The sequence below is a fragment of the Micromys minutus genome, assembly GCF_963924665.1.
Source record: "Micromys minutus genome assembly, chromosome: 5".
NCBI lineage: Eukaryota > Metazoa > Chordata > Mammalia > Rodentia > Muridae > Micromys > Micromys minutus.
The window spans coordinates 51,707,279-51,839,550 of record NC_137974.1 but is presented as its reverse complement, the minus strand read 5'-3'; the positions used below and the strand labels follow the sequence as shown (position 1 = coordinate 51,839,550).

At 42.8% G+C, this 132,272-nt stretch overlaps 2 protein-coding genes and 1 pseudogene across 3 annotated transcripts; 1 reads left to right on the top strand and 2 right to left on the bottom strand.

The window, feature by feature from the left end:
• Positions 1-19,486: 19,486 nt before the first annotated feature.
• LOC308421133 (ribulose-phosphate 3-epimerase-like) lies at positions 19,487-21,745 on the bottom strand (annotated as a pseudogene). The gene is made up of 2 exons: positions 21,695-21,745; positions 19,487-20,126 (listed from the first exon to the last, which is right to left on the bottom strand). The product of its transcript is annotated as a ribulose-phosphate 3-epimerase-like (transcript).
• A 3,993-nt stretch (positions 21,746-25,738) lies between these two features.
• On the top strand, positions 25,739-115,590 carry KAT2B (lysine acetyltransferase 2B). Its single transcript, XM_080916963.1, has 18 exons — positions 25,739-26,325; positions 56,973-57,099; positions 71,763-71,908; positions 76,331-76,423; positions 78,101-78,282; positions 82,925-83,116; positions 88,376-88,482; positions 91,477-91,599; positions 94,800-94,936; positions 98,937-99,145; positions 100,544-100,670; positions 105,703-105,813; positions 106,326-106,469; positions 109,248-109,362; positions 111,072-111,108; positions 111,308-111,371; positions 111,470-111,554; positions 113,623-115,590. The coding sequence occupies exons 1-18, from the start codon at positions 26,077-26,079 to the stop codon at positions 113,814-113,816; spliced, it is 2,442 nt and encodes an 813-aa protein (XP_080773089.1). The 5' UTR covers positions 25,739-26,076; the 3' UTR covers positions 113,817-115,590.
• A 4,436-nt stretch (positions 115,591-120,026) lies between these two features.
• Positions 120,027-130,617, bottom strand: SGO1 (shugoshin 1; the record flags this gene model as incomplete). Its single annotated transcript, XM_080917435.1, has 7 exons — positions 120,027-120,135; positions 120,344-120,533; positions 122,446-123,249; positions 124,775-124,818; positions 126,558-126,634; positions 129,855-130,051; positions 130,476-130,617. The coding sequence occupies 7 exons, from the start codon at positions 130,615-130,617 to the stop codon at positions 120,027-120,029; spliced, it is 1,563 nt and encodes a 520-aa protein (XP_080773561.1).
• Positions 130,618-132,272: the final 1,655 nt, after the last annotated feature.

Here is a 132,272-nt window from a genome sequence, read left to right as displayed (position 1 = left end):
CATTCTACTGTTTTGCCTCCACTTGCCAGGATTGCAGGTTATAACACCATATCTTACTTTTTAAAATATATTACATATAAACGTAACAGGAACTTCTGTCTTTTGAAAACAACCCATTTTGGCTTGGTGATAAAAGGCCTGTAATCCTAGTACATGAGCTGTGGATGCAGGAGAACATCAAGTTCTAGGCCAGATTAGGCTACATGAAACCATGTTTCAAAAATAAGTGAGTGAGGACTAGAGAGATGGCTCAGTGGTTAAGAGCACTGACTGCTCTTCCAGAGGTCCTGAGTTCAATTTCCCTCCCCGCATTCACATGGTGGCTCACAATCATCTATAATGGGATCTGATGCTCTCTTCTGATGTGCTGAAGACAGCTTCAATGTAAATAAGTAAATCTTTACACAAAATATAAACAAAAATAAGTCAGCCAGGTAGTAGTGGCACCCACTTTAATCCCAGCACTTGCGTAGACAGATCTCTGTGAGTTCAAGGCCAGCCTGATCTACAGAGGAAGAACCTAAGACAGCCAGAACTACACACAGAGAAATGGTGTCTTAACAATCACCGAAAATTTAGAGCATTAGCCTTGGGTTTAATTATGTAATTCATATTGATATATCTTTTTATTAATTTTTATGATGCTTTGTGAATTTCGCATCATACACCCCAGTCCTACTCATCTCATCTTCTTACATCCACTGTTGACTCTTGAAAACTCCCCCAAAAAAACAAACAGAAAAAATATCTCTTCATAGAGGCTGTCACAGTATGTCCCATAGTATACCCCTCTGTTCTCACATCTTCACTTGCAAATGTTCATTAGAAGGAGTCATTAGTCTGGTTCAAGGTCTCTGTCTTCTGTGACACCATCAATAGTGGGTCTTCACCAGGACTCCTCCTGGTTAACCTGTTACCCTGTGTCATGCAGGTCCTGCAGCTTTGGATCAGCGGGGCTGGCCCTTGCACACATTCTAACCAATCGCAGCTGATATAAATGTTGGGGTGGGCCAACTCAGAGCCCTGGAATTGGGCACTGAGATGGTCACCGCTCAGGCTTTACCTTATCCACTCCACCAGGATGAGCTCTCCAGCTCTGCTCAGGCTAGGCCACCCAATGCCACCATCAGCAGGAGGCAGGTCAGTTCTCCTGTCCCCATGCCCTCTGCACCAGCTCCCTGTAAGCATTGGCCCTGTGGGTCTCCAGAGCCAGTCCACGGAGCTGCCCAGTCAGTGCACAGGTCTCACTCCCAGGTGCTCCAGCAGGTAAGGAGCTGGCTCACCGGTGCCTTTGCCATCAAGGCCAGCTCCGCTGTGTTGCCAGGAAGAGATACGGGGCCCACTCTCACGAATCCTGCAACCACTGAGGCAGCAGAGCCAGCTTTCCTGCTTTCATGTTCTGGACAGCTCTCCCAACTACCACAGAAGAGACACACAGATGCACTGGTAAATAATGGTATAAGAATTTAGCATGTTCTGGAGCTGTCTGGAAAGGTATTCATCAAACACACACACAAACACACACACTGCAAAAAACACTAACACATCAGTTTCTGCTTGACACCAACCCAACCCAGGGAGGCTGAGGTAACACAGTTACAGGAAGTGGGAGGCAGAGGTGGGAGTCCACCCCTGATGTTGACCAACAAAACAAGTGGCTTTTCAAGTGTGCCAGGAACAAAAGTCAAGTGAATTCATTTTGGATGAAGAGGTCAGTTCGTCATACAGTTTTGCTTAAAAGTCAGTTTCATGTTTTTTTTAAATTAATTTATTTAATGTTCACAAGCACACTGTCACTGTCTTCAGACACACCAGAAGATGGTATCAGATCCCATTACAGATGGTTTTGAGCCACCATGTGGTTGCTGGGAATTGAACTCAGAACCTCTGGAAGAGCAGTCAGTGCTCTTAACCACTGAGCCATCTCTCCAACCCAGTTTCATGTTTTTTTTAAACCTATGAACTTTAAATATGCTCTCTCTCTCTCTCTCTCTCTCTCTCTCTCTCTCTCTCTCTGTGTGTGTGTGTGTGTGTGTGTGTGTATGTGTGTGTGTGTGTGTGTGTGTATATATACATGTGACATCAAGGTTAGTATGTGGTCAAGATTGGTTGTGGACTTCTGGTCTTCCTACCTCCCAACTACTTAGATTACAGTGTGCACCATGTCCAGCTACACTTACCAATCTTAACGTTTTTATTACTTTTTACTGTTTTTTTTTTTTAGTTTCACATTTCCAAAATATGATCTTGATATATAGGTAAGTATTACCTTGAACTTTTGATCCTCCTTCCTCTACCTCCCAAGCCATGGGACAAGATAGTCCCACAGTACCCAGCCACATTCATCAACCTTAATCTCTCATTTTCTCTCTTCTCTTGTCTTTCTCCATGCCAAACAACTTATTCTGGTTTGTCACATATATATTGTTCAGTGGAAAAGCAAACTTTGGTCAGAAGGGAAGATATCAACTGCTAGGCCTAATAATCTCAGTTCAGTCAGTAGGTTGTGCACACACACACACAAACATACACACACACACACACACACACACACACACACACAAATAAAAATGTAAGAAAGGTGGTCAGACCAGAAACACATACACACAAATAAAAATGTAAGAAAGATGGTCAGACCAGAAAGACAGCCTCTTGAGAAGGCTGATGTAGTTTTATTTGCTAAAGCTGCCAGTCAGTGCTATAGACTTATAGCTGAAGGCTACAACCTTCAACCTTTGGTCTCAGATACCAGGCCCTACGCTCAATCCTCAGCATCACAGAAATCCATTAACTAGTTGACTCAATCCACTCTAAACCAAACCAGAAAGCACTTTGTGTTGTAAGGGAAAATGCTTAGATGGTGCACCCCTGTGGTACAAGCTGCGTGGCAGAGGCTATGCTTAGGATGCTCTTTTTCTGCGGCAGATATTCTGCCTGGAACTTTCCTGTCTGAGGGCTTTGGCGCGTGTGGCTGGGAACAGAGTGTGGGCAGCTTGCCAACAGTTCTTATAAACATCTGGGTATTTATTTAAGGGCAGAAACACAGAGCATTAGTACAAAGAGCCAGCTTAGCTTGCTCTGCCCATGGTCCCAGATCCAGCCTTCTAGTATATTTTGAGGAGTTAGTGCCAGTTGTCAGCCTGCTGAGGGTGGAGCAAGGGAACAGAGAACAATGGTGCCCTTGTACAGAGCCACATTTGTCTGCTTGTTTTCTTTCTCAGCTTATTTTCTAAGTATGTCATCTTGCTGAAAACTTTTCAGCAACTCTGCTTTGTGGGTAAAGGCCAGTGGTCTCACCGGGAGTCACAGACATTTATAGAATCTAGCAAATGTCTGACAGTCTCCTTTTCAGCGTTGCCTCTCCACTTTCCCTCTAAGAATCTTCAAACAGGCACACTGCACTCCTTAGACATGTGTTCCCTGAAACCTCGGCCTTGGCAGCCGTGCCAGAAAGAGGTCACACCAGTGTTATGGAATATAATGTAAGAAATAACGTGTCTGTGTGTGTGCGCATGCTCGTGACTGAGTGTATGTGAGATGGTATACCTAAGAAACCACCCCATGCAGCATACTGGATATAAAGAAAGTTTAATCAGGGGAAGAGAAGAGAGTGGGGGCCTGGAAAGAGGCAGAAAAGCATTTGCAGAACCATGAGGGCAGAGAACGGGGAAGATAGAGGACAGAAACTGGGGAGGGAGAGATCTTCGGGGAACATGGGGGAGGGGAGGGAGAAGGAGAGAGAGAGAGAGAGAGAGAGAGAGAGAGAGAGAGAGAGAGAGAGAGAGAGAGAGAAAGAGATCCTTTTATATGCCAGTACCTGGTGGCAGATAATGATATAAGCTGTTGCTAGGTCCCTGGGAGATGCCTAGCAGAGTTGCCTGTAAACCAACAAGAAGCTCATAACTCCAACATCCAAGGGACAGGCAGGAGCAGCCAAGTTCTCAGCAGATTTCTCCTTTCTGGATTCTGCTTGTGTGGCTCCCTTTAACCACACATTGAAGGGCAACCTGGGCTATATATGAGATTCTATGTAAGAAAAGTAACAAAAGAAATATTAAGAACAGCAAGAGGAGTTTAATGGAGCTCCCAAGTTCACAAAACCTTTGGTTTGCTTGAGATAAGACCCTGGCTGGCCTGCAGCTCAGAGATCTGCTTGCCTCTGCCTCCCAAGTGCTTGGATTGAAGGCACACAGTGCCACAACCAGCTGTTATAGTAGAGCACTATAGTTTCTCACCGGCTCCTGGTAATTTCTTACTGTGTTTAATCTATAAACCAACTTTTGCCAAAGGCATCATGTGTGTAACTCACAGAGAATATAGTTCATTTCATAAAGATCTCCTCTATTTATCTATCTGTCTGTCTGTCTGTCTGTCTGTCCATGCACCTATCTATCTACCTACCTATCTACCTTTCTATCCCTTCAGTTTTCCACAGACAGCCCTGAAACTCACCAAATAACTCAAGCTAACTCTGACCTATGTAGTGGTCCTCTTTTCCTCTGCCTCCTGGGTGCTGGCGTCACCCTGAGATACATCAGCTAGCTCTTTTCCTGATCTTATTTTGCTATTGCTTTGTTTCCTCATGAATTTCTTCAGGAATTCAGTTTCAGACTTGAAGATATTTCACGTGTGCATCTGAGGGTGTGTGGAGGGGGCCGACTGTGCACGCTTTCGGCACTTCCTTCATTTCTGCCATAGCCTGTCCAAGCAACATGAGATCACACTGTCAGAAAGGAGTTAACTCCTCCATTGCCACCCACATGCCTGAGAGCTGGAATGTCTCGTGAGCTTCCTGCTCTGTGTTGGACACCAAAGTTCTGTTAACAGCCTGCTTCTTTAGCCAGCTGTGTTGTCTTCTCTCAGATCTGTTTTGATAAAGAAAACTCTGTTTCAAACAGGGTATGTGTCTGTGTGGAGGAAAGAAGAATGGAAGCCATATTGTAGCTGATTTCAAATTAGAGGTCCCCCCAATATTTACCGAATAGGCACCATTTCCAAATAGGGTTCTGAGCCTTCTTTGGTGGCTTGTCTATTCACTTTAGAGACAATTTTTAGTAAATTTATTAAGATAGGGTTCATGTAGCACAGGCTGGCTCAAACTCACTAAATCCTGCTACCTCCACCTCTGCTTGCCGGGATCACTGATGTATGTAATCATGCCCAGTGCATGTATGTATGTATGCTGTAACGGACCATTGAACCCAGGGCTTCATGTGTGCTCTCCAACTCATTTACAAGGTCTGTTGGGATTCTGTAAACCCCACCTCTCAGTTACCTAGCAACAGCCAGGTATACCCCACCCCTCAATTACCCAGCAGTGGCCAGGTATGCTCCGCCCCAGTGACCTGACACTATAAAAGGAGCTGCTTGACCCCTCCTCTCTCTCTTGGCCTCTCCTGCCCTTGTGCTCTTGCAGCCTCCCTCTTCCCTTCCCTTCCTCCCTCTCTCCCACGTGCTCATGGCCGGCCTCTACTCCTCTACTTCTCTCTCTCTGCCTCTACCACCCTCTTAACTCTCCCATGACCTGAATAAACTCTATTCTGTACTATACTGTTGTGTGGCTGGTGCCTCAGGGAAGGGATTCCCAACATGGACCCCTCAGAGGCATCTCCCTTGCCCCCAGGCCTCGCCGCACCTCCATGGGCCATATGCCCCCCACTCTCTTCATCCTTCCCCTAACATTGGTGCCGTGACTCGGATCGTTATCCTTTCACAACATTGGTGCCCTGTGACTTTTCCTTTCATTGGTGCCCCGTCATCTTTTCCTTACAAGGTCAGCTCCTATTCATTGAACGTGTGTGTGTGTGTGTGTGTGTGTGTGTGTGTGTGTGTGTGTGTGTGTATGTGTGTTTTGTTGTCATTGTCATTGTCACTGAGATAGCTGGGTAATTCATGGACCTAAGAAATCATCCTCAGATGCCTGAGCCCACCCATGGTTAGCCTTTAAAACCAAAAGATTTTTTAATTGCTTTTTTAATTTTTAATTCAAATGTTCATGGTTAAAATGTTACTGTGGGTATATGGTTTAAAACTTAGTTGTAGGCCGGGTGAGGCTGAAAACACCTCTAGTGTCAGCATTTGGGAGCATGAGGCAGTAAGGGCCTGGGCTTTCACATCAGAGCTGAGACTGTAGCTCCTAGAATGAGCCCTTGCTTGGCGTGCACAGGCTTGATTTGCTCCCCAGCAGCACACGCGCAAGTAAAAATGAAACAGATTTGGTGGTGGTTTGAGTAAGAGTTTCTCCTGCTGCTCAGATATTTAACTGCTTAGTCAGCCTTTGAGGGTTAGAGGAAATGTGGCCTTGTTGGAGAAAGTGGCTCACTGTGGGGTGGACTTGGAGGTTTCAAAGACCCAAGCAGGTCTCAGTTGTTTTTAATCCTTGCTGCCTGCAGGTCAAGGTGAGAACTCTAAGGTCTCCTGTACCAGATCTGCCTGTGCACCCTCCATGGTCCCTGCTGGGATGACAATGGCCTCTGAAACTGTGTCAACCCCACCCAAATGCTTTCTCTATAAGAGCTGCCCTTGGCCATGGTGTCTCTTCACAGCAAAGTGACCAAGACAGAGTTCAAGGTCAGGTTGGACTACAAAATAAATGTAAAGCCTACACAGGCTTATGTGTGTGGGTCATAGTGTGACCTTGTCTCAAAAAAGCAACAACAACAACAAAAAAGGTGTTCTGAAGTATTCAAAAACAGGGCTGGGGAGTTAGTTCAACAGCAAAGCTCTGGGCCACCTTGGAATCTATTCCCAGAAAATGTGAGTAGGTATGGGCATCAAAACCACAGAAAGACCAAACAGGGTTATAAAGCACAAACCAGGCGAACTGAAATATTCAAAGCCCTCTATCAAGACTTTAAAAACAAGATGGCAAGATGAAGCTATAGTTAGTCACTATCAAAATTTTAGTTCAAGTAAAGCATAAAGAAAAACACTGAATAAAAACATACAAACATCTAAACTTTTGAGTCAAGCCAAACGATGTTTAAACACAGCTGAAACAGTATTTACTCCAGCAGCTCTACAAAGCCAGCTGAGCATCTCATTTGCCAGTGAGGGCTGTGACCAAGATCCCAGGTTTGGGTATCTCTGCACAGAAAGCTGAAGGCGAAAGGAATCCATCTCGACAAAAGTTCCCCAGCCACTCTGAATAATAGCCTTTACTGCTGGGAGAGGAGCTAATTCATGAAATTTGCAAAAGCAAGAATTGAGTACAAAGAAAAGAAAAAGGCTGCTTGGCATGCTGGGAACAATCCTTTGCTAGGCAAGAATCTTTCACATTCATGCTAGGAAGCAGGATTTGACAAGTTAATTAATTTGTCTTTTTCCTTACCTAAGTGGGTCTGCCACTCAAATCCTTTCCCAGCCAGGCTCTTGCCAGATAACTGAACACATCAATGCAGATGTCTTTTGTCTTGGGGACTTAGCACAAAAGAGATGTGAAGAGGGCCCTGCCTCCTAGGGTGGGGAGGGGATGGGGCTGAAAATGACACTTGGGCAAAAGAGTGAGCCTCTAGATTTATGAGGTTGCCCTGTCTGAAACTGAATACCAAGTGACATGCTGAGATTTTTTTTGTTCCTGCAGTGTGAGGCGCTCTGTACTATACATCCCAGAGGAGGGTACCATTGCCTGAGTTCCAGCTCTAAGACCCGGCGGTCTGGTCTAAGTGTTAATATTGCACCGAACCCGGAAGATACACTGTAAACTTTGGGAAGTGGAGGAGGGAAGACAGGAGGAATGTTGAGAGTTCCAGTATAAGCTTTGCTTACAGTGCGAGGTCAGGTCGACGGAAGCGGAAGGGAAACAACCACAACTCCCATCTGTGGAAAGGATGGCCAGGGTGATGATTTACTATTCTCAGTCTCTGAGTTCCACCCCAGCATGCTAAAAACAAAGTACAAGAATAGTCAAAGAACCCAAGGGTTCCTGCACTGAAGACAATGCCCTACCACTAACATCTACCTCAGGATTCCTCTCCCATTTTTCATTTTAAGACAGTGGCCTTGGATATACTCTGTAGCTTAAGAAATGCCTTGAGCTTAGAAGTATTATACTTTACCTGAGTGAATGACGGCTCAGAGACCCTAGATTAGGTGGACTAATTTACTTTGCCTTGGTTTGTTTTACTAACAGGGAGTGCAGCCACCCATGGTAAAACATGTCTTTAATCCCATCATTTAGTGGGAAGACCTAAGGGCCAGTCTGCTTACCTAAAAAAAGTCCTTTTATTTTCTTTTGGAGACTGTGTAGCCCTGGCTGTCTGGAGCTCACTTTGTAGACCAAGTTGGCCTTGAACTCAGAGATTTGCATGCCTCTATCTCCCGAGTTAAAGGCTTGTGTCGCACAACCAGGCAAGTTTCTTTCTCAAAAAAAAAAAAAAAAAAAAAAAAAAAGTAAAGAGCATGAGTTAGATAGCACAGTGGGTAAAGATATTTCTGCCAAAAAATATGACCAGAGTTTGAGGTGAGGGACCCACCTGGTGGAAGAAGAGACCAAGAGAATGAATGAATGAATGAATGAATTCATAAAATGAATAAATATAGAAATGTATCTAAGCAAAGAGCATGAACTTACCATGGGATAACCCCTGCCATTCCCAGTAACATCAGTTAATTAATTCAACATTATAGACACTATTATAAACAAACAAGAAGGCTGGGCAGTACACACCTTTAATTCCAGTACTTGGGAGGTAGTCATATCTCTGTGACTTCAAAGACAGACTGGTGGTCTACACAGTGAGTTCCAGGACAGCCAGAGTTATATAGTGTGAGACCCTATCTTTAAAAACCAAAACCAAAACCAAAACAAGAATATACAGGGGGGTGTTTGATAAAGAGTTTTGTTTGTTTTTTATTTGTGTGTTATTCTGCATGTGTACATGGACACTGTGATTACCGTGCAGTGTCTGAGGACGCTAAAGAGAGAGTATTGAACCCTCTAGCCCTGAAGTTGTGGACTGTTGTGAGTACCTTGTAGGTGCTGATAATTTAACCCAGGTCCTCTTCAAGAACAGCCAGTTGTTATGTAAGTCTCCTTCTGAGGTTGAAATATCTCACCTTGCAGCAAAGCTCCTTAGGCATGGTAAGCAACTCAAAATAAAGTCACTAATCCTCGAATCTGACCAGACTCACTAGGACCCTCCTTACTTGGCTGCAAAGAACGTCTGAGGTACCTGGGAAGGATACTCTCTAACCTACTGAGCTGCCATAGGGCTCCAGGTTCCCAACTTTGTGAGCTGTCACCCATGCTGGGGGTGGGCTTTGGTGACATGCCTATCTTTGAGTCATTTCTGCTTCCATAGTAGCCCCCCTACCTATAGTTCTGTAAATAACTCTAATAAAACTCACTAGTTCACTAAGTTGGACTTCAGTAATATCTATACCTTGGTCTGTTATAGGTTCCCTATTGCCCCAGAACAGCCTTGTCACACAACACCCATGCTCTTAAACACTAAGCTGTCCTCTAGCCCCTCTTTGTTTTTTTAGATGAAGTCTCACTATGTAACCCAAGGGCCTGGAACTTGCTATGTAAACATGCTGGCTTCTATTTCACAGAGATCTGTCTACCTCTGCCCTGAGTGCTAAAATTAAAGGTCTGATGAGAATCTTTTGTTTGTTTTGTTTGAGATCCAGCTTCTCAAAGCTCAAGCTGGCCTTAAATTTCTAATCTCCCTGCTTTTAACACCCCAATGCTGCATTACATGCAACTTTGGTGAGTGCTTCTGACGCACAAGGTTAAAAAGAACAGGGTGGCACATACACATAATCCTAATTTTTGAAATTAGATATGTTACATTTCCTATCCAAGAGCTCAGGATCTAGAAGGATCAGGAGTTCAGGGTCAGCCTGGGCTACATACTTGAGGTCCTGTTTCAAAGACGGGAAAAGGATGAGGGAGGAAAGATTAGATTTGTGTAGCTGAAATTTGTAATGCAGGATTATAATGACAGTTTTTCTGTTTCGGGAAGAGAATTTCAAGTTCAAGGCTAGCCTGCTCAACTTTGAACACTGTGTCTTAGGGTTTCCATTGTTGTAAAGAGACACCATGACCAAGGTAACTCTTATAAAGAAAATTTAATTGGGGCTGGCTTACAGTTTCATTATGGCAGGAAGCACTTAAATGTCGAGGCAAGCATGGTGCTGGAGGAGCTGAGATTTCCATGTCTTCATCCATAGGAAGCCAGGAGCAAGACTATTGTCTCTCAGGCAGCTAGGAGGAGGGTCTCAAAGCCCAACACCACAGTGACACACTTCCTCCAACAAGTCAACACCTACTCCAACAAGGCCACACCTCCTAATAGTGCCATTCCTTGGGCAAAGCATATACAAACCGCCACATGCTGTCTCGACTGACTGAAGTACAATGCTTGCCTACCATAAACCAGGACTGTAGTTGTTCTCAGACAGACCACAAGAGGGCATCAGATCTCATTACAGATGGTTGTGAGCCACCATGTGGTTGCTGGGAATGGAACTCAGGACCTCTGGAAGAGCTGTCAGTGCTCTTTAACGATTGAGCCATCTCTCCAGCCCAGAGCTGTACATTTTTTAATGAAATTTTTTTATATATGTATGTATAAACCTTTTCATATAGACAAGAATCAGAATCATTCTTAAGTTTATTTAAACAATTATCTGGCACTAACAATAATAACATCCATGATATTAAGATTGTTCCAGAAAATCTAGCTCATGCAAAGTTTGGTTTGTTGATGTTAATTTGTTTCTATAATTCTCAGGCTGCTTAAGAGATACTCAAATTTGGGTTTTCAAAAGCAGCAAGTCATTCAGCAAAACTCAGAAAGTATGTGCTTCATTTCTTCTACTTTCTCTCCAAATACATGGGTAAATGCACCCATGTGTTTGTATTATACATGGCAAGACCCTGTCTCAATATGTAGTTGGCCTAACTTACAGAACATCACAGATAAACACAGCCTACCTTAGGCATGCTTAGAAGAGTTCACACTAGTCAACCTGGTGGTGCAGGCCTGGAATTGCAGCTGCTTGGAAGGCTAAGGCATGAAGACTGCCAAATTTAGATCAGTCTGGATTAGAGAACAAATTCAAGGCCAACATGGGATAATTAGTGAGACTTGTGTCAAGATATAAAGCACATGGGCTGAGGCTACAAGCTGTTGCTGTGACTAACAAAGGGAGATCTCTAGGCTTAATCCCTGGTCCACTGTCCTTTTCCAACAACCCAAGAAAAATAAAACACTTACCTCTGTTTACCATGTCACAAAAAAAAAAAAAAAAAAAAGCCTGTTTTACATTAAATCAGTGAATAGCTTGTGTAGAGCTATTCAGTGAGATGGTTCAGTGGGAAGAGCCTTTGCTGACAGTGAACTTGAGTTTAACTTCCAGAACCATCACGGGGGAAGGAGAATTGACCCTGGCATGACTTTCACATGTACAAAGTGACTTTGGAAATCACACACACACACACACACACACACACACACACACTGAACAGTTCATGTAATTTATTCAAGCTCTTTGAAGATGAAAAGCAGATGGGTGTATGGTTACAGTTCCACACCGTAGCTATGATGGCCAAAGAAACTTAGGCTAGGAATCCATTTTGGTACTCACTAGCTGTTTTGTCTCTGACTCCAGTCCCTGGAAGATAAGCTCCCAGTAATCTTGTCTCAGTGACCTCATCCAAAAAATGTTCGGCTGTGACTATCTATCTACTTGTTATGATATGACTAATTTTTTGCCTTCTGTATCTTTATGTATGTAGGTACCCAAAGATTATTTTGAGTTGCCTTAACCACTTCACTTGGTAAAAACAAACCAGTTTTTGCTTGCTTGTGTACATATTGAAGGCCTTCCTATGGCTTTTGCTTCCAAAAAAAAAAACAAAAAACAAAAAAAACTCTCCTCCCTATCCCTCCCCCATGGCATGCATTGAGATTTGTCTTTAAGGATGGTATCCTGCCTGGAGCTAATCAATAAATCTTTTTTTTTTTTTTCAAAGATCTAGGCATCAGATCTCATTACAGATGGTTGTGAGCCACCATGTGGTTGCTGGGATTTGAACTCAGGACCTCTGGAAAAGCAATCAATGCTCCTAACCTGTGAACCATTCTCCAGCCCTCAATAAATCTTTTAATAATTGGATTGAGTCTAAGGTCTCTTCCTAGGTATCAGAAATCCCATAACACACACACACACACAAAAAGAGAAATCAGAAAGGCACCTTTTTTTCTTTTCAAAGATAAAATGAACCTCTGAGTTTGGACATTATAGGTATGCATCACCATGTGAGTCCTAAATGATTTCTTTCTTTCTCTCTCTCTCTTTCTGTTTCTTCTTCCTTTCTCTCTTTCTTCCTTCCTTTCTTCCTTTATGTAGCTCTGGCTATCCTGGAACTCACTATGTAGACCAGGATGGCCTTAGACTCACAAAGATATGCTTGTCTCTGCTTCCTGAGTGCTGGGATTAAATGTGTGCCACCATGCCCAGCAAATATGTTTTATATACCTAGTCTCTGTGATTTAAAAATATATAACTATTTTATTTATATACATGTATATTTTGCATACATGTGTATATATGTGCACTATATGTGGGTGCCAGAAACAGAACTCAAATCTTCTGTAAAATCAGCACATGCTCTTAACAATTGAGTCATATCTCTGATCCCATAATTAGTTTCTTTTACTCATTGCTCTCCTAGGAGTGGATACCATAGTTTTGTACACGATAGTTAAGAGCCACATCACCAATCGCCTCCCCATTTTTTCTTTTATGAGGCCATCTGTCATGCAGCCTAGCATGACTTTAAACTTGAGATCCTTCTGCCTCTACCTCCTAAGTGTCAGGATCACTAGGACACACCATTATCGTGTTTTATACATGATGAGATGGAACCCAGTGCCTCACCTCCTGTTGCTAGGCAAGCACTCTCCTGACTGAGCTACGTCTAACTCCCTGTCATTTGTCTTTTCAGGTAGATCTTACTCTAAAACCCTGCTGGATCTTGTTAAGTCCAAAGCAGTCCCCAAAATGGCAGTGCTGGTAACAACATCTTAAACCAAAGAACTCTGACTGTTAACCTTAAGGCTAAATTCCGTATTTCTACGTAATCTCCTAAATCCACTTCCTGTTTCTCAGAAATCTCCTTTAATTTGCCCTCCAAAGTCAACTATCTAGAACAAGGTCTAGATGGTTCTTGATTAATCCTAAAAGCCTCGATCAACTCAAAGAATCCTGCTGTCAAGGAAAACCTGCTTGCTTTCCTACCACTCTGCTTCCCTCCGTCACCCCCCCTCCCCTGAGATTGTCAGTGTGATTCTCCAATAAACCATTCTCCCAGTGCAGTGGTCTCGTTTGGCAGTTTCACTGTCCCTTTGCTTATAGCCCTGAACTTGCTATGTGGACCCTAGAAACAGAACTTACGGCAAATTTTCTGCTTCTGTCTCCAAAGTGCTAGGGTTACAGGTATGAGATGACAGGGACTGTCTGCACTGAATGGTTTGAGAAGGACAAGGAGAAGAGGGCTTCATGCCGTATAGTCTTGATGGAGAGCTGCAAGCAGGAATATGAAGATGTGTTTCATTTATTCCTCTAAAACTTGGTACCATGAAGCATAGATGTTGGTAGAACAAAGGGTTAAAGTAAAATATTGACTTTAAAAAAAAAAAAAAAAAAAAAAAAAAAAAAAACCCAAACTTGGTCCTTTTTTTCCTTTTGCAATTGTGGAATTTCTAACAGGGTGAAGGAGACATATTCTCCCTCAACTGTAGAAATGGGAGACAGCTCATTGTGGTACTTTCTGGAATTGCAAAACAAAAGAGGGAGGCGGAGGCCTCTACAAGGTGAGACCCACATGTGATACTTAGCAAGAACCGTATAAAACAGTAATTTTAGAACCAGTGAGATAGTTTATTGGGTGCTTGCTGCCAAGACTGAAGACACAAGTTAGGTCTCTAGGATCTTTAAAAATGAAGAAGACTAGACTAGAAATCAAACCTGTTATTAGCTGAACCGTTTTTAGTCATTAGACCAAAGAAACAAACAAAAGATAAGTTAAAGAAAGGGAGGAATATTCATGTTGTCAAATATGTACTGGGATGTGTCAGCAACTCATAATGGGTAGCTGCCAGTCTTTCTGGCAGGCATATTCAATCTCACCTGCACAGACTTTAGCCTATATAGACAAGCTGGCCAAGGCAGTCGGGATTTTGTCAGGTTTAGTAGGTCAGGGTTAAGGCAGGTTAGCCAGATCATTCCCAAAGCTGTTACCAACAGACTTGGTGTTAGCAGCAAACAAAGAATGAGATTGGTGGGCTAGAGAGACAGCTCAGCAGTTAAGAGCACTGACTGCTCTTCCAGAGGTCCTGAGTTCAAATCCCAGCAACCACCTGATGGCTCAACAATCATCTGTAATGGGATCTGATGCCGTCTTGTCTGTCTGAAGACAGTGACAGTGTACTCACATTTATAAAATAAATAAACCCTAAAAAGAAAAGAAAAACCATCTCATTAATTAAAAAAAAAAAAAGACATTGGTGTTGCATAAAGGAAAACACAAATAATTTAAAACTAATCCCACAGGGCTAGAGCGATGGCTTAGAGCATGGTCTGCTCTTCCAGAGGTCCTGAGTTTAATTCCCCACCGCCCCCCAACCATCTAATGGGATCTGATGCCCTCTTCTGGTGTGTTTGAAGAGAGCAACTGTGTACTCACATATATAAAATAAATACATCTTTAAAAAAAAAAAAAAGTAACTGAAAGGAAATATTTGTCTTCTTTTTGCAAGAAGTTTGGGCCACTACCCAAATGTGGCTAATAAGCACACAGACAGGAAATGAGCTTGGCTTGTGTTTAACACAGGTGATGACTTTTCCTCATTGCCTGGGGTCTGATTTCACATCCTTTCTCGATTAGCTAGTTTTAAAAGAATCCGCTCGACAGAAATGCAGGAAAACAGGAATCCAGCCCACAGTGGTGACCCAAACTTTTAATCCCAGCACTCAGGAGGCAGAGGCAGGTGGATCTACAGATTGAATTCAAGGACAGCCAGGGGAACACAGAGAAATATTGTCTCAAAAAAAAAAAAAAAAAAAAAAAGGCAAATGTTTCGAAAATTGAAACATTGTCTTTTATCTGGTATTCCCTGCAAATGCTCCATGCAAAAGAAGATGCCTTCAAAGCTTACCACTGCTTTTATGGAGAGGAACAGGCCTTCTGAGCTCTTTCAACCTTGAGGTTTCTTTGCCTTGTGCCCATCATGTGCTTGGCAGAGGCTTTGAAAGGTTGAACCTCCAGCCTAAGGCACTATGTCATATGGATGGGCTGAGCAGGAAAATGATGGAAAATGTTCAGTCAGTGTCAGGAGCCATTCCACATTTAGACAATGATGGTTTTCACAAAGTTAAATGAAGCTGGCAATTTCCTCCTCAGCATTTGGAGAAGCAGCCAGTCTTCCCAGGTAAGATGGGGGATAGGTCAGGAGGGATTAAGCTGGGTCTTCCCTCCATGTATTATTAAAGAACATTTCAAATACACAGGAGAACTGAAGTTATCATGACTCCATAACTACAGTGTCTTACCTGTTCTCCTGTTTCCTTTTCATATATCCAAAGGACATAGCTTTAAGACATTCCACATGAAGACCTTGTGTATGTAGAATATGTACAGCAAACACCCAGGCTCTAGCAGTCCTAGCAAGCTAATCTGAGACACACACGTTAATTGCAAAGATAAGGAATATTGAAAAGCAGGAAGGCTTTACTTTATTTTTGTTTGTTCCTGTTTTTTATTTGGTTTCAGGCTGGCCTCAAACTCTCCAAGTAGCAGAGGATGACCTTGAAGTTCCACTCCTCTAGCTTCTACCACCTTTGGTTCATGCACTGCTAAAGTTATAACACAGGGCTTTGTGCATGTGGGCAACTGCTCTACCAAACTAAATTACACCCAACCCTGGGAGATTAAAAGTTAAGACATTAACCACCTCCCTCCTTTACCCTTTTCCTTTCTCCCTCCATTCCTTCTGGTATGTCCTTATCATATGTACATGCAGGCTTTCCACCTCCTGTGTGTGGAGGTCAGCTGTCGCCTGTGTGACTCGACTCTGTTTTCACTAGGAAGGTTCATCAGGCTGGGTAATGGGTACCTTACTTGTTGAGCCATCTCATTGTTCCCCTGCGATATTTTTTTCAACACCTGAGAAAAAGAACAGATAAAAAGTCCAGTGACCCTTTCCCCTCCAAGTCTAGAATTCACGGCTGGAGAGATGGCTCAGTAGTTAAGAGCACCGAGTGCTCTTTCAGTGGTCCTAAGTTCAAATCCCAGCAACCACATGGTGGCTCACAACCATCTGTAATGAGATCTAAAGAGTTCTTCTGGTGTGTCTAAAGACAGCTACAGTGTACTAATATATAATAAATAGATAAATCTTTAAAAAAAGTCTAGAAATTGTGGTTCTGACCCCCTCCCAGCTTAGGCTATTCAGTGACCACCAAGTCTAGTAAGCAGTCTAGAAGGACTGGTTCGGCCCCTTCCTCCTAGGTCTGATTATTCAAGGTGGTCAGAAGCACCCATTGCTTGGAGGCAATGAGATTCTCAGAACTGACTTCTGCCTCAGGAAAAGACTTTGGCTTTATATGTAATTGCCCTCCTACAGGGTCAACCACTTATCTGGGTGCCTTCTTCTAAAGTGAAAGGTGGCACAAGATGAAGGTAGAAATCTTTCATCTTCCTTTGTGGCCCGAGTGACTAGCCAGTGCTTTGTAGCAAAGGCCCCTGCAAAACGTTTATTTCAACCACAGTCAGCCTGATTTCAACCCAAACATCATCACCTACAGTAATGTGTATACAACAATGCATGTATATATAATATAAATTATTATTTTATTTATAATAATTGCTACTGGAACCTGGAGTGATGGTTCGGTAGGAAAGAACATTTACTCCTCTTGCAGAGGACTTGATTCAGTTCCCACGATTCACATTATAGGTCACAACTGTCTACAACTCTAGTTTCAGGAAATCTGATGCATTCTTCTGACATCCTCGGGCACCATGCAGGCATGCATGTAGTGCACATATATACATGCAGGCAAAACACTCATAAAAGTAAATCTTTTAAAATTATTGTTTGATTTTGGTTTAATTTTATTACAACTTAACTTGTGTGTGTGTGTGTGTGTGTGTGTGTGTGTGTGTGTGATTGCCACAGCACACTAGTAGGTATCAGAGGATAACTTACAGGAGGTACTCCCTACTGAGTCATTTTTCCTGCACAAGTTTTTAAACATTTTATTTTATATGTAATTTTATGTATATGTGTTCCAGGAGAGGGCTGTCTGAGTTTCTATTGCTGTGATGAAATACCATGACCGCAGCAACTTGGGGAGGAAAGAGATATTTGACTTACACTTGCATATCATTGTTCAACATTGAAGGAATTCAAGATAGGAACTCAAACAGGGGAGGAACCTGGAGGCAGGGGTTGATGCAAAGGTCATGGAGTGGTACTGCTTACTGACATGCTTCTAATGGCCTGTTCAACCTGCACCCAGGACTACTAGCCCAGGAATGGTACAACCCACAATGGGTTACATCCTCCTCCATCACTAATTAAGAAAATGACTTATAGGTTTGTCTGATACTGGATCTCACATGAAGGCATTTTCTTAACTGGGGCTCCCTCCTCTCAAATGAAGTTAGCTTGTGTTAAAATAACAAACTATTCAGCACAATAGCATTTCACAGTATGTCTCTCCATCCTTTATTTCTTTTCTTTCTTTCTTTTTGTAAAGATATGTTTATTACGTATAAATACACCATAGCTGTCTTCAGACACACAAGAAGAGGGCATCAGATCTCATTACAGATGGTTGTGAGTCACCCTGTGGTTGCTGGGATCTGAACTCAGGACCTCTAGAAGAACAGTAAGTACTCTTAACTGAACCACTCCAGCCCCATTCTTTTTTTTATAGTTTTACTGTACATTTATTTTTAAAGAAAAAGATAACAAAAGTCAGAAAAATACAAGTTGTCCCAGCAAATAAATTCAAATCTTTGTCATGACTGAAAATATAACCCTTCTACATAGTTTTTTAAATTAAAGTTATTTCTATATGCCTTGTATTGTGTGATTTGATTATATATGCACAAAGCTTTCAAAAGCTAAAATAAAAACAAGTATTAATAAACTTTTATCTTACAGGGCAGGAAAAAGCCCAAGCAAGCTCTCTATTCCATTCCTATTTGTCAGTGTTCTCGTTTTATTACTGCTTATTTACGGATGATATTCAATCTGTATTCTATCATCTCTATAGCCATCCATCCATCTATCCATCCTCGGGGTCCGAACCTATACTTCCAGCGTATTCTTTCCTTACTCTGACTTTGCTAGAGGATACAGTTACACTGAAAATAAGATAAGTAAAAACTTTTCTTTTTTCTAATCCACCTCAGGAGCTCTATTCATAGTCAGAGCAGTAGTACACACCAGAAAACTGCTTTCTATGCACCAGGCTACTGTAGTTCTAAAAATTACAGGACAATTTAGCAGTTAATATGATTATACCAAAGTGCATAATAACTCACAAAGCAGACATGATGCATGCCATTCTGTGCTGAGCATCCTCTACAGTCTAGGTATAGGCCTTCCAAAGCCATGCTACGCTTTTAGTTCTCAAATGCACAATAGTTATGGTTCCATTCAACATATGAGTTTATAGTGAAAACAAGCTGGTGATTTTATTAAAGAGCTAGAATAGGTACTCTGTTTTATTGGTATTCAATTCAGTGGTGCTTCCAAGAGAAACTGTATAGTTCCTTTCTGCTCCCAGCTGGCACACAGTTCTACTTCATGCCCCTAAGAATGGTGGTTGAGTGAGAACCAAGGGCAGGAAGGAATTACAGAGTAGCCTGCTGTGACAAAGGAAATACCTTGGTACATCTGTGCTTGCATTTAGAAACCCTAGGCTTCATACATTATTTTTACATTAATAAACCAAGTGTAAGATAAAAAGTAAAAGTAATTCAAATGCCAGACCATGACATGCCACCCCACCAAAGCTTCTAATTTTAGTCTCTTTCCATTCATATTCTCAGGCATATAAACAAATCACAAATGACATGAAAGAAAATATGGATGGCATTTGCTTTGGGGATAAACCAGGGAATCAACAGAACATTCTTTGTAAAAATACAGAAAATGTTTCTCATAGTAGCTAATTTTCTCTTTAGGCATAAAGACACATTTCTATCTGTTATCTTAACAAGTCTATTCTCACTCTTCACAAAAATCACTCTCCTGTATAAACCTGAATATTTTTCATCATGCTAATTTCTAAATGGCATCTCTATAAAGGCAGTTATTTCCAACCTCTTGAGCATCCTGCACAATTGATTTTAATCATTGGAATGTAGCACCGCTTCGATTGCAATGTGATCGGTAGTCAATAGTCCTCTTTCCCAGCAAAAAAGGGTTCATGAGCAGAAACTGGGTTCCTTGTGGCTTCATTGATCAAGAGAGCGTTTCTGAGCCGCTTCTGAGCAAACATTTCTTAGTAAGTTGATAACAGCTCTGGGGTCATCACTCCTCATAATGGCACTGTCAGACACAATCATGTTCGCTCCTGCCTCTGCACACTTCTGAACAGTGTCAGGACCTACTCCACCATCGACCTCTGTATCCAAAGTTGGGCATTATATCTTCCATGAATTTCTGCCCTCCAAACCCAGGTTCTACAGTCATTACCAAGGCCATATATATTTGATTAGCCCATGGGGCCAAATATTCAACTGTAGTTCCTGGTTCGATGGCAAGGCCAACCTTCATCCCATTCTCCCGGATGTCTTTAATCAAAGCCCCTGGGTTCTCAGTTGCCTCAAGATGAAAGGTATATTGATTGGCACCTGCCACAGCCATTGGTTTTACCCACTGTTCTGGCCTAGACACCATCATGTGCATATCAAAGAAAGGGTCCTGGCCTAGCTGCTTTCGGAGGCTTTCAACCACAGGGTGACCAAACGTGATGTTGGGAACAAAATGCCCATCCATTACATCCAGGTGCAGGTAGTCGGCCCCCGGGTTGGCCAGGTCACTGTTGAGGATGGAAGGGCCAATCTTGCAGCCTGACGACGTGGTGCCGGTTCCCTAGAGTGAATGAGCTCACAAGAGCCCGGGCCAGCCAAGACTTCGTCCTGATTCCAGCCCCATTCTTTAGTAATGTTCCCTAAGGTTTGAGGTAGAGCGCAGTTGATATAAATGCCCCATTTAGAGCTGAGCACTCAACAGTCACTGTCAACACTTTGCCCAGTTCAGCCTCTGCCTTAGCTGCTGCCCGGTGTTAGAAGCTTCCTGGCTCAACTGCTGAGGGTATAAACATTTAGAATGCAAAGTTGACAGCATGTTAAATTACCAAAGAAATGCTGTGGATTAGCCAGGGCTCTCTTGAGTCACAGAATGTATGGAATGTCTTTTTATATTGAGGGAATTTATTATGATGACTTACAGTCTGTTGGGAGTCCAACTCCCCAACAATGGTCAGCTGTGAATTAGAAGCCTAAGAATCTAGTAGTCGCTCATTCCCACTCGGCTGGTTGTTTCAGCTCATCTTCTGTAGAAGTAGATTCCAACAGATGTGCTGGCAAGTAAGTGCAAGCAGTCAAAGAGGATGAATCCTCCTTCTTTCAATGTCCTCATTTGGTAACCACCAGAAGGTGTAGCCCAGATTAAAGGTGTGGACCATCATGCCTGGATCTGGGACTTGTTTTGTCCCAGACTGACCTTGAACTCAGAGATCTCCTTGCCTTAGTCTCCTTGGATTAAAGGAATGTACTATTTTGCCTGGGCCTACCCTTTTCATAGCCACTGTGTCTCAAGATCTCTAGGCCAAGATCCATGTCTTTCAGCCTCAAGATCTGGATCACAGGTGAGCTCTCCAATTCTGGATTGTAGTTCATTTCAGATATAGTCAAGTTGACAACCAGGAAGAGCCACTACACATTAGTAAGGTCTTGGGGCCTATAACCTACAAGCCCTGGGCTTTTGTTCAGGTTTATAGTACTAAACATGGATTTCCTCCTGTGGAGCTGGTTCAAACTGAAGGAGAAAGAGGTTGATAATGCCTATAACCTTTCTGCTACTCTTGCACCAATGGACACCAGGCAAGAAGGTATTTAGTGTTTAGGATTCATTCTGAGTATACCATCAATTTCTTTTCTCCCCCAGCAGGCTGTAAAGCATCTGTAACATACTATGAGAACTATTCAGCATGCAATAAATCTGTTTAGTTCTAGCTCAGTTTCTCTTTGTTCTGCAACCAGAGTATGTTGTATCCTCAGCAATAGGGTCTGTTGAGATAAAATTTGAAGTCTGGCTTGTCCTGAAATGCCCTATGATGATCAGGCTAGCCTAAGTGAGGAGATTTGCCTGCCTCTGCCTCCTAGTGCTGAGATTAAAGGTACATTCAACAAACACCCCCAGCTTCTGTATCTCACATGCGCTCCTTAACACTTTAGGCTTCCCCTCTGAAATGTTGGGTTTCCTTAACTCTTTCCCTAAAGTCTCTGTAGTGCAACCAATTTAACCTTATCCCCAACTAGCTTACAAATAAATGAGACTCAGACCATGGTTATTTTATTTGGCTTTGACAGTTACAAGGGGTTAGCCCCTAATCTGCTTTTCTAACTGCTGGCCTGGCAACCTTCATAGCAGTTTACCCCAGATGCTTGTTTCTTCTGGCCACGGGCTCCTTGCCCATTTTCCCTCATGGTGGCTTCCTCTGTCCTTCCTCCTCCTCCACCAGGTTCTCTTTCCCTTCCCCACCCCCAATCAGGTATCTAAACCTACCTACCTCTACTCCCTCCAGTAATTAGCTGTAGCCAGTTTTATTTAACCAATAGTTTTAAATCCAGAAACAAGATTTGCACAACAAAAGCTTGTAAGTGAAAGAATTTACTCATCGACCTTCCCTTAAGGTGTAGAATTTTGCATCACAATACATAGCAACGGAACAAACTTCAACAGTCTCTCTTCAAGTCTAGTGGTCCTTTGTCCACCTTCTGTCTGAACTATAACCAGCTTCCAAGGCATAGTCTTCTATTTTTCCTTTTGTATTCTCCAAGCAAGGACAGCAGGTCCCCTCCTACCATCAGGTTTGCAGTCATGTATCACCATGCTCAGAGAGGCTTCCTTCTTTTAAAAATGTATTTAGTGGGGCTGGAGAGATGGCTCAGTGGTTAAGAGCTGCTCACCCAAAGGACCTGGGTTCAATTCCCAGCACCCACATGACAGCTCACAGCTGTTTGTTATTCCAGTTCCAGGGGATCCTGGCACCCTCATATAGACATAAAAGCAGGTACAAGACCAACGTACATAAAATAAAAATAAATAATCTGAGAAATTAATAAATTTTATTTGGTTTTTAAACTGTGTTGTTATGTAGAACAAGCTGTCCTGGAATTCTCTGTACAATAGACTGGCCTCAAACTCAAACTTTTTAATTCTCAAGAAAGCTAATTGTTGTTATTGTTTTGAGATGAATTTTTTTGTAGTGTCGACTGGCCTGGAATGTATTATGTAGATTAGGCTAGTCTTGAACTCAAAGAAATACACCTCCCCATCTTTGCTTCCCCCCCTAAGCATGCACCACCACATCTGCCCCTCGATCTCATCACCCCTTTTTTTTGAGATAATATTTACTTCCAGTAGCACATACTTATCTCAAGTAAAATATTCCATCAGTGTAACGATGGGCAGACAGTGGAACCCAGTGCCCTATCATCCTTTGTTAATGTCATGATGTAAGAAACCTGATCAAAATAAAAGAAAAAAATCATCAAAGAGAAGAATTTGATCTGAAAACTTCAGTCACTTAGTCATGTTAGAAAGCTGAATAGGTATTAGCAGGCCAGTCTTCGAGGATAGACCTCCCCCTTCTTCACTATAAGCTTTGGACTCCATCTTCTTTTACATGGCAACACAACTTCAAATTTAATTAAGTACTTTAGAGATAAGGTCCCCTTATGTAGCCCTTGCTGGCTTCTTAATCATTAGGCACCCCAGACTGGCTTTAAACTTGCTACCATACATCTCAGCTTCAACATCTTTGGTTTAAAATTGTGAATCATTGCTCTGGGCTACCACAACCTTTTAGTAGAAAGGGAAGTATCACAATTGCCCCTCCTTAGAATTGAAAACACTGCAGGAAAGAGAGGAGGGCGGAAGTATCAGGCTTTGTTGAGGCCCATTTTGGAAAGAGCAGTTTCCTCTTCCTAAAGCATGACCATTTAAAGACAATTGTTTTAGGTTTATTGATGTCTTTGTGCATCCTTAGGTTTTGCCAGCATGTAAAGTATGAATGTGTACCACATACTTGCCCGGTACCTATGGAGGTCAGGAGTGACTCCCTTGGAACTAAATTTAAGAGGGCTGTGAATTGCCATGTGGGTAGTAGGAATTGAACCTGAGTTCTCTGCAAAAGCAACAAGTGTTCTGAACTGCTGCCCACCTCACCAGCACCTCACATGCTTATTTATATTTATTTTTTATTTTGAGACAGAATCTCACTGTGTAGCCCACCAGCTTCTGCCTCCTACGTGCTAGGATTACGCAAGCAATACCTTTATAGATTTTTCTTAGAGGATTACCTTTAATCTATTCTGTGACTCTTTTTTTTTTTTTTTTTTTTTTTTTTTTTTTTTTTTGAGAAAAAGATAAAGACTTGAAGAACTCAGATCTATCTCTGACTGGGTGGAGATAAAACATTTTAAACTGCCCAAAACAAAACATAAAGGTTGCAAAGACTAACTACTGTCCCCTCCCATCTGAGCCTGTTAAATCACCAGTGGGGGTGCATGCTTTTAATAATCCGGCTCTCAGAAGGCAGAGCCAGAGGCAGGCAGATTTATTTGAGTTTGCAGGTGGCCAGCCTGGTTTACAGAGTGAATTGTAGGACAGCCTGGGCTACACAGTGAAACCCTGTCTCAAAAGGCAACAAAATATCATCTGGCCAGGTGACCAGTTTTTAGGAAAAAAATTCAAGATCTTAAATGAGATGATGTTCTTACACTTACTCTACAGCCCCTTACAGTCTGCTGGCCTGCTGAACTTGCCAGCATTTCTGACCTCTTAACCAAAAGGTTTATCTTTGACTTTCCCACCAGTTCTGTCTTCCCTGGTTTTTGGCCAAAAGAATCCTGTCCCTTGCCCTCTGGGTATTCTCCACTGTTCTCTGAAGGATATATACACCCCAAGCCACCTTTCCCTACAGCTCCTTACACCCCACCCCCCTCCAGGTGCAGAACTTGCTTACTTTTCTCTCTTCCTTCTCTGTTTTCCTCTGGGCAGCTGCCAGGATTTACAGACAGCTCACTGTAATACAATGGGCTTCAAGATTCCCTTTAAAAAGTCTTAGATAAGTGACACCAAGAACATACAAGAGAACCTGGATTCCCAATAATGGTTTAAGGACATTATCGTTAAAACCTGAAGAATAACCAGAGCAACCACCGTAGAAAGGACAGTGATGTAAAACCGCTTTTTTTTTTTTTTTTTTTTTTTTTTGCTTGCTTGCTTGGTTGTTTATATACAAGGTACAAGGTCTTCCTGTGTATCCCTGGCTGAACTGGAACTCTTAACGTAGACCAGAATGCCTCTAACTCACAGAGCCTTGCCTGTCTCTGATTTTGCAATTCTGGGGTCAAAGGTGAGGACCACCACTCCTGATCGTATTATTTTATGAAAATTAATTCATTAATTTTTGAGGAAAGAGTCTCACTCTATTGAGCTTCCACACTGGGCTGAGGTCAAGCCTAGCTAGGTAGGGGTGTTGGTTAGATGCAGTCTAGGAAGCCTGCAATTTCACAGCAGTAGGCTTCACTCCTTTAAGAAACACCCCCCCCTCCATCCCCGCTTAGCATTGTTCTACTTTAAAAAGGACACAGAATCTGGGGGAAAAAAAGCCCGCAATTGTAAACAGGACTGGTAAAAGAGTATTTGCAAGGGAAAGCACTCACATATGGCTGGAGTTCAGAAGGAGCTACTAGGCTTGCGAGACAACCAATCACAAACTCATTACGACCGTTGTCCCACATTAGGACTATGCTTGCTCCGCAGAATTAGGGCAATTGCCAACCGTGCTGACAGGCACTGCAAGGCTTTTCAAGTCGCGTTAGGAAGGTTGGCCCATGGCGAACAACTAAAACAACCTCTTCCTGCTATCGGAGACAGGGACGATAGTTCTGCTTTTGAAGTTTAAGCCAAAATCCGTATCACTTTCCCGAATGCTGTCTTTCTGGTTAACTTGCACGCCGGGGTTTCGCCTTTGAAAATATAATAGCCAATAAACTAGCAGCAGGCTGTAGCCAACCTGGAGTGAACCCCGCAGGCAGAGTCATGTCAAACTTTTTCCACGGGTTTAGTTTTCATTTTGCCGACATGTAATGTTGTCTAATTAACAAGTATTATATATGTGTGAAAATACACACACACACACACACACACACACACACACACACACACACACACACACACACACCATTGAGTCTTCTCTCTTTGGTCATATTCGGTTCAAAAACTACCGGGGGAAGAATTAAAAAAAAAGTTTAACCCAAAGTCAAAAAGAAAAATAAAAGAACCCTCCACGCCACAATTTTGGTGAATTAGCAACAAAGAGGAGGGTTGGCCGCTGACGGGTACTTCTGGAAAACATTTTTTCCTCCTGCTCCCGCTAGGGTGGAGGAAGTTGGGTCTCGGCGCGGGAGGGTGTCAGGCCCAGGGACGCCAGCAGCGCAGGGCGGCAGGTGCCTGGGCTGCAGCGTCCCGGTCTCGCGGGTCGCGGGTCACCTACGTGCCCTGGCGCACCGGGCGGGCGGCTACGCTGGCAGCAGCATGCCGGGGGCCCAGGGGAACGGAGCGCGGCCAGGGCGCTCGGGCCCGCTAGCGTCCTAGCCGCCTGGGGAGGCGCGGGGGCCTGCGATCGCTGGCGGCCGAGCGCGGCGGGGGCGGGGAGGGCGCAGGGCGGCGGCCGGGGGGGAGGGTCTCGGCTCCGCCACCGGCGTCCGCGGGGACCCTGGCGGCTGCCGGTGACAGTCGGGGCGGCATGGCCGAGGCTGGCGGGGTCGGGCCCCCAGCACTACCGCCCGCACCCCCGCACGGTTCCCCCCGGACCCTGGCTACGGCCGCCGGGAGCTCTGCTTCCTGCGGGCCAGCGACCGCGGTGGCCGCGGCGGGCACGGCCGAGGGACCGGGAGGAGGCGGCTCGGCCCGGATCGCCGTGAAGAAGGCGCAGCTGCGCTCTGCTCCGCGGGCGAAGAAACTGGAGAAACTCGGCGTATACTCCGCCTGCAAGGTACCCGCTGGGATGAACACAATCGCGGGGTCACGGGCGGGCCCGGACCCCCTCCCCTCCCCCACCGCACTCCCAGCTTCCCGCCGGCACCGCGGAAGTGCTGCCTTCACTGCGCGCGCTCTGCCGCTGCGGCCACAGCGTCTTACTGGGGCAGGGGTAGGGGGTCATCTAGATCTGTCTGTGTCCCTCTTCTGGGAAGGATGAGTCTTGGCTTACGGGTGCTCGGGCTACACTGGTGCTTTTTCTGCTCTGTAGGAGCTCGCGGGAGCCCTTTTACAGGGAGCATATCTGTACTTGGTGTGGCGGATCAGTCGGGGCTGGGAAGCAGCTTTTTGGGGTTGGGGGCATCCTAGTGCGTCTCCCTGCGCTCGCTCTCCCCACTGAGCCCCGCTAGGAGGAGCTGGGCTGTGGAGTGAGCGCCCAGAAGTGTCCTGGAATCCTGGCGCTCTGCGGGAGCGAAGGGGCGGAGCGCAGGGTAGGAGGTGGGCACTGCCCCAAACCCGGGTCCTTTGGCGCCTGGTGGCCTCGGCCGTGAGGCGACAGCCCTGTCATTATTGTTATTACTTATTTAGCGAAAGCGCGATCTTGGCCGCTTAGGGTGTAAACAGGGTCTGGCAAGGTGACAGCCCAGGCGGCGAGCGCGTCTGCTCAGTTTGAGGACAGCTTTCTTGCCATTCTCCGTCCCTGAGGGCTTTAGGCACCCTGGGGCATCCAGCTGTAGAGCATGTGTAGGGGGGTCTGCTCCCCAGGCCTCAGTCGAGAGCGACTCAGAGCGGTAGACAGCGGCTTTGTTTTGACAGGGTGACAGCAGAAGTGGGGCGGGGACTTGGCCTTGTCAGCTCGGGTGGCCTGTGGTTGGGACGGGGAGAGGCGCACTCACACCTCCCTCCCGAGTTGCTTGCTGCTCCAGCCTGCTGTGAAAGGAGTCACATCCTCAGCGTGCACGTTCTCGTCCCCACTCCCGCGAGGACAGATAAACCTGGTGGATGACATCCCTCCCGGGGGATTTTGGTTGTAGTGTTTACTGGAGCTTCAAGGACCTTGGATGGTCTCAAGCGTGGCCTTGCTTGTGGCCAACTCCTGTTTATCCGTGCACTCGCCCTCTCTTTAGGTTGCGAACCCGCGGTGCCTTCCCGGGAGGGCACCAGGGCCGTACTTTATGCACACTGATATACTTGGGAATCGCTCTCGTGGAAATGCTGTCGCAAAAGTAGGAGGTCTGGGGTGGGGTCTAAAGATTTACATTTTCATTAAAGCCCCAGGAGATTCGAGTGGCAACTCGGAAGCAAGTATATTACTACTTTTGAATTCTTCAAAGGAGCTGGGAAATAATGTCACGGTGGCATAGCCCAAGTCTTGAAAAAAAAAAAGTATGTGTCTAAGAAATGGGAAAGGCAAGGGGTTCTACTCCAATAGCTACAGACTTCCTTAGTCCTGCCAGTCCATCTGTCCTACCATCTTTCTTAGACAGGACCTCTGGTGTAGCATGCAGGGAAGAGAGTGGCCGATGGAACCCAGAGCAAGTTCAAGGACTTAATAAATCAGCTTGGCTGTTGCAGCTGCTCTAGGCTCTTTCCGAAACTCGATCAGCTGTGTAGTCCTGCCTAGGTTTTCAGTATTAGCCTGAGTTCCCATCACCAGTACCCGCCCTTCATATTGCCTGCTGTCGTGTATCTGAAAACATTCCTGTGGTTGTACACATGCATTCCTTCAACTTCCCCCGGATCTTCTTTGAAGTCCCGGATGGCCTTGAACTCCTATCTGCCTAGGATTACAGCTCTTATGCTCCTCCCCTGGCCTATCCCAATACTTTGAATCATTCATTAGTGAAACTTCAAGGGTCTAACTTGAGTGTTTCTTGGTCATATTTTCTGACAAACTCATAGGAAAGAAAAACCTGTTATTCAGGCTCTTTCTTCCAGCTTTTGAGAAACTTTGAGAGTTTAGCGTGTGTGCTGTGTGTCTGCATGTGCTAGAGTGTCATTCAGAGTGTGTTCAACTCTTTCAAGAACCCCTGGAGCCGTCTCACCAGCCTGAAAGTGTGTGGATTTATTTGCTGATTTATTCAGCTAATGGTATGAGGAATTCTAATTGGGGTTATGCTTTAAGCGAGGTGCCAGGTTTATGGCACCAGGATCTGTCTTGTGGAGTCGTTGGAGTATGTGTGCAGAATCTAGGGTAAAGTGGACTCCAGCGAAGTCTTCTTGGGGTGTAGGGCTTGGAGTTTGAGAACTGCAGACCCAATAGGTGGAGGAAGTGTCCTCCTGATTTAGAACTTTTGGCCTGTTGGGGTTGGGTGGGGTAGGGCTTCTTGCTGTAAAGAGAAACTGAAAGCAGTTTTGAAAACTTGGAGCTGGGCCAATCAGAGCCCGGCCCTCCTTTGCTTGGGGCCTGCTGGATTGGGGGAGGGGTGAGTGTGGCCTAGTGGGTATTTGGGAATCCGGGACTCCAAACCTGGGAAGGATGTTATCTTAGATTTAAGACAAACAAACAAACGTTTATTTTATTAAGTGCACGTGTGTTCGAGTGCATACGAGTGTTCAGATTATTTTCTTTAAACTGGGCTGATTGTGTCTGATGAGGTTTCTCACATAATCTGTGGCTTTTTTTTTTTTAAACCCCCTCAACTTGTCTTTGTTACTTACATTGAGCAAGCCACAAAAGACAGATGACACTGACTCTTGGGCCAGTGGGAGATCAAGGAAGCCACAAAAAGTCAGGTCTGGGAAGTCTTAGTTTCCTGGGGTCCACTGAAAGAAAGCAGAGATCAGAGAAAGAGGGGAGAGTCTGTGTGTGACAAACTTGTCTTACAGAAGCCAGCCTGGAGTTCTCTGAACTGTGTGTGGTGAAGGCTGCATCAGAGCCACTTGGCTTGTGTAACATCACCAGAGTGATAAGCAAAGCTTAGTCCTGACCTTGGTGACTTCTGTCCTTTTGTGTCCTCTTTCCTGGGTCCACATTCTCTGTCTCCCCTGGCTGATGTCTCAAGGCTTCCTGGAGCAGTTCTCTTTCCACCTCAGGTCTTTGCACGTTTCCCCTGGGCTCTGAAAACTCTTTCTTCCCTCTTAATGAAAATTAATTCCCTATCCTGGGGAGGTCACTTATTACAAGGCTCTCAGAGTTCAGTGTTGCTCTCACATGCAAACACACACACCAGACCCTAAAAAAAAAAATCCAAATAAATGCAAATTTTAATTTCAGATGTCTTGTCTTTATTTCCCTACCCAGCATTTTCATTAGGAATTACCCAAATGCCTCCTTCCTGCAAATTTAACTGCTATCACAACAATCAAACTTGATTGTGTTAGAGAGTAACTACCACAACCATAAAAGAGTTTTATTCCCCCTTCTCCCCTCCCCTTTGCCTCTGAGAGGGTGCCTCTCCAAACTCCCCTGCCCTCCACATTCCTCTCTCCTGGTGCATTAAGTTTCTACAAGTTTAGGAGCCTCCTCTACTACATATGTGCCACGGATATTGTTTGGTTAGTGGCTCAGTCTCTGGGAGCTCCCAGGGGTCCAGGTTAGTTGGCACTGTTGTTCTTCCTATGGGGTTGCCATCCCTTCAGCTCCTTCAGTCCTTTCTCTACCTCTTCCACGGGGATCCCTGATCTTAGTCCAGTGTGTCTGCATCTGTCTCAGCCAGCTGCTGTCAGAGCCTCTCAGAGGACAGCCATGCTAGGCTCCTGTCATGCATGTCCTTTTGGGTTTGGGTTACCTCACTCAGAACGATATTTTCTAGTTCCACCTATTTGATGTCCTCGTTTTTTAGTAGCTGAGTAGTATTCTATTGTGTAAATGAACCACCTTTTCTATATCCGTTCTTCGTTCTTCGGTTGGGGGACATCTGGGTTGTTTACAGCTTCTGGCTATTACGAATAAAGCTGTCCCGACCATAGTAGAACATGTGTCATTGTCAGTACCACAATCTTAAGCCAAATTTAAAGCAAGCTTTAATTAAATACTGGCCAGGTCCGGACCCAGGTTTGCAGGAAAATGGTCACAAGTCATATTTTGCAGGGGTTTTAAAAAGCAAAACTCAGAATTCTCTGAATTTCCCATCAGATCCAATGGGGCAGACATGCAAGCATCCATCCTGACGTTTTATCTGTCTATATTACCTCCAGCTTCCCTCCAGTCAGGAGCAGACAAACATTGTCATCATGTGATCCAGTACAGCTGGTGCAGTTGGGTCAAACAAGCGAAGGGCAAATAGGAACCTATTCTTAATTGCAAACAGAACTCTTAACCTGCAAGGTGCATTTTTCCTGTTTTCGTCTCACATTCCCTCGGTGACTTATATCCAAAGTCAAATCCTCAACTCTGTGATGACCTGTTTATACTGGGATTTAATAGCCATCAGTATAATAGTATCCAGACAGGAATTAGTTAGGCATTTAGTTAAGGCATCAATGATACAAGAGCCAACAGTAATTAGCAGAAGCTGAAAGGCCAAAGACCTCCTGATGGCTGACAGCAGACTTACTGTCTTGGAGGCTGGGAATGGATGGGGTCCCAGTCAGTTACATCATTTCATCTCCCTTTTTCTGAAAAAAAATTTTTTTTGAGTACAGTCAGATAATCTCTAATTATCTTGAGTGGTTTACATAGAAATAAAAATTTTCTTTTACACTGGGCAGGTTGAGTGTCCTAACTTACTGTAGAACTGTTTCAGCTAATGAATCTATTTATTGATAGAATTGGGGTTATTTGTTTTTTAACAGATACCTTTCCTGGTATGCCAGAGTGTTTCCTTTTGATCTAATATTTCAGCCTGTAGGGGTGATAAGGGATGGAGTACTCTTTTGTGTACCTATTTCCTATTGAAACTAGAATGTCATTGTCTGGGCCTAGGAAGGCTGGAATGCTAGTCAAGGTCACAGGGAATTCAGGCAATGGGGCATTCATCAGAAGCATCTAGTTCGCTGACCCCTGAAGAGACAGGGATCAATCCCATCACCTGGACCCAATTCACATCAGCTTTCACGAGTAGTTTGTAGTTAGCAGCTGATTCCTGGATGGTGTTTGTCACAAACTGGAATCTGCTGGGACAGATAGAGACTGAGAACAGAAGCTGAAGTTAGAAACTGAGAAGAAAATCACATCTGGAACTTTCAGGCTCATAGACCTAGTCATTGGGGGAGGAGAAGGAGTCCCATGACCAGGAGAGAGATCCCACCGTCAGTAATAGGCAGGTGAGGAAACTTAGGCTATACTTATCTGGGCGTCCTTTTGACCTGTGGGAGGGGATCCAAGTTTTATGACTCCCTGAATCTTAGATGTTTTTGTTTTGTTTTAATTTACAAAGAGAGATAAGCATTTTGATATATTAATTAGCATTAATCTGTACTGAAATCCACACTGTAGAGAGTAGCTTTACCAGCTTATTAGAACTCTATTAATCAATGTCTTAGTACAATAGCATAGAAGGGGAAAGAAGTCTTAAATTTCTCCCATTTTTCATCTCTTAAATCACTTGCTTATGCCTTCACAACTTGCATTTATACACCTTCATTCATTTTTTAGACCCCCAGAATGTATTGAAGTTTTCAAATCCTCAGACCTTTGTATACCTTAGAATATTTTCTTAGACCCTCAGACTTGCATAGACTTTAAACCTTTTTCTTTCCATCTACTCATTTACCAGAGACAGGAGTAGTTATTACTGAGAACAGTTATTGCAAAGCAAGTTCTTTTAAATAAATGTACAGTAAAAAGTCACATCTAAGACCTGCTTTTCCTCTAATATGAAGCCTGTTAGCAAGGCAAACCTGTCTGCCTTTTCTTAGCAAGAGAACAAGCGAGCTCTGGAAAAAGCTATATTTTTATATAAGAAATGAACTAAGTAAGGTAGAACCTTCTTGGGTTCTTGGGTTGTCTGGTTACCTGCTGCTGTTAAATTGACAAATCTACAGCTGACCTAGCCATCAGTGCCACCAGAGATCTGAGAAGTACAAATTAGAGCTGGAAGTATAATCCAAATGGCCTATGTATCAATTAAGATGAAGAGATTTACCCATTACTTAGATATCCCAGGATCCTGTGGGCTCCCTGGCATGGTTGGGGACAGAGGTCCTAGCACACCATCAGTAATTGGCTGACAGGCCCAGGAGACTTGAGAGACTTTTCCTCAAGTCTGACCAAGTCTAGGCAAAGTGGGGCAATCACCTCGCCATTGTCCTGGCCGTTCACATTTTAGGCGAGGTCCCAGTGGCTGTCTCGGGCATTTGGGACAGTCTTGCTCAGTGGTTAGCATTACCACAATCCACGGGAGTGGTTGTTGCTGTGCTTCCTCATCTTTGGAGACCTTGCCATCACTCTATGAGCCGAGATCTCTCCCACAGTAAGCTTTTTCCATTAAATATTTTAAATGTCATACGCAGCAGATCTCTGACAAATTTGAGGACTATTATCTATCTGGGCTAAACCAACTTGGCTTGTTTTTAGTTACTTGCTTTAGGCTTAACCTTGAAAACATAAGGTAGGCTAACTAAGGCTTATTCTTGTAATTAATTACATTGGCATTTAGCATGATTACAAGCATAGTTCTGAGCACATTAAAAAATTTGATTTTTTATGAGGTAGTTGACCGTTTACTTGTGTGTCTTAATCATCCTTCACAGTTTACAATAAGTTAGTAGCTTTCATAAGATTAGAATTTTATAGCTTTATCTCTGTTAAGTTTGAGCCTTAAAAGTGCAAATATTTTAAAAGCTGTTCCTTAAATATATCCAGTTTTTTTTAATTTAAAATTTCTGTAAAACTCTCCAAAATTTTCTGTTAAAAGAATTTAAAAATCCCTCAACTGTGTGCTCAAGCAATATAAAATAATAAAAGTACCTTTTTATTTCAAGAGAAAGGATATAGGCCATAATCATAATCTGCAAAAGAGAAATTCAATTCTAAATGTTTGGGATTCCTTTATAATCACTTGGGGCTTGGGTTACCTCTCTGTCTGAAAGCTCAGAAGCATGTCCAGCCTAGTTTCCAGATCCCAGCCAGCTCCATGCCTCCTTCATATCTCTAAACCAGTACTACCTGGGTGGCCCCCAGCACAAGGTGCATTCTTGCATATGAATGGAGGTGCAGATTTAATAGCTTATTAAACAAACATTGCTTTGAAATCCTTTCATAAGCCCTGTTCTCAGGACAGACATTATCATATAATACATCCTAATCCAAAATATCTTGGATACCGATTGTTGCCTCCTTGGTTGGGCCACGACACTTGGTCACCTTTAATCAAGATGTCAGTGAAGTCACATGACAATAGCTTTCTTCACTCCCAGCAAACATGCTATTTGGCTGCCTAAAGATAATGGCAAGCCATGTATTGCTTATTCCTAAAGGAATTATGCCAGATGGTTCCTTTAAGATTACATAGAGTTTTAACTCTCAACCCTGTGTTGAGTTTTAAATTAACTTATTTTTCATTCATCCATCCATCTATCTATCTATCCATCCATCCATCCATCATCCATCCATCATCTATCTATCTATCTATCTATCTATCTATCTATCTATCTATCTATCTATCTATCTATCTACCTTGGCTGTTCAGCTTTGCTTTCCTGTAACAGCATCAGGTGTCTTAACTTACAAAGGACATAGAGGAAACTTTTAACTGTTTGGGTCTAGACAGTGGAAAGCCATGACCCAACTCAAGAGCCAGCATTCCAATAAAGAAGAACAGCATAAAACAACTTTAATCTTATCCATACCATAAGATATCTGAATTCCTGGTAACCTGAATCCACTGACAAGAGAGCTCAGAGATAAATTCTGAGCCATAAGCGTAGTTATGGTAGTGGTGGTGGCTGGCAGCTGAGACAGTAAAAATATTCATTTCTGTCTCAGCTCCATGTTTGTAACAAAACCTACAGATCCACCAGAAAACACAGGCAAAACTTTTCAATAAGACAGATAAAACCTTCTAACAACAGACAGAGCTTTCCAGTTAACCAGGAGCAGGTAGGTGGATGGTTTTGCTATTTATTTGCCCTACATGGGAGGATATTGAGGTCCCAATTGAACAGAACCCTTCCATGTCTCAGATTGGGACCCCACAGAACAGAATTGACTGTGACTCCCCAGGAGGCCTCCATAGATGGCTAAGATCATTCTTAGAATAGCAGTTCATCCCCATGAACTGAAGGCAGCCTCAGAGCCTTGGAACATCTCAGGGCACATGCTTCCTGAAGTGGCCCTTTAGCCTCAGAGTTCCAAAGTGAAGGTCTGGCTTTAGAATTTGGGTGGATAAGAGGCTGGAGAGATGGCTCAGCGGTTAAGAGCACTGACTGCTCTTCCAGTAGGTCCTCAGTTCACTTCCCAGCAACCACCATGGTGGCTCACAACCATCTGTAATGGGATCTGATGCCCCTTTCTGGTGTGTCTGAAGACAGTCACAGTGTGCTCATTTATAATAAATAAGTCTTTAAAAAAATAATTTTTGTGGGTGGTATGAATCTCCATGGGAGCCTCTGGAAAGTGTTAATTCCACTGGTCTGGAATAAGACCATGACTGTACTCTTAAGCCAGATTTGAGGTAGCTTTAATGAAATACTGGCATGTGATGGACTCTGGCCACGTCCTTCCCTCAGTTCCCAGGAAAATTACCATGAGTCATGTTTTTTTTTTTTCTTCTTCTTCTTTTTTTGCAAGGGCTTAAAAAGGCAAACCCCACAATTCACATTTTACATCAGATCCAATCAGGGGAAGCATTCAACCTGACATATTTCCTACTTTCATACTTCTACATCCAATCAGGTGCAAGCAAACCTCCTGATGTACTTAGCATGTCCAGTGTAGATGGATCAAACACAGGATAAATAGGAACCAACTTTTACCTGCAAATAGAACTCTTATATCTTTTTTCTGTTTTTCTCACACTGTGATTTAATTATTCACTGTGATAGGGGCTCTCTCTCGCCCTGACTACCATGGAGCTCCATATGTAGGCCAGGTTGGCCTTAACTTCACAAAGATCCTCCCCTCTTTGCCTCCTGAGCACTGGGATTTAGGGTATGTACCACCGTGCCTGGCCTTATTTACTTATTTATTTTAATCCAGACTGATTAGGAGCTGAAGATCGCACAGTCTTATCTTGAGAAGTGCTGAAATTATAGGCCTACCTCACAGTATCATTTTCCACTGTGTTTAGAGTAGCCGGCTGGGTTCAGTGAGGAGGCGATTGAGTAACCAAATGCACCGGCGAGGAGCAGGTGAAGCAGATCACCCACTTCAGCCGCGGAGGGTGCTCAGCTTGCCTGCGTCTCAACAACTTTATGAAGGAGTCCCCTTTTTTTTTTAATTTTAATTTTTTATAGGGCATTTATGGGTACAGATGCTGATGAGATTTTGGTTTTTTATGCAATGAAAGAATGTTTGTGTGTATGTCTCTTTGTAATTAACAGCACCCTAGAGGTTAGACATAGGAAGAGTATCTTAAGTTTGAGGCCAGCCTGGTTTTCATAGTGATTTCAAGGCAAGCCTGAGCCACATGGGACCCTACATCAAGCAAACCAAACGCACAAGTTAGAGAAGAGAGCTCAAATGAACGCAGTGTGAATAGCTGAAGCTCTTTTAGTTAAACATAATATACCTACTTTAAGACAAAAGCCACCACTGTGTGTGTATGTGTGTGTGTGTGTGTGTGTGTGTGTGTGTGTGTGTGTGCATATACTCCTGTGGAGGACAGAAAACAACTTTGTGAAGATAGTCTTCTCCTACTTTTAGTTTTGCTTGGCAAACATTTTTACCTATTGGCCTTTTATTGACCCTTCTTCCAGGAGTGTGTCATTTACAAATGAGAGGAGATGTGGGAACTTGATTCTGAGGACCCACTAAAAAGTGGAAGAGGAGAACTAACTCCAGACGTCTTCCTCCATTATGCGAACACATGTCATGGTGGTGGTGGTTGGGGAAGATGGCTCAGTGGGTCCAAGCAACAAAAGATTTGAGTTTGGCTCACAGCATTCATACAGAGTGCCTCACAAGTGGCCAGTAACTCTAGCTTCACAAGATCTGATGCTGCACTCTTTTGGCCCCCACAGGCATCTGCACACACTCTCACACACGAGAACAAATTAAAAAGTAATTATAAAGTAGTACTAACTGTGGGACAGAAAGGGATGTGTCCTCATAGGAGGAAATGTGTCTTCCTGTGGCTGAGGCCGGTGAGTGGATCACACCTGAGCAAACCTTGTAGCTGCAGAGAGAGCAATGATGTCTGTGTGTGTATGTGTGTGTTGCTTGTGCACATGTATGCACCAGTGCCAGAGAAGAACATCCTGCGTCTATGTCTTTCATGATTTGCCTTACTTCCTTGAGACAGGGATTCTCACTGAATCTGGAGCTAACCTGTCAGCCGGTAAGCCTCCAGGAGCCTGTCTCTACCACCCACAGGCTTGCTTTCACTTAGGTACCTAGGATTTGAATATAGGTCTTCATACCCTGCAGGTATCTTACTGAGCTGTCTCCCAACCTTGCAGACATATTTTCAAACAGCTTTATTCCCTGTAACTCAAGCAGGTACAACAATGTGCACAGTGAGTCTGAGTCATTGCTGGTTTACAAACTGGAACCAGATTAAAAATATACTTTTGGTAATTTGTCAAATTGGCAACATTGTTACAATAAGCTACAAAACCGGGAAGGAAGTAGATAAAATACTGTTTAAAAGATTAGTCAGCTGGGTTTGGTGACCCTATGCCTCAGCTCTCTGCAGGAAGATAGTTTCAGGCAAGCTTCAGTTATATACTGAGTTTGAGGTTAGCCTGGGCTACTAGAAACCCTATCTCAAAAGCAAACACACTAATGGAAAACCAAGTCAAGACCTTTCTCCTCTTATATCCTGGCCTTGGCCCATGCCAGCCTCAAATGTCCTGTGATCCTTCAGCCTCTGCCTCCTGCCAAGCTTAGTTTAGAAGAGTTGTCTGCAGCTGTAAAGTGTATGACATCCGTTTTGAAGGTGGCAATACCTTCAAAAGGTTAGTATCAGAACCTGGCATGCAGACCTAGTGTTATTTGGCAGGTTCAGAACAAAAAGGTGGAAAGAAGAAAACTAATTTTGGGTTTCTCAGACATTTTCAAGCTTATAAAAACATCAGATTGTAATTTGTAGTGTTATGCTCCCGAGAAAGTTCATAGATTTACAGAGCAAAACAGAACAAGAACTTCTGTGGCCTATTTGGATTCAGAATAAATATATAGTTACAAACAATGATTTGTGCTGGTTAAGGTGGTTTTGCTGTTGTTATTGTTGTTTTGTTTTTGTCTGTTTTTTTCTGAGACAAGTGTAGCCCTGTGTAGCCATGGTTGGCCTGGAACTCACTGTGTAGACCAGGCTGGCCTACTCTTACAGAGCTCTGTCTGCCTCTGCTTCCCAAGTGCTGTGTCACCACTGCCTACAATTTTTGGTTTTGAGAGAGACATTCGGTAGCCCTGGCTGGCCTGTAGCTCATAGGGACTTACCTACTATCCTTTTCCAGGGGTGGGATTTCAGACACGCCATTTCCTTTTGGTTTCCTTTTGAGGTAGACTCTCGTGTAGTGGCTTCAGAGTTAGTAAGCAGTTGAAGATGGCTTTGAGTTCTTGACTTTCTTGAAGGTGCTTCAGAACTGTTTGGACCACCGCACCTGGTTTTAGATAGTGCTGGTGACTAAACCCAGAACTTCATGCATCCTATGTAAGGACTCCACCAACTGCAGTACAGCCACCCCACCCTGTGTCCCCCTGTTCTGTGACGTACCGTGTATGAGACAAACCAATAATTGGGAGGTCTTTCTTAAATGAAGGATCCCAGGGCTAACTGTAATTCTTATTTATTTATTCATCTATTCATCTTATTATTTATTTATTTATTCATCTCCCAAGGAGGAGGCAGCTTTTGTCTTGTTTTATATGCTTTGTTTGTAGTTTATCTTTGTTTTGAGACAGGCTCTCTTTCCACATGGCCCCATCTGTCCTAGAATTTACTATGTAGAGTGTGATGGCCTTGAACTCGCAGAAATCCTTCTGCCTCTGCATCTTTGGTGCTGGGATTAAAGATGTATACCAGCTCTGGGAAGTCTATGTTGACATGGAGTCTCTTTCCTGGGCATCAGTTTACCTCTTCTTAGAGACTCTTTTCAAGGTGAAGAGGGTCCCTGCTCCTCTAAAGGTTCTGGGGGAAGATTTCATCCTTCTAGGTACTCTGCTCTCACCTGACCTATCTGAAGAGGTGGCCACAGGCTTTTCCATGCTGTGGCTCCCACACAGTCTAGAAACAATCGGTATTCTTTATTATTGGGGTAGGGTGAACATACGTACAGTCCTGAGAGTGTTAAAGCTGATAGGAAGACACAACTGTTGGCAGAATGCCTCAGAGGCTGCCAAAACTTGTCAGGAGGGTAAGGAATTGAATGTTTAATTTGGAGGCCCCAGCGCCCTAAAGCTGTTTCTAGGACCACAGGGTATATACCGTGGTGTGTTTCAGCACAAACAAAACCCAATGCCCCTCCCCCTTTCGCTCATCTCATGTTGCCCAGTTTGGCCTAAAAATGTAGTTGAAAGTGATCTTGAACTACTCATCTCTCTTATTCTGCCTCCAGAGTGCTGGGATTGTAGGACTATTGAAAAGAGAAATGGGCCAGGCATGGTAGCGCACACCTTTAATCTCAGCATATAAGGGGCAGGGAGAGGGAGTTTTCTGTGAGATTAAGGCCAACCTGGTCCATAAAAAGAGTTCCAGCCCCATCAGAACTACATAGTGAGACACAGTCTCTAAGCAAGCAAACAAACAAACAAATAAAACTTTTAAAATTTATTATGCATACAATATTGTGTTCAAAGCCAGGTGGTGGTGGTGCATGCCTTTAGTCTCAGCACTCAGGAGGCAGAGGCAGGTGAATTTCTTGAGTTTGAGGCCAGCCTGGTTTAGAGAGTGAGTTCCAGGAATGCCAGTGCTACCTAGAGAAAAAAAGAAAAGAAGCAAGACAAAATAAACATAATATTACATTCGAATTATAGGCTAGTTGTTCAAAGATTCCTTTGTGTGTGTTGTGCTGTGACCGGAACCCAGGGCCTTGTTGACTGTAGGACAGCACTCTACTACTGATGTAGTACTCCCTCCCTGTTTAAAATGTTTCTCTTTGGAGGCTGGAGAGACAGCTCAGTGGTTAAAAGCACTGACTGCTCTCCCAGAGGTCCTGAGTTTAATTCCTAGCAACCACATGGTGGCTCACAACTATCTGTCATGGGATCCAATACCCTCTTCCAGTGTGTCTGAAGACAGTGACAGTGTACTCATATAAATACAATGATTATTTTTTTTCTCTTTTAGAGATCTATTTATTGTGTGCATGCCACAGGTATGTGATGCTCTTGGAGGCTGGAAGAGAGCATTGAACTTTGTGGAACTGGACTTACAGAAGGTTGTGATCTGCCTGACGTGGGTCCTAAGAACCAAGCTTCTCCATCAATCCCCTTAAACAACAGGAAGCACTCTTACCTGCTGAGATATTCCTACTTCCTTCTTTGCAAAAAGGCAGGACCTTACTGTGAAGTCCAAGTGTCCTCTTGCCTCTGATTATAGTCACACACTACTCTGAAGTCATAATATTGACATTGCTTCCGTCCTCAGAGAAAGCTGATCTTTCCACACTCTCAGCAGACACTGCTTTTTGCCACTCTGGTCATCCTAGTGACTCTATCACCATTTCCTGAGATTATCCTTGCTGTTTCTACATTCCCATAAAATAGAATCCTCCCAGGGCCAGGATGTACCTCAATTGTTGGATTGCTTGCCTATCATGTGCAGGAGGCTCCAGCACCTCTTGATCGTGTGGGCTTTTGCTCATATCTCTAGCACTCAGGAGGAGGAGAAAGCATCAGGAGTTCAAGGTCACTTCTCATTAGTTTAAGATGAGCCTAGGATGCATAAGATCCTGTCTCTCATAAGGATTCTTCACACATAAAGGAACCACTGATTTGAATACACTGTGCTTGTGAATGCAGCCGGTTTGTTGTGTGTAGCCGTGTTTTGTTTTTTAAGATTTGTTTTATTTCATGTGTGTGAGTTTGCTTAAATGTATGCGCATGAAGTGCGTGCAGCCTGAACAGGGGAGTCAGGTCCCCTGGAAGTGCAGTTTAGGGATTGTGAGACTCCATGTGGATGCTGGGAATCAAATCTGGGTCCTCTGCTCGAGCACTGAGCGTTCTGACTGCTGAACATGAGCAGCAATATTTATAACAGCAGTTATAAGTGCTTTGTTTCTCTCCTTGTTTGCTTTGAGATACAGTTTCTCTATGTTGCCCTGAAAGTTCTGGAACTTGCTATTAGTCCAACCTGGCCTCGAACCCATAGAGATACTTCTTTGTCTCCTGAGGGCTGGAGATTAAAGGGTTCGGATACCATCACCCAGCTATAGCAACACTTGCTTTTAAGTTAAGAAAACAAAGTTAAACGTGCTAGCCATTTTCAAAATGGGAGCCAATACATATTTAATTAATTTTCATTTAGTTGTTTGGTCTTTTGTGGTGTGATTTTTGTTATGAAGCCCAAAACTCACCTGGGATTCACAATCCTTTTGACTCAGCCAACAGGTGCTGGGATGACAGTTCTGAGTTACCCCTCACACTTTAGGCTCCCAGACTGGAGTTTAATTTGGGATTTGAAAGAGCAAATTTGACATTCAGATGTATTGAGAAGACCTTGTGAGGCAGGGATATGGGCGTGAATCCAACGTGCCTAACCACAACAGTGTGGGCAGAAAGGGAATGCTGGGAGACAGCCGATAGGCTGGTGTGTAAGAGGTGATGTCACAGTTGATGGAATGCCAGCTGTAGACTTCCTTGTCTGGTGCCATGGTTCCTTGTTCTTGGTGTGGGTCGTGGTGAGTTCTGAAATGGTAACTATCATGTGAAGTCCTGCTGCCCCCAGCCAGTTCTGGAAGATGACTGTGAAGTTGTTACCTATGGTCTTCCAGAGGCTGTGTAGAACTGGGGGTTTGGGAGGGTGGCAGCCAGAGACTCCAGCACAGAAAGCTAGGGGGTGCAAGAGCACCTCAGTGATGTTGACCTACTGGCTGCAGAATCTGGAAAGAGACCATTCATCTGTACATTCTCCTCAGCTGAGCCAAGCTCCTGGGTGCCAAGGTCTCCTCAGGAATGGCAGAGAAGTGAGATTACCTAACAGCTTCTCACAGCTTCCCATAACAAAAATTTAAGGTTGAGCTTCTTAAGTGGAGTCATGTGACTGTCCATCTTTTTGTAGCCAGCACTGTTCACCAAGAGTGACGGTCAGTTCTGGGCTGACTTACCGAGTGTACAGTTCTGGTTTTTACTGCTATTACTGGTATTCATTTAACTTTGTGGACCCCTTCCCCCCCCAAGATAGAGTCTAATTTAACTGGCTTGTACTTCTTTATTTACATATTGTTAATTGCATATTGAGGTCAGAGAAAAACCTGGAGCACCACTCTTCCTCTACCATGTGGGACCCATGAATCAAACTCAGGCCCATCAGCAGACACCTCTGTCCACTGAGCCGGACATGTGATCATGAATCCCCTATGCTTTGAGTTGTGTTCATCTTTTACATCAGTTTACCTTGGTTGCCTGTGTCTTTGCACACATAGAGGCACACTCACAGTCCCCCTCTTCTTTTTGTTTTCTGTCCTGGGAATGAATGGGGATGGGGTCTTGTGCATACTAGGCAAGCATTTTGCCACTGAGCTATACTTCAGTCCTTTACTGTGTTTATTTCTGTATCTTGTTGTCTTTTTTTTTTTTTTTAAAGAAGTCAGCAGTTTTTCCATGTCCCTCCTCCCTTCCTTTTCTCTCTCTGGCTTCCCCTCCCCCTCTTTCATTTTTTTGAAGGCAAGGTCACATGTGAATCCAGGGACAGTGTTGACTTTGAACTTCTGATCCTCCTGCCTCCACTGAGTTCTGGCATTGGAGACATAGACCATCATGTATAGTTTTATCATTTCTAAATCATGAATATATTGATTTTGGGAAAGAGTGAACCATACCCTTGGAATAGTCACCCAACCTCTGAAAGAGGCATAGAGTTATCCCTTTGGTTGCCTCAGTGCTGGGTCAGGGTCCTGAATCCCGTGCTGCCCATGAGTCCCAATCCCCTTAGTTATGTGCCTTTCTGCAGCCTCCTGGGACCCCTTCCTTCCTTGCTGTGCAGGAGATTCCCGGACTGTCAGCGACTGTTTTAGGATGGATGGTGGCTGCACTAATTTGCGTCTGTAACGAGCCGGTGTTGAAATGGGCTGGCCGGATGCCAAGGAAGCCAAGGTCAGCGTACTTTGAAATAACAAATGAGTCATGCAGCCCAGGACTGCAGGTCTCTGCAGGAATGGCTACCTGACTCTTGCACAGAAAGGTTCCCCAGCCCAGCACTGCTACATGTGTAAAAGGAGGTGAAAGCCACAGGAGCTTCTTGCTAGAGACACAATAATGGGGGAAGAGAAAACTTAAAGTGGGAAATCAAATTTAAAGTTACTTCAGAGAGACCCGTCTGGAGTTGTAGACGACAGTGCTTCGAACTGTCTGAAAGCAAGCAAAGAGAACGAGGAGACCCAAAAACCTCAGGGCGGTTAGACCGCAGACCCGGGTTCAAATCCTCATGTGGCACTTTCCACCTGTGCCCTCGGGAGGCTTCTCACCATCCCAGACTTGGGCGTCAAAGCTGTGCACTGTAGGTAGTGACAGCTTTTCCATTCAGTCGACACTGTTACTCAGGCATTGATGTAGGAACTGTGGGGGTGCGGTGACAGATGGGTCCGTATTCTTGTAGAGCTTGCTTTCTGGTAGCAGAAGCAGATGGTAAAAGAAAACAACAGAGCCGTGGTAAGAAGGAAAACAGAGAAGTTAATCATAGTGCCTGTGGATTCCCTTCCTGTTATACCCAGCAGGGATTGTGCAGAGAAACTCTTTGTTTTTTGTTCAGTGAGGAGAGGAGTGTGTATGCTGGGGTTTGAACCTTAGGGCCTTAAGCATTCTAAGCAAGCTCTAAGCCAAACCTGAGACAGGATGCTACTTGTGTAGCTCATACTTGAACTTGTGGCAATCCTCCTGCCTCAGCCTTGCAATTGCCTGAATTACAGGTGTGCCTCACCATGCCCAGGTGAGAATATTCTGAAGTCTTCTCTCCTGCTCCTTTCTTCCCAGCCCCAGCCCACCCCTAGAAGCTGCTTCCAAACAGACTGAGGTTTGTCCTTTGGGGGGGACCAGCCTCATTACTCTAGCTGCCCCGTTAAGAGGATAACAGGATAAGAATGGGGCCACAGAATGAATTTAAGGCGAGCCTGGGCACAATTGAGATCTGATTTCAAAGAAAGTAAACAGAGACCCGGAGATATAGTTTAAGAGGTGAAATGACCCTGGGTTCCATATTTAGTACGGCCACCATCACCAGAGAACGGTGATTATACAATACACTTTAACTTTAATTCTGCAATGTTTTTGAGATTCAAAGATGTGGCTGCATTCATCAATAGTCACTTTCTTTTTTGGGGGGAGGGGACAGGTTGAGACAGGGTCTCTTGTATAGCCAGGATGACCTTGAACTCCTGGCCCTGCTGCCTTCACCTGTTGATTGACGGGATGCATGTCATATGCCACCCCACCAATTTCTGTGTCCCTGCAGTTTAAGGAGATGCCCCAAGATACTTTCCTTTTTTAAAATATTATTTATTTAATGTATATGAGTACACTGTAGCTGTCTTCAGACGCCAGAAGAGGCCCTCAGATCTCATTATAGATGATTAGTGAGCTATAGTGTGGTTGCTGGGAATTGAACTCAGGACCTCTGGAAGAGCAGTCAGTGCACTTAACCACTGAGCCATCTCTCCAGACCTCACAAGATGCTTTCAAGTGTCAGAGCTGAGCCCCAGTGTTGGTTTTGGCCCTTTGCTCTTTGCCAGCTGTGTAAACTCAAGCCAGCCACACCCTCCTCTACCACTGAATTAATCACCTGTCTTCCTATGGGTGTTTTGGAAAATAAGATGATTTAGACTATAGTTGTCTTGAAACTAATTAAATGTTCTCCTTGGTGGTTAAGCACGATTTTAAAAAGCTATTTTATTTATATGGGTGTTTTGCTTACATGTATGTGTGCATCCTATTGATCATGGAGGGCACAAGAAGGTATCAGATCTCTTGGGAATGGAGTTATAGATGGTTGTGATTGCCCTGTGGGTGCTATGAATTGCACCTCTGTCCTCTGTAAGGACAAGTGCTCTGAACCTTTGCGCCATCTCTCCAGCCCCTAATAAGGATTTTTTTTAAATCCTCTTATTGTGCTGGGCATGGTAGCTCATACCTTTAATCTCCCAAATTGGAAGGCAGCAGACAATCTCTGTGAGTTCTAGGTCAGCCAGGGTTATATAGTGAGACCCTGTCTCAAAAGAAAAATCACTTTAATAGTGAACTCACAAAAACATCACACAGCTGGATCATGGTAGCTGTCAAGTCTCAACTCAGTGAATCTCAATGAACGTCTACATGGTTAGAAAGGCCATTCTGGAGGGTTTAGGTTTTCATTATCAATTATATGTTTATGGATTTTACCACAAGGGAAAAGAGTAAAAAGAAAAGAAGAGAGAGAGAGAGAGAGAGAGAGAGAGAGAGAGAGAGAGAGAGAGAGAGAGAGAGAGAGAGACCCCAACAGTCGAAATTAGAAAACCTTAGATTTCATGTCCCCTTCCACCACTCTTGTCCTCCCTGTCTGATAGTGGCTTTTATTAGTTTCTCTTCTTTCCTTAAAAAATTAGTTTGAGATTTTTGAATAGAGCAAGATTTTCATTTTTCCTTTTTATTAAAATGTTCCTTTTTTGTGTTTGTCAGAGGAAAGGGTTGAGGGTAGGGACGTGTGGGGAGAAGGGAGGAGAAGCATCCTTCCAGGCATGATGGCTGAAGGAGTCCTTGGCAGCAACACTGCAGACGGTATGTGGCTGAGACTCAGAGGTCGTGGGAGAGGCATTGAGTCGAAATGTCACTGAGCCTCAGGAGTTGGAAAAGGGCCACAGGATGCAGGGCTAGGGCAGCTGAAAAGGGGCTGTTGGTGCTGAAGACAAACTGCCATAGAGCTCTAGGCAGAAAGCCAGTTTAGGCTGTTGGGAATGTGGGCTGCAAGATCTGTTTCACAGGTTGGGCGGGTTATGTGGCTTTCATGAGAATGTCAGCTTCCAAGCAACCTCAGGGGGGACTTGAATCTGCTCATCCCATTGCCCTGGTGCCCAAACATCAGGTGGAGGAGGGAGTTAGTCCATCTGTTTATCGGTATAGACTCTGTCTAATATAGATTATGTACAGCGTATATGTAATACAGCCTAGATACACAGTGACTGGTAGTGATTGGATGCTAGCCAGCCAGGTGGGTGAGGTGTTCACAGCGTTGAAAACTCAGCCGGATGCTTCAACATCTTCACAGATAAAAACCAAGTATGTGTGTGAACAAAAAAAAATCCCATTGAAAACTGGCACATATGGAATTAGTCTCAATTCAGGACCTCAAGGCAGGGGGATTTATGGGTTATATAGTGAGTTCTAGGCCAGACTGGGAAACAGTGTGTGACCCTGTGTCAAATCACCCCTACCCCCCAAAAAGAATTCCCCTTGAGAGGTGGAGGTAGGAGAATCACAGGTTTGAGGATAGGTCTGGGCTACATAGAGACCCTGTGTATATGTGTGTGTATGGGGAACATTGTCTCTAATTCTGTCTCCAGCACACAAGCTGCAGCTACAAGAACACATGTCCATGATTCCGACGACCATGTCATATCCAGAGTATTTCACACCCTCATCTCCATCTTCCTACTCAATCATCCCACCAGATATCTTTTCCATATTGTTCTCTGAGCCTTTGAGGCAGTAAGGTAGATGTCTGATTTAGGACTGAACACCAAACACTTATATACCCAGACTACATTTCACCATTTATCAGATTCTGCATTAACTGTCATCTGCAGAAAGGAGTTTCTCTGACCCTGGCTGAGAACAGCACTCATCTGTATGTTCAAACACAATATTTAGGATGCGATTCGGCTTCATATCCACTTAAGGAAACATCAGTAACTTTGATCTCTCAATAACAGCTTTGCCACGTCAAGGAAGAGACTGGGTTTATAGCTCATACCTGTAATTCAGCAGTTGTGAGGCTAGGCCGAGAGGAGCAGCACACATGTGAAGCCAGCTTGGGCCACAGTGACACTGTGTCTCACTAGAAAAAGGAAAAAGAAAAAAAAAGTGGGAGAAGGAAGAGGAGGAGGAGATGGTTCTCTGGGCTTAACGATGTGGCTTACTGATCAAGCTTGAGGACTGGGTCTGGTACTCAGGTCAGAGAGAGTTGATGAATATGATCACAGTGTTCCATATATGGATGCAATTGTCCACAGATTTTTAAAAATGTAACTTGAACTTTTCATATGAGGGTCAGTGACACAGTGAAAGGGCTTAACTCGAAAACAGGACCTCAAAGTTGTCTGCCTACTTCCGCATGCCTTATTTTATCCTCCCCCTCCCTCCCCCAGCCCTTGGGCATCTTTTGTTGTTTCTGTTGCCCTTGTTGGCCCGAAATTTGCTAGGTAAACCAGGCTGGCTTTGAACTCACAGAGATCCTCCCATCTCTGCCTCTTGCATGATAGGAGTAAAACATGTGCCTGCAAGGTGGGCAACACACAAAATTAAAACAAACAAACAAACAAACAAAAAACAAAACAAAACAACAACAACAACAACAACAAAAACCCTTTCACATGGCAACAAAAAGAGAAGTGATTCTTGCTAAGAAATTGTGTTGGTGGTACTTGGGGTTAAACTCAAGATTCCATCTATGTTAGACAAGCTTTCTACCTCTGGGCCATAACCACAGTATAGAGATTTTTAAAAGAGTTTTAAAATATTTTTGTGTGTTTGAGTGTTTTGCCTTCATGAATATATGTGCACCGCATGCATACCTAATATCTTCGGAGGCCAGAGAGGACATCATCCTGAAGTTACAGATGGTTGTGAGAACCAACATGTGAGTACTCAGATCCAACTCTGGATCTGCTGGAAGATCAGCAAGTGCTTATCTGAACCAGAGAACTTTGAAAAATGTAGAATCTTAGCATTGGTGTGATAGCTTATTTCTGGAATTCCAGCACTTGGGAGGCTGAGACTTGAAGAGGAAAGGCTTTATTTAATCTTACAGTGTAATCCATCAACCAGGAAAGTCAGGGCAGGAACCCCGAGGCAAGAACTGATGTAGAGGTCATGGAAGAATGTTGCTTATTCACTTGCCGCCCATGGCTTTCTCAGTGTACCTTCTTATGTACCACAGGACCACCTGAGCAGGGTTGGCCCTACCCGAAGAGTTCTCCCCTTCAATCATTAACTAAGAAACTGCGCTACAAGCTTGCCTTCTGGCCAGTTTTATGCAGACATTTTTTTTTTTTTTTTTTTTTTTCCAATTGAGATTCTTCATCCTAGGTAACTGTAGCTGGCATCAAGTTGACAAAGAGACTAACCAGGACAAGGGCTGTGAGTTCTAATGTAGCCTGGACTACAGAATGATTCTCTCAGAAAGCCACCATAATGACCACTTTAAGGCTATAGTTTAGTAACATTAAGAAGCTTATATTGGGAGCTGGAGAGATGGCTCAGTAAGAGAACTGGCTGCTCTTATAGAGGACCTAAGTTCAGTTTCTACTCACAACTACTTGCTACTCCAGTTTGAAGGGATCCGATGTCTTTTTTAGGGTTCTGTGATACCTATGTGTCCATAGTACAATATACTTAGGCACACACATATACATAAAATAAATAGAAAAATAGATGAATAGATAGATAGATAGATAGATAGATAGATAGATAGATAGATAGATAGATAGGTAAAAAGAAATCTTCCAGAAACGTACACTGGGAAACCACCACTGTCATCCACCAAACAAAACTTAGCTTGCAAAACTTAGTGAGCATATTAAAGTCACACACACACACACATAAATATGTATTAATCATATTCATCCACTACTGCATTTTTATCTTTATAAACTTGGCTTTTCATAGAAGTGAAGTCATTCAGTGTTTGCCCCTTGTGACTGGCTTATTTTACTTAGCAGAATATCCTCAAGTTTCACATTGTAACAAAATCATGTTTTCTTTTCTTTTCCTGGTCAAATCACACAAGCATTCATGTACACACAAACATACACATGCACACATGCGTGGTCATACACATGCATAGGCACATAGGCACGCACACAAACATAGAAGCATATATATATATATATATTATATACATATATGTACATATATTTCAAATAAATGCATTTGCTTGCATACGTCAGGCTATATTTACCTATTCATTTATTGCTTCTGACTTTTGGCTCGTGGGCTAACTGAATAATGCAGCTAGAATGTGGGTGAACAAATATTTGCTTTGATTTCCTGTAATAGGTTTTTTGATTGCTGAGGCTTGAGCTGAAGGTCTGTGCATCTTGGCAAGGGCATTACTACTTCAATTTCTTAAAATATATGCTCATAAGTGGAATTATTGGATCATATGGCAATGCCTTCTTAATTCCTGAGGTCCTGTTCTACTGTTCTCCACCTCAACTGCTCATCAAGGTTTCTACCTCAAGTGTTTTTCTACATCACGTCCAGCCAGGCTCTTGTTTCTCCCTTTTAGCTTGCTAATGGGGTGAGGGGAACCTCAGTAGGGCTTGCATTTCCTAGTCATTCATGATTCTGAGGTTATTTTTTAAGATTTAAATTTTAATTTTATGTGTGTCTGTGTGAATATATGTGTTGGTCCTTAGAAAGGTCAGAAGAGAGCATCAGATCCTCTGGAGCTAGAGGTAGATGGTGAGTTGCCTTCTGTGAGATACTGAACCTAGGTCCTCTGCTTGAGCAGCAAGCATTCTTAACTGTTGAGCCATTTCTCCAGTCGGGAGAATCAACTTCCCTGAGGTGGTTAGCTTGCTTTCTCCTCCTCCTCCTCTTTTTCCTTCCTCCTCCTTCCTCCTCTTCTCCCTCCTCTTCTTTCTCCTCCTCCTCCTCTTCCCCCTCCTCCTCCTGCTCCTCTTTCAACTTTTTCAACTTATCTTCCTTCTCCTTCAACTTCTTCAAATTCTCCTTTTCTGCCAAATGGCCTCTCATGTTTTGCAACTACTCTGTCATTGAGGTGTATCTTCGACCCCTTCTCTTAATTTTTTTATAAAAAGTTTAAAAATTTTTTATATGTATGGGTGTTTGCTGGCATGTCTGTATACTATGTTAGTTCCGTGCCCGTGGAGTCCAGAAGAGGGTATTTCATTCCCATGAACGGAAGTTACGAACATTAATGAGCTTCCCTGTTGGCTGGGAATAGAACTTGGGTTATCTGAAAGAGCAGCCAGTGCTCTTAACTTGAAGTTGTCTCTCCAGTCTCTGACTTTTAGTTTTTCAGTGTTTGTTTATTTCCTCATTGTGTGTATGTGTGTAGGTGTGAGTGTACCACACTGTACTTATGGAGGTCTGAGGACAAGTTTGTGGAGTCAATTCTCTCCTTCTGTCATGGGGTTCCAGGGACCAATCTAAGCTCATCTTCATGGCCTGGTGCCAACTGCTTTCACACTCTGAGCCTCAGGCCACCTTAGGGGCCTCTTTTGACTTTTAAATAGTATACCTTTGTTAAATTACAGAGCTAGGACTTTGAAAATATAATTCCCATTCCTTACCCGCACTCCCTAGTCTCATGCTCAGGTACCTGCCAGGACAGGATCTGTGCTTCTGCATGGAAGAGCTCCCAGGCTCAGCTTGGTTCTAAGCAGTGTGATAGCTCATCCCTTCGTCGTACAAGGTGAGGGGAAGGTATAGATGCAGGTGTTTCCCCCAGCATGGGGGCATGGCGCAGAAATGCTATCAGCCACCATGGATCAATCTAGATTCACCATTTCCCACCACTGTTTTCTTATCCGTGCTCGAGCCTGAGGGCTAAGAAGTCGTTATTTATCAGTGTGCTCTTTCTGAGTTTTCTACCTACTTGAATTCGTCTAGTATTTTCAGCGTGACAGAATTCTGTTAGACAGTATGGCTGTCTTTCTTCTCTTTTCCTGTATGGCCTCCAAATACCACAAATGCTTACACGTTAACACTAAGCAAACTGCAATCCCCTGCTCCTCTTGTTTGTCATCTGGATGGGACCACATGTCTATCCAGCTCCGATCCTTAGAGGCTCTCCAGTGTCTTCTGTTCATGGTAAGAAAGCCACTGGATGTCCAGCAGCCTCCCATGCGGATAAAGCCGCTTTTTGTCTCAGGCTTCTGGAGAGCATTTTCTTCTTCCTTGGATATGTCTTGTCTGCATAGACTTGCTGTTGGGGAGATGACGTCACCTGGACAGCTGGCTTTTCCTTGGTGCCAAGGTTGCTGGCTGCTGTGGTAATTGGCTTGGCAGAGGGCTCCCTAAAAGGTTGTCCTCCAGCTGTTATTGAGTTAAGGCCGCCAGGCTAACCCTGCTAGGAGTTCTCTCTGACAGCAGCTGTCACGCCTAATTACCAAGAGCTATAGAAGAGGTGTTCCCACGGGGACTCCTTATCTCTGAGAGCACTGGCCAGGCTGTAACCTTTGGAAGAAGAGATGAAGGCCCAAGTGGAGGACTGGATAGCTGCAGATCAAAGCACAAGACAGAAATGTGTTCTTGGCAGCCAAGGACAATGGAACTCACTTCAATTTTTTATTTTTTTTACTCTTATTTCTGGTACTCGGGTTATAACTCAGGGCCTTGTACATTCTAGGCAAACACTATCACAGAGATACACCCCAGCTTCCACTGACTTTCTTAAAAGACTATCTCCCTTCTCTCAGGGTAGACAATTTGTCACACATTATCAGTACGGTACATGCTGGTTGGCATTTTTCTGGGCACACACAGGTGCCGGAAGTGCTCTTTATACCTGAAACTCCATCCGCTCACATACGCTCCATATCTTAAAAACCAACTAGAGGGAAACCACACGCATCATGGGGCATCCTTAACCACTGAGGACTACTGATGCTTTCTACCCTAAACTTCAGTGTCCACAGTGAAGATTTGGGTGGTTTCTCATTATCCTTCTCTGCAGTACTTCAAGTTATAATGTGAGCCATGTATGTATTTAATTAGTTTTGGAGCTCAGTGTGATCTAGAGCTCACTATGTAGTTTAGACTGGCCTCAAAGTCGTGCTGGTCCTCCTGCCTCAGATTCCTAAATTTTCACTGAGAGCGTAAGCATGAATGTAGGTAAACTGCCTTCGCCTACTGTCTTCTAGTGACCTCACATATTGCAGAGCTTTCTCACACGTGATTACAAAATTGCTTCCTTAAGATAACAGGTTCTGTGTTGGCTCTGGGAAGCTGAAGTAACGAGCAATGTTAGCAAGGTTGATTTCTTCTAAAGTCCCTCTCGCCTCTACTTCAAAAGCCTTTCGAAACCTCCCTTTCTAAGGGTCTTCTCTTCTTCTAAAGCCCTGTCCCCCCTAAAGACTCACTTTCTTCCATCTTTTCCTCCCCAGCTTTTCTTCCTTTTTCTTTCTTCTCTCAGAAGGTGACATCTCTTGGTAACCCTTGGTATACTTTTGTTTGGTTTACTACACCAATCTTTGCCTCTGTCTTCAGTTGCCTCTCTTCCCAGCTTGTGTCTTTGTGTCCAAATCTTTGAGCTCTAGAAGGCACTGTTCAATCCACAATATCACATTAAAAAATGAGTCTGGCACTCTAAAATTATCACAATATGTAGTCAGTATAGAATAGTTAAAAAATACATTATTTCTCTGTGTAATGTGAGAATGTGTATAAGGCACACTAGATGTGTATAGATGGCCTTTGAGAACCTCTCACTCCATCATGTGGATTTTACAGATTGTACTCAGGTTTCAGGCTTGATGGCAGACACCTTCACCAGTGCGCCATCTTGCTGGCACAATGACTTTTCTGGTGTGTTTTAGACAGTCTTGCTGTGTAGTCCAGACTGTGAACTCACAGTCATTCTTCCCAAGTCTCCTGAGTGCTGCCAGGATTATATGTATGAAGTATCACATTCAATTTAATAAGATTAAGGCATTAAATTATATTTGTTTTTCAATGAACATGTGTGTGTGTGTGCGCGTGAACATCTGTATGTGTACTACATCTCTGTGGAGTCTAGATATTAATCTGTTTGAGTTACTTCTACAGTGTGGCACTGGGGTTCAGGCTCAGGTCATAAGGCTTGGTGGCAAGCATTTTTAATGAGTGAGCCATCTTACTGGTCCTATATATTTTAATACTGTTTGTAGTAACATATCTCAACTTGGCTTGCCATTTTTACCTCCCTCTTTGTCTCCTTCCCTTCCCTTTCTTCCTCTCTCCTCTCTATTACGCTTGTTTGGTTTTGTACTTCTGGGAAATTAAATCCAGGATGCTACCTGGTGCTGTGATACCAACACGGAGCTATCACCCGTCTCCCTTTTTTTTTCTTGAGACACCTTTATGTAGTACCGGCTATCCTGAAACTTGCTATGTGCACAAGGCTGTCTTTGACCTCACAGAGACCCACCTGTTTCTGCCTCCATAGTTCTAGGGTTAAAGGTGACCACTACCATAGCCAGCCCTGTTTGTTTGCTTGTTTTCTTGAGATAGGGTCACAATATGGAGACATGTTGTCTGTGAACTTCTTATGCCTCTTTTCTCAAGGGCTCAGGTCATAGTTAAACACTACTATGCATGCTTTGGTCTTTCTTTTTTTTATTTTAGGGAATAAACTCAGGGCTGCACACTTGCAAACTATGACGGTATCACAGCCCCAGCTCTAGCAGGCTGTCACTTTACCGCCACCCCATCCCTGTGGTGGCTCTTACATTGTGCCTTGCACCATGGAATGCCATGGTGCCACAAAACCAATGGACTGTCATTGTTCCATTTCATGACTTTTACCTCTTGTCTTCTTTTGCTTTGGAGGTTTTCTGCTAATTTAAGAAAAAATTCATTCATTCCGAACAATGGAAACCAAAATTGACTTCGTAAAAACTACTGAGGTACTGAGATTAACCAGTTTTCCAAGGAAAGCCATATCGATTTAAATATGTGTGAGTATATGTGTATATATATGTATATATATGTATATACATACACACACACACACACACACACACATATATATACATACATACACACCCACATACACACATATTCCTACATCCTCTAGCTCTGTCTGCCTCCTGAAAAGCTGATGATTCAGGTACATGCAACCAAGTCCAACCAGGTCCTTCAGTTCCTTTTTTGTTGTCAAATAAATCTTGTGTGTGTCTGTGTGTATTCTGTGTATGTGCATGCGTTATGCACATTTATGCAGGAAAGCCAGAGGGCTCTATCATGTTTAGCCTTTATTTCCTTGAGACAGTGTGTTGATGACCCTGGAGTAGGCTAGTGACTCAAAAGATTCAGCTATCTTTTATTTCCTCTCTGCCACAACACTTGACTTTGACATGGTTGCTGGTAATTTGAACTCACGTCCCATGTTTGCACAACAGGGAGTCTTAGTTGCTAAATCATTCTCTAGTTCCTGGATCCTTGAATTCTATTTTTATGTGTGCACACACACACGTGTGTGTGTGTGTGTGTTTGAGACAATATCTCTCTGTGTAGCCCTGAAACTTGCTATGTAGACCAGGCTGGTTTTATAGTCAGAGGTCTACCCACCTCTCACCTTTCATTGCTGGGATTAAACAAAGACATATACCACCATGCCCAGCTTTGAATCATGCAATTAGATGCTTGACAGTGATACAGATTCTTGTCCCGAAGCTTCAGCAGAATGACAGCTGCTAGTAAAGGCTGGCTTTGTTCTCTTCCATTCAGAGTTTCTTTCCACCAGTTTGCTTTCTGTACTGAGAAGCCTTCCAAGGAAGAGGATCTAGGATGGCTGCTACTATCTCAGAAGCAAAATTAATGAGCTTGTAAAAAGTTAGGGGGTTGGGGACTCCACAGAGTGGGAAAGCACTGCCTAACATGGGCAAGATCTTGGGGTCACCCTCTACACTTGGAAGAATGTGAGTGAGTGAAACTTTTCAGTGATGTGATTCCTTAGAGTTCAGACTTCTCCTTCCTACTCATCTGAACTCTAACTCTGAAGTAAACCTTAGATCTAATGAGAAATGTTTTGACTTGAACAACTGCCATCTTTGTGATATCTGCAGGAGAATACCGAGAGCTCTACTTGTTTGTTTGTTTGTTTGTTTGTTTACTAATTTATAGTTTGGCTTTTCTCAAGACAAGTTTTTTCCATGTAGCCCTGCGTGTCGTGGAACTTGTTCTACAGACCAGGTTGTCATCCAACTCAGAGATCTGCCTCTTGAGTGTAGTGATTAGAAGATTAAAGGTGTGTGTCCCTTCACCCAGCTCCAGTGCTCCATTTTTAAGTTGAAACTCACGCTCTCTTTTTGAGCCTTTGTCTAAGCATTGGTGCTTCTTCCGTCTGTCAGAAGGTTTTAATTCTCTGCTGTATTAGTTAATGGGAGTTTGCTGTCTGTCACAGAATGCCTGGTTGATGCTGAACTGGAAACTTAAAGAAAAAGGAAATAAGATGATTCTTCATGGAAATTAGTAACAGAAAATGTATAGATGGGTTTCTTATAAGTCTCTGCGACTATTATCAAAGGAGAGGAACTGAGGATTCTGGGCTGGGTGAGCACAGCAGAAAGCAGGAGAGAGAGAAGGGAGGTTTTGGGGCACCTACCATTCGACGCCCTGGAGTTCCCTTTGAGAGGTGATTGATGGTAGCTAAGGTAGAGGCTGTAGTTGCTCATGTGGCCTCACATGGCTCCTTCCTTTCGCCACCTTCCCTTCTTCTGCTTTTCCACCTTCCTGACTGCACTCCAGGCTCACCAGCCGCCCTTCCTCTTTGCAGTCCTCACAGGGCACCTTCTCCTCTGCTTCAGTCACAGCGTATTTGTTTTGTTCTTCCCGTACCACACTGATGCTTCGAGATGTAATTTGCTCATTTTGTGTTGTCTGGCGGCTTGCTGCACCAGAAAAGGATCATGGTTTACTTTCACATGGAGCAAAAAATGCTGCCATTTTACTTCTCAGTCTCAGTTTTCCTTCCTCTTGGGATTGTGGCAACCATGATACCTGATTGAGTAGAAGCAAGAAGCTTTTTTTAGCCAACGAAAGAAGTATAAGATCAATTTGAGAGTTTCTCTCTCTGTTCTTATATAGACAGGGAGATAAAAGGGGATACAGGTTTATGAAGGGGAAAATAGTCACATGGTCTTCTAGAAATGGGTAGGAGTTTCTGGGGGAATTTAAACTCTGCCTCTAGCTGGGCAATGGTGGCACACACCTTTGGTCACAGAGACTGAGAGCCAGAGGCAGGTGAATCTCTGAATTAAGAGGCAAACTCAGTCTACAGAACAAACTTCAGGATGGTCAGGCCTTCACAGAAAAACCCTGTCTCAAAAAAACCAAAAGCAACCAAATCAACCAATCAACACCTAAGAAACAACAAAACTTCTTCTTCTTTTCTCTTTTTGGGGCCTTTCTAGTTGTTGTGTTACTACTGTCAACTGTCATAGTGCTAGGGCATGTCGATTTTCAGTAGTGTTATAATGGAGTTAGAGACTATCCTGTAGTCATCCCAGCAACCCTCTTAGATTCCATAGTTTTGACTTGTCCTAAAGAGGGGATCCTGACCTTTAGGTGTCCTGTCCTTAGAGACAAACAATAGAAAAGTGCAGCTGGGACTTGGGGGGGGGGGCAGGGTTCAAGGTTTGAGTGACTTTTCCTCGATCCCTCTCCACTTTATTATTTTAAAGAATTTGTGTGTGTGTGTGTGTGTATGTGTGTATGTGTGTGTACATGTGTACATATACAAGGGTAGGTGCTGGTGTATGTGTGTGTGTATGTGTGTGTGTGTATGTGTGTGTGTGTACATATATAAGGGTAGGTGCTGGGGTGTGTGTGTGTGTGTGTGTGTGTGTGTGTGTGTGTGTGTACATGTGTCCATATATAAGGGTAGGTCAGATGTCCTGGAGCTGTCCATCTTATTTTTGGAGATAGTCTTTCCCTGCAGCCAGATCCCACTGTTTTAGACGACATATTCAGAGCGCCAGTAACTGATGCTGTGGCACAAACAGGGCTTTCCAAAGGTACCAGGGATCCTTCACTTAAAGACACTACTTGAAGGCCTCTGCGTCACACACAGTATGGGAAGCCTCGTAGAGTAAATGATGTGTCCTTCATGTTTGGTCTTCATTTTGTAGCTGTGGTCACTGTGCAGAGGCCAAGTAATTCAGCTTTGTGGTGTGAGTCTTCAGGGAAACTTGAGATTTATATCAAGTATTGTAAACTCTTTCTTGTTCTGTTAATGTTTGGAGGTGTTGCTTGTTTTATGAAGCCAATGTGGACTGTCTTTGATCTTACTACTCCCTGAACAATCCCCTGGGGAATGCAATAGCAAAATATCTGAGCTGTATGTACAACCAGCAAAAGCAAATCTGAACCCCTCTCAAACCCTTCCTTTGAGCCCCCCACCGTTTTGTTACTGTTACATATATAGAAAATTACTTAGCACATGTGTGAATCCCTGTCAGATAACTAGTGTGCATTGGTCTCTTGTAAAACTGTCCATGGGTGCCTGTCACAACAGTTGTTTCTCTTTTTATTCCCATTTCTAGGCAGAGGAGTCCTGTAAATGTAATGGCTGGAAGAACCCCAACCCCTCTCCTACTCCACCAAGAGGAGACCTCCAGCAGATAATTGTCAGTTTGACAGAATCCTGTCGAAGCTGTAGCCATGCTCTTGGTAAGTCCCCACATCAGCTGGTAGCCATTCCACAGTGGCCTGACAGTCACACTGCTGAACTCTGGGAAAACCAAATTTGCCACTTCATTGAAAAGGTCCAGAGTCTGCTGGGAAGTGCTTCGTAACTGAGATGACCCCATCTGTTTCCATTGCCTTCTCCTTTGTCTTTTCACCATGGTATCAGAGCTGGCCAGAGAAGGATAAAATTGAAAATAGGCATGCTAGTTCTGCTGTGTAAGAGGGACAGGCCTGAGTGACAGGCCTGATCTGTCCTGGTGGAGGGGGCGCCGTATGGTGCAAGGTTTGAAACCTTAACTAAGTAGATAGTTATGTGTAATAATAATTACAATGACAGTAATTATTAATGAATTTTAATGAATTAACAGAGACTGTTTCTCTGTGTAGCACTGGCTGTCCTGGAACCCCATCTGTAGACCAGACTGGACTCAAACTCATGAGATCTGCCTGTGTCTGCTTCCCAAGTGTTGGGAGTAAAGGCATGTGCTCCCATGCCTGGCAATGTGTTTGTGCAGAAACTTGTGAGAGACCGTAGAGGCTATTAGACTGGAGGAGCTACAGATGGTCATTAGCTTCCATGTGGGTGCTGGGAACTGAACCCAGGTCTTCTGCAAGAGTCAGTGTTCTTAACTGGCTGAACCTCATTCCAATTCCCCTAATACTACTTTTAGGAAACATTTCTTCCACTTCTTTTTGGTACTGAGGATAAAATCCATGGCTTTTCATATACGAAGCACGTGCTTTGACACTGAACCATGACATAAACCCTAGATGATTTATCTCCGTTTTTACACACACACACACACACACACACACACACACACACGGCCCCCTTGTGTCTCAGGTTTCAATGTATAGATAGCCTGGTCTCAACCTCATAATGTACCTTTCTTCCTAAGTGCTAGGATCACAGTTATGTGCAAACTGTCTCAGATCAAGTTCAGCAGGGAACTGGTTGTTCTTAGAATTAGCATTTCAGTTGGAAAGGCCTCTCTTTTTATGCTTTTCTGCCCATATCAAATAAGTCTGGTTTACTGTCCAGTATGGCAAGGACCTGTCTGCGTAAAATGGGATCACCAAGTCCTCTCTTACCCCTACCCATGACCTGTAAAAGAGTGGCATTTTGGCATCGTCCTTCTCTGAGTTTGTTGCTGGTTCAAATGATGTAGCTCCACCTCTGAGGCCAGTCCCCTGTTAAGCTGAGTCAGATGTCTTATTTGCTTTTCTGTAGAGGGTGTTTCAGTACATTTATTGTACTGTATTGCATTTAATGCAAGTATTAGCATTTTACTGCTTGCAAGGCAAAGGTGTGTCTTCCCGGAAGCGGCTGCACTGGAGCATTCTCCATCAGGAAATAGAACCGAAATCTCTCAGAAAAAAGCAAAACACTGATAAGTGCTTCCTTGTGCTGACTGAGCTGGTGTCAAAAAATCACCCAAGCTGTGATCAAAAGACAAATGCTTTCAGTACAAAAACATTTGTTTGAGGCCAATGTCTGTGGTGGTTTTAAGCAACGCAAAGCAAAGATTCCAAAGGTTCCAGAGATGTCTTAGCTTATAATATGCCAATATTATAGCCCATCTGTGAGTTAATAGACTGGGTGCCATCACATGGGAAATATGATGCAGTTAACGGTGGAGTTCAAGATTGGGCTGAGTTGTGCCCATATTGATAGGGAAATCCTATTATCCCCAATCAATTGCCATTAAAAACCAAAGATCTTGCTTCTTATTGAGCTGGTAATTGTCTATTCTGTGCACATGAGCACACATGTTGCCCAGAAATGGTGCAAGTGACAAAAGCCTGCTGACTGGGCCTCTTTTCCTGTCTCTGAACGTGTGTTGGCAGCAGCACCTTTATTTTCTAACATACCGTGAAGAATGGAAAAATAAGTATGCAGTTACTTTAGTTTTTGGTTCTCAGTGCTAGCAATGTAGCTGAGGACATTGTATCAATTAGGTAAGTGCTATACTACTGAGTTACAGTCCAGCAGGGTATATACGCATGTGTGTGCACGTACATGTATGTCTGTGTGTGTCTATATAGACAGCTTCATGTTCTTTATACTTGAAAATTCACACCTGGAATTAACTTGTTCATAAATTAAGATTACCCTGAGATTAAGTTAAAAGAATTTTATACTCATTTAAGTATATTTTATTTACTCTCTGACAATTCAAAACATACTCAATCTCAGCTCTTCCTCTGATTTCTCCCAACTCCCCAGATGCATGTCCTACTTCCATGTCCTCTCCTGTTCCCTGTAACCTACTGAGTTCAATTAGTGCTCTCTGTTGGAATGTTGACAAGTTGCCCTTCCCAAAGGTTGGGACAGCTGTTCAATATTCAGTGCACCATGGCTTGCTTTCCTGGAGACATGCCCATTTGATTAGGCTAGAAAACTGAACACTATAAAGCAGTGGGTTCTCAACCTTCCTAAAACTGCAACACTTTAATACAGTCCGCGGAGATATAGACCCCTGTGAAAAACTCGTTTGATGCCAAAGGGTCATGGCCCACAGATTGAGAACCACCTCTGTAAAAGACAACCTACACTTTTTTGATTTATTTCTTTTTGTCAGAGAAAGGAGACCTCAGAGGCCAGAGACATGATTCTCCTGCCTCAATTTTCTGAATTGTCTTCGAACTGGGAATACACCATCACTCCTTTCATCACTTTCTCTTCTTTCTTTCTTTCTTTCTTTTTTTTTTTTTTTTTTAGTTTTTTTTTTTTCTCTTACAACTTTATTTTTAAAAAAGGGGATACATATACAGATTTTTAAAGGCATTTTGGCATAACATTATATGAAAATATTTTTGTCAGTACTTAATTCTTCTAGAGGTTTGATAGCATGCATTGAAATCCCACTAGTTACCATAAGCATAAAGTACATGTAGGACAGAACGTAACATGGAAACAGTGAGTTAGTTTTCATTTCTTAGCATAATGATCTTTGAATACCAAAAATTGCCACAAGGCTATATTCTTAGCTCTTGGATTATTAGTGATTTAAGGTCCAGATGTACCACACTCTGAGAGGGTGCTATACATTTATCTTTTTTCCTAAGAAGGACTGAGGGTTTCACTTTTTGGTCTTTATTTTTCTTGAGCTTATTATGGCCTGTGAGTTGTTTCTGGGGTGTTCAGAGCTTTCTGGAGCTAGTATCCAATTATCAGTGACTGCATATTATGTCTGTTCTTTTGTGAATGGGTTACCTCACTCAGGATGATATTCTCTAGATAAATATATTTTCTTAGGAATTTCATAAAGTCATTGTTTCTAATAGCTGAATAGTAATCTATTGTGTAAATGTACCACAATTTTTGTATCCATTCATCTACTGAAGGACATCTGGGTTCTTTCCAGCTTCTGGCTATTATAAATAGGGCTGCTATGAACATTGTGGTGCATGTGTCCTTATTGTATGTTGGAGCATCTCTGGGGTAAATGCCCAGAAGTGGAATAACTGGGTCTTCAGGTATGACTATGTCCAATTTTCTAAGGAACCGCCAGACTGATTTTCAGAGTGGTTGTACCAGTTTACAACCCCACCAACAGTGGAGGAGTGTTCCTCCTTCTCAGCATCCTTGCCAGTATCTGCTGTCATTTGAGTTTTTGATCTTAGCCATTCTGACTGGTGTGAGGTGGAATCTCAGGGTTGTTTTGATTTGCATTTACCAGATGACTAGGGATGTTGAGTACTTCCTTAGATGCTTCTTAGCCATTAGATATTCCTCAAATGAGAATTTTTAGCTCTGTATCCCATTCTTTAATAGGATTGTTTGATTCTCTGGCATGTAACTTTTTGAATTCTTTGTATACATTGGATATTAGACCTCTATCAAATGTGGGGTTGGTAAAGATTTTTTTCTCATCACTTTCTTAAGTGGAATGGTCTATATGTTTTCAAGAATTTGTGGGAATCTTGCTAGACCACTAGTTTACTCATTTGTCAGGGTCCTAGAAAGCCATTTTGTGAGATTACACCATTTTTCTTCTCCTGCTTAAAAAAATAGAATCATATATACTTGCTGATACACATCAACTTGCTTAACAAACAACTTTGGACCCATCGGCCACTTTATGTCCCTTAACATTTGTTTGTTTGTTTTTAAGATTTATTTATTTTATGTATGAGTACACTGTAGATACACCAGAAGAGGGCATCAGATCTCATTACAGATGGTTGTGAGCCACCATGTGGTTGCTAGGAATTGAACTCAAGACCTCTGGAAGAGCAGTCAGTGCTTTTAACCATTGAGCCATCTCTCCAGTTCCAACATTTGTTTGTTTTACCTAAACCCTGCTACACTCTTATCTCTTCACCCCTATCTTCAGGGTATTTTTAGCAACTTCTTTATTCATTTAATCTTTGTTTGCGTGCATGCATGGGTGTGTGTGGTGTTGAAAGTTGAATCTGGGTCCTCATTCATACTAGGTAATCACCTTTCCACCCTATCTATCTATCTATCTATCTATCTATCTATCTATCTATCTATCATCTATCATATATCTAAGTTATGTATTGAGGCAGGGTCTTACCTCTTGCCTCACCATGGAGATACATTAGCATATGCTGTATTTTTGCTAATCAAATTGTGAACTAGGGAACTCTGTTAAGAAACAAGTAATCCTGACTGTCTTTTATGGAGACTCTTCTACATCTTTGGAAGCAGGATAATCTGTTCAGATAAGAAGAACATTCAATCAAGAGTTAGAAAATAATCGTTCAGAAAGCTGAGGAGATGGCTTGGTGGATAAGTATATTCCCTATGAGAGGAAGAGGGCCTGAGTTTAAACTTGAAGGTCCTACATAAAAGCTAGACATGGCCACCTAGCAGTATTAGGAGGTGTGGCCTTGTTGGAGTAGGTTTGTTATTGTGGGTATGAGCTTAAGACCCTCACTCTAGCTACCTGGAAGTAAGTGTTCCACTAGCAGCCCTCAGATGAAGATGTAGAACTCTCGGCTCCTCCTGCACTGCACCTAACTAGATGCTGCCATGCTCTGGCCTCGATGATAATGGACTGAACCTCTGAGGCTGTAAGCCCGCCCCAAGTAAATGTCCTTCATAAGACTTGCCCTAACTAAGACACCACCTATGCCTGTAACATCAACAACAAAAAAGGAAAATATTGTCTGGGAGAGGGGACACATATCTTGATGCCAGCATCACATGGCAGAGGCCAGTGGATCTTTGTGAGTTTGAGACCAGCCTGGTGTACATAGAGAGTTCCAGGCTATCAGAGTTGCATGAATGAGACTCTGTCTTGATTAAACAAAACATTTATTATTGAAGGCTGTGCATTTATACAGAAGCCAGGTTTTAAGACCAGAAAACAAGAGATATGCAGTGTGACCAAACATAGCTGGAATTTTTGTTTTGGAGTTTATTGTTCTGAACAGTCAGACTCCACTAGTGATAAACTGTCAGCCTTTCTTGAAAATAAGTTTATTTTTTATTTTACATGTACGAGTGTTTTACTTTTGTGTATGTATTTATGTGCATGGTGCCCTCAGAGGCCAGAAAAGGACATTGGATCTCCAGGAACGGGAGTTACAGTCAGTTATTAGCTGCTATGTGAATGCCGGGAGCTAATCTTAACATCTGAGCCATCTCTCCAGCCTTTAGTTTTCAGTTTTGTAAGGAAGTGTGTGTGTGTGTGTGTGTGTGTGTGTGTGTGTGTGTACAGGGATGTGGAGTTCAGATCAACCTCGGTGTTCTTCTTCAGGACCCCCATTGTTTACTTTGCTTCTTTTATTTGTTTTTGGAGACAAAGTCACATTTTGTAGTCATGGCTGGCCTGGAATTGGCAGAATTCTACCTGCCTCTGCCTCTAGAGTACTGGGATTGCAGGGGGCACCCCCACCCCAGAACTACCTTGTTTCTCTTTGAGACAGGGTCTCTGGGATACCCAGGATTCGAGGTCTCCACCTCTCCATTCTGAGGTTGCAAGCATGTGCCACCACATGCTTGGATGATGTTGATGATGACGCTTGTTTTTTTTTTTTTTTTTTTCTTGTTTTTCCACTGTTTCAGTCACCAGTGTAATCAGCTTCAATTGACATTTTCAGTGCAAATGACAGTTCTTTGTTATTGTATATTATGTTCATCTGTTTAGTCTATCTGCTTTCTGAGAAAGTAGAGATTGCTTCTAAATAAAGTCTTGTTTTGTTATCACTACTCTCTTGCTTCAGCTCCTACTACTAAAAAGACAGTACAGGCGGGTGAGGGGTGCATATGCTCTTTGAAAAATAAGGCATAATGAAGTATTTTGTTTGCTTGAACTAGAGTCTGGTGTAATGCTGGATGGCCTTGAACTTCTTTCTATTCTTCTCACCTCCCAAGTTCAGGGATTAGAAGTGAACACTGTCATGACCACCGGCTTTGAATTTCAGCCACACTAAAAGTGAGTCCAGCCAGTGTGCAGGTCTCAGGGCCCCTCAGGGTTGCAGGCTGGATCAGGAAACTTGGTTTCTTGTTCTTCTGCACGGCACTTCTTTCCCGAAGGCTGCCTCCCCAGCTTCAGATTTGCTTGCCCAGACCGCATGCCTTCCTTTTGTTTTATGCCAGGGAATTCTTATCCTCCCAAGCCTAAAAATGCCAGAACTTGTAGAGGAAATAAAGGTGTTCTTAGAGACATGCTGGATGCTTCCCTGTTTATGATTACAAATATTACTGGTTGTTTTTCTGAACTGTGATTAAAGGCTGACTGGTGCTTGCAGTTTAGGATATATTTAATTCCGTGGGTAGAATTGGGTTTATTTCTTTACTAGTAAATAGTTTTACATTCAGTAATATTTGAGGGAGGGGGAAAGAGGGGGTTAGCTGTATTGAGCACCACTGACTTACAGATGTGGTTTCATAGCTTAGGCTCTGTGGGTACAGTGTGTAAAACTGAACTGTGTGACTAACAGCACTTTAAATGTGACTCACTGATAGATATTTCAGGTATAAAATGAATACTTATTTTGAAGATGGACTTCCTGAAGCGAATGTAAACTAGTTGTAATTGTCTTCATTACCGTCCTATTGCTTGGATAAAACACTATGACTAAGGCAAAGAAAGCTTACGGTTTTAGAGGGTTAGACACCATACTATCGGAGCAAAGGCACAGCTGGAGGAACAGCTGAGAATACACTTCCGGATTTGCAAGGAGAAGGTGGAGTGTCTTTTGAAACTTCAAGCCCACCCCAGTGACATTCTTCCTCTAACAACGCCACACCACCTAATCCTTCCCAAGCCGTTCTACCAAGTATCGAAGCATTTGAGACTATGGGCTCTCTTCTTTTTCAAATATGGAGTATGTTACAACACTAATCGTTTGAGATAAGTTAATGTATGGGTAAAGTAGACTTTGTCCTTTTTTTTTTTTTTTTTACCCTTTTTAATGCCTGGGGGCCTGGCATCAGAAATAGGACTGGAGCAAGACCTTCATACCCCCACACTGACTAATAGCCACAGTTGGTCTTCTTTTTTACTTTAAATGTTTATTTATTGTGTTTATGTGTGTGCATGCTTGTGTGTGTAAGAAGAGGAGAATGCTCTGAGCAGACCCTCAGCTCCCCTTCACTGTTTGTTGTAGTTGCCTAAAAGCCTTGGCTCCAGGCTTTTGGGAAACCCTTAACCACAGGAGCCACCTCCTCAGGACTTCTTCCTTAGCTCTTCCTGTACCTTGATGTTTATTGTTGGTTTGGTTTTTTGATGTTTTGTCTTAGTTTAAAAACATGCTCTTAGATAGCACAGGTTGGCCTGGGCTGTTTGAACCTTCCCTGCCCGACAAGTGTTGGAATTCTGGGCCACCACAGTGTTTCCTTTTAGCGTTCTCTGTGTGGTTGTGGGGACACTGAAAGCTGGTTCTCCTGAGTTCTCATCGACCATCACCACTAACCGCCATCCTCTAATGGCCACTGACTCTTAGGTCTCCTCTTTTCCATCTCAAATTTGTGATTATGAAAGAGAAACAGTCTTTAAACGATCAGATTTTCGCCCACTAGTATGTTAACAGTTTCCTTTGCAGGTGCTAATTTTCTAACTTTTGAACATTGTGGGCATTAATTTTACCTCTTCTATCTAAAGAGAAAAATGTATTTCTAAGTAGTATGGTAGCACATGTGTGACTTTAATCCCAGCGCTCAGGAGGTATGGGCAGCTAGGTAGGTCTCCGAGTTCAAGTCCATCTTGGCCTACTTATTAAGTTCTAGGCCAGTGAGAGTTACATGATGAGACCCCTTTTTCATAAAGCAAAACTAACAAACTAGAGACCCCACACTGACTACAACAAGCTGATTTGTGCTCCTTTCAGATTGGTTAGACATGTTTTGCTTGCCTCTGGTGCAAAGGATCAGAGACACGCTTTCAGCTCAGCAGGTCTCAAAACAATTGACAGGCTAGCCCTGAGAAGTCAGGTGAGTGTTCGTAGTGGAACTTAGCAAGGGCCACAGCACACAGTGAGCTATGGATCCCAGTGAGTAACAGCCACTGCGATTCTCAGCAGCGGGGACACAGCAGGCACCCCATGGCACTCTGGTGTTTGTAATGTGACTTAGCATTGAGAGATACCAAGAACACTCTCCCAGAGAGAGTTCACAAGATGTCTGGTTCCCCTGACCCCTGAGGTGCTTCTTCTCTTCATTTTACCTTCCACACATGGCGGACACTGGGGCATGTGACTGCCAGGGATTATTGTCTCATAGGAGTTAAGATGTAGCCAGTCCCCCTCTGGTAATGGGCAAAGAGACACTTGGTGTTGGTACTGTTTTTATATTGGTGCGGAACAGATGGCAATCCTTTGTTCATCCTTGCTTGATGCCTGGCTTGGTAGCCAAAGCTGTTTTATGCCTACGACTCATAAAAACCAAACCAAATCCAATCCAGGCAACACACTTTGGAAGAATAAAGACAGAGTTCGGAGGATTGTCACGCCACGCACAGACCTGCCCTCCAGTGCATGGCACAGGTGGGCCATAGAGAACCTGCTTGCCAATGTGCCCTCAGAGTGGATGGAGGATATCACTCAGGGACCTGTCGGAGCTGTGACCAGCAGGAGCCATCAGGGTGCGAGTATATGGTGGTTAGATGGAGAGAAAGAGAAGTGCAGCCCTTGAGCACCACGAAGAGGGATGGAGCTGGAGATTCGAGGGTGAAGAGGAGAAGCCTGTTATGAATGGTCAGCCCTGCCACCTGGGACCATGGTGAGGGACCAGCCCAAGCTACCATTGGGAGCCATGTCTGAGTTTGTGACCACGCAGTGGCAGGAGTCTGTATCAATGTCCATGGCTCATGTTATCACTAGAGAACATTAGGATGTCCTTTGTCAGCACAGCTGCCAGAGACTACTTAGATGTTCAGAGGCTGTGCAGAACTTGTCCTACCACTCAGTGGATGCAGCACCCTTGGAGAGCTGACTCTGTTTCTAACCACTGGCAGCATTCAGGAAAGCTGGCCCTACGCTTTCCTGGGTATGGGTGAACTATTCATGACGGCATATGTTGGAGAGCTGACCTCTCCACTGGTCTGCCATAGGGTAGCACGGGCACAGAGGTGACTCCCACCCTGACACCTATAGCAGTTGAAAAAGCTGTCCAGAGGGTCATGAGCTTGGGAGAGCTAACCCTGCCCCTCATCAGCTGCAGCACTTGAGAGAAGTGGCACCGGACCTCGCCTGGACCGCACAGCAGAGCTGAGCCTGGTGGTGGGGGGCAGGTGAGATAACCCAGGGAGCTAGAGCTCAGTGCCTGTCCCCCACTCTGTTGGGAGTTGGGAGAGTTGACCCCGCCTTCTGCTAGTGGTGGCATTGGGCAGCCTAGTCACAGCAGAGCTCATGCTGGTGGTACTGATAAGGGAGAGCCGATGGAGTGACCAGCTCTGCTTTAACCCAGGTCCTGACCCATTCTGATAGTAGGCTCTGAGAGGGCCTACCCCAAAATCTATGTCATATTGGAGTGACTGGGACTCATGAAAGGACCAGGGCTGCTATTCCAAAGCTGCAGGATCTCCGTGACACAGGGCAACAACAGAATAACTGTAAGGAGTCCTGATGGTGTCAGAGAAGCCAGAGATCTTGAACCAGACCAATGACTTATTGCATTGAACGTTTGCAAGTAAAGATGTGTGGACAGAGGGCATACACTGTGGGGCACACTGTGATATACTACAGCTTCCACGAAAAAATATTTTCTCTACTTTTGTTGTTTGTATGTTTTTTTAAATTTTTTTTGGGGGGAGTTGCAAGGGCAAAGGGTGGATATGAGAAGACAGGGAGATGAGCAAAGGCTGGGGTGCATGATGTGAAACTCACAAAGAACCAGTAAAGAGGTGTACCCAGTCTTGAGTAAATTATTGTTCAAATTTGTAGCAGGTCTCACTATATAACATAGGCTGGGCTTCACCTCATGGTTCTCCTGTCTCAGCCTCCTGTATCCCTGTCCAATTTGCAATAATTACATTCATATTTTGTAACAGGCTTTTGGAAAACTATTTGAATTAAAGTAGGGCCCAGTAGACTTGACTATTAAGTTCAGATGTATTAAAATTAATTAGCTGGATGTGGCACACTGTCGTAATTCCAGTCTGAAGGAAACCAAAGCAGGGGAACAAAATTGAAGTCAGCCAACAGAGCACCCGCAGTCATTACTGTTCTCCAGGTCTGTTGTGTGAATACACCCACTAAGGGCAGTGCTGAGGGGCCAGGAGATCCCCCGACATCACGGCTACATTGTACGCATGAGACTTCTTGAGGGGGTAGGAAGTACTCACCACACCTTAAAATAGCACACCCCAGCCAGGCTCTGCAGGAGCTGGAACTTGGCAGGATTATAGAGTTGAAACCAGCCAGGGCAATGAAGTGCACAGTGAGACATTGCCAAGGGGGGAAAAGGCCAAAGCCAATCCCAAAACACGGGCCATCAAGGTGTGTGCCTGTAATTCCTGCAGTTGGGAGACAGAGGCAGGAGAATTGCCACAAGTTTGAGGCTAGTAGGTTAGCCTGGTTTACAAAGCAATTTCTAGGGGAGTTGGGGCTATGTTGTAAGACTTGAGAAAATAAATTAAACAACACTCTGGAAAGGAACTAATTACATTTCTATCATTTCTATGACTATACAAAATTTGCATGGGTGTCAAATTACAAGCGTTTATACACAGAAAAGTCACTGTTCAAAGCTGGTGTGGTGGTGCACACTTAATGCCAGCACTTGGGAGTCAGAGGCAAGCAGATTTCTGTGAGTTCGTCATCAGCCTTGTTTTCATATCAAGCTCAATATGTGTGTGTGTGTGTGTGTGTGTGTGTGTGTGTGTGTGTGTGTGTGTAGATAAGGACATGGTGTTACAGACCTTTAATTTCAGCATTCACGAGGCAGAGGCAAGTGGATCTCTGTTAGTTCAAGTCCATCCTGGTATAGAGAGCTAGTTCCAGTACAGTCAGGGCTACATAGGTAAAGCCTGTCTCCAAAAATAAATAAATACATAAAATAAAAAGGTAATAAGCAATGACATAAGTGCATTTTATTTGTTATTTGACTACAGTATGTGACCCTATCACTTTTGACAATGTACTCAGAATTAGACTTCTGAACAATGTTAGGTCACTTTTTTCTAAGGTTTTTTTTCAGTCAGTTGATGTCAGTCGGAAGCCTTTGGGGCACAGACCTCATTTTGGAAATAAATAGGCTAAAATTTTTACATCAGTTAATTGCAGAAATGCTTTTTGTTGTTGTTGCCACTCAAGCCTGGCCTTGTGCTAATCATTCTCCCGCCTAAGCCTCTGCATGTGTAAGTGTGTGCCTCACTGATCCCATCACCTAAGCCTCTGCATGTGTAAGTGTGTGCCTCACTGATCCCATCACCTAAGCCTCTGCATGTGTAAGTGTGTGCCTCACTGATCCCATCACCTAAGCCTCTGCATGTGTAAGTGTGTGCCTCACTGATCCCATCACCTAAGCCTCTGCATGTGTAAGTGTGTGCCTCACTGATCCCATCACCAGCTAGCTTCTTCAAATGTCAGTCTGTTGGGAGCCTTTAGCTTCCCTATCTCCAGCACATAAGGGCAACACCAGAAACGTCAATTGGACTCCTAAGACAACGTGACAGTCTTTCTGAAATGACAGCTGTCCTCACCTTCCTCTCCATCAGGATTCAACCATTCCTTTCTTAAACTCCAGACTGCCTGCTTTGTTCCCAGGGAAGTCTAAAGAACCCACATCTCTATGAGATCCTAAGATCACTTGCCTGAGTTACTCTCTCCTTGTTCCTTTATGTAAATTGTTCAGACACATCAATATCTGGGAGGGCTCGGGGTTCACATTTATGGCACACTTCTCTTTCTTAGGGGCTGTTTGTTAGAATCAAGCATATTAGACTTATCTCTGGACCCTAGGCATTCAGTCACCCTCTACTGATGCCAGCACCCAGGGGTGCCACCCTCTAACTGCAAGGCAAAACTCTGCACTGGTAAGCACCTTGTGTTGACCTAAAGAACCACTGATTACTTAAAAATCGTTTTATTTATTTTTTTATTTTCTATGTATGGCTATTTTGCTTTTTTATATGTCTGAGCACCACAAGTGTGCCTGGTGCTTGTGGAGGCCAGAAGACATCAAATCCCCTAGAAGTAGAGTTACAGTTGGTTATGAGCCTTCATGTGGGTGCTGGGAGCCAAATCTGGGTCCTGGAAAAGCAATCTGTCCTTTAAACGGCTGAGCGGTATATTCAGCCTTCTTAGTCTTTTTAAAAGCAGACTTTGATGTATGCAGTCATTTTTCTTTTTTTTTTAAGTTTATTTATTTTTTTTATTTGCATAGCTGCTGAGGATTGAATTCAGGGACTCCTGCACGCTAAGTGAGTGCTTTGTGAAACCATACCAGTCCTAAGAAGGCATGCTTTTTAAGACATTGTCGTTCTTGGGGCGAGAGAAATTTCTTAGCTATTGAAAGGACTTTCTGCTGTAATAGAGTAGTACCCAGGTCCAATTCTCAGCTCACAAATGTTTGCTAATGTTAGTGTCAGGGCATCTGACCCTATCTTCTGGACTCCTTCAATAACAGGCAGATGTATATGCGTGCATTCAGGCAAACATACACACAAAAGGATAAATGAATGAATGAATGAATACTTTTAAAAGTTAAAGAAATGATTCTTTAACTTTTTATGTATTGTATGTTTAAAAACTGCCACGAGAGTGGATTTTAAATATTTTCTCACCACTAAAACTGGTCATCTCTCTCTCTCTCTCTCTCTCTCTCTCTCTCTCTCTCTCTCTCTCTCTCACTCTCTCTCTCTCTCTCTCTCTCTCTCTCTCTCTCTCACACACACACACACACACACACACACACACACACACACACCACACACACCACACACACCAGGCAAAGATGGAAACAAAAGCAGGCAGATCTTTCTTGAGCTTAGAGCCAAAATGGTCTACATAGTGAATTCTAGGCTAGCCAGGGGTGCTTAGTGGGGCGATGTCTTAAACAAATAAAGCAACACCCCCCCAAGGAAGATAAAAACTAGTAAATTTCAATATGAACATCTTTAGTGATTAATCTGACACAGGGATATTTAGTGTGGTGACATATGAAGACACATGCTGTATGGTTACAGGTATGCTAGCCTGGGGAAGGTAGAGTCTAGACCATTTGTAGCAGCATCAAATCAGACATGGGAGCACCAATGAGGCTTTTCTTACTATAAATAGTTTTTACTTAGCATGCAAGTAATGGGATTTGTGATGCATTTTCATGTGTGTATACCATTATTCTTTGTCCCAATCCCGGACCCTTTGAGGCAGAGTCTTATTCAGTGATCCAGGCTCTTCCTAAACCGTCAGTTCTCCTGCTTCAGTGTCCTGTATGCTGAGATAGCAAGCATCCGCTATTCCCAGTGCATTCTGGGATAGCAGGCGTCCATTGTGCCCAGCTCATCGATTCCTTTTGAACTTGATAATGCAAAGATGTAGTATTGATGCTTGTGAATTCAAATGGATTTATTAAGATAAGATTACAAAGATTGCTTTGGCCTCTGTAATTTTAGTTTATCGTGTGTGTATGCCTGTTTGTGTGTGTGTGTGTGTGTGTGTGTGTGTGTGTGTGTGCGCTCGAGAGTGATACAGTGTGCTTGTGGAGGCAGAGGACAACTGTTTGGAGTTGGTTCTCTCCTACAGTGAGAGACAAGGAGATTGAACTGAGGCTGTTAATCTTGAATATTTATACCCTCACCCACTGAGCCAGCTCACTGTCAGCCTCTGTGCTTGGCTACTTATTGTGTGTGTGTGTGTGTGTGTGTGTGTGTAGGTGTGAACATGCTATGGCACATGTGAGGAGGTCAGAGGACAGAGTCTTGTTATCTGTTCTTTCCTTGTACTGTGGGCTCTGGGTATTGAACTTGGGTCATTAGGCTTGTGTGACAAGCGTGTTACCTTGCTGACCCATCTTGATGGCTGCACTATTTCATGTTTTTGTATTTGGCACTTTGCTTTGTAGTTCACAATTGCCTGGAATTTGTATTCTACCTGTCTCAGCCTGCCAAGGGTTAGGGTTGCAGGTTAGTCCCATCATGCTAGGTAATAACTTTCTGTTTCACTGTGGATGATGGCTATGACTATTTTGTGACTTCTTACACCTCTTCCTTTGGTCTCACCCTAAGCTGCTCATGTTTCCCACTTGGAGAATGTGTCAGAGGAGGAAATGAACAGACTCCTGGGAATTGTGTTGGATGTGGAGTACCTCTTTACCTGCGTCCACAAAGAAGAAGATGCAGATACCAAACAAGTTTATTTCTACCTATTCAAGGTGAGATTTTAACATTTTATTTATTTACTTACTTATTTATGTATTTATATTAACTTACTTGTGTGTGTGCACGTATACACATGTCATGGCTCACATGTGGAGATTAGAGAACAGCTTGTGGGGGTCACTTTTGTCTTTCCCACATTGGGTTGTCAGGGATTAACTCAGGTTGTCAATATGGTAGCAAGCGCCTTTCTCTGCTGAACCATCATGTTGAGTTCCTATTACTGTTTAAATGACTTATTTTATTTTTAATTATTTGTATATGTGCACGTCTGTGCAGGAATATGTGCACATGAGTGTGGGAGCCTACAAAGGCCAGAGAGACTGTTGGATCCCTTTGAACTGGAGGTGTAGTGTTGCAAACTGTTGGATGTCCAACATAGATGTTGGGAACTGAATTTGAGTTCTCTGGAAGTATAGCAAGCACTCTTAATGACTGAGCCATTTCTCCAGCCTTCTGATTTTTATTTTTTGAGACATTGTCTTATGTAGTCCATGCTGGCCATCCTGTTTCGCTGAGGCTTACATTAAACTGACTTTCCTGCCTCTACCTTTTAGGACCTAGAATCTAGGTGCTGACATTTCAATTATGGGCCATAGTACCTAGTGTGAAGTGAGATTTCTGCCTTTCCAAAGCCTTTTATTTTTCTGTTGTCATGCCAATGAGCTGAGTGCCTTGTGCAACGTGTGGATAGAAGGCACTCAGCTCTTTTCCTGCAGCTCTGCTTCTTCAGGAGTCTCTAAAATGCCTTCATATGCCAGTGCAAGACTGGACATCCTGACTCACATATGCTCTTAGATTTCTTTCTATTCACCAAACAGGTGTTTAGCTCAGCCTGAATCAGAGATGGCACTGAGGTTATCTTGAGGGACAGAGCTGTAACAAGACAAAGTTCTTCCAGCATGGAGTCACATGTCAGTCAAGGATATGGTCAGCGAATCATCAGCAGTGGTTTGATGATGTAAAAGCCTGTGAAGAGCAAAGAGCTATTCCTGACAGGGAGCTTTCCAGGCAGAGAGTGTTGTGTAGGCACAGTAGTGAAGCCATCAAGATGGAGCCTGGAGACAGGTGTCCAAGGAAGGAAGCAGAGCTTCTGGGGAATTTTGAGTGTTCTGAGCTGCCTTTTTTTCCTTCACATAACTCTTCCTAGGTGATGACTGGGGACACTTTGTCAAAGCCTCAAAGGAGTCATCAGACGGACAAATAAAACAAGAAATCTGAGGGCTGGAGAAATGGCTTAGTGGTTAAGAGCACCTAGTGTTCTTACTGAGGCCCTGGGTTCAGTTCCCAGCATCCATGTTCACAACTGCCTAGAACTCCAACATCCAGGATGTACCTTTCTGGCCTCTGATGGCACCTGTACACACGTGTACATTTGTATACACACAGCCAAAACATTTATACACAAAAAATTTTATAAGGGGGTCGAGGCCCCAGGTTTGGTGGTTCTCAGCTCAGGAGAGGGGGAGGAGGAGTTGTTAAAAGATGACATCCCGGGTTTCAGCACCAATGTTAGGTAAAGGATGAAGAGAGTGGGGGGATATGGCCCATGGAGATGTGGCAAGGCCTGGGGGCAAGGGAGATGCCTTTGGGGGGGCCCATGTTGGTCTCTGAGGGACCAGTCACATGGCAGTATAGTACAGAATAGAGTTTACTCAGGTCATGGGGGAGTTAAGAGGGTACTAGAGGCAGAGAGAGAGAAGAGTAGAGAGATAGAGAAGGAGAGGTCAGCTATGAGCACATGGAGGGAGTTGGGGGAAGGGAAGAGGGAAAGAAAGGGTAAGGGTAGGAAAGCAAGAGAGCAAGAGGGAAAGAGCAAGAGAAAAGGGGGCAAGCAGCCCCTTTTATAGTGTCAGGTAACTGGGGCAGAGCATTCTTGGTTATTGCCAGGTAACTGAGGGGTGGGGTTTACAGAATCCTAACAGAGAGAGGAAAAAGAAAAAAAAGTTATAAGAAAATAGACAAGAAAGTAAAACCTTTTTAAATTAATTTATTTATAAGATATTATTATAGCTCACAAAATTTGTTGCATAATAATATATGATAAATACACTTTTTTTTCTTTTTCTTTCTTGCTCCATAGTTTCCCCTTCTCTTTGTTCGTTTGTTTCTTTCATTTTCTATAATTGTATCAACTGAAGGATAGGGGATGGGTAGAAACAGAAGGAAGAAGGACAGACTGAGAATACTTTTTTTTTTTTTTTTTTTTTTTGGTGGGCAAATGCACCCTACTTCTTATTGAATCATCTATCTAAGAAATCTCCAATACCTATGGCTCCAACGACTGTGTAGTTCTCGATTTTCTTTTCTCATATAGGTTTCATTTTGTTTCCTTCTCTCCCGGCCAAAAGCCAAGTTCGAGAATGCATTAAAAATTTTTTAGGGTACAGTTGGAATATTCCAGACGGGATGGAGTGGGTGGGGAGTGAGTCACACAGCATCCGCAGGATAGGCCCCTCAGGTGGCACCTTGTGGACATGGCTGTGGGCTGGAGTCACTTGACTCAACCCTGGCAGTTTGTTGCTGTTAGCGCTTCTTTGGAGAATGATCTTCATTCAGGGAAAACAAGGACTGCAGTGCTGAGGCTGGTGTTTGTGCTGGAGCAAGCGCCCCAGCAGCTTTTGCTGTCCTGCAAGTCAAGGTGCTTTCTATCCTGCTGGCCATGTGCTTGCAAGCCTTAGTTAGACCCAGCCAGCAAGCACTTGCCCAGGTCGGAGCACTGTGGCTTTTGCCCTCCCTCATCTCCAAACTGCAGGATTGATAATTTGCTTCTAAAATCAGAATCCAAGATGGCCAGTGCTCTCTTCTCTTTCTGCCACCCCCTTTTCTTTCTTTTCCTTAGATCAGGTCTTTCTGTGTAGTTTAGGCCCATCTTTTTGTTGTTGTTTGAAACCAAATCTTCCTGTCTACTATGGCTAGCCTGAAACTCAATAGGTAGCAAGGGCTAGCTTTGAATTTGCAGCAGCCCTTTCTGCCTCCACCTCTTGAGCGCTGAGATGATCGCATGAGCCGTTATGCCCAGATTCCAGCTCTATGTTTTTATATTTGAAAAAAAAAGAAACAGGTTCACTGTCTCCCAGTTCATATAAATTTGCCTCAAAACTAAACATTCAGTGGATCAAGTTTCTGAGGGGATGAACTAGGAAAGAAGATCTTATTTAACTCTAAAAATAAACACAGGAAAAAAATTCATGATAAATCCTGTTTAGTTTTGTTTGGAGATGGAGTCTCATGTAACTTTAAACTCACCATATAGCTGAGGATGGCCTAAATATCCTGATCTTTCTGCCTTCACCTCACAGAGGTCTGGGATTCTAGGCAGAGCTACAACTGACTCATGATTAATCTTTAGCATTGCAAGCACACACAGTGTTTACCTTTATTACAATCATTTTTTTTTTGTGAAAAAGGACATAGCACACTGAAAGTGTCAGTAACTTGTCCATACCCATAACTTATATAGGGCCCCCTACAGGTATTGTGCTCTGTGGTGAAATATTCTCTTTTTTGTACCTTTTTCTTTCTTTGGAGCCTTTGATCCTGGGGCTGGAATTAGAAGCAGTGTATTTGGTTTGTGGGCACCGAGAACACGCACCTGGCATCCGCAGAAGAAATGGAAAAAGACAGAAGTAGAGAAAGCTCCTTCCAAGCTTCTGAGCCTGTGCTCTTGTCCTTCTTTATGCAGAGTGGATTCTGCTTTTTCTAGTATTTAAGACTGTGAGAGCTTCAGCTCCTGTGGTGGCCTCAGTGAGTCTCACTGGGCCTCTTGGTCCCTAGCAAGCAGAAATGGGCGAGAAGGGGAAACTAAGGGAAGAGGAGAGAGAGAGAGAGAGAGAGAGAGAGAGAGAGAGAGAGAGAGAGAGAGAGAGAGAGAGAGAGGTGGGGATGGGGGATAGGGGGTGGTGGTGTTAGAGGATCCGTGCAGAGTAGTCCAGACTGCTCAGAACTTAGAGGTTGCCTAGCTCTGTTTAAAGGCATGAAGGCAAGATTGTGATATCTAGGAGTTTGACTTAAGGATTAATTCATATTAATCAATTCATTAAAAATATATATATGATGACTTCTCTTAAAGCTTAGGTATATGTTGGATGGGGGCTGGGAGGAAAGAAGTAGGTATAATGTAGAATATATTTGTGTGTTTGTGTATGTGTGTGTGTGTGTGTGTGTGTGTGTGTGTGTGTACTCAGGCACACATGTGCGTTTTAAATGCTAGATATGGTGGTACGTGGTAGATACCTGTAATCCCAGTACTAGGAAAGCTAAGGCTAAGAAAGAAGGGCCATGACTTTGAGGTCAGCCTGGACTATATAGGGAGATACTATCTCAAAAATCCAAAACCTGAACCACATAACTAGAAACATACCATTAATAAAAGCCTTTCAGACTAAAGTTTGTTTTAAAAAATGATTTCTTTGCAGCTCTTGAGAAAGTCAATTTTACAAAGAGGAAAACCTGTGGTGGAAGGCTCCTTGGAGAAGAAGCCGCCATTTGAAAAGCCCAGTATTGAACAGGTAAGAGGAACTCTTTTTACATGAATTTAAGGCTGAAGGCCCTGCCAGCTTTTGTTTGCTGGGCCAAACCCAGAACCAAGAGTCAGCACCCACGATTAAGCTCCACTCTAGCCTGAGGAGCTTTTATGTTTCTTCCCACATTTCTGTATAGTTCTTACATCCATCTCCACTCTGCTTCAAAATGTTCATACAAAGTCTGTAGAGATTCATGGATAATCTGGCACTGTGTTCTAGGAGTGCTGTGTGTAGACTCCACTATGTAGGAAAAATGAGCAGAACGTGTAGAACGTGCGTTTTCATGCTTTTGATATCTGTAAACGAAGTCTCTGTTCTTTTATTTGGCACTGTTTGAAAAAGCCTATTGAAGAGAGGGAATTCATTAAAGATGTGGAAAACATTGTAACTTGGTGGGACTTGGGGGGGGTTAATTTTAATTCTAGCTTTGTTTCTCTTGCTGTGATAAAATACCTGATTAAAAAAAACCAGTTTCTGAGAAGTGTTTATGAGAAGTTTACAATCCAGATTACAGTCCTTAGTGGGGAAGTTACAGTGGCAGGAACTCCAGGAAGCTTATCATACCACATTTACAGTCAAAAGCAGAAGGAAGTGAATGCCTTCAGGTTTGCTGTGTTCTGTTCATGCTTAAACAGATCAGAACCTCTGTCTTAGGGAACGTTGCTATCCACAGTGGGCTGTCCCATCCCACATCAATAAACTGGATTAAGACCATCTCCTGAAGCCATGCCCAAAGGCCACCCCAATGTAAACAGTCACTGTTTAAGACTCCTTTCCCAGGTGATGACTGAAGGTCTAGTCAAGTTGACAGAGCTAACCATCACAACGTGATACCAGCGTCTTTTTTTTTTTTTTTTTTTTTGCAATAAACTTTTCTTTTTTCCTCCTCCTCTTCATCTTTGTTTTGTTTGTTTGTTTGCTTTTTTTTTTGTTTTTGTCTTTTGTTTTTTGAGACAAGGTTTCTCTGTGTAGCCCTGGCTATCCTGGAACTCACTCTGCAGATCAGACTGGCCTCAAACTCAGAGGTCCATGTGCCTCCGCCTCCCAAGTGCTGAGATTAAAGGAACGAGTCGTCACCACTTAGCTAAGAATATGTTTCCTATTGATTCTAAACTGATAAGACGCCTTGTTCTTTTACGTGACAAGATGGGAGTGCTTTGTAGAAAATTTAGATCAATTTATATCCCTCTTGGAAAAGTACAATCTCTGAATGCTTTTTCTTTGTCTGACATTCTTGCTAAAACTACAAGAAGGTTATTTAATGTGTACACTTTAGTGTTTATCTCAAGATAAGGTAGTGTTTAGTGAAAGGTATTGTAGCAACCTTTTAAAAATTTCACAGACAGAAACATTTATCCAAGAACCTCATTCTGAATGTTTACTTGTTTAAGGGGGTTTTGGCCCCTCCCGTGTTTGTCAGTGATTTTCTCTTTGCTGCTTCAGATTGAAGTGGAGACAGAATGATAATTCTGATTTTTTTTTTTTTTTTTTTTTTTGTCATTTTTACTGTGATCAGAGGGGAGATTTCCCATGGGCAGTATTGATTCTTTTGAAGCAAGAGAACAACTTTTTCTTTTGCGAATACCAGTGAGGTGACTGGTGGTATTCAGAGTTAGTGTGGTCATATAGCTCCATGAACATTCTGTTTTTCCATCTTTTCAGGGTGTGAACAACTTTGTACAGTACAAATTTAGTCACTTGCCATCAAAGGAGAGGCAGACAACAGCCGAGCTGGCCAAGATGTTTCTGAACCGCATCAACTATTGGCATCTGGAGGCCCCATCTCAGCGGAGACTGCGGTCTCCCAATGACGACATCTCAGGATACAAAGAAAACTACACAAGGTAACTCAGCTCAAATACTGCAGCCTGGCTCCAAAGAGGACCTTCCAGGCATGAACTTACTGTTTGCCTCTCACGTGAGGATTGCTCAGTTATTAATCATCGCACTGGGGGAGGCTGAGAGAGGCAGATCTCTGAGATTGGCGGACAGCCTGAATGCTTTTCAGGACAGCCAGAACCATACAGAGAAACCCTGCCTTCAGAAAACCAAATCAAACCAACCAACCAACAAACCAAATCAAACCAACCAACCAACAAACAGAATCAAACAACCAAACAAAAACAAACCAAAATAATTAATGTAGGTTGGCACTTGGGAACTATCAGGAAATGTGTGGCACATAATAGATACCAAAGAGTAGCAAAAACAGACACTGGGCTTTCAGTGAGCTCGGGGCTTTTCTCTGGTCCCACTTTTCCCTATCTCTGTGAGCTTGTGAGCTGTAGACCAGTCTTCTCTTCCCTGACTCTTAGTTTCTTCCTCTGTGGAGCCGTATCCTGTGGGAAGTTTGCACTGCTATCTGGCATAAAACAGTTACAGGGAAGATTTTGGGCTTTATTTTCACCCTCCCCCCTCCAGTGCTGTTTAGAATCTGTTGGATTGTGTAGTTGTATAATAGTCGAGATTAATGGACAACTGAACTAGAGTGTTGGTATTTGAGTGGGACTTTTTGTTGGTATTTTGAGTGATAGCATATGGTAAAAACAGGGGAAGAGTCTTTTGGTGTTCAGCATCTCCAGTGGACCACCAAAGGTGGAGCCAACCATGTGAAGAGAAACCTGCCCAGAGCGCCCGTATGCACTGGGGCTGGTTCATTTCTAGATCAAGAGCCTCTGCTTATAATAGGAGGAAATGAAGGTGGACGCACTTAACTCTGCATCCTCCTTTATGCCCTCTGATGAAGGGAAGCAGGGAGAATAATCCAGTTGGGGGTAATTAAGAAACACACTTATGGAACACTATTACCATGAAAATGAGGCAAATAGGATTCTCTGTGGTGAATACTAGACTCAGAGATGAATAAAAGTCTGAAGGTCCCAGGAGGGTCAGGAGTTCAAGACCAGACTGAGCTATAGGAGACCCCACCTCAAAATATACACTAAAAGAAGCAGATTCAACCAAAATGCTTGCTACTATTATGAATAAAAGAAAAGCCATTTTAAGTTTTAAATTATTGTTTAGCCAGTTGTGGTGGCACACTATTTTAATCCCAGTACTGGTAGAGGTCAGTGAATCTTGGAGTTTGAAGCCAGTCAGAGTTGCCCAAAGAGACCCCATCTCAAACAAACACGTCAATGAAATGATTCATACATATCATTTTTATAGCAGAAATACCACTTTCTTGACTGTCAGATACCCATAATGCACTTTACACCTTAGGCACCACTGCTCAGATACAGATGTGAAGACCAGATGACAGCCACATGTGCGGTTAGTTACCTCCACTGAAAACAGTAACTTAGCTAGCTGTAGTGGCACACGCTTTTAACCTAGCACTTGGGAGATTGAAGAAGGAGGGTCTTCATTCCAGCCTGAATGAGACTCTGATTCAGAGAGGCAGGTAATAAATAACAATTTTTACTTTTTATCAAAAGTATTGCCATTTCTCTATATCAGTTTGGAAACTTGCCTGTGATTAAACAGTCTGCTTCACAGGGTGTGGAGGATTGGCCTGGGACTGCACGCACTGCAAGCATGGCACCGACTGTGTTATAACTCCAGCCCTGTTTCTTCTCTTTTCTCTTTCTTTTTTGTTTTTTGTATTTTAATGTCAGATTTTAAGTAGTGTGAGGATAATCAGAGTCCCATTGCGCTGTGTTTCTGCTTTACCAAGGTTCACAGCCAGCTTTCTCATGCATTTATATTTCATGAGGAGTCCCCACGCTGACTCCGTCCCCAGATACTCTTTCTACCATACTTCGTGAACACAGTTGACTTACAACAAGATTGGCTTCAAAAGAAATGAATTTCGGGACTCTAGATAATAGATAATGCTTCCTTTTTTTGATCATAGAGTTATTATTTCAATAAATAAATAAAACTCAAAATTGTTACAAAATATTACTTGAACATAAAATATTAAGAGAGACAGTTGGCCAGCACTCAGGAGGCAGAGGCAGGTGGATCTCTGAGTTAGAGACCAGTCTGGTCTATAGAACAGGTTTCAGAATAACCTGGGAGGTATATGACAAGTATGTATGTATGTATGTATGTATGTATGTATGTATGTATGTATGTATATCCTTATGTATGTGTATATGTCTATATATGTCTGTCTGTCCGTCTAGAGGAGTGAGCTGAGGGAAGGAAACAGAAGTAGCATAGTGTTTTAAGACTGTGAATCTGGGGAGATGGCTCAGTGGTTAACAGCACACACTGCTCTTGCAGGGGACTGGTGTTAGGTTCCCAGCACTCATAGTTCCAAGGGATCCAACACTGTTTCTTCTCGGGCATTAGGCACACATGGTACATATACATAAGTACAGGCAAAACAGCCATAACACACATAAAATAAAATGTAAAACGAAGAAAAGATTCTGAATCAAGCAGACACAATAATACTATGCTTCCTTCCAAGGAGGGATTCATACTTGTAACCCCAGTGCTCAGGGTCTGAGGTAGCAGGATTGCTGTGAGATCAAAGTCAGGCTAAGACTGTCTCAGAATATAGGGCTGGGGCAGAAAACAAGCAAGCACCTTTTTCCTTGTCTCTTTCTCTGCCTCTCTTCACCCTTCCCTGTGCAGCTCAGATTGGTGTTGAACCTGACATTCTCATGCCTTAGCCGACCATGTAGGGGGAATTATAGGTGTGTGTGATCGTGAAAGTCTTCCTGCAAAGAGACACACCATAGCTACTATACATTGCCACTATACACGGGACACTCTGGGATTAGATACAGGATGAGGCCACAGAGGTGTGCAGACACATGCCCTTCATCCCTTTTCTTGCTTCACCTTACCTGTTAGCATCCTCACTGGATGGAGGAAGGCTTTGATTTTCTTTGAACAGCAGCACTGGTCTGGGGCAGGATGGTTTGCACAATGACACATTCCCATGGGGTCTCCTCTGCTTAATGCTGCACTCTGGGAACCCCATGATCTCTGCTTCTTGCTGTTTCTTGGAGTTGCTTAGTCCATATCTGTAGACTGAATTGCAAGGATGGTTTCTGAATCTTTTCATTTGCTAGCATTAGTGTTGAAGGAAGTTTTCTAAATTGTCAGTTCACTGCAGACCTGTGGTCAGATCAGGCAAACTGGGTTTCTCTTCCATCCCACGGTGCTGAAAGTAGTTTTGAATTTGAGCCTGCAGAGTGTACCTAGGTGACAGATGATCAGAGCTTATTACTTCCTGCACCTGACTGGGTTTTGAACAGTTTTAAACCTCTTTATCTTCTCCCCACAGCTTCAGTGGTAAGAAGGTGTCATCTAGATAGTTCATTCATTCATTCACTTACTCATATATCATAACAAAGAAAGTGTGTGTGTATGTGTGTGTGTGTGTGTGTGTGTGTGTATGTGTGTAGGCCAAGGGACAACTTGTGGGAATTGGTTCTTTCCTTCTACTCTCTGGGCCCCAGGGATGAAAGTTGGTTGTTAGGCTTAGCAGCAAGAGACTTCCCCTTGAGTAATGCCACATAAGGAAATGCCTCTGTGGCCTTTCCTTTTTGTTTCTCACTTATAGCTTATTTATTTATGTCTTTTCAGTTCTGGGGATCACACCCAGGACCTTCCTCATGCTAAGCAAGCTTTCTGCCTCTGAGCTTAAACCCCACTTTATATACACACCTCCATTACTTTTTTGATTTTAAGTACTTCGTAATATTAAAATATCTACAACTATCAAATAATGTAAAGAAAGAAATCATTTCCCAACTCTCTTACTAGATAAGGTCTGTTAGGCCAGTTAGATGTGATATATACATTTTTTTTCAGATGCTTACCAACTATCTTTAAAAATAGGATGTTTCAGATTAGTAGGTTTTCTAATTGATGTGATCTATTTGCATCTAAATTTGCATGAACAGTGACAGGATTATACCTTACAATACATCTCATTATGTCACAGTTCTGACTTCCCAAGTTTCAGCAGTCCAGCTAGGCAGCCATATTTTCTTGGTGTTCAATGAGTTACAGATTCTACTGTAATTCGGAGTGGGTCTCCGAAACTTCTCTGCTGGTGTGCAGGAATGTTGGGCTCAATCTTCAGTACCCATCTGCTTCAACATCCACAGTGCTGGGATTATCGGCCATCACTCCTGGCCTGTACTTTTGATAGAAACAAAAATTACACTCTGGCCTTTCACATGCTATCTCATTCCACAGAGTCCAGGGAAGTAGCTGTGACTTGTCCCTGTTTTACAGGCAAGAAGGTGGGCACTGAGCAATGTAGCATATCCATATAGTTAGTCAAGAGGCAAAGCAGGATTGGATCCAGGATTCCAGAATTGCACAACAGAATAGGAAGAGGCCAACAGGTGGGCCAACTGCTCTCTTTTTGTGCTCACTTCTTTCTAGTGATCTTGTTGGCTGTCATGGAAGGCCTAGTTCCATCAACTGAGCTTCACTGTCTAGGAGGTCTTTGTGTTTGGATGTTTTGGATGGCTGGGACTTGATGGCCTACTGATGGAACTTGTCTCCTTGCAGGTGGTTGTGCTACTGCAATGTACCGCAGTTCTGTGACAGCTTACCTCGGTACGAAACCACAAAGGTATTTGGGAGAACATTGCTGCGCTCCGTCTTCACCATCATGAGACGACAACTCTTGGAACAAGCCAGACAGGAAAAAGACAAACTGCCTCTTGAGAAACGCACGCTAATCCTCACACATTTCCCAAAGTAAGGGGGTGTGCTTTTGGGAGTTTGCTTTATCCCAGGGCCTGAGGTTGTGGAGAGTATGCCAAAGCCTATTTAAGTACCAAAATCACAAACATCAGAGTATTACAGTGCTCCCGTGAACCACTGGCGAATAAGACACAGAGACTTTTAATCATTTAAAGCTGTTGGCCTTTTGCTGGGACAGTCTCTCAGGTCTTCTAAATTTATCCTAGCTTCTCTGCCATCTGGTCTCTCCCCTTGTTTCTCACTTCCTGCTTACAGTTCCCTGGATCCATTCTGTGCCCTGCCTCTGTTGTTTTTCATTGAGTGTCCTGCATCCCTTCTGCCTCTGTCTCTCTGAAGTCCTGCCCCTGTACTTTCTGTCCCAGCAAAGCTGTCAGCTCTTTATTATACAAAAAGCCATATTGTTCCTATCTGGACAATTAGCATCAAGGCAATGCCCGTTCTTCTCTTAGGGTTGCCTTTAGACAGTGGTAGCTGCCAGACCTTCACCTTTTGGGCAGGCCACTGAGGACAAGCATTTACATATAGAAACCCCCTGGAGATAGGCCATAGAAATGACACTATCAAAATCCTTCCAGCACTTAGCTCTCTGCAGGTATAGATCAGCTATTGAAAAATACCGGGAAATGCCTTCGGGCAATGTAAGGGAAGGTCACCCCAACTTCAAAGAAAGCATCCTGAGGGGAAGAAAGACCTCCAGTTCCCAAGATTTCTCTGCATTTTAGTTATCAAACCAGAACTTTTTTGTTTGTTTTTATTTGTTTTAACTTTTTGAGACCCTGGTTGTCTTTGAACTCGCTATGTAGAATGGACTGGCCTCAGACTCACAGTGATCTCCCCGCTTTCGTCTACTGAGTACTGGGGTGTACACTTCTCCTTCTGGACAGTACTTTTTAAATGAATCAAAGTTGTTCTTTGGCCATCCATCACAGAATGGATTCTGATTGCTCTCCTCTGTGCTCTCCAATGGCACATTTCTTCTTCCATACTAATCTCTTTTCCATATTCTTGTTCAATTGTGTCCCTCTGTACCCTGCCAAGGCTGTCAGTGTGGCCATGGAGTTGAAGCCATTGCCTGAATTCTATGGTTTTAACAGTGGGTACACAACTGAAGACAATTATCTCTTCACTCGCAGCATCTGACAGGACCAGTAGCTTATCATTAAGGGAAAAGCCCAACCCTGTCTGTGAGAGGGCCAGTCTTGTGGAGGCCCAGCCATGAGTTTACTCTTTAGGTACTAGGATGTTACAGATGATGAGGGAGAGTATGTGGTGCAGTTTCTGTCCATTCAGCGGGAACAGAAGAACCCATTTTCCAGTCTTCCCTGAGCCCCGGTGAAGTGTCTTTCTCTTCACTCCTGGCGCTCACCTTTTCAAAAGCAGCTGCCACCACTGGGGTGGAGGCTTCCTTCAGTCTGGCTTTTCCTTCAGAACTGTTAAGTGTAGAATGCACGCACTCTGTGACTCTTGGATCTTGCTTTGCTGCATACAGAATCTTTCAGGAATTATGTTAGTGCAACAGGAAGTTGGAGGGCGTTGTGACCACCATGTTTTTGCTTCCCCCTTCCAGTAAAGTAAAATCTACTTCCTCACATGCTAGACAGGTATCCTGTCACTGAGGTACATCTCCATCTCTAGGCTGCAAGTATGTTTGAATTAAGCCAAGAGGATTGCTGTTGGGTGTTACCATTTTGTGTAAGCTCCGCCCCACAGTTACCTGGCAAAAGCCAGGTGTGCCCGACTCACTATCAAAGGGGCTGTTTGCCCCCTCCTCTCTATCTTGTTCTCTTGCTCTCTCTTGCTCTTGTCTTCTTGTTCCCACTTTCCCTCCAATTCCCTTCCACCCTCTCTCTTCACAAGCTCATGGCAGGCCTCTACTCCTCCCCCACCCCCCCATGTCCTGAATAAACTGGTCCCTCACAGAGAAGGGATGCCTCAGCATGGGCCCACCAAGAAAACTCCGTCCTCCAAACCTGACTACACTTCCATAAAACATCACACACACACACACACACACACACACACACACACACACACACACACACACACACACACCCTACCCTTTATCTTTTTATAAACACATCACTGGGGTGGGGCTGAGGGCAAGTGAAGGTATAGCCCTTGGCTTGTTGGGCAAAGATAGCAACACTTGAATGAGATGATTAGGGTTTTTTGGGAGGGCAGGGCGAGAATTTTTTTTTTTTCTTAAAAAAATGGCTAGGTTGGTACATAAAAGAGAAAAGGTTTAAAAACTACTGGGAGTGTCATAGCTTTTCTTCCGTGTGCCACAGAAAAAAGTGTTGACTTGGAACATAGCGGGAGAGGCACTTTTGAATTCATGATTAAAATTGTGCTTTTGGAAAAACTAATATCTAGATTTACTTCTAAGTTTGTGTATATGTTAATGTGTGGGAACATGTATGATAGCACTGTCTGAGTATCAGAAGGCCAGAGTCTCCCTGGAGCTAGAGTTACAAGCTTGATGCGGGTCTGGGAATTGAACTTGGTGCCACTGTACATGACCAATATACACTCTTAAGTACTGAGCCATCTCTCCAGCCACAGCAAAAATGAATTTCTATTATTAAATTATCCGATTTGTGTCTCATGAAAAATGTTAAGAGTACTTGTTTTGAGACATGGTCTCACTCTGTAGTCCAGGCTACAGCTTTTCTTTACCTCAGCTTTTCTAGTGCTGGGATTACAAATGTGGATCACCAAATCGGACTCCAAACATAGTTTTAAGTTTTAAGAATAAGTTTGGTCCAGGGTTGAGGGGTAGGGATCAACTAAATTAAAATATGTATTAAAACCCTATATGTTACTTTGTAAGCCAATTTAAAAAATAAAGTAGCAAACATACAGGCATTCATTCACAGGACTATCAACAGTAGGGAATGTTTTCTGGTTGAGATTACTGAACTCTCCTTGACTGTTCTCTGATCCAAAGGCTGATTTAGAGCATCCTGTGGATATCCTTGAGAGGCTTGAGCTGAACATCCAGCATTTGCAGCATCAGGTTTTTCCCAGGAAACCTGCATATGAGGGGGCACAGGTACCAGGGAGCAAGGCTCCAGCCAGGCACTGTGTCTGGTTCCAGATGAATGTACAGGTTGCCTGCCACACAATTTTTCCTATCTTCATATGCTACTTTTTCTTTCTCTGGTTTATTATTTATTATTCTTTTATTTACTTGTTTTATAAATATATTCTTTTTTCATACATTACATCCTGACTGCAGTTTTCCCTCCCCTCCACTCTTTCCACTTTTCTCCCTCCCCCATATTATTTACTTCTTCAGACGGAGTCTCAACAGGCAGCCCTGATATCTTGCTGGTCTGGAACTTGCTATGTAGACTAGGCTGCCTTGAACTCACAGAAATTCACCTGCCTCAGCCTCAGGAGTGCTGTGATCAAAGGCGTGTACCCAGCTATTATTAATTTATGTGGTATTCATACTGACTTTTTTGTTGTTGTTGTTGTTTTGCAAGACAGGGTCTCTTTATATAACAGCCCTGGCTGTCTGGGAACTCACTCCGTAGATCAGGTTGACCTGAAACTCACAGAGATCTGCCTCCCAAGTGCTAGGATTAAAGGCCGGTGTGTCATGCTTTTTTGTTTCTTTCTGCCTCAGTCTCCTGAGTAGCTGGGATTCCAGACTGGTGCCAGTAGGTCTGGTTTCTTGTACTGGTTCTAACTTGTGCTTTTCCACAACTCTGAATTGTTACAATATTACTTCCTCATTTTCTTTCTTTTTTTTTTTTTCCACTCCCATTGATTAATTTCTCATCCACTCTCTTTTTCTCTCTTTCCCTCCTCTTCCATATTTCTATTTCTTCTCTCTGAATTGCAGTAGGAAAAAAAAGTAATCTGTGGTGACATTGGGGTATTTATTGCTCTTGGCCTCCAATTGCTTTGAGCTGCAGTTGGTTTACTGTGTTGTGGAGTGAGTACAGCAATTCACCACTGGTCTCGCTTCACACCCTGCTGTTGAGTCGTCATGGGAATGTAGAAGGCTTATTCGATCTCTGCATTTTACAGGTTTCCATGGTGCAGCGGATTTGGTTTCACAGTGGCTTTATGAGGCTCAGCTGAGGGCATCAGTCCCACCACTGTCAAGTAGTAAGAGTTGTGTAATAAGGAGATTCATAATCACAGAGGTGGTGATGTAATTCAAGGTGAAGTTTCAGAAGCCCCAGGAGCAGGGCAGGTGTGGTGCAGGTGCCTAATCAGTACATAATGACACAGGTGGTGACAACGCTGATGACCTCTATCTGCATAGACAGCTGGAATCCGATGCGTGCCTCACCAAGGATACATTATCTGATTAGTACTCTGTAGCCAGTGTCCTACCACGCTATGCTGGGGTAAAAGGAGATATTTGTAGACATACAATCTGTATTTGAATGCCCATCTCAGTCCATCACTTGCATCTTAATTCTAATGTATTTTGTAGTTGAAGTAGAAACCTTGTAGCTTGTTGATAGTTGCCACAGGTGACTGATGATCTGGTAATAAATTAAATTAATGGTTCCTACTTTTTATTTATTTAAAAGGTTTTTATTTTGTGTGTGTGGGTTTTTTGCCTAAGTGTGTATCTGTGCACCATGTACATGCTTGGTGTCCATAGAAGTCTGGGTTTATGAGCCACCATGTAGGGGCTGGGAATTAAACCCAGTTCTGCGGAAAATTCTGTCAATGTTCTTGACCATTTGGCCATTTTTCCTGCCCCTATTTTTAATAAAAGAATATTGTTATTAACTCTTTGAAAATTTCATATATTTTGATCATTTTCATCTCCACTAACTTCTCCCAGATCCTCCCTTAGATTTACCCTTTGTGTCCTCTCTTATGACCTCTTTTTATATGACCCATCAAGTCCAAATTGTACTGCTTCTATATTTCTCATTGTGGGGCTATCCACTGGAGCATGGTTGGCCTAGCAAGATACAGACCCTTAAAACTGACTTTCTCCTGCTCAGAAGCCATCTGTTGGGGTGAGGGCTTTTGAGCCTGCTCCCACTCCAACCTGGATTGTTGACCTGCTTGACCTTGCACAGGTATTGTACAGGTATCTGCAGATGCTGTGAGTTACTGAGTATAGTGATTCTTCATGTCCAGAGAACACTGTGTTGCAGTCTTTCCTGACATCTGGCTCTTACAGTCTTTTTGTTCCCTCTTCCAAGATGGTCTCTGAGCCTTGAGGAATATTTATAATTTTTGAAGCTCACTCTTGTTATTTTTTTCTATGCCTAGGTTTCTGTCCATGTTGGAAGAAGAAGTGTATAGTCAAAACTCTCCTATCTGGGATCAGGATTTTCTCTCAGCCTCTTCCAGAACCAGCCCACTAGGAATCCAAACAGGTACATTCCTTTCGTATAAATTAGAAAGCAACCAGGAATTGTAAGCCAGGGTGTTAGTTGTAGTTTTGCATTTATTTGTGTTTCTCATAAGGAAGTAGCTAACTAGAGCCTGCAAGTCTGGTATCTGCATTACTATTAATGAAGAGCAAATAGGCACTAACTCTGCAACTGTGTCTGTGTTGATAAGCAGTGCAAGCACAAACCAAACAGTTGAAGCCACATTAAACACAGGAATTAAGTTTTTATAGTCCAGTTAATGGAGGATCAAATTTCAGGCAGCTCAGCTTTGACAGGAGATGTTGACCTTTTGAAGATGCTTCTATTAGCAATTTTATTTATTTTCTCTTCTGTTGCTATAATAAAATACTCTGATAAAAAGCAGTCTGGGTGATAAAGGTTTTTGGGCGGTGTGTTTGGCTTGTAATTCTAGAGGGACAGTCCATCATGACTGGCAAACCATGACAGCCAGCAGAGGAAGGCATGGCAGTAGGTACAGGAAGCTGTCTGTCACATTCCATCCTTACTCAGAAAATTGAGAGAAAGAAAACAGGGGTCAAGGCATAAAATCTCAAAGCCATCCCTCAGTGAGTGTACTGCCTTTAGCAAGGGTTCACTTCGTAATGATTTTATAACCATCCAAAACAGCACTACCAGCTGGGACCGATTGTTTCATATTCAAACTGCAGTAACAGTTGTTGAGCCAGAGTCTGGCTTCAACTGTGATATCTATCTTATAAAAGATGTTGAGATGGGTTCAAGGAGGTGATCCTGCTTTCAGAATGTAAAGTACTTCTCAATGGAGCCATGTTTTTGCTATTATCTTTAGCAGTGCTATGTCCATCTTTATAATGTTCTAGGAGTTTTGACATACATGCACTGTTTGGGGAGATACTGTTGCTTACTTGTTTGAAGAAAGATATCTGGAAATCCCTTCCTGTGTGTAAGAACTCCTTTTGACTTTTGCCTGATTACTCTCCTTGCTGTTTGCTTAACTTCTGGTCAGGTTACTGCCCTGCACAGGATAGATAAGGCAGAGGTTGTCTCTGTGGATAAGATTGTACCCTTCAGTCAGAAGTGAGCTGTCATCTCCCTCTACTGCATTACAATGTGTTCTTTGCTGGGAAAGTCGAGTGTAATCACCTAAACTGCCGTGTGTGCACACCCGTGCCACAATGATAAATGGCTGTCAGAATAATGACTCTGAGTTCTGTCAGCTATTCCAGTGTCTTCTGGATCCCTAGAGCTTCTTGCTTTTATTAGTTGGAGATTCAGAACCCTGTATGCTAAAAGCCTGTGTAGCAGCCTTGCTTTTTAGTACATTCTGAGCCTTCTTTTAGAGGTGCAGAGGGCAGAATCTCTATGTTGCCCAGTCTAGCCTTAAAGGCTTGGGCTAAACCAACTTCCTGTCAGGTAGCTGGAACTGCAGGCACCACTCCTCTACTTCGGTTTTTTTGTGATTCAGTTGCCTACAGTTAAAAGCTTCAGGGGTTGGTGGCTCACTGTCACCTGGCTTGCTTGGTCAATCCCCGGACCTGGCTGCTGGGAACATCTGAAGAGGGAACCACTAGTGACCGAGGAATGGCTGTGATGGAGCTCTTTGGCTACCCAAGTTGCAGTGTTTCTGAGAGTGTTCACTACCTACCATCTCTCACCTCTTCAGCTACAAATTCAGTGCCACACCCAGTAAAAGTAACATCCTACAGTGGAAAGAACCAACACAATTTATTTGGAAATAAATGTTGTAAGCTTAACACAAAGCATTCCAGTCTTAGGAAATGACACACATAACAGTAAATAAGAATTGCTCTCTTCCCATTCATTGTGTGTATGTGTGTTGGGGCAGAGGACACACACCCGAGCACACACACACACAGACACACCCCTTCATACCTGTTATATCAACTTTTTTGTTGTTGCTGTGATGAAACACCATGACCATAAACAATCTAGAGGAAAGTGTTTGTTTTGGCTTACTCTTTCTGGGGGTGAGGGTCCATAATTGCAGGAATGGTATGGGAGTTGGTTGCAGGAGCTTGAAAGTAGCTAATCACATTTCATTCTCATGGGAAGCAAAGAAGGCAGGAAGGGAGTGGGGTGAGGCTGTAACCTTCAAAGCCTGCCTTCAGTGATGTACATTCTTCAGCAGAGCTGCACCTCAGTGTTAAATAACCTCTCCAGACAACAGCTCCAGCCTTGGCCCAAATATGAAAGAACCCATGGAGAATATTTCTCACTCAAAGTACCACACCTACTAAATTACGTATTTTCTCAGAAATTAATTCACAAATACAAGTATTTCCACTTATCAACTCCTCTCAAAACAAAGGACATTCTCTTACATGCGAACGGTATTTTTGTTAAAACCAGTTCAGTGCATCTGGATGCAATGTTATCTAATGGATTTTTTGCCTCTTTTTTTTTAAATTAAAACAGCTTATTAGTATTATCTAGATTATTAAACACCTCTAGAAGGTGTGGATAAGGCTAATCTACTGTTATTGGTATGGGGCTTGCTTACCTGTTAATGTGGAGTTCTTGAACTTTCTTCACTTCAGGGAAAATTTATCACAGGAACAACCTTTAGACTTTGTCAATACCCTACCATCATTAATTTTGATCACAATGTTCATCCTTCACACTCAGTCTTCTGTTTCCTAGTTTTATCATGAGGGCGACCCAGTAGACTTGTTTATTTATTGAATGGTTGATTTTTAAAAGAGCAAACATCCATCCTTAAGTCTTGAGAAGATCTTCACCGTCTTGTTTGCCAACTATTTTATCAGTATGAGCTTGGCTACACCACTACTCAGTGAGTTATAATCCATGACTGTCTAGCATTTTGATACTCTGCAGTCTTATTTTATCATGGCTTTTATTGTGTTAGGCAGTCAGTCATAGGATGGCCTCATGGTCTCACATGTACTTGAGTTTTGTTGTCAAAGAAAGGAGCCACCTAACATTCTCTCTGTCTCTCTTTTTATTCTCTTGGGGAAGTGATCAGTCCTCCTGTTACTGGCACAGCATTGTTCAGTTCAAATTCCACTTCCCATGAGCAGATCAATGGAGGCAGAACAAGTCCTGGATGCAGAAGCTCTTCTGGGCTTGAAGCAAACCCAGGTAAGCTACCAAGGGAGTAAGCGAGCACTGAAGCTCACACGGAGAGCCCCTCAGCCAGATTTAAACCCACTACTAGTTGTTTCCCCACAACAGTAATGGGTGGATGTCCCTTTGCATTAGATTTTGGGGGTGTACTGCTGTGTAACAAACAAGCCAGCAGCGCAGAACTATATAACTTTAAACCTTGCCATTATAGCACCCTTGTGGTGTGTCCTTTGGCAGTGGTGAGATTTCTGCTTGTCTTATTCAATTTTGCCTGAGCTTACTCAAAACCTTGTGGCTTGGCTAAGGCACTTAAAGGGAAAGCACATTTCCTTCATGTGTTTCTCTTTCTTTTCTGGGGATGTTGTCTTATGTACAATGTTCTTGAGACAGTAGCGTCATTCTGAGATACACAGTTCTGTTTGTTGCTGCTTGGCTCGAAACCCTTGCAGTGCACTAAATGAACCTGTTTTCTTTCTGAAAGCAAAAGAAATATTCAGTGTCTTGAGGTGGAGACTCTGCCTCATTCTGACACCCAAAAGTCACATAGTTGCAGTTGAAATCACAGTAGGGGAGGAATGAAGAAAATGCTATTGGCAACTCCTGCGGGAAAGATTTCAAAGCTGACATGCAAATCATGGAATATGACAACTCTTTGGTCAAAAATCTAAAGATAATCCTTGTTTATCTTTAAAACCAGCATCCATAGAGTTGGTACAATTGGATCAAAAGCCATATGTTAAGCCTTTTTTATAGACTTTGTAGTTCTCTGCTTTTTACAGTTAGTGAATATGGTGTGGTAGTGCGCTAAATGCGCTTCATATTTGAGGAACAGATTGCATTTGGACACTGAAGAGTTACTGCTTTCTTCCCCTTCTTTAAATGAACAAACAACCCCCAGGCATTTCTGTGTAGTGCTGCTGTCCTCAAAGTCACAGAGATCTCCCTACCTTTGCAGTGCTGGGATTGAAGGCATGTGCCACCATGCCTGACTTTAAGTTATGACTTATAGTTTTCAGTTACTGGACTGGGGATGTAGCGGAGGGCTTGCCTAGGACATATAAAGCTCTGTGTTCTAGCCTTAACAGTACACATAGGCACAGACACACACACAGAGGCACTGACACACACACACACACACACACACACACACACACACACACACACACACACACCCCAGATATAAAAATAAATGCAAGTAATAACAGTAAAAGAAAAAAAAAAGGCAGAAAAATCAGGTGTGAGTCTAGAAAGGAGAAAAGGTCATGAATAGCTGAGTGTGGTAATATTCACTATAACCCCAGCATTTGGGAGGCTGAGATAGGAGGATTTCAGGATTGACTTTGGTTTCACATCCAGTCAAAGGCCAGACATGGTTACATGAGACCTAGACTTAAGGAAGCAAAAGAAAAAAGTGACTATGTTCCACATTTTTCAGGAGGAACATGTGGCAGTGTTCTCTGTCCCTTTGTATACTTTTCCTAGCCAGTGCCTTGCTTTCCTTGTGAAGTATCATTTTTAAGGTAAAGGAATCCAGACCCCACCCTCTCAAGTTATGATATTTGAGTGTTAAAGTGGACCATTTTGTAATGAGAAAAGACAATTCACCATTTAGAATGTATTTATTTAACTTTTTATTATCTTCCATTGGGTATGTATGGTACACACCTGAGTGTATATAACACACATGGGTGGAGCTCCAAGATTGATGTTAGGACTCTTCCTCTCTGGGTGGTTGGGGTTGTGGTAGTGCATGCCTTTAGACGCAGAGGCAGGCAAATCTCTGAGTACAAAGACAGTCTGGTTTACAGAGCATGCTCCAGGACAGCCAGATCTGCACAGGGAAATCCTGTTTCAAACAACCAACAAGCAAACAAGAAACACAAACAAAAGAAAAAGAATTTTCCTTGATCCTTTCTGCTTTATCCCCTGAGACCAGATCTTTCTACTGAACCCAAAGCTTTCAGAGAAAGGCTAGTCTAGCCAGCCAGCTTGCTATAGAGATATTGAGTTCCTTCTTCCAAGGGCTGGAATTACAAGTAGATCACCATGACTGCTTGGCTTTTATGGGTTCTAAGGATCTGAATTTTGATTCGCTCATTTGCAAAGCAAGTACCTTTACCATAGCTGTCTCTCCTGCACTTTTTTATTTAAATTAAAAACAAAAAAATTTTACTAGTATTGTTCAAATATATAAAAAAGATACCTAAATATGATACAGGAGAATGCATGTGATACTTGTTGTATAATGTGTAGATGGAGATAAATAATCATATCAACCAGCATTGAAGGTTTGAAAAACAAACCTTAATTTTTATGTCAAGCTGACAAAAAGTCCTCCAGGCTTGGGTTGCTGGATGCTTACGGATTATTCTACCCCAGCATTAGAAAACATAAATTCTTTCTATGAAGACATTGCAGACTTATAATCTCTCTTCAAAACAACAACAACAACCTTCTCATTTGAGGCTATTAAAATAGTCTTTAACAGTCTTTGATAGCTATGATCATAGGAATGTATTACAGCTTTGAACTCACTGAGTGGTCAAGGATGACCTCGAGCTCCCAATGCTCCAATAATGATAGAAACCAAGCCCTTGAGTCTACAAAAAGCATATGCTTAGGCCTGGAAAGATGGCCCAGTGTTTAAGAGTCCTGGATGCTCTTTCAGAGGATGCATGTTTGGTTCCTAGTACCTATGTCACACAGCTCCCAATTGCCTGTAACTCTACTTCCAGAGGATCTGACACCTTCATACATCATGCATGCAGGCAAAACAGCAATGCATGTGACATAAAAGTAAATAAAAAATAAGGTGAAGTATGCTTTAATAACTCATATGTCAAGTCGAAAGTCATGTTGGAAAATAGGCAGTCTTTAAGATGATCTGGAATTGGTAATGGTGGTGATCTCCCTTCTCTTCTACCACCCCCGTTTCTCCTTGCGGAACAGCCATTAGTGCTATTAGAAAATTAGGTGGGAGACCAATGTGATAACATACACCTATTATCCCAGCATTTGGGAGGCAGAAGCAGGAGCTTTGCCACAAGTTTGAAGCTAACCATATATATATATATATACCAGCCAGGGATACACAGTAAGACCATGTTTCATTCCACGTCTTGTCTCCAAATAAATAAGATTCATCAGTATGTATTTTCCAGTTCAAACCATCCATTTTTTTTTTTTTTTTTTGCCTTTTATTTTGAACATCACAGGAGAAAAGAGGAAAATGAACAACTCTCATGCTCCTGAGGAGGCCAAGAGATCTCGAGTGATGGGGGATATTCCTGTGGAATTGATCAATGAGGTCATGTCTACCATCACAGACCCTGCAGGGATGCTTGGACCAGAGGTCAGCAGGGTGAACCAGGCACGCGGCTGGGAGGGCCCTTCTGGTCTCCCTGCCATACTAGCTGTCAGAGATGTTGGTGGGGTACTGAGAACACACTGCTGGTCACCTGTAACCTGGAGTTCACTGTAGGGAGGGCAAGAATGGCTAAGATGTGGTTCCCTTTGATAAATATCAATTAAAGGGCCACAAAATACAGTGGAAACTTTTCTATATTGAAGAATTTCAAGCTTCCATGAGAAATGCAATAAAAAAAAAAAAAAAAAAAAGAAAACTGAACCAACCAACCCAAATAAATAAATAAATAAATAAACAAATAAATAAAACCCCAAAATCTAAACCAACCAAGAAAAAACAAACAAACAAACAAAAAAAAAAAAAAAAAAAAACCACCCACACAGACTGTATTGAACCTGGAGATTCCTCAATGATCACCTTCCATTACCCTTTCTTTACCTCCTTTTTCCTCTCCTGTGAACCTTTTATAATCATTTCACAGTTAGAAACAGATGTAATAATACCTCACACCTAATGCATTTGCTCGTGTCTTACACAAAAGCAATTCTCTTATATAATCACACGAGTTAGAACTCAGGAAATTTAACTTCATTACAAGGTTCTCTGGTTTAGGGTAGGCAGACTGTAGCTTACCAGCCATATCTGCTCTTCAGCTTGTGGTCTCAAATTCTGTGTCAGCTTCTAACTAGCTAGGAGTAAAGGTGTGTCCTGGCAGATTAGGCTTGTAATAGCTCTTATGGAATGTGTGTCTTGCAAAAAAAAAAAAAAAGTTCAATTTTTGACTTTTCAGTGGAAAGTTTGCTGACTTGTAACCTAATTTTCAACCCCTATGTCCAATGACCATCTTACCAATTCATGCTATTCATAACATGCAGTATTATTGGAGGCTCAGTTAAGAACCAAGTATGGCATCCGGTTTTCCTTTTTATTTTCTTTGTTTCTTCTCTCTCTCTCCCTCCCTCCATTCTTCCCTCCCTCCCTTTCCCCCCTTTCTGGTCTGTATCATGTAGTCTAATCTGACTGTGGACTCACTATATAGCCAGGATTAATGACCTTGAACCACCATGTGGTTCATGTGGTGTTGGGGATCAAATTCAGGGACTGCTACATGCCAGTAAGCACCTTACCTCTGAGCCATATCCCAGACTCCTCAGTCCCCTTTAACTCAAAGCCTTTCTTCTTTTCTTTTAATGCTGCCTTTGTTGAGGAGCCTTGTTAGGAAGTTATGTATAATGTCTCTGTTTGGATCTCTGTTTGCAATAGTTTAGATCAATGCAGGTAAAACATTGTAGTTGAAAGTGTTGCAAGACATCCAGGAACAGGGAGGCTTAAGACATTTCCAGGAAATGAAGACATAGCCTGAGAAGTAGTGTATAAACAATTTCTATCTTTTTGGTGTGGCTTTGCTAGACTAAATCAGCAAGTTTCATACTGCTTTGTTTTTGTGGCTCTTTTATTAATGCCAAGGATCATTTGGAGAACTGAGTGTTGCAACAGAGCAATCTCATAAAATTCTTTTCTTCTGGAAGGACTATTCAGTCTGTGGGGACATAAAGCTGAACTCCTCCTGCGTATGGGCTTTAGGGATGTCGTAACTTCACACGTGAGCAGAACTTGGCTTGCTCAGATGAAAAGTGGGGAGGTAGTCACCCATTCCAATCTCCTGTCACAGTTAGTAGTGTACCAGTCTGCCCAAGAAAGCCTCTACAGTTTTAGACATTTTCGTCAGCTAGTTGTCACCTGGACAACCAGCCAGAGCCCTCAAAGTCAGTGTCCTAGTTAGGACTTTTCTCCTCAGCAGAGCTGTTTGTCAAAGATTTCCTCGCCCAGCATCAGGTAGATCAAAGCATGATGTGCTGGCTTTACGCCATGCAGACTGCGGTGAGCTAAGTCTGGATTAATAGACACTTCTAGAAAGAAAAGTGTCTTCCAAAAAGAGGTGCTAAGAATATAAATATGACAGCTGTTAAGTGATGCATTTTCAAGAAGTTGGAACCTGTTATCTTAATAGTCTTTAATATATTATTATTATTTTTATTTTCATTGCTTTGATGTTATTATGTTGTGTGAGTGAGTCACTCAAGCATAGAGGCTAGGGGGACAACTTTCAGGACTCAGTCGTAGATTCTGGGCCTCAGTTTTGTGCAGTGAACACCTTTGCCTGATATTTCATCATATTGGTTCTCTCTTTAAAATAAGCACTGATTTTATTTAATGTGCTAGTGTGTACATGTGTTCACACACCTGTGAAGACACTCATGCCATGGTGTGACATCGGAGGTTAGAGGCCAGTGTGAAGGGATCATTTTTCTCCTTCCATCAGATGGTCTTTGTCCAAGCATTGAACAAATTAGATTCAGGTTTTGTGTCACTCACCCTCACCTGCTGAGCCATCTTACTGCCCCCTCAACTCAAAAGCTTTATACTTATTTCTGTTTATTTATGGCATATGTCTGAGTATATGCCATATGTGTGGGTGCCCACAGAAGCCAGAATGTGGCATTGGATCCCCTGGAGCTGGAGCTGGAGCTGCAGGCACTTGTGAGACTCCTAATATGGGTACCTGAGACCAAGGTTGGGTCCCCTGTGGAACAGCAAGCACTGTGAACTGCTGAGCCTTTTCTCCAGCTCCTCCACCCTCCTTAAAGTTGGAAGATCCTGCCACGAACTAGTGTGCCTATCTGCTTGCATGCTACAATAGCAACTGAGTAGATGAGAGACCCCACGTGATTAAAAACATCTAAAATATTTTCTTTTATTGTTTAAATTATGTGCATATGTGTCTCTCTGTGTGGGATTATGTATGTGTGTGAGTGCAAGTGTCTGGGTAGGCCAGAAGAGGGTTTCAGATACTCTGGGCTGCAGTTACAGGCAGTTGTGAGCCACCCAGTGTGTATTCTGTAGTTCCCACACTTGGGTCCTCCCGAAGAGCAGTGCCTACTCTTAACCACAAAGCCATCTTTCTAACACCTTAACATACTGTCTTAAAAATAATTTTTGTGTTGATACAAGTGCTCGTATAAGCATGGCAGAACATCGGTGCCCATGTGTGACCGATTCTCTCTGTCAAATCGAAGACAAACAAACTAACAAACACCCACAGAACTTGCTTTCTGAGTAGTCTCAGTAGTCAGTTTGCTCTTTTGCTAGCTGCCAGATCCACCTGAACTCCTAGATGCTGGGGGTTCGCACCCTGGACCTCACATTGTGAGGTAAGTGCTTTAGTCACTGTGCTGTCTCCTCAGCTCTTGTAAAATATTTTTTATAGGTTCTCCTTCAGAATAATTTTCCTAATCAGAAGTGATGTATATACTTCCTGTCACTGGGGAAGCTGAGGCAGGAGGATGTTAGTTCAAGTCCAAATTATACTACATAGCAAGACCCTGTCTCTAAAACAACAACAAACAAGTTTTCTGATGCCTAATCCATAGAAAATATAACACACATGTACATATTAACTTTGCATAATGCTAATTATCTACTTAATTTATTCACTTACTTTTGTATATGTGGTTTCCAATGCATATGTAAAGGCCAGAAGAAGGTATTCAGTATCTTTCCCTACAACTTTCCTTCAAGCCTTTCAAGACAGGTTTCGAAAACCTGGGCCTTCTGCATATTTTCTTGGAAGCCAGCAAGCCCCAGTGACCCTTCTGTCTGTGCCTTCTTTGGAGCTGGGGTTACAAGTAAGCAAAAGGATGCTCCTGGCTTGTTCTGTGAATACTGTGACCCAAACTCCAGTCTGCCTGATTATACAGTAAATTCTTTTAACTGCTGGGTCATTACCTAGCCTACTTAATCCACCTTTCTATTTTGTCTTCATAACTTGTGGGGTGTGAATGCACAGGTACTCTTGTGCACGTGTGTTTAAGACCCTGAAATTCACGTCAGAGTATTATTAGATCATGGAAAGATTCCATGTGATCCAGTCCAACCGTTTTAAAGAAAAGCCCTTTGTAATCTATTCTTGTATTCTGGATCCCAGACCAATTTTCTGTCAGCACATTCGGCCAGAGATGAGGCGGCAAGGGTGGAAGAACGCAGGGGTGTCATTGAATTCCATGTGGTGGGCAATTCCCTGAACCAGAAACCAAACAAGAAGATCCTGATGTGGCTGGTGGGCCTGCAGAATGTGTTTTCCCACCAGCTGCCCCGAATGCCCAAAGAGTACATCACACGGCTCGTCTTCGACCCGTAAGTTCAACTCATTCTTTCTTCTTTCTTCTCCAATACAAGGGGGGACTATTTAGAAATTGATACTCAGCCTTTGGAATACAGCTGCCTCCTGTCCTGTTGTTGATAGAGAGCCACACTGATATAATTTTCACATTCTTATTACCAGACTGGAGTTTTATAGCTTAAATTTCTGGGATTGGTGAGATGGCTCAGTGTGTAAAGTCTTTCGGCTTGCTGCCAAGCCTGATGATCTAGGTTCAATCTCTGGGACCCACATGGTAGAAGGAGAGAACCAACTCCACAGAATGTTCTCTAACTTCAAAACATGAGTGACATTCACTTATGTGAGCGTGTGTGCTCATAAACACTCAGCTCCACACAAATAAATGAATGAAATTAAAAAAAAAAAAAAAGCTGATGCACCACATTTTTGTTAAGTCATGAGAGCATAGTAATCATAGGGTGTCTTAGTACATAGTCAGTACATTCTTGTCTTTGTTGTATTAACTATGTACCACTGTAGACCATGTACCATGTACCCATAGGTAGGGTTGCACCAAAGTTTTGTTGGAAGTTCAGGTGAAGTACAGAGAACAGCCCAATAAACTCAGAGCCAATTGATATTGATACAAATTGCTCATCTAGATAAGACAAATTGCCCTGTAACAATCCATCCCTTACAAGATATTGATAGCTACCTGTGGCTAAAAGCCACATGGGTGCACATCATCCTCTTCCTCCATCTTGGTTTCTTCTTCCTTCTCCCCATCTCTCCTCCCTCTCAAAAACTCTGCCCCCACCTTTCTTTTTCACTGCCCAGTCACAGGCCTTGCCTTATCTTGTGCCTGCCCTCACCTGCAGGTAGACATCAACCCACATTTCACCCTTTAGGTAATCAGACGTCTTCAGTTTGCTGTATTTTGACCTAGTTAGTCAGACAACTATGTGAAATGTGCTCTGTGCATGTGGCAAGTCAGAGTGAGATAGTCTGTTGAGATTTCACACTTTGGGGCTTGATAGTTCCTACATGTGGATGTTATGGTCTTTGGTGTAATGTCACTATCTATGGAAGTGTGAACTCTTCAGAAACACATGTCATTCATGTACAGCTTGGAGCTTTCCCTCCATTTCCCACAGCCAGTGCCCAGGCATTGGGCATGCCAGTTTCAGAGCTCCTCCAAAAACACACTTACGGGCTCAGGCTCTTCTTACGAAATGTGTTCTTTGTTTTGGTCGGAGCTCTGATGAAGTAGGCTTGCCTCAGAGTCCAGGGAAATGACTGCTTAGCATCTAGATGAAAGACCTTTCCCCATCTCCCTCGAAGACTTTTTAGTCAACAAGGAACTTTGCCAAAAGTTTTTTACGTAACCAAGAAAACTCTGACTTAACCTCATTTTATTTTATTTTATTTTTTAGAAAACACAAAACCCTTGCTTTAATTAAAGATGGCCGTGTCATTGGTGGTATCTGTTTCCGGATGTTTCCATCCCAGGGATTCACAGAGATTGTTTTCTGTGCAGTAACCTCAAATGAACAAGTCAAGGTAAGAGATGCCCAGGACCTTAGCAGAGAAGCAGAGGCAAGGTTCTTGCTGATGCTATGATGCTATGGAGCATGGGAATTCCCGTTAGGCTCAGGCTGGGAAGTGCAAGCCCTCCTTAGAAGTTCTCTCACTGTGTGTATGTGGGGACAGTACACTGGCCTGGATATTCTTCACAGGGTTACACAGAGGCTTTGCCCAAGCAGAACATGTACCCTGACAGTAGTAGGTTTGAAAGTACATCTGTGATTATTGATAATTTACATGTAACTGATGCAGAAAATCAGATGGGCAGATACACACACACACACACACACACACTTTAGTTATCTCACACACTTAAGATTCTTATGACCTTGTCTATTGAGGTGAGTATTACGGGAATCCCAGAAGGGGTTGAGTGTGGTGGCCCACATTTAATCCCAGTATATAGGAAGGAAAAATAGGCAGTTTTTTGTGAGCTTGAGACCAGCCTGGTCTACCTATTAAGTCTAGAAAATCCTGTCTAAAATAAAAAACAAATAGAAAGAAAAAGTGTTATGACAAATTTGAATATGAACAAAGTATTTACAGGGATCTGGCTCTGAGCATTCCCTTGCCCCAGAGGTCTGTGCATGCTAGGTTAGCACTTTGCCATACACAGCTTGAAACCCTACTCCCTCATGTGGGTTTTGATCTCTCTGGAGTCCTCCTCTGCCCCTCCCATGTTGTCTCTGGCATGGGTCCTCTGTTCCTTGGAGCAGAGGCTGTGCTTTCTTAGGACTGCCTTTGGTTTGCCTGGAATAACCTAGATATGCTGGGTCCAAAGAGCACTTGCCTAGACCCTGTCATTTTCTGCTCTGCTTCTCTGAGGACATTGCTTCAGACTCTAGAGCACTGGTTCACAACCTTCCTAAAGCTGCAACCCCTTAATACAGTTCCTTATGCGGTGCTGACCCCTAAACAGAAAATTATTTTTGTTACTACTTCATAACTGTAATTTTCCTATTTAATATCTGACCCCAAAGGAGTTAAAGGTTTCAGATAGATGCAAAAGAATATGAAGAAATTGTGAACAGCTTAGGAATCAGTGGCAGCTGCAAAAAAAGTTGTTTTAAGGCCCGAGGCAAGTTGTTCAACAGAAGCACGTGCAAGCTGCACACATGAGCCATCATTACTTAGTCTAAACTTTCTAGAAAATCTATTTCAAAAAAGCAAGTAAAGGCAGGAAAGGTCATTATTTTCCAAATGTATTTTATTTAACCTAAAATTCAATATCATGAGGAATTGTCAACATCTTCTACGTTCTCTGCACTAAGGCTTTAAAAGTGCTGTGTACCTTAAAACCACAGCCTGCCCCACCCAGTCTGAACTGGCCACATTCATGTACTCAATGGGCACAAGAGGCTGGTGGCTTCTGTACTGGGCAGTGCAGGGCTAAGGAGTCTATTCGTTCTTTCAGATTCCAAGAAGGACTGCCTTTTACAAACACCAAAAATAAGTCACTGGAAGAAATTATTTTGTTTAAAGAGTGGTAGGTTTGGATATTTTGCTTTCTTTTACTGTTCAACACATCTCCCCCATCCTTTCCTCTTTAAAGACAAAAAGTCTCATGGAATTGATGGTGGTCTCATATTTGTTATATAGTGGCCTTGAACTCCTGATCCCACTGCCTCTATCCCCTTCCCTCGCTCTCTTGCAGAGGGGTCTCAGCTCATGCTCTCCTGAAACTCTTTATGCAGGTCAGTCTGGCCTTGAATTTAGTATTCCTGCATTAATTTCCAGACTGCTAGGAGCTATAGGATTTTAGCTGTGTAATCTAGCTCTTCATATTTTGTTTATTTGTTTTTTTTTCTTTTCCTTTAGACAGAGTCTTACTGTGTAGTTGTGGTTGCCATGAAACCTTTGTGTAGACCAGGCTGGCTTAGAACTCATGGAGGCCCACTTCTGCCTCCTGAAACAAGGGAGCTTTTTAGCTTTTGCTCTTAAGACCCAGCATCAAATTGCAGGTATAGACCTTGTAATTTATCTGTGAGAGAGAAAGACAGGGACTGGCCTGTAAGTCCTTTCCCAAGGATTCTGTTGAGATGCCCTTCCGTGCTGCTCCCGCTGTCCTTGTCATCCTCAGCTACCTGAGAAATGACCAGATGTCTCCCAAAGTAACAATTTAGGACCTCACTTAAAGAAAGCTTTGTTTGGCAATACACAGAGAGAAACCTTACCTTGGAAAACACACCAGTAACTTGTAATTTGGGCATTTTTTTTTTGAAGATGTCTATACCAAATACTTAATATGAAAGAGTTGATTAAGGTGGGCAAAGGCATTTTTCAGGCTACCAGAGGGAAATTGAAGATATCTTGGCACTGGTGGGAAATTCTGTCTCATGACTTCAGAGGGCATTTCCCGCCCCTGCCACAGCACAGACCATGTCATTTTCTAAAAACTTGAAGGAAGGAAGCCAAACATTATACTCAGTAAGAATAACAAGGGGGACCATTTTTGTTTGTTTGTTTGTTTTTTGAGTATTGAAGGAATATGGGTGAAGGAGTAGAAATGATTCAAAGACAGCTTATCACCAAAGGTTCACTCCAGTGTGCGTGAGAGCCGTCAAAAGCTGGTAATGTAGAGCAATACTGCACAGCCTCCAGGCAGCTTCACCAGCTGGAGTCTCCTTACTTCAGTTGGCCTGAGGTATCTCTGAGGAATCGCTATTGTTTATATTTGTATGAGGAAAGGAACAAGTCCTGAGTGTGGGAAGTCCTGAGCAATGGGTGCTGTTGCTACAACCCACCATGTCAAGGGCCCTGGCCACGACTCAGAAAGAAGTCAAACTTCTCTCCTTTCCCAGAGAGCAAGGCTCACAAAGATGGCTGGTCTTCCTGCAGCCGATTTTGCTAGTGTGGGCAGAAAATGGCCACCATCGTATTCCTCCCTTAATATAGTGGTTCTGAAATCCTTTTGGGGGGACACCACCCCTTGACATGGACCCCCAAGACCATCAGAAAATAGTTATGATTCATAATAATAGCAAAATTACAGTTATGAGGTAGCAATAAAAATTTTACAGTTGAGGGTCATCGCAACACGAGGAACTAACTATATTAAAGGTCACACCATTAGGAAGGTTAGAACCATTGCCTTAATATTACAGCCTGAAGACTGAGACTGTTCCTACTGAGATCTGCTAAAACTGTCTCCCTGTTCAGCTGTATGCAGCAATTTCAGCCTCCTTCCCCCTGATCAACTCTGTATAATAAACATGCTGAGCTTCTGGGGTATGCTGAACTTTTGGGTTTTTGGGGGTGCAGGGATGTTGTGGTTTCTCTGTTGGATCACACAGATCCCAGTGTGTGTATACTCATCCATTTTTCATTCTTGGTCTCCCTGAGGCAATTCTCTGTGTATTCTGGGAATTAGACATTGGTACTCTGGAAGAGCCATCTCTCTAGCCCCAGCCACTTGACACACAATTTAAAAATGTCTAACTTAATCATTTCTATCTCTTTTCCTTTTACACATGACAAATACACTGTTCTGAATCTATGCTGTACAACAGAAATACGAGTTTCACATATAATTCTTTTTCTAAATAAGTGTGGTGGCTCATACTTTTAATCCTAGCAGAGGGAGGCAGAGGCAGGTGGATATCTGTAAGTTCTAGGATAGCCTGTTTCAAAACACCCAATAAATGAACAAATAAGATAAAAAAATTCTAGGAGTCATATTGCAAAGTAACATAAAAACGAGTTTATACATTGTATTTAGCATGTATGTTCAAATTTACTGCTGATGGCCATTTTGTGCTTCTAGTACCATCCAGTTGGCACTAGATAGCCAGATAGTGCAGGTCTGCGCCTTTTCTCTTCCGTGTCACTATGAATTCTTCCATGAGATATATTCCACTTGTTTCTCTGCTCATGTTCTGTCCAAAGTCACAGTGCCTTGGTATTGTGTGTGCAGGAAAAGGTCCTGGGTGACACAACCGGAAGGACACTCTCCAAGACAGGGAGATGCTGCTGCCCACTCTCCTGGGACAGCAGCCAGGCATCCTGGAGGAGGTCTCGGAGAAGCGCTGAGATTGCTGACGGGGCACTCATACTGCTTGGTTTGAGGCTTGGGAAGTGAGGGGCAGATCCCGTATTCTGTGCTGTGATCTGTGAGGTTTTTGTCTGGCTTTTGTGCTGGTCACTGACCTCTGGATGCCCCACCACCTGGCTCTCAGTTTTCACTTTTCAAATTAATATTTTAATTTTAAAAATATTCTTTGAGAATGCCATACATCTGTACAACCTTTGCCCCAACTCTCATTTTTAAAAAATTGAGACAGGGTTTTTGTATATAGCCTTATTTACCAAATCTAGATCCTCCCAGCTCAGCATTTTGAGTACCAGCTTCACAGGTGCACAGCCGAACACTGGGCCTGTTTTCATATATATAATAACCCAGTCACTTATTCAACGTTGTTCACAGGTTTTTTTTGTTTCCACTGTTTTTTTGCTGACTCGGATTCTGGGTTTCTCAGGTTTTTCTTGTTCTGATAAACCAAGCTGGAAGTCCTGTGTCTGTGATGCAGTTGCTAGAAGGGTTGTTGGTGCCTGGAACAGGTAAATGCTTAGCTCAGTACACACAGTACCCAGTGAAGCGCTGCATGGCTCATTGATATACCTCAGAGTTGCTAATGAGATCAGCACCATTCATCTGCCTCCCTCCTTTCATCTCAGCTTTTCAAATACTTTCAAGATTAAACTCACCATCAGCATTCACTCTGCAAACATCTGGCATCAGCAAGAAAGATTTTAGGACTGAGTTTGGAGTCTCACTGTGTTATTTTCCAAGAACCAGAAGCTAGCGTTTGCTAGTGATGATTTTCTCTTGAACTACAGATTTTGAATGTCTTAGTTTGTGATTCCTTTTCAAAATTCAGACATGCAAGAAATAGTTCCTTCAAGAGAGACCCTGGTTGGTAAAATATTTAAAACTAAAAACTCCTACACGCTACCATTTTCTGACATGTTTTTAGGAATTTCTTTTCTTGAGTTTCTTTATTTCCACCAGGGCTATGGAACCCACCTGATGAACCATCTCAAAGAATACCACATAAAGCACGAGATCCTGAGCTTCCTCACATATGCAGATGAGTATGCCATCGGCTACTTCAAGAAGCAGGTGGGTTCCCAGTGGAGTGTATGTGCATGTCTGTGCCCAAGTGCGTGCACATATTAGTGCACTTTTGATGGCCAAAGCCAGACATCTTTCTGCCTTATTGTTTGAGACAGGGTCTCTCACTAAATCTGAAGCGCTTTTAAAAATTAAAAAAGGGGAATGGATTTAGTTTCATTTCTGACAAGTCTGCTCAGGCCTCCCGTCTTAGGAGCTTGGTCTCATTCCTTCCACTCCTGAATTTACATTCCTCTGGCTGGGATTCGTGCTGTGCCCGCTGCCACTGCGATGCACTTTTACATTTAAATTTGCTTCCCATTGGTACTGTTTGATTTTTGATCGTTTTGTTCATCAGGGGCCTCTCTATGTAGCTGCTGTTCAAATCGGGGCAACGGTGCTGTGAAGAGAGCTCCTCTTAATCCGTGGCACCAGGCTTGGCCCAGAGCCAGCACGGAGCAGCCAACTGGATGGTGTTAAGCAAAGCATCCTAATGAGTGAACTGACTTGTTGCCTTGTAGGGTTTCTCCAAAGAAATCAAAATACCTAAAACCAAATATGTTGGCTACATCAAGGATTATGAAGGAGCCACTTTGATGGGATGTGAACTGAACCCCCAGATCCCATACACAGAATTCTCTGTCATCATTAAAAAGCAGAAGGAGGTGAGCTACCGATTTCTGTTCTGCCCAGGCCAGCCTTGGGGTGGGCTGCATTTCACTGGGCTACTGACCCTCTCCTCTACAACTGCCCCACTCCTGTGTGTGTGCTAAATTGTGTAAAATATAGCATGTATACAGTACCTTGTAACTTCATTAGGGCCTACTCCAATCTCACCTCTTTGCTTTCACCGCTAAAAGGATCCTCAAGAGCCATTGCTGATGCTCTAGCCTCCGGCTCACAGTACCCTATTCCCTGTCACTCAGGCAAATGGCATTCTTTCAGGTTCTGTTCCAAGCTGTCTTTGAACTTCTACTGCATTAGCCCCACCCACCCACTTGGATTTAATTACTTATCCTATAGAGACAGTCCTTCTGGTGTCTATTCCTCTCCTTTACACTGCATGCTCTGAAGTCTTATCCCTCCAAGTAATAACTGGCTTACTATCTGCATTAATATGACATCCTTTAGGCTTGCAAACAAGCAGAGGTAATGCCAGGGACGGCTCCAGATGTGATTTTACAGTGTTTCAGTACCTTTTAGAAGGCAGAGTGGCATACTAGAAGGTCCACAGGACTGTTTATGAAGTGAATCAACTCTGGTATAGCCAGGGCCACGAGCTGGGAGCTGGGATGTGGGTGACATCTGTTTAATCCAGTTACTCCTGTTACTTAATCTGCTGTGTTCTTCCCTGACAAGTTACCAAAGAGGAACATCTGCCTTAAACCCATCAGCTTCCTAAGGTCCATAAATCCCAATTCTTTTGCTTACTAGATGTGACCCAAATAACAGCCCAGAAGTTTACATAATGCCTAGTGACAAGCAGTTACTCACCGAGTGGTTTATTTAAAGTGGGTCAGGCAGGAGCTGCTATAGAAGAGCAAAAGGTATTCAAGTTAGAAAATCAAAATGCTTTTGTTGCATGGTCAAAGATGTTTGCCCAATAGGGAGTTCCAAACAGGGATGTGGTAGGATTCCTAATGCAGCAGGTGTCCCTGGCCTTCCTTTCTGAACAGTCACCTTCCCTCACTCTTCTTCAGAGTCTATTGAACAGGTCTAGACTTGGCAGCTCTTTGATGTATTGGTGGCTGCTAATCAGTTGACAGTGGCGATTAATCATTCTGTAATCTTCCACTAGCCACAGGGATTCATCCTAGTAGCATAAGAGCCCTAGGAAGTCTGCAGATGCCCACTGAGAATGATCTGTTCACTCTTACTATGTAGTGGAAAGCTGGAAGCATAAAGATATTTTAAATGACAAGTCTTTCTCCCCTCTTTTCTGTTCCCGCTTGGCTCCCTCCTTTCTCTTTCACGTCTCCCTTTTTGTCTCTCGTGTTTTCTGACACATACCATTGAATGGACACTGGTATTAACCTAGCCCCACCCTTACATATATCTTGCTCATCTTCACCCTGTATTCCTCCCTCTACCATCAATGTATCATCCGTGTGACTCCCAACTCCACACCTTAAAAAAAAAATAACCCCCAAATCACTAATTCTAGTTAATGCTGCCCATTCATGTACATGCATGGGGTCATCGACCGAGGCACTGACAACCTACCAATGGCCACACTCACAAAGAAAAGTGACTCTCCCTCTGAAGCCATCAGTTCCATTAGCTTCTCGCCTAACGGTATGGTATCTGCAATTCTTACCCCCTTCATGATACATTTTTAACTCTTGGGCAGGCAATCACAACTGCTGTGAGCTCATGTGTATATACACATATGTATCAGCCAGTTTGTGTCCTGAGGCCTTCCTTTCATAACACTCCTCCCTGTCTTCTGGCTCTTGCATTCTTTCTACCCTCTCTTCTATGATGTTCTCTGAGCCTTTGGGGTTGTACCCTCATAGTCTTATTCTTGGTGTTTTGAAGTAGATTTTTAAGAGAGCTGCAACTATACCACGATAAAAGAAGTATTCACTTGTAGAGTAAAATGCTCCTGACCCAACTATTCTAGAATTTGGTTTTTCTTCATTATTTCCATTGACTTACACTAATTGCGCATCTTTAGTGAGACAATCCAAAACCCAAAATACTCTAAAATGTCAGATTCCACTTGTGGAAAGCCCCTTGAGGATTGACAGCAAGGAATAAGCTATGTATTCTGAGAGCTTGTCTAGTCCAGGAATGCATGCTTGATCAGCTGAAGGTGGAGTCATCTCTCCAGGTGAGATAGCTTCATAGAATACCTGTGTGCACTGGGGTGATGATGAACAAAGGACAGGTCAGTGTCCAGCACAGAAGATGATGGACAGACAGGACCACGTAGAAAGGGGGGGGGGCGAGAAGGTGATATGGCTGCTTGTGTGCATGCCTGTGAATAGGTTGCTGTGGAGTGTGATTCTTAGATCTCTGTCTATATGTGAGAATAAGAGGATGGGCCTCCTTCCTTCCTTCTCTCTGATGGTCTTTTCCTTGGTGGCAAGGGGCTGGGTGAATGTCTCTCTCTCTCTCTCTCTCCTTCCCTCCCTCCCTCCCTCCCTATGTGTGAAGGCCAGATAACAAACAACAACTTGCTGGGGATGACGTTCTCTCTTCACTATGTGAACTCAGGTCTTTGGGCTTGGTGGTAGTCCTCTTTACCTATTGGGCCATGTCACTGGCCTCAGAACTCTTCTGTCTCTTACCTGTTAATGTCTATTCAGCCTTTCCTCCCTTTTTGTCTTATTAAGAAATATGTACAGCCTCAGCAACATGATCTCTTTGGTTTATCTGACTTGTGCTGGTCTGTAGTGTGGCTTCTTTGACTAACCACACTTATCCCCCATGCTTTTCAGATCATTAAAAAGCTGATAGAAAGAAAACAAGCTCAGATACGAAAAGTCTACCCTGGACTTTCATGCTTTAAAGATGGAGTTCGGCAGATTCCTATAGAAAGCATTCCTGGAATCAGTATGTATAAGACACTTTTAATAAAAAGCAAACTTTTTCTGTTGCTCCTGTGAGATTTGTTTGAAATGATTTCCAGGTTGCAGTCATTTGAACAGCTTTCACCTGTCTCCTTCTCCATGTGTGGTGTCTCTGGTCTTTGAAGTGGGCAGCAAGCTGGTTGTGGAGGAGCTCCCCTGTAATCCCAGCTGTGGGAGACTAAGGCAGGAGGATGTAGTGTTTGAGGCTAACCTAGGCAATAGTGAGACATTATCTGGGACTGGGGCTGTGGAGGGCAATAATAGTTTCTGATGTCTTTTTCTTCCCAACTCACACTGACAGTGTGCCTTTATAAAAAGTTACTAATACCCATACTTTATTCAGTCTGGCATTTGCACACAATGCTTGGCAACAGGATTATGTATTAAGTAGCATGGAAACCCTAGATTTTTGTATTTACAAATGAAGGAACTGGTCTTCAAACGGTTGTATCAATTATCACGCAGAAGGTCAGAACGGGAAGCAACCCATTCTGCTGTCCAAATGGCCTGCCGTGGACAACCTGCCCTGGTGCCAGTGATCTGGATGAACTCAGTGCCTGGCTTTTCTTCCTCTTTCTCCAAGTGTGATGGAGGTCACAACACTTGTTCCAAGTTTTTATTTTATAGTAGCTTTCTTAAGAATTCTCTTTTATTTCCTAAAATTGAATTGTATTGGGTTGAACCATACCGAATGACTGGGGTTTGTAGATTAGAAGCTACCAATTATTATTTGGCAATCATATTTGGTTTGAATCTAAGTTCTAATAATGACTCAACACCTCCCTGTCTCTAGCACACACACACAAAGCTAAAATTTTCCAGAAAGGAGACAGGATGCCTGTTTCACTACATCTGCCCTGCCTCAGAACTCTTGATGCTGAACCCCAGGTCTCATGTCCTTGTGTGGTCACTGTTAATGATTGAGTAATTGCCCCATTGTTGAATGCCTAGTGGTGCCAGGTATTTTTCTGTTTTCATTTTATTTGTTCCTGATTTATTACTTTTTCTTCTTTTGTCATATGTCTAGCTATTTGGGCTTTTCTTTTTTAAAAACCAATTAGTATCAACTAATGTGACACCTAGTTTCAGTAGTTCTACTTTGTAGGTAGGTAAACCGAGGAAGGGATAAAGCGACCTTTTAAGGATAAGGGAAGAAGTCAAATCCAGCTCCCCTAGATACCAGGTCTCTGTAAACCACATGTGCCTTGTAAGCAGGGGCTTAGTCAAACAAAACAGGGAGCAGAATAGTGTCCTGGGCTAAAATAACATCAGCACGTTTGTGCGGGGGAATTGAAGACGTTAGACTTGCAGTTTAAAAGTGTAGTACTGTTTTCTTCTTTCTTTGAAGAGTTAGGATTCTTGACTTAGACACTAGCGGAGACGGAAACTCAGGGATATAGCACTTGCCTTGGTGGCGGTGTGTGTGGTATTGGCTTCAATACTTAGCACTACAGAAGAAATTAATGAACCGACGGAACAAAAGACGGTTAATATAGCGGCTAGTCTGGGAAAACCTTTTATGTTGTAAGCTGTGTGAGAAAGAAATATATGCCGCTAATTGCAGTGTGTCTCCCCTAATAGACATTTATTGAGACGTGGCTGTCATGTATGATGCTTTTGATAAGTAGTAAGTATGTTATTCTCTTGACCCAAAGCAGTTCTCATTTAGTGTTTAATTTTGTTGACATATAGGAGAGACAGGCTGGAAACCAAGTGGAAAAGAGAAAAGGTAAGCAAGCTGGGCTAGAGGATGTTAATGGAAGTGCTCTTCCCCCTTCCAGCCTGTTAGAGGAAAAGGGCCAAGTGATGGAATTGGTACACAACAGTTGGTGGGCTTCAGTTCCTAGGCTGGGACCTGTGAGGCTGAGCTGAGTGAAGAGGCTGGGAGCAAGAACATTAATCCTTCTTCCTTGCTCTATTCTTTCAAGTAAAGAGCCCAGAGACCCTGAGCAGCTCTACAGCACCCTCAAGAACATCCTGCAGCAGGTGAAGGTGTGTGCACTTGTCTTGTATCTCTTGATCTTATTTGGAAGTGATTTCCTTCTTGACATTAGTAATAATGAAATAACTATTTTTTTCTTCTACTCAAGAGCCATCAAAGCGCTTGGCCCTTCATGGAGCCAGTGAAGCGAACGGAAGCTCCGGGATATTACGAAGTTATAAGGTTCCCCATGGGTAATGCTATTGCAATTTTCTCAGTATAGATACAGAACTGGCTGGTGACAATGAATGTGTATTAAGTGGGATATGTGAGAGAGAAGTGGGTGTTGGTCAGGGACATTCTGTGACTTTTGGTACAGTAGTTACAGAGTGCAGGTAGGGATCTTACTATAGGCAGTTCTGGATGTGCTGCCTGCTGGGTTTCTGATGAAAAGAAAACAGGTTTTATCTTTTTTTTTATATGTCTTGAGTCTGCCAAAAGTCATGCGTATTCTTAAGGGCTGTTCAGTCATGCGTATTCTTAAGGGCTGTTCAAGATGGAGGATTGGAGAGATGGAATAGTAGTTAATAGCACTGGCTGCTCTTGCATAAGATTGGGTTTAATTCCCAGCACCCACATGGTGGCTCACAACTGTTTCTAACTCCAGACCCAGGGGATCTGACTTCCTTAAGCATTGCATTCATGTAGTATGCAGGCATACATGCAGGCAGAATGCCCACGTCTTAGTCCCTGTTTTATTTCTGGAAAAATGAAAGATCACATTTAAGGGCTTGTTTACAGTCTCAGAGGTTTAGTTCATTATCATCATGTGGAAACATGGTGATATGTAGGTAGGCATTAGAGCAATAGTTGAGAGTTTATATCTTCATTCACAGGCAGAGGGAGAGACTGGGCCTGTTATGGGTTTTTGGAAACCTAAAGCCCTTACCAATTGATACACTTCTTCCAACATGGCTATTCCTCCTAATCCTTTTAATCTTTTCAAATTGTACCATTCCTAATGATTAAACATTCAAATATATGAGCCTGTGAAAGCCATTCTTAGTCAAACCACCAGAGCACATACATAAAGGGTTTCTGTCTCTTCCTTCCTTCCAGACCCCAAGTAAAGACCTCTCTATTACTCCTGGCTGACCTGGAGCTCACTCTGTAGATCAGGCTGGCCTCAAACTTATAGCTATCCACCTGACTCAACCTCCCAATGCTGAGATTAAGGATGTGTGTCAATATGCTTGGCCACAATTAAAAAACAAAACAAACAAACCATGTTTTGAAGCTAACAGAAACGAGGGTAGATTAAGCTCCTTTATGGCTAGACTAGAGGGGAAAAGTGTAGTAAATGATTTTTTCCCCCCAGACTGTGGATGCTGTATGTATATTTCCTTTAAATTTCTTTTTCTAAAACTGTATTGTTGTGTATGGTGTGTGCATGTGAAGTCAAATGTCATAGCACACCAACTGAAAGAGATGACAACTTTGTGGATTCAAACTGGGGTCATTAGGTTTGAGCTACAAGCACCTCTACCTGTTGAAGCATTTTATCAGCTTCTACATATTTCTGATTTAATCTTTTTCTAAATCCAAAAGCTACAAAATATGCTCATAGAAAATATGCAAGAACATTAAGAGCTCTTAACTTCAGAGCCATCTCTCCACAGCCTACCAACATCCTTTTTTGTCCTCATGGAGCCCTGTTGAGCTTAGAGTAATTAATTCCTTTCTCAGCATCCACCCCACTGCACTGGCAGGGCTATCTGATCTTCCCAGTCAGATTGTAACCACTGCCTGCCTATGGACAAGCCTTGCTTGTTTCCACTGGAGAGGGCTATCAGCTTCTGTAGTCAGGCATACTTGTGTGCACAGCTGAGGAGAAAACTGACTCCACTGGGTAAGACTGATAATGCCTGAGAGATGTGCCTAGAGAAAATTAACTACAACATCCAATTACACTCTGTAAGAGTGGAGTAATATTATTTCCTTGGGATGTGAAATGTCTAATCCTTTCCTGGGACAAGTCAGGACTGTTACTCCATGTCAACACTTACTCTGCCCCCGTTGCCTTTTAATTTCTTTGAAAGCACGCCTTCTCTTTCCTTCATATTCCAAAATTTCTTCCAAAGTCGAACTTGTCTCAGGGACAGATACAGGGTACTCTAGCTGAGTACTCTTCCCCACATATGGCTTTTCCTAGCATGTTTCTCTGCTTACAGAGTTCAGGCTGGGAGGTAGAGGAAAGGGAAGTAGAATAATTGAATATGGCTCCATGTTTCTTTGTGTTTAACACTGTGTGTGTTTGTGCAGATCTGAAAACGATGAGTGAACGCCTCAGGAACAGGTACTATGTGTCTAAGAAGTTATTCATGGCAGACTTACAGCGAGTGTTCACTAACTGCAAGGAGTACAACCCTCCCGAGAGCGAGTACTACAAATGTGCCAGCATCCTGGAGAAGTTCTTCTTCAGTAAAATTAAGGAAGCAGGGTTGATTGACAAGTGATTTCTTTCCCTTAGACACATATCAGCAGTGTGCCTAAAGCAGGTCATTTAGGTTTTTGGTTGCTTTTGTTTTTTTAATTATACATCATGTGTTGAAGAGACTTGTAATAATTAGCACTTTTGAAAAACAAACAAAACCTCCTTTTAGCTTTTCAGAGACATATTTAAATGGAAATGATAGATTTTGTTTTTAATTTTGTGGAATAGATTTTAATCTATTTACTACTATCATGTAATTTTCTCTGGCATGTCCAGTAGCTGTCTATTGCATGGTAGATGATCAGGGGCTTCCTCAAAACCTGTATGTGAGGAAATTGCACACAGTACCAAGATTTGGGGGAATCTAGAGAAAATTTTGACCATGAATGTCTCCATTATTTTCTAATGGAACATGAGTGTTTATTTTATTCTAAAGGACTTTAAGGGTCCATGATACACCTGTGTGGTGAATGAACTGTGTGATGTTTGAAGTCTCACTGTAGACTTTTTATAAGTATATATTTTAAAAACACTCATCTAGATGAGGTGCTTTGAGCAGTTCTGAAAAAAAAAATGCAGCTTCCACAATAGCAGCTGCTCTGACTCCTAAGGAAGGGACTTTTATAAGCTCCTGGGATTTGCTCTTTCTGTCTGCCTGTCAGACTTGAGCATGCACAACCACTATTTCATAATCTTGGCAGATATGTGCCCATCTCATAATTGACTTTGTGCAGGGCCCAACTTCTAAAAGATCCGTTCCCAGGCCACAAAGATGTCAACTTGAAAACATCCGAGGTTGAGCTAATGTTAAAACATGTGGCCTAAACATGAACCCAGGGGAGCCTTGTATTTTCTGGTACATTTAACCCCATCAGCAGTGTCTATATGAACATTTCCCATCTGCACTTCCAGATTTATGTTTGTCTAAGGTGAACTGAATTCTCACCAAAGTTTAGGCCAGTATTTTAACACCTGCAATGTTTTATTGGTTATATCCCACTAACATTTTCTGTACAAAAACTTATTAACCAATTTGTCTTGGGACTCCAGCTTTGTGCTTGAATTTGTTACCTAATTACACTACATAGAAAAAAGTGGGACACCTGCCACCCCAACTCTGGGAAAAACCAACTAATATACAACCATATTAAATGAAGGCCACCTTAGTGGTTTCGACACTAATTTTTATGATGCAAATTTATAAACTGATTGTTTTTGTAAAGGCTGAGGTTTTAAAAACGTATTTAATGTATGTTTTCTATCAGCATAAATTATATTGGGTCACTAACAGTCATTGAAAACAGCTTGCAGAGGTGGTATGCTTGAAGGGAAATATCCAGGCATTGCTACCGAGTGCTGCTGTAGATATGGCAGGCATGCTGTATGTTCAGTGTGTTCACTGAAGATCACACTGAAGATGCCCCAACATTTGGAAGTATAAGGAACACTCTGAGTGGTGTCTATGATGATGCAGGTTGCATTAAGTTATCTCAGATTGGGTTTAAAACAGCTTTGTACCGGCGTCTGTCCAGCTTGGCATCCTGTGAAAGTTTGTTATTTCCTGGGTAGACATTCTTAAAGAGTATTGTCTTTAAAATCAGATGATCTCTTCTATATTGAAAGCATTTTTATGTTTTCTAATTTAAAATTAATATTTTCTTATAGATATTGTGCAATAAAGCAGAAGTAGAATGTGGTTTTTGCAAATGCTTTAACGGCCGACAAAAACTTTACATTTGTAAAATTAATATATTGTACTGGTACAAAATAGTTTTAAATTATATTTTGAAAAGCTCTGTCTGGTGTTGTTTTATTTCTCTTAACAGTCTGAAGTTAACAGAACAATGGTATGAACATGGATTGCTCTTTATCCTTAGCTCTTAAGCTCTTGTGAACTTGTCTACAACCACCACAGTTGTAGGAAGTTTTATAAACAAAGCAAAGCAAACCTTTGTGGGGCAAGAGATTTGGGATTAAGTGCACTTCCAGAGTGCATAAGGTTGGTCCAAGCACCCACATCTGAGCTCATAACTGCCTGTCACTCCGGCTCCAGATCTACACCATCCTCCATTCACACAGGCACCCATACTCACGTACAAATATCCACACGCACATATACACACACATAATTAAAAATAAGATAAAAAAATCCAGTATGATGGGATGTCAGAAGACACTTCCTGTGTCACTCACTAAACCACTACCACTGAAAAAACTGGAAGATCTATCATCCTCAAAACAGCAGTAGCTGTGATGTTTGATAATTTCCTGAGCCAGCAGCAGGGCTTTGCCTTTTGAAAGGCAAGCTTCTGGGACCACAGGCAGAAGAGGGGCACGCATCCTATTATGTTCAAAACTCTGGGTTCCCACCAGTGACAGGGAGAGGAGAGGCACAGATTGTCATGTCAAACCACGTTCAAACTACAAGTATGCTTACTGAGTCTCTCATCATATAGCCAGGTGTGATGGTATAGGCCTTCAGACTCAGTGCTTGTGAGGCAGATCTCTTTAGTTGTGGGGGCAGCCTGGTCTACACAGAGTTCCACCAGGGTTTTAGACAGACCCTGCACAAAACAGAAAAACAAACAACCTGGCAACGAGATTATGTCTATAAAACTCCATCTTGGTGCTGGGAGTTGAACCTGGCTCCTCTGTAAGAACAGTCAGTGAGCTTTCTCTAGCCCAGCCCTAATGCTTAGTTCTACATGTCTCACTTGCCACTAACAACAATCATCCTGAGGACTCCTCTAGACCAGGCTGGTCCATTAGGGCTAGTCTTGATTGGTTCCTGTGGGGAAGACCCAGCCAGCCATTGTGGGCAGTATTAGTTCATGGTTTGGAATAGAGAAGGCTGAGTACTGGGCAACAACAAGCAGGCAGCATAGTTTCACTCTTTTCTTTGCTCTTAGCTATGGATACGATGTTACTAGCTGCTTGGGTTTCTCTCTTGGCTTTCTCTTGGTGATGGGCTGTAACCTGGAATGGTAAACTGAATAAACGCTTTTTTGGTCATGGTATGTTACCACAGCCCTAGAAAAAGGGCAGATGAAGGGTTCCAGGTTAAGTCTGCAGGAAAGAGCCAACTACACAAAAAGATGCTTAGAGGAAATAACAACTACAAACTATAAGGAAGCCGACTTTTCATTTCATCTGAGTAAGACAGCTATTACCTTTACCAGATGAACTGCTGCATGCGTCTCAGAGTCCATTACATGGGTTTGTGGATTGATGACATTCCCTCATAGGAAGGGATGCTAAAGGAGGCATGGGGTCCTTGCCTGAGTACTCAGCCCCTCCTTCTGGCCATTTGTACCTCGGTGAGAAGTGATTCTGTGAGGTGCTAGCTTATATAATCTGGGAAAGCTTATTTGTCCCCTGTCATACATCCCCCCTTAGTGGCCATTTCACATTCTTACTCTTCAAGTTCCTCTTGAGGCCTTAAGTGGAAGCTGCTTATTCAGGGGTTCTCAACCTGTTAAGTCATGACCCCAAAGACCATTGGAAAACACACATGTTCACATTATCAATCATAACAGCAACAAAATTACAATGAAGAAGTAGCAACAAAAACAACATGAGGAATTGTAATGAAGGGTTGCAGCATGAGGAAGGGGAGACCCACTATTCTAGTGTATGAAACTCAAGTCATCAAGCTTGGCAGCAAGCACCTTCACCTGCTCTACCATCTCACTGACTTAATGCTTTGATAACTTTTGAGAGCTATAGCTGACCCAGTATCGATGACTCAAAAGGAGATAAATGAAAATTCCCTCATAGCCATTTTAGTTTATAGATGGAGCCCGATCTGTTCTTCCATTTCATGAAACTATGAAGTTTTTATTCTTTGGATCTGGACCATGCATGGGTTAGCAATATTTACCTTTGAGACAGTGCTAAATTATATATATGTAGGCTTGTCTAAAACTGAGATCCTCCTGGCTCGTGCTTTGCCTACTAGAATTGAGACCTGAACTAAACCACCAAACCTTTTGGTGGCAAGTGCTACTGCCAAGCCACCTCGCTGGCTCAAATCCCACTGCTCCCTGTCTCCCACGCCTCTCTAGGTCTCTGTTTACTTGTAAATTACAGATTCATCTCCATGTCAGTTTTCCTTTTTTGGTACCGTAGTGAGGATCGCACACAGAGTCTACTGCCCTGTGTCTCTGGCAGATAGATACTCCTTACTGATCAATTACTGAAGAAGGCTGATGCTGAGACCATTGAGTAGCACACCTAATGAGTCCTCCTTTAAGCCACAGCTCTCCGTCTTTTCTACAAGCGTAAAGCTGGAATACAATTTAATTCTCTCCACTTGTTACATGTGTCTCCTTGTAGAGCAGTTCCTCTCAATACCCTGTATGTTGTGACAAACTACAACAGTTGAATAGCAGCTTTTAGGACTGTAGTAGAGAAGGAACAGAACACGGGGAATTCTGAGGTAAGAGATCAATGTGTAAGCTGTCAAATGCTGGAGGACCTGGCTGGACATCATGAAACAACTGCTGAGGAGCCTGATCTTTACAGCAGGCCCTGGAAAACTACAGAATATTTAGTGCAGCTGTAACTTAAAATAACAAGTGGCAACATACTATATCTCAAAAGAGGTCATTACGTCTGGTTTATTTATATGATATTATATAACAACAGAAATAACTATATCCAGGGATATCTCAAACTCTTAAGTCAATTATTAATGGTATGTACAACATATACAATACAATACATATTTTATAAAAACGTTAACACAAACCCCTTAATAGCCCACGAGTAAACACTCCAGCAAGAATATTGAAAGGCAAAGAAGACTAAAGGTCTAGCACCAGCTTTAAAATAAGTGACTGGCATGGAGTGTCACAGTGACACTCGACACGCCGACCTATGAAGCAGTCATTTAATTGTCTAAAGCAGGAAGTGGATTTTTGTTTTTTGTTGAGGTCAGTAGTACAGCTAGTATAAATAGGATCCTCCTGCCTCAGCCTTTATCATGCTGAAATTACAGGTATGCAGTGTATCAGGCTTTGGGAAGCTTTTTTGACAAAGAGCCAGAAAATGAATATCTGGAGTTCTACAAGCCAAGCAGCAAAATTTAGCGTGTCCAAAACAGATACAGCCTATCTCTACGTAGGCTGTACTATGGTAATCACAGCTTCATGAGGCCAACTGAGACTGAAACTGGACTTTTAGAAAATGATAAATGGAGTGGCTGAGGACTGCTGTGACTACTCCTACCACACACAGGGTTGTGGGTCCTCTCCTCGGTGTGTAAACACAGTGGCTAAAACATAGGCTGTGATGATCGAGAGGGATGCACACGAGGGACAGAAAGACCACTCTCAGTTTGATGGTGAACGTAGGAAGTAATGCAGATGTGGGATCTGAGAACAACAGAAGACCCTTCTGACAACTTAAAAAATCTGTTTGCACTGGGATTTATCCCTGTCCTACTGCTGATTTAATGAAAATTGAAATGTCTTCATGTTGGCTCTGAGGGACTGCGGGTGGGAAAATTTGACAGGACAAATCTAATGGGAAGAGAAGGGGAACATTGACAAAGAAGACAGAAGAGGTTCCAGCTAAGGGGGTGATAAAGGCTAGAAAGGAAGATAATCAAGATTATCTCATTAAGAGCTGTAGGCGGGCATCATAGGCTTCATCGGTCTTTAACAGTGGACCAGTTACAGTGCTTTCATTTTAAAGACATACACACACACGCACACACGCGGAGATTCACTTTTCTGAACTGGATACTTAGACCAAAACCAGAAGCCCCTTTTATTTTACACCGTAGACTGGCCACACGAAGGGCTATCCAGAGGTCCATGACATGCTATTATGCTGAGGAACAGCACTGTACTCATAGTTCACAAGTTACCTTGTTCCAGAACCCAATTCATTAATTCTCTTAATCACAATTCCATATGCGCTTTACAGAAGAATCACTATGACAGAAGGAATCCTCACCAACTTATGGTATGGTATGTCTTACTGTGGTGTTCAGGTTTAGGAAAGATCTACACCCTATGTAAGTTTTCTACTCTGCAAGTATTCCGCTTAAGGGAATAAAAGATGTCTGAGAAGTTTTGGATGTTGGTAGTAATCCATAAAGTATAGGTCTAAGGGACAGTCCTGACCCAGAGTCTGATGAGGGAAGCTCTGCCCTTTGCACACTGTCTCATAACACTCTATTAGACAAAAGAGAGGGATCACCTTCAACAGTATCCAATCAAACAAGTCACTGCGTTTTCTTTCTTCTTTTAGCATGCCCCATATCCTTTTTCTGCTTGAAAACAGGAGAATTCAAGAAACACAAGTCTGTGAAAGGGTCCCCTCTTCTTAGCTTCCTGTAAGTAAAGAAAGAAGGAGAGGGATGGAGGGAGAGAGAGAGAGACTGAGATCTTAGGCATGATGACAAACACAAGAGTTTGAAGTCGGCACAGGATAATTATAAATATGCCAGTTTTAGTGCTCAAATATGTTCTACTCATTACTAGAGCTCTGCCTTCGGTCCCCCCAGGAGTCACGCCCATGAGTCCACACAGAAATACTTACGAAATGAGTGTTGGCTCTTTATAGCTTGTGATGGTGCTACACCGGCGTTTACGCAGGGACACTGCTGGGCTGTCTTCATGCTGTTTTGAAGTCAGAGAAAGCTTCCTGATTTTCACTATAGGATGCCGAAGGATATTGGTGACATCCTTTAGGCTACAATAAGGTGACTGTTGAGTCTCAGGTGGGGTACCTATGATAAAGTATTTATTGAATGTGGGCCAGTGGATAAAAACCACAGAAATAAAGCTGTGGTCAATTACATATTGTAAACACATAAAATACCTGGCACTTCGTGTGTGATCACTGATTAAAAATCTTTCTATTGCTTTTTCTTCCTTTTAATCCAGATAATGTAGAAACTATGACAGACATAAAAAACCGCTAGCGACAACAGAATGTTTTACTGAAACTCAACATTCTTCCCCAAAAGCTTAGATGTCGAGTTGGTTTAAAGTATGGCACTGCATTTTAGCCACACTTCAATATAGAGTCATCAAGGTACCAGTCTCACTCAACACCGAAGATTGTAACACCGTTGGAGGCCCATTGACCACAGGGTCCTTCAATCCATTCCATTAAATACACAAGAACTCTCAAATCAGTCCATGAAGACCAGGATAAAATGTGTTCCTATTGGTGTTAATAAAATTCAGATGTCTCTCCCACCATAAACACCGAGTTCCTTCCATCTCTGAGATCTAGGTGTCTCTCCTACAATAAACATCCGTTCCTCTATCCCTGACATCCAGTTGCCTCTTAAATCATAAGCATGAAGGTCCCTTATCTCAGAGCTACTTCTATACAGGGAGGCAGGTACCCTGTGCATAGTGAGAACACTGAAAGAAATTTTCCAATGGAATAAAAAGGAACACCTGAAAAAGGAACGTATAACTGTGAGATGATTTTAAGCTCAACAGCCATATACTAGAGTATCTAGGTTTCAGTCCTTAATCTTGCCCCCATAAATATATACAACTCCAGTATTAATTGCATAGAAAAACCCCAAACAACAGGATTAGACTAGTTGCTGTATTCTAGAATGATGCTTCACAAACTGTTAAGAATTTGCAACCACAGGGAAGTCAAGAGATGGGATAGAACCTGTGTTTATGGTTGTTTTCATGTAATGCTGGAAGTCTGGGGTTAAACTACTTCAGGGTTTATTTTATTCTTTTCAAATTGTCTTATTTTTAAGAGGACAGAAAAGCACCAATAGTTCAATGAAGCCTATGTTACTCAACTTCAATAATTATCAAGTTTGCCAATTTGGTTAAATTAATTCTACATCATAATATTTTTATTTAAAACAAAGCAAACAGATTTATTAAGAAAGAGAAGCAGCTGCTGAAAGTGGAAGGACTACCCATGACATACTGTTTAAAAACAGAATCTTGCAAGCTACACTGTCTAGCTGCTCTACTAGGAAAGCTGATTCACTGTTTCAGGTTTTAATATCCTGGCTAAGCAAACTGAGCAGTTACAATATGACATTTTGGAGATGATAGGACCTGATAGCAGGAGCTATTGCCACAGAAAGAAAAACTCCCAAAGGAGAGTCTCTGTGAGTAGGTACAGGCTGATGACTAACAATGAACCACTTTGATAACAGAAAAGGAAGAGTTTCTTAGCCAAAGTTTTCATCAGTCAGACGACACAAGCACTCCTTGCTCTTAAAAGCCCACCATCAACTAGAAAAACAAATTATGGTTCCTGTTAAATTAAATATATATGTACATTAAAATGAGGGTTTTTTTTTTTTTTTTTTTTTGTCTTCTAGGTGATCCTGAGTGTAAAGGGCTTTTGATTCAAACCAACCACAACAACCTGTCTTCTCACACTACTCAGAAGTCTCCTTTACTGATAAGAATCAGTCCATGGGAACTAATACTCCTGTAAGATTCACATGTAGGTTGGAACGACAGCAGTGTTTCCATTTCCACCCCTACTATATAATTAGGCTGTAACTTCCCCTACAGAGACACAGATGGGAAGTCTCTCCTTCAGAGTAACAGATGGTGGTACAGTCTCTAAGATTACATCCGCACCAGGGACAAGCATTTAGCAGAAACATTGAAAACACAGCAAATAAGCACGCTGCTTACCAGTAGAAGCTGTAGATGGCAGCATCTCCTCCATCTCTTTTTCCTCTGGGCACTTCAGTCCTCTTTTAGGCCTGGTAACTGGCCTATCTGAGTCTGTGTTGTCTTGCAAGCTCTTGTAAGGAGGCAGGTAGAGGTCATCAGACTCACCCTCAGAGGTACTGCATTCAAGGACACTCACTTCTGCACTGTCAGTTTCTCGGTTGGAGTCGCTGCTCACTTTTTGTCGGAATGGGGTGTGGTGAACACGTTCTTTTACATTAAAATCATAAGCATCACTGGAACTGATACGCTCATCCCGTGTAGGTGGTAAAGCCTGCTTATTTTTGCCTTTGTTGCCCTTACTCCTCAATGAGGATTTTGACTTGCATCTCTGGTTGGTTCTTTTCTCTGCTCTTCTTTTTTGTGCACGTTTATGCTCGCTTTCTATTTGTTCAGGTTTAGATGATAAAATGACTTCCTGTGTTTTAGTAATCTCTGCTGGGTTAATCAGTCTATAGCATAAATCAGTTTGGTCTTTGTTCCACAGACAAGCATTTTGTTCTACATTTTCAAGTCTATGCAGGGTTATGGTTAGGTCTCTACATCTATCTGTTTTAACTTCCAAGGACTGCTCCACTGTTGAACTGGCTTTACAATCCTCCAAGGCAATGGAGTTACTTGTATTACTAAAATCTTTCCTTGAGTGTTGGCGGAAAGATACAGTTCTAGGTAAGATTTCATCAGTAGAGTCGACTTTGCCTGAATCAAAATCACAACCCAGTGTCTCTGGTGTAACAATAGGACTTGTAGCAGTAGGACTTGGTTCTGAACATTTAAAAAAAAAATGAGAAAAACAAGGTTATGCTTCAGAAATCTGTAGTCCAAGAATATTAGAATTCAAAGGTGCAGAGTTGCAGCAGTTAGTCAATGGTTTTTCTGTACTTACTGTAAGTAAATAAAAACCTAGACAGCTCAACATCACCATTTATTTATTTCCCACTGAACAACCTACAGCTCACACCAGCACTTGAAAGCCCAGATGTATGTAGCTCATACTTGGGAGACAGATGCAGATCAAAGGAGGTCCAGTTTGTGCTACACAGCTCTAGGGCTGCCTGGGCCACAGAATGAGACAATCTTAAAATGAAACAAGAATGAAGTCTGGTGCCATTTAGAAGGCTGAGGATCACTTTTGAGTTCAAGGCAGGTCTGTATAGTGTCTCAAAACAATGTCCCCAACATAAGCAAATATATACTTATTATGCATACATTTTAAGAGGAGTTTTACGTGCTTCTGGTTCAAAGGTTTAGAGAAAAGGTCTTTCTGTTTAATCTGTGAACACAGAGAAGCCAAAAGTCTGATGTAGGAAAATAGATGGAAGCTAAATTAGTTTTTCAAAGTGACTAAGATTTAGATAATTGCTAATTAGGCCTTTCGGATAAATATAATTTGTATTTATAGGAATAGCAGGGTTTTCATCTGGCTTAGCTTACTCAAATTTCATACATGTTGTGAAGCTTAGTACAAAGTGGTATCCTCTCCATCCCTTCTGGTGAGATGTTTTATTTCTCTGAGGCTACAGAAAGTGAATTACATTCCCAGACTGCAGCAGGGTTAACTAAGTCAATGTATATGTATGTAAAATGCTATAGCAGAGAGCAGCTGGTTACAGACAGATACAACCACAATGTCTTATAGACTTGGCACAATGAATAGATTGCTGGTGTTGTTTTTCATGGCAGCGTCTCAACTATGTACTCAGAAGGACTAGAACTCTTGAGCCAACTGTTGGACTGTGTGTGCTAGCTGGCTTTATGTCAACTTGACACAAGCTAGTCATCTGAGAGGAGGAAGCTACAATTTAAAAATTGCCTCCGTAAGATCCAGGGTAGGTGAGCCTGTGGGGCATTTTCTTAATTAGTGATCGATGTGGAAGGACCCAGTCCACTTGTGATCCTGGGTTCTTTAAGAAGCAGGCTGAGTAAGCTATGAAGAGCAAGCCAGTCAGCAACACTCCTCTAGGTTCCTGTCCTGTTTGAGTTCCTGACTTGATGAACTGTTATATGAAATGGTGAGTAGAAAACAACAACAAAAAACCAAATTGCTTTCGGGCATGGTATTTCATCATGGCAATAGTAACTAAGACACTCATCCTCCTGAGTGCTGGGATTACAGGTATAAGCCACTATTCATGCCTTGGATGGATTATTTTATTGTATCAGTCTACATAAGATAAAGTTACTTTGAGCAGAATAAGAAGACTTGAAAGATAAAAAGAAAAAAAAGAAAAACCTCATTAGGTTACTTGTCCACAATGATCAGTATTTTTAGGTTTTCTACCTGACGTACCTGTGGTTTGGTAGAAACAGTCAGTTTCTTCAAGAGCAATTTGCCTTAAAGAATAACAATGAAAAACAGAAATCTTAGCCATTATATCAAAAGAAATTTAGCATTTTCCCAGGCTATAAGCTTGCGGTATCATTTCATAATTCTAGTCCAAATCCCACACCTCGATCCCTATCACAGAAAACCCAAACACACTGATATTGCTCACTGGAAGAAACTAAATTAAGGTAGACAGTTCCTTATGAAAAATGCGACATAATTCAATCGCATGTCACAGTAGCATTCCCTCAGCTTCAGGATATGGCATCACCAGTGAGGCTGTCTTTGATATATGCTTTAATGGTGCCCATTACAGATTCTGCTCAAACTGTTTAAGTCTCCTTTCTTTTCTTGAAAATTTCCACTTTTTTTTTTTTGTGTCACAAACCAAGTTTTCTTCCACTTATAACCTGTTACTGATAATTTGTAATTTTATTCTTTTTAAATTTTAAAATTTATTTCATGTATGTCAGTACACTGTAGCTGTCTTCAGACTTATGAGAAGAGGCATCAGTAAAAGGTGGTTGTGAACCACCATGTGGTTGCTGGGATTTGAACTCAGGACCTCTGGAAGAGCAGTTAGAGCCATCTCTCCAGCCCGTAATTTTATTCTTTGTAAAAAAAAAAATTACCACTTTATGTTATAAAAACTAAAATATAGGTTTAGTAATAAGGCATGAGAACAACTAATTATCTTGAACTCTAATAAAAATATGGTTACCTTGTTTCATCTAACTTCATTTGTTAGATCTTAAAATTCAACTGTTTAAAAAGGACTAAAGCTTAATAGTGACCCTTGGGGCTAGAAATGGCGTTTACTGCTTCTTCTGTAAGAAAGAGACAGATTTTACAGGGCTAACAGCACTGTCTACTGCACTGACTCTTGGGACTATCTGCCAAGATCTGGAATCAGTGTCTGTCCTCACAATTCGGGAGGAAGTAGCTCCTGGTACAGTGGCACAGGCCAGGGGCCACACACCCTGCAACACACACAGCACATGCCCCAGCTCAGTGGTAGCACCACCAAGGCTGAGGTCTACATAGAGTAAAGCCATATTCTGTAGCTTTCCAAGGTTTTTAGTTTCAAGTTAAGGTTTAGCCATGTAGTCAGGGTTATCTTTGAACGAGCTCCTGCATCAGTCTCCTAAACATTGGGATTACAAACTCAGTATGATGTTCTATATTTAATCTAAAGTTCTGGATCTATAGGAATAGTTGTTAGTCAAACTCACTGAGTGGTCTAACTAAGAGCTGGATATTTCATGCCAGCAGAGAGAAAAGTAAGTTTTCCCCAATCAACTTTCACTCGGTTTATTAACTACACTTCAGGGCACAGAATAGACTCAGCGAATTTTGTTTTGGCTTTTTATTTTTTGGTCTTTTGCCTGTTCTGATTCTCATTTTTGTGTTTCTTGGTTTCTTTTCTCTCTGAGAGAATAAACATAATGTTGGCTGGGCAGGGAGGATCTAGGAGTTGAGGGGAGGCGTAAATGTTAAGGTGTGGCATTTCTTTTTTTTTGGCTAAATTGGACAGTTTTTAGGACTGGAAAAATATCCTTTTTAATAATGACTCCTTCCAAAAATAAAAATATGATATACAGAAAAAGTCGACTGAAAGAAAACAGTTAAAAGTCTTGGAAAATTTCTAACTCCTAGTCAATTAAAGCAACTAAACAAAAAGACAGCTCAAATTTTCCTTTTACAAATGGACCAGATTAATAGAAACAATAATAAACTTGACACTAACTCTAAGGTTTTCACAGACGAGTCCCTGGTCGTATTGTCACTGCTGGAGACTACTTCTGAGGGACATCCTTTCCAGTTCTGTAATATATTAAAACAGAAACAAACAGAAAATCATATAAATCATATAAACAAACATATAAGTATGTACTGCTATGAAGTGTGCACACGCATTCTGCGTTATGAATGTACTGTTGAATGAACAAATACACCGCCGTGTAGTTTCAGGAACTAGGATTCCAACTGTGAAATATCACACTGCCTCTTACAGGTTATAGTCCAGTGTACACCACACCCTGCCTCGTGCACCCTTCCAGTGCACATCACACTCTGCCTCTTAAAGCTTACATTCTGGTGTATAAAAAGAATTTAAAAAATGATTCAGCAAGACAGGTCACAAGTAAGATCACTTGACATACAAGCCTCATGATGAGTTGGGTCTGAGGAACCCAGCATGGAAGGAAAGAATTAACACCTGGAAGCTGTCTTCTGACCCTCACATGCACACTGTGGCACACGTGCCTCTCTAACCAAATGAAAGGAGACACATGTCTGACTCTTCAACAGTGAAAAGTGATATGAAGGCAATACTAGAGGGAATCGGGAGCAACTAAAGTAGAAAGCTGACCCAGGGATGCTGACCTAAAATTTAACAACTAATCAGCTGTTGAAGAGCAGGAAGAAAAAGAAGCAGTGAAAACAGCAAATACAAAGTTGTGAAACAGGAAAAGTCCTGGTAAGAAAATAGGCCAACGTGGCTAAACACAGAAACTGCGAATGGCAGAGTGTGCACCCACTAGCCAGCTAGCAAAGAGCCCTGAGGGCTGTGACTGTGATGGGAAGGCTAAGTCGAGGTGTGATGGACGCTCATTTAAATATTAAGTAAGGCAGTAAATGATCAGCTTTGAAAACATCAGTCTGGCCCACATGAAGCATGGCTCAAAAGGGACCAAGAGTGGAATAAGTTAAGAGGTCATCGTAGCAAATGGAAGACAGCAGATAAGGTAGGACCAGAGCTGGGCTCTCATGGTAAAGCCTGTGGGATGGCTCCTTTAATAAAAGGTGCAAACTCAAGGAGCCTGTGGCATATTCAGAGTTAAGCAACCTGCCAAGGAGTTTCTGTCAAGGGTTCCATCATTCTCAACGTTTAATAGATGAGAATACTTGGAAAAATAATTCCAACCACGAGCAAGGATTGAATGTGGATGGGATGATGGTTGGTGTGAGTGCGCAGGCTACTGCACTAAGGAGGAAGATCTCGGCACACTTAATCTCAGCACTCTGCTGCTGAGGCAGGAAGAAAGTCAATGTAAGGCTAGCTGGGCAGACTGAGTTCTGGGTTAGCCCAGGCTATATAGAGAGACCAAGCTTCAACAACAATCAACCAAACAAGGAGAAAGGCAGAAGTGCACAGCATACTTGAGAATTGGAAAGCAAAGTTGTGTTTTGTATAAGATTAAGAAACAAGGGCAAGCCAAACTTGGCAGCACGTTTTAGTGATCTTGACACATTAGCAACAGAGTATAGTAAGGACAGAATCTATGTACATGATTTAAATGAGACAGGGTTTCACTATACAGACCCGGCTGGCCTAAAACTAAACTCCCTATGTAGACCAGGCTGGCCACGTCACTTAGAGACCTGAATGCCTGTTTCTCCAATGCAGGGATTAAAAGTGTGAGCACCATGCTTAACCCCCTTTTTTCTTTCCCCATTTTTCTTTTTAAAGTTCTGTTGTGAGGGAGAAAGAAAAAAAAAAAAAAAAATGGATGGAAACCTGACCAAGAGTGGTTTCATCTTGAAGGCTAGAGTTTCTACAGACACTTCTTAAATATATCACATATAAAATATAAAGATTTACTATAGAACGCAGGAACTACTAAAAAATGTTAGTGCAAAAGAAACATGTCCCTTCTATGACACATATTAAAACATTATTTATTTATTTGGTGGGAAGGCATGTGGACGCATGTGTGGATTTCAGAGGACAATTTTTTTTTTAGGTGGTGGTGGGGGGGGTCAGTTCTCTCTACCATGTTGAGTCCCAATTTACGGACTCGGTTTATCAGGCTTGCATCAATGAGTGGCAAACACCTTCATGTCTTTGGTTCCAAATCTTCACTTTTCCCCCCACAATTACTTCTGCAGCACTGGGGATTAATGAACTCATGCATTCTAGACAAGTATCCCACCTCTGAGCTACTTAGATGGCTGAGGCAGGTAGACTCTGTGAGTTTGGAGTCAGCCTGGTCTACACAGTGAGTTTGAGGCTAGCCTGATCTACATACTGAGACCCCATCAGAAACAAGCAAACAAAAACCCATCAAGCTCGCTACTACTGAAAAATCAGCCTTGAACACTGGAGCACAAGTGTAGGACGGCTCAGAACAAGTGATCACGTATACGCACGACAAGAAAATAAAGTGAAGCACCTCATTTTAAATGCTAAGTACATATCAGCAACTTACTGGTAACAACACACTTTACTAAAAATCATCAATAGATGGCATTAAAGGCGACAGAATAATAAAAATCTTCCCTACTGTTTTGAGGCTTATGTCACTAAGTAGTCACTGAATACTGGTTCTAATCTCAGCAAAAACTCTGGGAAGTAGGGGTTGGAGATAATAAGGCTCAGAAGTTAAGAGTGTGAACAGCTCTTTGGAAGAACCCAAGTCTGGTTTCCAGCACCTATTTCATGTGGCCCAAAAATGCCTGTTCAGGGAGGATTCCATGCCTTTGGCCTCCATGTGCGCACACACTCACATGCATATACTCAGATGTTTGGACACCATTAGCTTTACCCAGCAGTAGCTGACTGATTGGGGGGGGGGGAGGGGTAAAAGATTAAATGTTGAAGGAAAACAATCTTTAAAAAGTAATTGAAATCTCAGAGAAAAGTCAAGAAATCATACATAGGCTTTAAAAATCTCTTCTAGAGACAAGGTCTCACTGTGCAGCTAAGGTTAGACTGTAACTTGGGTCTTTCTGAGTTAGCATGCTGAGTTCTGGAATCACAAAATCGCAGGTGCGCACTACACCTTCTAGAAAGGCAGTTGTCGTCTACACTGTCCATATACATATTATATGTGAGGGTACACGCATGTATATTACTTATCTCAATATAACACCTAAAGTTACCCTCTGAACTCCACACACATACAGTAAATGAATACAATGAAAATCTAATATTGTTTTTAAAAGCTGACTCTCCAAAGAACATTTGGAATACTCCCTGCATCTACATAATTTTATAAAGCTGCACCGCCGAGAGCAAAACTGCAAAGAAAAGTGAATTTACCTGAGCAGAGTCTTTGAGTTGCTGGGAGGCCAGCATCTTCTTCAGCGTGTGCAGCTGACATGTGAGGAAGTAGCACTCTCTTCTTAGCTGCAGGATGGTGTCCTGAGCGTCTCTCACTTTGGATTTCTCATTTTCCAAAGCCAACACTAACAACTTGTTGTTATCTTGGTAATACTTCAGCAATGTGGAAGTGTTAGCTACAAGGTAAAAAATTCCGTTATTAGACCTCAACCTAGAAGGGGAGGCAGAAGCTAGAGACACCTCTTAATAGACAGAAGTGCTTGCTAAGAAATCAGTGAGGCCCACAGTTCAAATCCCCTAAAGAGCCAAAGGTGGCCCTGCACACTGGAAATTCTATCTAATGCGGGAGGGAGGGAGGGGATGGTGTTGAAAGTGTATGCTGACAGGAGGATCTCTGGGGCTTGACTGGCTGCCAAGCTCTTCCCATGTTCAGTCAGAGACCCTCTGCAGGGGAGCAGGGCAGTGATTGATAGCAGGGCTTCAGAACTTCTGCCGCAGCAGGCTCCCCCCCCCCCCCCCCGCTCCACACACAAAGGACACATACACATGCCACATGTACAGAGTATAAGTGCTACAAGAGACAACACAAAAATCTCTTACTGGGTACTTGGCATGGTGCAACAATTAAGGACTTGCGCTTGCCAATCTCTGCCAAGTTCTTATTCCTTTTTTCTTTCATCCGCTTCTTAATGTCTTCAAGAGTATCTTGAAAGGACCTTTTCTGACACCTTTCCTTAACCATCTTTGCCTTTGAATTAAAAAAAAAAAAAAAAAAAAAACAAAACAATGAACACTTCTCTGATACTTTCAAATATAAAATTTAAGAAAGAAAACACAGGTGCTGAAGGGGATTACGAAAAACTAAGTTTTAAACTTACTTCAAAAACAATAATTTTGATTTTTCAGCTTAGAAATATTGAGTCAGGTGTTGTAGAATAATCCAAGCTACTAAAAAAGTTAAGGCAGGTGGATCACAGACTCAAGCTTGGACTACATACTGAAATTTATCTAAAACAAAACAAAAAAGATGTTAGAACCAAGCTGTCATAAAAAATAAAATAAGATCCTATAAAACGTCATTCATGTTTTTGCTATAATCTTATCTTTTACTATTTCACAGCAAATTATTAAATAATTCCAGAAAGTATCAATTATTTATCATCTAGTAAATACCTCATTGGAGGTATACAACATTCTAGGCTCTATGGGAACTTATTCCTAATTTTGGGACAGGATATTGCAGTTACCCAGTGTAGGTTTGAACTTAAGAGCTCTGATGTCCCTCCTTCCTCTGCCTTCTGAGTAGCTGGCACCACAAATGTATGAGCCATAAATAGGTTTACTATTTTTTTTAAACAATGTTTATAGCCAACCTCTAGTGTTTAGGATTACAGTATTAGTTCAGAAGCAATTTATATGTATAACTGGGTTTCTGTTTGGCAGCTATTGTCTAGTAATTTTGGGGCTGAGAAAGCATGGGTTCACGTTAAAAACAGTAGTGTGCTTCAAGCATAATGGACTTCCAGGTCTCAAAATTGTCAACTGCTGCCAACCACAATGTATGCATATCATTTTCACCACAAGAACTATCTTGAGTTTCTACCACTGTACGATAGATCGGAGGGGAGAGTTCAACAGAATAAATTTAACTACTTTTGAAGGAACGGGTAGGTTGTGCAAGACAGCCAACCTATCACCATTAGGTTGCACTGGAGACATCTGAGTGACACACAGTACAAACAACTGATAGAGTTAAAGTTGATTACAGCTTTGTGTGTGCGCGAGCACAGTGGGATGGAAACCGGGCCTTGAGCCCTTGAGCGTGCAAGGCAATAATGAGTCCGCCAGCCACATCCCCTCCCCCTATTTGATACTTTAAAAGCAAAGCCCTATCTAAGCTTTTGCTACTATGAGCAAAAGCGGGCTAGAACAAAAAGCCCTGTCGAGGGGGGTGCTTTCGTCCCGTCGGATACCTCCAGTCCCGCCGCCCGTTCCGCGACGTACCTCGGCCGCTCAAAGTCGGGGCGAGCTGCAGCAGCCTCCCGCTTCCGCGCGCAGCCCGCAGCTACCGCCGCCACATTCGAAATCCTGCGTTACGATTATCTATTGGTTGGCTGGAGACCATCACGTGACGCGTTGGCCCGCCCTCCTCCGGAGACGCAGCGTCCGGCTCCTGGGTGGCGTCATGTGACGTCCTTGCGCACGCGCAGCTGTGGCTGGGGTGGAGTAGAGAGGGGTGGAGTCACAGGGAATTGAGGCCTTTGTTTTGCGTCCGCCTTCCCCAGGCCGAGTCGTCTGCCAACTTTTGAGATTGGGTCTTCTCTGGCTGCGTTCCTAACTTCCTGTTAGGCCTCGGGGGTTGATGCAGGCCTGAGAGAGAGCCCAGCTCTCGGAAGG

What these genes read in the sequence shown, in the direction of transcription:
- KAT2B (XM_080916963.1), top strand. Translation starts at nt 26,077, where the DNA reads ATGGCCGAGGCTGGCGGGGTCGGGCCCCCAGCACTACCGCCCGCACCC. An exon ending in AAGCTGTAGCCATGCTCTTG is followed by an intron (nt 57,100 to 71,762) that starts GTAAGTCCCCAC and finishes TCTCACCCTAAG; the next exon opens with CTGCTCATGTTTCCCACTTG. An exon ending in CCAAGTGGAAAAGAGAAAAG is followed by an intron (nt 111,109 to 111,307) that starts GTAAGCAAGCTG and finishes TATTCTTTCAAG; the next exon opens with TAAAGAGCCCAGAGACCCTG.